Source organism: Amblyomma americanum, chromosome 5, assembly GCF_052857255.1.
Source record: "Amblyomma americanum isolate KBUSLIRL-KWMA chromosome 5, ASM5285725v1, whole genome shotgun sequence".
NCBI classification, from domain to species: Eukaryota; Metazoa; Arthropoda; class Arachnida; order Ixodida; family Ixodidae; genus Amblyomma; species Amblyomma americanum.
The window spans coordinates 71,483,249-71,627,427 of record NC_135501.1 but is presented as its reverse complement, the minus strand read 5'-3'; the positions used below and the strand labels follow the sequence as shown (position 1 = coordinate 71,627,427).

Here is a 144,179-nt window from a genome sequence, read left to right as displayed (position 1 = left end):
ACCTACAACCTCATCCCTCCTAATTCGCCAACAGCGGCCGAGAGCCATCCCTCGGTTGTAATGAAAGCTTCATTCATTCATTCATTCATTCATTTTGCCATAAGCATGCCATAAACATGTTAGTCTGGGCTTCTACAACGAAGACTGCGCGCTTTCCCAAGAGCAAGGCGATGGCCGGACTGTCGTGTGCTGCTGGAAATACCCAGACGCTGTAAGGGGCCGGACACGTCGCAATAAGAAGTCATGTGAGTTTCCTTGTGCATCGTTCTGGATATTCTTGGCACTCCCAGATAATGTGTGTTGTGGTATTCGATCGTAGACAGTGAAGGCGCATCGCTTGGTCAGGGTCATTGTTGCAAACCTTGCGTCTAAATACCGATGTCAGCGCAGTATTGGTTGCGAGGCGCCGGAATGTGGTCAAGGTGCCTCTCGGCTGCTCCTCCGCGGGAGTCGGATTAGGGCGCGCCTGCTCCGTAGAGCGCTCCTCTCTCTCGTCACGGAGGCGATGAAGGTCCTTGCTGCGGTCACGATTTCGGTGAAGGTTGAGGGGCACAGCGGGCGTGTATGTAAGCTCATTAAAATGGCGTGCGCAGCGCGGATGCCGTTTTTTATGCGCCTGCTCGCGCCTGGCCGCTGGTCCACTCATCGCTTCCTATGTCTGCGTGTGCATGCACCCAAAATATTGTCGCATAATGTCTAGTTTTTGGGGTCAATGCCGACTGTATAGCGACTAAGCCACCAACGATTCCCGGGTGGGAGGACTGGCTAGCGCTCACTCGTCTGCAGGTTTCATTCAGACGATACGAGTTAGGGATTTCATAGAGCCTGCGCCTGGTGGTCTGACAGGGAGATGTTTGCAGTGTACGCTGCCTGCATTGTGAACAGCAATGAGATCTACATCCGCAGTGTCCACTTCATCGACGTTAAGGAGCGGAGACGTATTTTTCAAGCGATGGGTGATGTCAACCCATCCAACAGTCTGGACATACTTACGAGCTTCGTGATCACTTACTGCGCACTTTACCAGGTTCTTATTCAAGGGTAGATGAATTTTATGTTTGTAAAGGCGCAGGGGAGTTGTGTGATTACAAATTCGTTTAATAGGGGGTACACATTCCCAAGATATATGTTATGGCACTCGCTGCTTACAGAGGGCTCTAATATATTTATTTTAATTCGCCAATATTAAAAGAAATAGGATCATGTCAGGGTAGATTGTAAATAAAACAAAGTAATACCTACTTTACTTGTTTTTTCTCTGAAGGAGAAACCCATCTAGACTACCAGTACAGTAAAATAGTTGTTCTGTTAAGAGTATCAGTAGCATTAGCAGTGGTGGAAATATATGTGTAAAAGCAATGTAGCAGTATGTTCCGATCGTTCGGAAATCTATATTTTATGATTTAAGGGTATGTTTTGCCTCTTCTAGTTTTAGAGGAGCTAGAACTGAGCACTTGAAACTCAGGGCGAACGTTGTTCAGTCCGCTAATGGGCGTTCAGCGTGTCTGACGCCCAGCTTTTGAAGCCGGTAAGAACGAATCACCGATGACGAAGACGGTGACTTATTGATACATTTTTCAAAATTCACGCTTGGTGCTATACTTTTGTCGTAATCTCCTATGAAAATATCTTTGTTTATGCCACTACCCCTTGGCCAATCCTCCCGCTTGGGTATTTTTCATGTTTACTGAGGTAAAGAAGAAGAAGAAGACTGAAAGCGGTAGCTTTATAGTAAGATGCTTAGTAGTAGTGGAAAACATTTATTCCAAAAAGGTAGGATAGAGAGGCGAAAATACAGATTTTGGGTGGAGTCCTTATTTCAGGACCCCAATGTCCACTGCAGTTGCTCTTGCTTGGGATATCAGCTTTCGCTGCGTCGCCAAAGATGCTTAGCGCGGGAGACTACAGAGTTGGCGAGGGCCCGAAGATATCGGGATAGGTTGCTGCTATCTTTGCGTCGTCATTGGTAGCAAGCACGTTCGGGGCTGTGATTTGCTATAATGTTCTGGTACCAGTCGGTAGGAAAGTTTCTGGTAAGTTTTGCCTGGGCTTGGGAGTCATGCCTTGTCTTCACATTCAGGCTAGCCGCTATTTTCAGAATAATTTGTCGGTATTTTTGACAAGAATCGGAACGCTAAACGTGGTAGCCTTAAAAACAAAACGCAATTCTTTTTTTTTCTTGCACAGATTGAACGCAGTTGTAGAATCCAAAAGCGGAAATCGTGTATTGCTGAATGTCTAGCGTTCCTTTTCGGAGAAAAACTGTTGTTCCTTCCAAGGGCTTAGGCATCCGATTATCCCTAGAAGAAGACAAAGTTACGGCCGTCTGGAGTATTGACGCTTACAAATCGGGGCAACTGCTCTCAACAGAGATTACTTTGACGCCGCAAGCGAAGTTTTAAAAACTTTTCGATATTAAGTCTTTATTTCTGAAGTGACGATGTGGAGGAATGAGACATCAGTTTCGGCGCGTGAGTCTCTGCAACAATGTCGCTGGTTGCAATAAGGGGTTTTCTTTGAAACAATGCATACAAATAAGTGCACAATTAGAAAAATTCTCAGACATGGTTCATCGTGATTTATTTCCAGTTTCATCGAAGAGAACTCGTCTACAAAGGTTCTTTCTCTGCTAGGTAGACAGGCGCAAAACGTAAATGAATTACGCTTCATATTTTCACTTAGAAGCGGCGCCGCATGTGTACGAGGAGACGAAGCGCTCCTCGCTCAATGGAACGGTGATGACAGCGGTGCAGGTGTCCTTGACCTGGAAAACGAAAGTAAGGCACCTTTTCATTAGCCCATGTTAACTTTTCCTACATCCACATGAAAAAGCACCACTCCCACTGAAAAAAAAATTCAAGAATTATAGTATGCAGGAACTTTGTAACGTACACCGGAAAAGCAGGAACTCAGAATACAAGAAAGTGTGTTGCTGCAAAAAAAAAAAATCTGTACCTGAATGTTCACTCTGAATTTGTCCGCGGCTTATCCATGCTAGCTTGTCCAGTGATTGTCAAAGTAATTCAATATCACTTTACACAGCTTAATCTTTTACGCTCATTGAGTAAAGCGAACGTAGTTTGTATTTTTATTGCAGCGATACCACTCAGCGACTTTAGTTGTGCTTGTACTGCTTCATACGTTCATAAAATTTAAAGACACTGCATGCAAGCATGGTTTTCTTCTTCAGCAAAAAATTTAGTGCGTGTCCTTCGTGAACATTATTTGTTAAAAGTATGTGATGTCTTCAAACTAGAATTATCAATATATAGAGGACGGCCTCAGCGCCAGACATTAACTGCGGTGAGGCTAAAAATTCGAAGTGAGCTTTGAAATGCGCTTCTCAGATTGTTCTACCAGACTCTTTGCAGGATGCTGTTTAAACCAGCGCGGCTGTTTGAAACCAGCAGATTTCTGTGAAGTACCTGAAAAGGTTAAAAAAATACGTTTACAGCGACTTGCACAGCAGGGAAGCACGAAATGACGACACGTGCGCCAGACCTGGAGGGCTGATATCGGACGGCTGCGTCGGCTTAGCATTCGCCACTGACTGCATCGCACAGCAGTTGCACCAAGGATGCAATACAATTTTAGAAGTTTCTTCATTTTTGTCGAAGTTATTTTGTAAGGCATAAGAAAAACACTAAAACAAATACCACTGCACTCAGTGCGGCTTAAATAGTGAATGACTTCCGTGTGAATGCAAAAACAACATGTTTCGGTGGGCTGGTGCATGTTTGGTGGAACCAAGTATAAGCTAACTTATTATGATTACCAGCTGTGGAAACTGCAGTGCACATTCAACATTATTTAACAGCCCGTCTAATATTGAAGTGCTCAGTGAACCTTATAATGTAGCGTTGAGAACAACGTGCGCTGGTTACGTGGCTGTTGACCGGTCGCGCTGGCTCAGTGGATTTGGCGTTCGATTGATGCATCGGCTGGTACACAATGAACCGCACAATTTACAATTCATGTACCTAGTGAGCCGCGCTTCAGTATGCTGAGGATTGCTGCAGCTAATACAGAAATGATTTAGAAGCAATGCTTACAGTTTGTGTTTTGGGGCGGCACAGTTCCTTCGTGTACGTCTGGGTCACTGGGCACGTAGATTCGGCAGTCTTGAAAGTGATGCGGTAGTTCGTGCCGGCGATAACCTGCGTGGAAACGAGAAGGAAAAATCTTGTAGACAGTTTTACATTCGACATATAATGGCCTTAATGCCACACTGGCAAGCGCTTAAAAAGCAGAGGTACTTAGCATGGCTGCACAATATGCGATTTGGTACTGAAACGTCTGGCCGCTCCACTTATGCAGGGTTTGCTGTGCTCAGTTTATAGCGTCACTGCATAGCATGAGCGTCCAGACGGCTGACGACTAACCGTAGGGCACATCAAATACAAAACAAAAGATTTTAAACATAAGCACACTTGTGGCTGTGAAAATTTTCATTTACACGAGGAATATTCCTGTAATTTCGGCGCAAGCAAGACAATTACGAGCATCGCCCACTGTGCGCAAGCAATTGGAAGCGTATATTACAACAGTGTAAAGGGAGCCGCTACGATTTTGTATACGTTATCGTTCGGAGCTACAGCTTACGTCGCTCATTTAGGTGTTACCCATTCGAACAGAACGTCTCATCACCGGCTATGCTCATGCTATGTTTGTGAAGCTGCGCTGCAGCGCATACATCTTCAACAATATATGAGGGAAGCTAGCACAAGGAAACAATTTTTTTATGGAAGGACAAAAACTCGCATAATATGTGAGTGTTTGGCAACAGAACTCGTAACACGTTCTTTAATGGGCTTATAATGAAATGGCGTTATGAATAGCGCTATTTATTATTGTAACAGAGAAAATATTAGCATTGTCAATGCGATGAGTACAATCGTCTTATACAGAACGAACATAGAGCACAAGTATGTCATAGCGAACCATTCTCGCGCATTTGCGGAATTTGAAATTGCTTTCAAATGTTTTTTTTTTTAATTTACCAACTTCTGGCTGGAATAAACAAACAAAATAAAACAGCTGGCTATCAAAAGTTCTCCTTACTGACGATTAATACTGTTCTTTCATCCCACATTGCAGCGGTTAACAAGGATTCAAATCGAAAATTAGTCTATGAGCTAATCAATTGATAACTGTACGCTGAGAGCAACGCACCTGGGTCTCTGCATCGGTGACCTCGAGCACGGTGTCGAAGAACTCTTTGCCTTGAACCTGCCTGCTGATGGCGAAATGCGCGAGCTCTTGAAATTCGTCGTTGCCAGCAACGGTCTTCTTCTGCCAGCCGCCCGGAACCCCCAGCTGCGCTTGGCAGCACAAGAAGGCACCCAAGAGGACTGACAGCAGCACCAGCGAAGAAGCCATGGCTTGGTTGTAACAGATATCTGCAAGTCACCACCACCGTTATTTACGCTCCAATCATTTTGTACTGCACATATGCCTTCTGTAGAGTTTCTACTGAATATCTTGCATTGCAAGCTGTTCTTGTATTGAAGCGCTCGCAGTAAGCGTCGAGGTTGGCTGCAGCGGAAATTCGCAGCGACGGCTGAGCAAGTTAGAATTTTAAAGTGAGACCTTGCGTATCAATATTTGTAGTGGTAGAAAACTATCTGTGATAAATGAAAACTCAAAAAGGTCACCTTCTCAGCGTCATTAAAGTTATTGTGCTGCGCGCGCACTTGATGACCACTGACATTACTCCTCTCATGCTCATCCGCCTGCGATCTATGACGAGAAGAACAGAGGAGGTACCTAGAGCTACAGCAATAATTTTGCTCCTCACACAAGGAAGGTCGTGTCGCATTTTCAAAAAAAATACAGCGCTCACATTAAATGTCGCCTATTTATTTGCAACTCCGTGAAGTTGCAAAGAATATTATGGTTTCACACCGGCAGGCAGGCGTCAGCATCCACTTGATAAATACACAACCAAATGATGAGAGAACACAATCGATGTGTTGAAAATTTTGTTTAAAAATAAAAACCCAATCTCAGCCTGACAAAAAAATGAGCATGGACGGCCTAGTCGACATTTAATGTAAACAACCTGGATGCAGAGACCTGTTAATAAACCAGTCATATCGCACAGAACCCGTGTGCAACTTTCGTTTCAGTTCTGCCTATCACAGAGAAGACGTTGTAGACTTCAAGGGGAAGAATCACGAATTTTTCCACCTTGTCCTCCTTGAATGTCATTGTGTTGATCACCCAAGAAGCTTCACATTTTCAACAAAGCTGCTTCACTTGTCCCCTCTCCTCATTTATATGCATGTACCATTTTATCGATAGAAAAAAATATTATGCTGAAAAAGGCAGCCACAGAGTAATGAGCTAATCATTTCCTTCGTCCTCTTACCACGCGGAATCACGAGAGATGCGGAACGAGGAACATATGTATGCCTTTACGACTGTACTTGTCTGTCTCGTTTGCTGGTACAATTTTCTTCCACCTCTGTTTTTTCGTACTACGAAGTTGTTTAAATGCTGTGAAAGCGCGCTATGTTCTTAAGAATCCTGAAGCGCTTACCTCATACTTTTAGAAAAACAACTAGCGAAACTGCCTGAGTGCTTGATTACTTGATTACAGAGAATTTGAAGGTGCCCAATCCAAGCCGCCATTCTGAATCATACAGACAGCTCCCCCTCTTCGTAAACCGCAATCGTCCATTATGACGCTCACCTAAAGCAACTATAAGTCGCTGCCAAATTAGAAATACATGCAGTTTAAACCGTAGAACAAAGAAATGTAAAGCGGAAATATAGCGTGGCGATTATACGTTTATAATGCGCTGAAACTCTATAGTCGAAACCTGCCAACAAAGATCAATTCGTTTCATATAACTGATTGCCTGAAATGTTCAGATAAAATCAATGTCAATGGAGACACTGAGCAAAGCAACTTTTTATAAAGTAACAGTACTATTTTTAAATCTGCCACATCTAGAGAAATCTATGGAAGTTCGTGTCCAGTCCTAGACAGGGCTGGAAGAGCGGCGCGAATTCTCCGCTAAACTCTCAAACTTATAACAAGCGAAGAAAAAGTGAATATTATTGTAGCCTCAGGGCAGCATATAATTTTAACAGATAAAACACAATACAAAGCGGCGCTCATGCTCTCAGCAACTTGCTGTGCTCCAGCAGTATTCAGAGAAGGTAGAAATGGGAGATGAAAACGTCTACCCTGGACAAGAGGCATAGGTTGTAAACTAGCCGTCTTGCACATTCTGTGCCGTTCGACAGCTCGCTGGAGCTCGACACACGTAGTACATTTCGTTACTTAACTTGGCGTTAAAATCTTATACTCTTCGGCAGATGATGCATTGAAATGGAACTAACCCGTGGTCAGTCGGAAGCAGGAGTCGTCGCTGAGAGCGCGGTTTCTCCGGCGATGACGGCGAGAAGAGGACAACAGCAACGTTCAGCACCCCGGAGATTACGGCTGTTGTTGAAGTGCAAACGAGACTCCTCACAGACTGGAGAAGCGTCCATCCAGCGCGGAAATAAATACCGCGCGACGCGGCCTTTGTTGTTTCTATATTATTGAGCTACGGGGAGGGTAAAGGGATGCCCATAACGGAGAGAGGAAAAGCAGTTCGGAAACCGGAAAGTCAAGGGCGCCGCATTGCGAAGTAGCTTGCCGACGCTCAATGAGTTCTTTCTTCATCGTTTGTGGAATCCACACGTGTGGCCCTGGAAGGACGTGGAAGTCATTAGTGCAGGGGCAATGGCTGCTAGATAAACAGGGCACCAAATTTGGTTGTGAATGTCCCAATTCTGACAGTTTCATGCCGTGAGGTTTCTATGAGAAGTTACCGTGCTGACGACAGCTTTCTAACAAAAGGTAAATCATTAAAGCTCAGACGAGTTGATAATGTTACCATACTCTATATTAGTGATAACAATGGACACAAAGGCTTTTGTAAATAAAACTTAACTTTCGTTTCCTCAGGTAGAAGAATTTTTTGAATTCTTGCAGATATCCTTCCGAAGGGCTCCGCTTGTGATGTATGTGTTGCGGGATTTTGCATTCAGGTTGTAGTTTTCAGGCTATGCAACAATTTTCAATTTTTAAGACTGCAACACCGTGTCCCACACCATTGCACAGTTTAGATTCATATCACCATCAACAGCCTGGCTACTGCCCCTGCAGTGCAAAGGCATCTCCCTATGTCCTTCAGTTTATTTATTTATTTATTTATTTATTTATTTATTTATTTATTTACAGATACCTTACAGGCCTTAGGAGAGGCATTGTGTTAGGGGGGTCAAATACAGAAGTTTGCGCAAAATAGATTAGAAATAAAAACAAACATTGTAAGGTACAGCAAAACACAAAAAAAACAGGTGAGTTCAGATACGATATCGCAATTCCCAAAAAAGTAGAAAACAACTCTGCGTCATGTAACAAAAATAGGGAAAATGCACAAAAAGTTATACAAAAGCAAAAGAGAGTATATCAGGCATACATGAGGAAAGCTGAACATCAACAGAACCAAAGAGGCAATAGACTCAAGCAGCTGAAAACGAAGTTATATGAATCGTGAGTACATAAATGACGTGCTAAGCGTTATAAATGATGTGCTTGAGTAGATGTTCGCGAAAGGTGTCATGATTACCTTGCAGGGCGATGCAGTCCGCAAGATTATTACAGAGACAGATGACACGCGGGAGTGATGAGAAGTTGAAAGCATGTGTGTTGCTATAAATGCGGGCATAGCTGTAGTTATTATGTAATCTATGTGATAAGTAGGAGGGACGTTGTAGACGTGCTGGCGGGGAAACAGTGGCGGTGAAACAGTGAAAATTAACCCTGCCTATTGCCAGCTGCGTCCACCCTATGCCTGCAAAGTTATCTCATCCGCCCACCTAACTTTCTGCCGCGTCCTACTACGCTTACTTTCTCTTCGAATCCACTCCGATACCCTTAAGGCCTGCCAAATTCCATTTCATCATCTTTACTTTGAATAGGATATCGGTAACCTGTCTTTGTTCCTTCACTCACTCTGCCCGCTTCCGGTCTCTTAAATCTGCACTAAAGAGGAATCTCAACTCGTGTTTTTACCGCAGCAACTCGACCTTCACGTTCCGCGCACTCTTAGAAACATCGAAGTATTCTTCTGTGCAGCCGAATTTTCTAATTTAAATAAAATTTAACGTCCCAGTTCCCGGCTTTTTTTTCATCTCAGCAATGAATGTAGAAGCAGTCAACCAACGCGTGGAGTGCCTTTCAACCAGTCCCGCGGCGGCTTCGCTTTCGATTTTATTTTTTGTTCGCTAGGTTTTTGAGAAGAAATAGTTTCAGTAGCGGACTACATAGCCGCAAATTAGGCCTACAGAAATAAAAATATTCGTGGACTCTTTGATTTACCTGTCACTCCGCTGATGGCAGAATGGCAATCCACCACGGTACTGGCTAAAAGGCACTCCACGCATTGGTGGACTCCTCCCACGTTACCTTCAGCATTGAGTAAAAAAAGGGGAGTGAGGACGTTTATTCGCTTTAAATAAGGGCAATCAGCCGCAGAGGATAATAATTTAAAGTATCTAAGAATGCTGGGAACGAGTATATCGAGTTCCCCTTGTAAACAGACGAGTTCACATTCCTCTTTAGTGCACCTTATGCACAGATAATTTTTCTTTCTGTACCTCGCTGCGTTGTTCTTAACTTAAGGTGAACCATTTTCGTTAGCCTCCAGGTTTCTGCCCCATGGGGGAGTACCGATAAGACGCAGCTGTTGTATACTTTTCATGGCCTGAGAGAACCTGCCATATGCGCTCCCCTCCATTCTTATCCTTCTAGTTATTTCCCTCTCATGATCCGGATCAGCTGTCACTACCTGCCCTAAGTGGACGTATTCGTTTACCACTTTCGGCTACTCGCTACCGATTGTGGACTGCTAGTACCTTGCCACACTGTTGAACATTACTTTGTCTTTGAGCAAATAAATTTAAGAAACATCGTTTTGCTCTGCCGGTCTAACTCATTGATCATGATTTGCAGTTCACCTCCTGAGTGAATAAGCAAGGCAATGTCATCAGCAAATCGCAGATTACATAGGTATTCTCTATTAACTCTTATCCCAAGCTGTTCTCAATCCCGGCTTCAGAATTCCTCCTCTAAACAGGCGGTGAATAGAATTGGCGAGATGGTGTCTCCTTGGCTGACACCTTTGCTTATTGGAATTTTATTGCTGACTTGTGAAGGAATATGGTAGCTATGTAGTCGTTATACACTGAAATGAAAAAGAATTAAACATCATACTCTGCGCTCACCCTGGTGCCGTGCACGATGTGGAGGTCCTCGGAAAGGCTTGCTGTAGCAACACCCAGAATGGCGGGGTCTCGAATTAGATTAGACTTTATTAGAGGACTGAAGGAGCTAGTGAAGCGGAAGCTCATTACAGGTTTGCGGTAAGAGGGAAAGTAGTGGGGTTCAGGGTATCGCTTCACAGCAAATATTCCGCTTTAAGTGACGAAGGCAGTCGTATTGTTGAAACAATGAACGATAATCTCGCAGCTATCATTACAGAGTTCGCAGTAGAAGAAGGCTACAAGATACAGGCATGCTATTTCAGGAGACGAAATATCTTATCAAGAAACACCAAAGCTTGAAAACGTCGAACACTACCGACAGAATAAAACTGGCCGAGCTATCAAAGTAAATATGAGCGAGGTAGCCGGCATAAGGAAGATTATTATGGTGAGAATTGAGCATGGTCTAAAGAGCGAAAGTAGCCTAAGGCACTGAAGAGGAAACCAGGCATAGGTAAAAGCCAGATGTATATGTTAAGAGGCAAAGAGGGCAATGCCATTAGTAATATGGATGAGATAGTCAAAGTAGGCGAAGAGTTCTACTCAAATCTATACAGTAGCCCATGCAATCCGAACGTTAATGACAAAGGCAGTAGAGCACTGCAGTCGGACATACCGCCAGTAACGAAAGAGGAAGTAAAGAAAGCCTTAGGGAGAAATGCAAAGGGAGAATGGAGCTGGTGAAGACCAGGTAACAAAAGATCTGTTGAAGGACGGAGCGGAGATTGTGCTAGGCAGCAGTCATGCAGGCATTGCGGAATCAGGGTGTAGGACAACCTTATAAGCACATATTGGAATGTAGGTTAAATTCACAGTAGACAAAAATTGCCATGGCCACATAATAAAAGATACTGCCATTAATACCGCTCGCGCACCTCTTAGCTTGTTTCATATGCTTGCTGGTGTTTAAGCTTGGAGCATTGATTTGGTCATACCAAGAGACCCAGTGTAACGAAACTTCTAAACAAATCACAAGCAAATTTTGCTGTCTGTGACGATTACGATGAACACCGGACACACACACACACACACACACACACACACACACACACACACACACACACACACACACACACACACACACACACACACACACACACACACACACACACACACACACACACACACACACACACACACACACACACACACACACACACACACACACACACACACACACACACACACACACACGCACGCACGCACGCACGCACACACACACACACACACACACACACACACACACACGCACGCACACACACACACACGCACGCACGCACGCACGCACGCGCACACACACACATGCAATTTTCATTGCACCAAACAGATACATAATGTTTACATTGATAGAAGCATCCAGATCCTTAGCCAATGGCTAGCAGTGGATGCGTTCTAAAATACAACTTATCTGGGCAGTTTATCGTTGCTGACATGTGTCGTTTAGAGGGTGTGCTATGTTGGTGAGGTGTTTGTTGCTGGACGGAATGACGTTCCATATTTTAACGCTGACAAATGATACACTTCGACCTCCGTATACACTGTGCGTTATTTGTAGATTGAGGTTATAGTTAGTAGCGGGTATAGTGCTTCCATCCCCAATATCACATCCCTCGCCGCGTAGCTCGCGCAAATGCCCTCCATAAATATTATGTGCAAGCCCACGATGCCGTTTGGGTAGACGCCGCATGTACAGCGCATGAAGCGGTTGCAGTTGCCTACAATCAAACGCTACCTCACCCCCTAACTCGCCGTCTTCCCTCGGGCTCTACACCTGAGGAGGCAGAGGAGACCGCCATCTCCCTAGCCCTTGCACATTCAGACGCCCAATACATATTCAGCGACTCCAAAACGGCTCTGTCCAACTTTGCCAGGGGCAGGATTCACGTCCCTGCTTGGCAATTGTTGAACACCCCTACCCAAACTTTACCGCGCAGGGTAGAGCTTCAGTGGGTGCCGGCTCACACTGGGAACCCTGGAAACGAGGCTGCCGATAAATTGGCCCGAGGTCTGATTTGCCTGGCTCAGGACAGTCTCGATCCAGAATTCTCGAGGGAGCGGGCGCACACCTTTGCGGAGCTCACGCAAATACCCCGTTTGGGCCGTCGGACTTACTCTCCTCCCCACCCCTTCCTTACGCACTCCCAACAGATCCTCTTCAGACGCCTCCAGACCCGCTCTCAGTCATCCCCTCAGCTTTTATCCCACTATTGCGGCACATCCCCTGCATGCTCCCTATGCGGTGACCCCCACGCCACACTCTCCCATATCGTTTTCGGCTGCCCTGCTGACCCTCCCCCGCGGGGACAGCACGCCACCTCGAGCTGGGAGGACTGGGAGGTCTTGCTTATGTCTCCAGACCCGACATCGCAGCTTGCTGCGGTGACTCGGGCTGCCGACGTCATGTCCCGGCATGACCTACTTGATGCAGTGCGGGACCGCGCAGTGGCCCAGGGACCCAGCTGGGTCTAAAACTCACTTGCTGAATAAAGTTTTTCTGTCTGTCTGTCTTGGGGGGGAAATCCGACTGTGCGGCCTGCCCGTGGCCCCCCCTGCCACCGGATACGGGCCGGTGTAGTTTCGGCTATTAGGCTTTGTTCCGGTGCAACGCACAGCGGTGGGGATGGGCTGGCCGGGGCCCGTCCTCTGGGGATGCAAAACCCCATGGGAGTGGCAGCGACTCCCAAGCGACTGAGTGGGCCAGTCGCGCACGTGAGGTCTGATGCCTGTGCGGAGGCAGGCCTGGTTTCACAATCAGGTTGGACTCACGGAATTGGGCTCAAAAAGCGCTCGGAAATCAAAAAGCCTCTGCACGCGGGGGCGTGCGTGGCTACCGGCTGGCGCGTCGGTTTCTGGCCACGGAGAGGCCAGGTCCGCGCGGGGGTTTCCAGCAGAAGGGCTCCTTGGGAGCGATGTCCTCGGGGAAGCAGCCAGGGATGGCTGACCGCGGGGCCGTGAGGCTAGAGCGCGGGACGCCGAGGTAAGGGGGACCTTAGTAGGACCGATGCAAAAACCGTCGATGTTGCGGAGTAGCGGTGGAGTAGGCCCGGGTTATCTCACCCTCGGCCAGGTTCTTGGTTTGTGGCCCGGTCAGCCCGGCCCTGAACACTCCCTCCTCAGTAGGTGTGGAGCAAGCCAGGGGAGGAAATAAGTGCAAGGTTGGTTGGTTGGAAGCACAGGTGGGTCCCTGGGATCCACCACACATACTTCCGGAGTCTGAAAAGCCGCGAAAAACACTCGACGGTTAGTAGCTGGGAGCGTAACGCAAGTCCGAACCGGACCCCTGAAAGTCGTGGAGGAGCCCGAGGCAGCTGCCCCGGGTTAGGATTCCCTGTCTCCGAGTCGGAGCTATTGCGTCGTTGGGTGGTCGGGCATCCCGTGAGTGGAGCCGCACCATTGGAGAACATCGACGCCCTCCCTGTCCTGGCCAGACAGGAGTCGAGCGATGATAAAATGAGGGTCAATATCTCGCTGTCCCCATTCCCATCACATTACCCATAACCCTTCCCTCAGTCCCATTCCCACAACCTATGTCCCACCCCCTCCGCTACGTCCCAGGGGAGATCAGGGGAGTCTCCCCAGGCTCGCTCCCCCGGCTGTGGGTTGCTTAGTAGCATTACCCCATTTTTTTTATTTTCCCACCTTCGGGTGGCAAAAGCACAACATTGCCTTCGGGCCTTTTCATTTATATTACGATTGGGTTAAGCCTGTGATACTTTAGTGGTACAGGCAGGAGCTCATTGGTTTACGTTTTTTTTATGGCAGCTCCACCATACTCTTTGTCTGTCTGTCTTGAAGGTAGTAAGAAGATAGAACTGTAAGGTTTATATGTGTTTAAAATGCTCTTCACTAGAAGTGCAGTCTTGCAATCGCGAATTTAATGAAAAAGCATGATGTTAAGGATTTTGTTTATGGGTCTAATGAGTGCCACAGTACCGACGCTATTATTTTTATGCTCTTTTTTGAAGATTAATAAGCGAAGGGAGGTAGTCCCCTTAAGTGAAGCTCCGAAGCTCCATGACTGGGTACAGTATGCTAGATGACAATGAAAATTACTGTAGTAAATCAAAGGCAATGTCGCAATAAAACGCAAAACGCGTTCTTTAATTATTGTGGCGGAGGCAGAGGCTAGTTTCTTGCGGAGTGTTTCTATGTCATGAGCCCATTTTAGGGATTCATCTGCTGTTATTCCTAAATATTTGCAAGTCTGTACTTGATCGAGCGGTATTCTTCCGGCCTGCAGTGCACATGTTTTAGGTCCCTATTTGCTGCTAGAGGTGAAAACTGTAAACTTAGATTTTTTGAGGTCAAGCAATAGCTTGTTGTTTCTAAAGCATTCTGTTGTGTTCTCGAGGCCGTTATTTGCAGTTACCTCGGTTTCTTTTATTGCCCTGTGTGTTGTAACAAGAGCTGTGTCATCGGCGTAGAAAACTGGCGGCGCGCACTGAAGGGAACTAAGGTTTTCATTAATAAATAACGTGAAAAATAAGGGTCCGAGAACTGATCTCTGCGGCTCATCTTTTTTTTTTGTTGCAGACTGATGGTCATTGATTTTTGTGTTATAACAAGAGCTGTGTCATCGGCGTATAAAACTTGCTGTGCGCACTGAAGGGAACTAGTGTAGTCCTTAATAAATATCAAGAGAAATATGGAGCTGAGAACCGATCTCGGCGGCACTTCTATTTGGACTTCTTTTATTGCAGACTGATGGTCATTGATTTTTAGATACTGAGTATGGTTATTCAAATAACTTTTGAAGAAATTATTGGCGAGGCCACGAAAACCACAGCGTTCTAATTTAATTGATATTATGTTGTGATCTACTGAGTCAAAAGCTTTTTCAATAAACCACAGCGTTCTAATTTCATTAAGAGTATTTTGTGATCTACTGAGTGAAAAGCTTTTTTCTACGTCTAGAAATACGCCCAAAGCAACATGGTTATTGTTTAATGCACTGGTAACGATTTCTGGCGCCGAAAGTTCCACTGTAGCAGTGGAAAGATATTTACAGAAGCCAATTTTTTGGGCTTAAGAACATCATATTTCTCTACAAATTCTACTATTCGCTTGGCTATTTGCTTTTCAAAAAATGCATTAATGCATGTTATTACAGAAAATGGTCTGTAATTGACTATAGCATTCTAGACACCTCGTTTGTACACAGGTGTCGCCCTCCAAATTTCAATTGTTCATGTTAAACCTTTGTTAATAATGAATGGCGGAAGACCTAAAAAAAACAAAATATCAATGTCGCGCTTGAGTAAATTTGCCGATGTTTCATCAAAACCATAGCCTTATTTGCGCTTATTTCGCCAGTGACATCAGTTATTTCCTTTAATACTCGCGTAATAATTTCAGCAGTTGGCAAAGTCATGTTTCATGAAACATTAGGAAGAGATGAAAACTGGTTACCTATGTTTCCCCCTGGTGTGCGTAATTAGTTCTAAGGCCTGGTAAAACCGCTTGTGGGCGCGATCATTTTAAAATCGAGTTAGTAATGAGCCATATCTTTTTGAGCCGCCTTTTGATCTTGAGATAAGTGTGTTGTAGGATTGTTTTTTCCGCTTACGCATGACTGAGACTGATAGGTTTGGAGCAATTCTGTATTGCTCTTTACAGGTAAAGTTATTTCTATTTTGTTTCACCTTACTAAGCCAGTGTTCTTTAATTGCTCGTAGTATTCAATCAATCATCCGGGGGGAGATCAGAATAGTAAAATACTCTGATCTCCGGCTATTGGATTCCATCCTAATGAAGCTTGATTTTGCCACCGATAGGAATCGTTTATAAGCTATATTGAAATCATCGGAGTAAGCTTCCGAAAAGTTTTCTTTTGAAGGAATGCTTTGTTTTTTTTTGTAATACCATTTCAGCGTATTGCTGGCGGTAGTGTTAGTCACGCACGGAGCAGTGAGGTGTACGAAACACAGGCGTACACCTGTGTTTACTAAATTGCCTTGAAAAGTGGAAAAAAACATGGTCGATTATGGTAGCGGACGTAGAGCTTATTCTTGTTGGACTATGTCATTTTTTAAGCCATGGGATGTCGGCAAGTTCTAATACTCAATATTTGCTTGACCGTTTATAAAAATATTAAAATCTCCCGCTATTATAACTCTTCGGTGTGGATCCAAAAAATATCTGATTTCTTTCATTTTGTGCAAAAATGTTGGTTCTCGTGAATCCAGTGATCTTTATATTACTCCGACCGTGACGCTGTCTTGTAGTTCAGCAAATATCTTTTCATATTCTTCTTCTTTTTTTTTTTTTATTCGAGAAGTGTGCCATGAGGCAAACTTCTCGAATAAAAAAAAAAGAAGAAGAATATGAAAAGATATTTGCTGAACTACAAGACAGCGTCACGGTCGCTTCTTCCTTTGTTACTGTGTGTCATTTTGCTTTTCTGTATGCCAATGTTGATGATATTGCCACACTGCTCACATTCTGCGAGCGCCGCCATGCGGCCGAGCGGCATGACTGGGCTCGTGTGGGAGCGAAGAAGAGGACGTTTCCGTTCGGACGCGCGCTGCTGGCTTTCTGACCTTCGGATTAACAAAAGCCCTTTTTTTCGTGCCGCCCTACGTTTGTCGGCGACATTTTGGTGGAGCCGCTGGGTATCGTTCCATGAACGCTCACCCCGAGGGCAACTCTGACGCTGATCAGCGACGCTTGGACACAACACCCGTCCACAAAGCGAGCCGCCGCCTGCGAGGCCTACAACCCGAGTTCGGCCAACTGACAGCGCCGGTAAGGGCCATGACATCCACCGCGGCTAGACAGACAAGTCAGCACTCCGGGAGTGCCGCGCCATTTGTCCTTAACGCACCTCGATCGCCGCCACCGTTCCACGGGGACAGGTTCGAGGACGTCGAAGGCTGGTTGGCCAGCTTTGACCGAGTGGCGAGTTTCAATGAGTGGGACGGCGAGCGCAAGCTGCGCAACGTCTACTTTGCGCTGCAGGACTCGGCCAAAATGTGGTTTGAGAACCACGAAGCTTCCTTTACCACCTGGGAGGCTTTTCGTCGAGAGCTGCTAGCGACATTTACCAGCAGCGAAAGAAAAGAGAAAGCGGAAATCGCCCTGCGCTCGAGATCACAGCAGCCGAACGAGGGCGTCGGGATGTTCATCGAGGACATGACGCAACTGTTCAACCGGGCCGACCCTGCTATGCCCGAAGCCCAGAAGGTACGACACTAAATGCGTGGCGTAAAAGAGCAGCTGTTTGCCGGACTGGTCCGTGACCCGCCACGAACAGTGTCCGACTTCACCAAGGAGGCAATGGGTATCGAGCGCTCTTTACAGGAACGGGGCGCCCACTACGGACGTCAGGCTACTGTAGCAGCCTCTTCCCAGTCCCAGTACACGCCTACGTCGCTGCCCGCCGAGGACCTTCGGGAACTTGTAAGAAGCCTGGTGCGCGAGGAACTGGCGAAACTTCGCTTTGAAGCTCCACAGGTCAGCGTCGCTGCCATTACGGACGTGGTCCGCGAAGAAATCCGACGAGTTGTGCAGCCACCCCCAGCTCCACACCCGGCGCCCTCCGTTATGACGTACAGCGAGGCGCTACGAAGTCCCGGGCCAGCGATGCGAGCCTTTTCCCCCATCGCTCCTGAGCAATACCTGCAGGAGCCAATCGCAACAGCACCCTCCGTGCGGCAGGAGTTCAGGCCCCCCGTGAGCAAAGCGCACGTTCGGCGTACGCCAAACAATCGGCCGCTCTGTTACCACTGCGGAGAGCCTGGCCACATCCTCCGCCACTGCCCCTACCGCAGGATGGGTTCAAGGGGGTTTTCACCTGACTCACCTCGACCACGCTACGGTGAAAGACCACGGGATATCGAACAGTATTTGGCTGAAAACGTGCAATCTTCGACCTCGCAGCGACGCCAGTCCCGATCGCCATCCCCAAGGCGGTTCTCTTCGCCCGGCCGCCCGTCATCCTCTGGCCAGTTCAGAGGTACGTCCCCACGTCGGGAAAACTGAAGACGGCGTCCTCTGGGGGTAGGACCGCCGCTGCCGCAGACAGTGAACAGCCTCCATCCAACGATTTTATGCGACGACCCCACCCGCCGACCTTAAAGACGATCCCACCGCCGACCTCACCGACGACCTCAGCGACGACCCCATCGACGACGGCACCAAAAACCTCGCCGACAAATTGTCAAACAATTGTTTCCGCCGCTGAAATTCTTGTTGCCGCCGATGGCTATGACGTATCTGCGCTCGTCGATACCGGAGCCGACTTTTCTGTCATGAGTAGTAACCTAGCCGCAACCCTCAGAAAGGTTCTAACACCTTGGCATGGGCCGCAGATACGCACAGCTGGTTGCCATGTGGTAACGCCGGTTGGCGTCTGCACTATCCGTATAAAGATCCGCGGTGCAACTTTCACTGGCTCCTTCGCCGTGCTACGAGAGTGCTCTAAAGAACTGATTCTCGGCATGGACTTCCTTAAAGAGTATGGGGCGGTCATCAACCTGCACGAGCAATTGGTATCGTTTTCGACACAGCGAGCCGTTGATACCGACCCCGAGCCGCACAGAGCACCATTACGCATCTATGATGACCACACAACGATACCGCCGAGAGCAAGCAAGTTTCTCACATTCCAGTGTGATACCAGCTCCGGTACTCGGGGCATTGCCGAAGCGAATATGTCGCTGCTACTGTCTCGGCAAGTTTGCGTTGCTCGCGCCCTTGTCGACCTTGTTCACGCGAGTACCACGCTCTTAGTGACCAACTTTAGCTGTGAACCCCAACATTTGACGAAAAACACGGTGATTGCCCATTTTGAAGAACTTGGCGAACATGCCGGCCAATGTGCCTTATCAACAACGGCTCCCGAAATAGCCGAACAGGACACTGCAACAGCCATTAGGACCGACGTGAACCCTGACCTTCTGACCAATCAGAAACGCCGCGTGGAAAGCCTTATTGACTCTTTCCGCGACTGTTTTGCATCAACATCCAAGGTTCGCCAGAATCCAATAACTAAGCACCGTATTATCGTCGACAGTGACCAGAGACCGCTATGTCAGCGTCCTTATCGTGTTTCGTCGAAGGAGCGCGATGCTATCCGCCGCCAAGTTGACGAAATGCTCCACGACGACGTCATACAACCATCGACGAGCCCCTGGGCGTCACCTGTTGTCCTCGTCGCAAAGAAGGACGGCAGCCTACGGTTCTGTGTAGATTAAAGACGCCTCAATAACGTTACCAAAAAAGATGTCTATCCACTGCCGCGCATTGATGACTCATTAGACCGCCTCCGCCATGCTACCTACTTTTCGTCACTCGACCTTCGTAGCGGTTATTGGCAAATCGAGGTCGACGAACGTGACCGAGAAAAGACCGCCTTCGTTACTCCTGACGGACTGTACGAATTTAAGGTGCTTCCTTTCGGCTTGTGTTCAGCCCCTGCGACGTTCCAACGTATGATGGACACCGTACTAACTGACCTGAAGTGGCAGTCCTGCGTTGTCTATCTCGACGACGTCGTGATTTTCTCCGACACGTTCGAGGAGCACCTGAAACGTTTGCGTGCCGTCTTCGAAGCAATTCGTTCTGCGGGTCTGTCTCTCAAGCCTGAAAAGTGCCACTTCGCATTTCGGGAGCTCAAGTTTCTTGGCCACATTGTGAGCGCTCAGGGCGTTAGCCCCGACCCAGAAAAGACCGCCGCCGTTGCTGCATTTCCCCAGCCAACAGATAAACTAAGCTTGCGGCGTTTCCTTGGGCTTTGCGCCTATTATCGGAGGTTCGTTCGCGATGCAGAAGCCGCTCGCCACCTTGCTCGACAACGCATTCGCCACCAGCATACAACTGACGCCCGGCGTTACAACCTCCGCCACAGGGAGGTGATTTACCAACCCGGCGAGCACGTCTGGGTATGGAGCCCTATACGTGTGCGCGGTCGCTCTGAAAAGCTTCTGCGGCGCTACTTCGGTCCCTACGAGGTGCTACGTCAACTCAGCGATGTGAACTATGAAGTGTACCCGCAAGGAGTTGTCCGGTCTTCTCGCCCGCCCAAGTCTGAAGTCGTCCACGTGTCCCGCATGAAACCGTATTACGCCCGTTAGCCCCTTCCGGAGTTCACATTCAGTGCTGCCACCACACGCCATCGCACTTTCGGTGTCTCCACACTCTTTATCCCCCTTGCCGGAGGCATCGAGGCGATGCCTCTTGAAAGGAGGGGGGCAATGCCACACTGCTCACATTCTGCGAGCGCCGCCATGCGGCCGAGCGGCATGACTGGGCTCGTGTGGGAGCGAAGAAGAGGACGTTTCCGTTCGAACGCGCGCTGCTGGCTTTCTGGCCTTCGGATTAACAAAAGACCTTTTTTTCGAGCCGCCCTACGTTTGTCGGCGACAATATGTACAGCGCTCCAGCGCCGATTCCCTTACCATTCATTCGTGCAAGCGACAGAAAATTATAAATACGTATGTTCAGGATTTCCTGGACACCTGGCGGCATTATTCCCCCTCCCCAACCAAAAAAAAGGAAGCAAATACGTGGGCGCACTTGGAGCGAACGAGGTGCCCGTTACTGCGTAAAGTACGACTTCATACGCAGTACGTGCACGACCTCAGGCTGCAGTCGACGGCGCGAACTGGGCAGAGTGCCATCGGGAAGGACTTCATACGTCACATCCGTGATGCGTCGCAGCACTGTGTAGGCTCCAAAGTAGCGGCTCAGAAGCTTCTCCGACAGGCCGGGGTGACGTACCGGGGTCCATACCCACACTTTGTCGCCGGGATGGTACTCGACGTGGTGATGCCGTTGGTTGTAGCGTTGTGCACCCGTTGCCTGCTGCCGGCGGATGTGCACACGGGCCAGTTGGCGGGCTTCCTCTGCGTGCCGGGCAAATTCCTCGGCGTCTGGCGTGAGCGCCTGGTCGTCAAGGGGGCACGGACGCATGGCGTCGAGCATCTATTGGTCATCACGGCCGCAGACGAGGCGAAACGGCGTAAATTGAGTCGTTTCCTGAATCGCCGTGTTGTAGACAAACGTCACATATGGGAGGATCTCGTCCCAAGTCTTGTGCTGTACGTCGACGTACATTGCGAGCATGTCTGCTAAGGTTTTGCTGAGGCGCTCCGTTAGTCCGTTTGACCGCGGGTGGTATGCGGTGGTTCGTGTCTTGCGGTGGTTCGTGTGACTCAGCTGGAACTCCTCGTGCATGAGCTGCGCTGTAAACGCGGTGCCCCTATCGGTGATGACGGACGACGAAGCGCCATGTCGTAAAACAATGTGGTGTATGAAGAAGCGCTCGATTTCAGAGGAATTACGGCGCGGCATTGCCTGGGTTTCCGCATAGCGCGTCTAATACAAAGTCGCAACTATAATGCACTTATTGACAGAAGACGACACAGGGAATGGGTCCAGAGATCAATGCCGACTTGGTCAAAAGGTGTGCGAGGTGGCGCAATTGGTTGGAGCAAACCTGCGGGCTTGAGCGGTGGTGACTTACGACGCTGGCACTCACGGCAACCTCTGACGTAGCGGTGGATGGTCTTTGCAAGTTTAGGCCAACAATAGCCTTGACGCACTCGAGTGAGCGTGCGTGCAAATCCCAAATGGGCAGAGGCGGGCTCATCATGACACGCCGAAAGGATGTCGTCGCGGAGGTCTGATGGCACGACTAAGAGGTAGGGCCTGTCACCGTTGCTGGAGTTTTTTCTTGAACAGTACGCCATTGCGAATGCAAAAAGAGGATAAGTGGCTGAAAAAGTGTCGAGGTACGTTGGAAGCATGGCCCTCCAGGGGATCCATGACAGACCGCAGGTCGGCGTCAGCACGCTGCTTTGCCACTAAGTTCGAACTGCTGATCACACCTAGGAAACGACTGTCATCCTCTGCGCTGTCATCAGCTTGCTCGACAGGTGCGCGTGAGAACGTGTCGGCGTCTTCGTGTTTACGCCCGGACTTATAGGCAATTATGTAATCAAATTCTTGAAGGCGAAGGCTCCAGCGTGCTAGGCGGCCGGATGGGTCCCGGAGATTGGTAAGCCAGCACAATGAATGGTTGTCGGTGACCACTTTAAAATGACGGCCATAGATATAAAGCCGAAATTTCATCGTGGCCCAGACGACAGCGAGGCATTCCTTTTCCGAGGTGGAGTAGTTGATTTCGGTGCGCGAGATTGTGCGACTCGCATACGCGATCACACGTTCCACGCCTTCTTGATGTTGAACGAGGACGGCACCAAGCCCGATGTTGCTAGCGTCGGTGTATATATCGGTAGCAGCCTTCTCATCGAAGTGCGCCAGCACAGGGGTAGTGTGCAGCCGTTGGCGCAGCTCTCTGAAAGTAGCCTGTTGCTCGACAGTCCAGACGAACGGTGTATCGTCACGTGTTAAATGGGTGAGGGGTTCAGCGATCTTGGAGAAGTCGGCCATAAAACGACGGTAGCAGGCGCACAAACCCAAGAAGCGCTTGAGCGTTTTCTTTGTAGTAGGACGGGAAAACTTGGCTACGGCGGCAGTTTTCTCGGGTTCGGGTCGTATGCCATCGGCGCTCACAACATGGCCGAGATACTTGAGCTCTATGTAGCCATAGTGGCATTTCTAGGGTTTAAGTGTAAAGTTGGCCAACCGCAGCTCATCTAACACGGTCCACAGGCGTTCAAGGTGATGGTCGAAGGTTTCTGAAAACACCACCACGTCATCTAGGTAAACTAAGCAGGTTTGCCATTTGAGGCCAGCCAGAACAGTATCCACCATGCGCTGAAACGTCGCTGGCGCAGAGCAAAAGCCGAAGGGCAACACCTTAAATTCATATAGGCCGTCGGGTGTGATGAAGGCCGTTTTTTCGCGGTCACGTTCATCAACCTCAATCTGCCAATATCCGGTCTTTAGGTCGATTAACGAAAAATACTTGGCGCGGTGAAGTCTGTCGAGCGAGTCGTTGATGCAGGGCACCGGGTAGACGTCCTTTTTCGTTATGGCATTCAGCTTACGGTAATACACGCAAAAGCGCAGTGTCCCATCCTTCTTCTTAACAAGCACGACGGGCGACGACCACGGGCTCTTAGAGGGCTGAATAAGGCTGTCTGTAAGCATCTCCTTCACCTGCGTTTGGATAGCGTCGCGTTCCTTCGGGGAAATGCGATACAGCTGCTGTCGTATGAGACGAATGTCATCGGACGTGATGATTAGATGCTTCGTGATCGTCGTTTGCTGCACTTTCGAGGAGGATGCGAAGCAGGTTTTGTACTGCAGCAGTAGGGTGCGGAGGTAACGCTGTTGAGTCGCAGAGAGTCCGGAGCTAATATCGATGCGATCCAGGGACGTGTCCAGACGGTCCATGGCCTCGTACGCAAAGTACTCAGTAACATCGGCCAATTGGTCGGCCCACGTGATGGAAGTAGCTCGGAAAAGGTGACGAGGCTCGCACGTAAAATTAGTAATCAGGAGTTCCGACCGACCGTCACGGAGGTGAACGACACTTCGGGCCGCGCAAATGCCATGTGTTAGCAGCAAGGAAAGGTTGCCCTCGGCGACTGCAGGTCCATCACGCAGCCAGTCATCGCATTCGACGCTTGCAAAAACACTGAAGCGCGGCGGGATCAAGACACTTTCAGTGAAAAATCCGAAGGGCGGAGCTGCGTTGCCGAACGTCGGAGGTGTCGCCGGCTTCCGCTTTCGAAAACGTAACGGTCCTGTGCCTCAGGTCAATAACAGCACCATTCTCACGGAGAAAATCTACGCCCAAAATCAGGTCACGAGAACAGTCGCGGAGCACCAGGCAGCTAACTACGAACGTCGAGTCGCTGATCTGGACCCTAGCCGTGCACTGTCCAACCGGAGTAATTATATGGCCCCCCGCCGTCCGGATCTGCACGCCAGAGCAAGGGGTTGTAACTTTCTCTAGAAGCACTGCCAATTTGCCACTGATAATTGAAGACTCCGCTCCTGTGCCCACCAACGCGCTAATGCTGTGACCATCGAGAAGCACGGGTATGTCGAGGGAGAAGCGGTCCTTTAGTTCAGCTGCTGTCGTCGACGTCGTCAAAGCTCTATCATTGGATGTCTGCGTCGTCTGCATCGTCAGGGGGTCTTTACAACGTCGATATCCACGCCCCCGGAGGTCGCTGTCCTCAGTTTTCCCGGCGAGGGCTGGGCGAGCGGTCCGCTGTCGCTCGCGAGGAGTTCTGCACATTCGGTGAAAATGATGGACGGCGAGGTGACGGTGATCGGGACTGACGGCGCGCCATGGACCGCTGATGTTGATGGGTCAGGTACCCTTCAACCTCACGGGGCCGTTGCCCAAACCGGGGCCTTGGCGCATCGGAGGGAAAACCCTGCAGGCCAAGCTCTCGATATGGCTTAAAGGAATCATATTCTTAGCGGTAAGAAACAGACACAACACCCAGCTACACACACACAGGACACCCGCTAGACTTCAACTGTCTTTACTGGACACTTGTACGACATAAATATGCATCACTGAGCACACGCAGGTGCCTCGTCATTCGCATCAGGTCTAACTACGCCCTCCCCTCTCCTGTAGGGCATACGGTTGCGCAGATAAACAATATCTTTTTCTGCCAACGCCAGGGAGGGAGTGCTTACACACATGTCGCCCGCTTCTTGAATACGAAAGGCTTCGATAATTTCCCTTTCTTTTTTGTCGGCTCCCACATGCATCACAGACGTAGCGTCATATACTGGGATACAGCCTTTACAACTTCTGCAATGCTTCACCAATTCAGCTCCACCGGCCTGTGACGAAACATCCCTTCTATGCTCTCTAATCCTGTCGTTGACACACCTTCCGGTCTGGCCTGTATATACCTTGCCACAGGCAAGTGGAATGGTGTACACCACTCCCGTTCGGCAGGTTACAAACTTCATTTGGTGCTTTTTGCTGCAACACGGCTTCTTCGTTTCTGTGACTGCTGAACATAATCTTACCAGCTTTTCAGGGGCTGTCAACAGAACACCAACACCACACTTCTGGGCAACTTTTTTGAGGCGGTGGGATAGACTGTGGACGTACGGGATTGCGACCCGCCGCTTAAGCCTATCATCACCTGCCTTCACTTTGGCACCACCAAGCTCCCGTAGTAAAGCTTCGACCACCGCATTAACCGATTCTAGAGGGTAGTCCGCCTTGTCCAAACGGTCAACCTGCTCTTGCAGACTGGCTTCCATGTTATGCGGGCACGACTTCTGCAGAGCCGCACGCAGGCTGTTCATCACAATGCCGCGCTTCACTACCTTCGAATGAGCCGAAGCATAATTTAAAACCAGTTTTTTGGGTCTCGGCTTATATGCCCAGCACGTACGCTCACCCGTGATGCATAGGGGCATTTCTAGAAACTGGATAGTGCCATTCACTGGAAGTTCATGAGTGTACCTAAGCCCATCTGCACATCTGTGAAAAATATCTAAAATACCAGATACAGAAGAGGCACTTTCCTGGAGGCTATTCAACTTTACAATCACCAGATAATCGTCTACATATCTGAAACATTTCACAACACTCTTATCTAAACCCTTAGCAATGCGCTTGTCACAATGGGCTAAAAATATATCACTAAGCATATGCGCTAAACAAGACCCCATACATATTCCATCCTTCTGAATAAAATAGTCATCTCTGAAACACACCACAGTTGCTTTCAAATAAAAGGATAGCAATTCCAAAAAACTGTTTACTGACAACCCACAAGCGTTCTGGAAGTCTACCGCGCCCCCGTTTTCTATGATGTCACGGACAGCATCGATTAGTTGTGGCTGCGGAATGCTGTAGAACAAATCTACTACGTCACTAGAGAATGCAAAGTTGCCACATGGTGTTTCGTGCTGCTCGTTTAGGTAATCAACCACTTCCATCGCATTCCTGACCCTAAAGGGATCAACTACTGTTAGAAGCTTAAGTTGTTTTTGCATGAACCTTGAAAGCAACCCTTGCCAGGATCCCTGCTCAGAAACAATGGCTCGAAAGGGCAGTCCTTGCTTATGTGTTTTAACTGAAAAAAAGATTCTTAAACTATTCTCCTCAGCCCTGTCCACCTGTTTTTTCAGCGCAACCAAGTTTAGCTCCTCACATAAAACCAAGCCTTCTTTCTTTACTTTCGCAACTCTCTTTTCGAATGGATCGAAGTTCTTACATATAGCCTCTTTCGCTTTTTTCAGAAACATATCATTTGGCAGTACTACAAATCCCCCTTCTTTATCAGCCTTTAGCAAAGCAAGCTCTTTGTTCTTTAGATATTCGGTTGTGCTTCGTAGTATTAGTGCAGTGCTCTTAGCAGGCTTCTTCCTAGCTAGTACACAGTCCATGCCCTCTGAAATACACCGCTGTTTCTCTTCAGGCGCAACATTATCTGCAATCTTCCTAACCATAGACACAAGACTTACAGATTTATCTTTGGGCTCCACACAGAACTTCGGACCGCAGCGCAACACCTTTTCAACATCCTCTGGCAACTCTTCATTTATAAGCAGGGTTACATTCTTATTCTTCTCTTCAGCACACCCATCTGTGTACTAGCTAGAAAGAAGCCTGCTAAGAGCACTGCACTAATACTACGAAGCACAACCGAATATCTAAAGAACAAAGAGCTTGCTTTGCTAAAGGCTGATAAAGAAGGGGGATTTGTAGTACTGCCAAATGATATGTTTCTGAAAAAAGCGAAAGAGGCTATATGTAAGAACTTCGATCCATTCGAAAAGAGAGTTGCGAAAGTAAAGAAAGAAGGCTTGGTTTTATGTGAGGAGCTAAACTTGGTTGCGCTGAAAAAACAGGTGGACAGGGCTGAGGAGAATAGTTTAAGAATCTTTTTTTCAGTTAAAGCACATAAGCAACGACTGCCCTTTCGAGCCATTGTTTCTGAGCAGGGATCCTGGCAAGGGTTGCTTTCAAGGTTCATGCAAAAACAACTTAAGCTTCTAACAGTAGTTGATCCCTTTAGGGTCAGGAATGCGATGGAAGTGGTTGATTACCTAAAAGAGCAGCACGAAACACCATGTGGTAACTTTGCATTCTCTATTGACGTAGTAGATTTGTTCTACAGCATTCCGCAGCCACAACTAATCGATGCTGTCCGTGACATCATAGAAAACGGGGGCGCGGTAGACTTCCAGATTGCTTGTGGGTTGTCAGTAAACAGTTTTTTGGAATTGCTATCCTTTTATTTGAAAGCAACTGTGGTGTGTTTCAGAGATGACTATTTTATTCAGAAGGATGGAATATGTATGTGGTCTTGTTTAGCACCTATGCTTAGTGATATATTTTTAGCCCATTGTGACAAGCGCATTGCTAAGGGTTTAGATAAGAGTGTTGTGAAATGTTTCAGATATGTAGACGATTATCTGGTGATTGTAAAGTTGAATAGCCTCCAGGAAAGTGCCTCTTTTGTATCTTGTATTTTAGATGTTTTTCACAGATGTGCAGATGGGCTTAAGTTCACTCATGAACTTCCAGTGAATGGCACTATCCAGTTTCTAGAAGTGTCCCTATGCATCACGGGTGAGCGTACGTGCTGGGCATTTAAGCCGAGATCCAAAAAACAGGTTTTAAATTATGCTTCGGCTCATTCGAAGGTAGTGAAGCGCGGCATTGTGATGAACAGCCTGCGTGCGGCTCTGCAGAAGTCGTGCCCGCATAACATGGAAGCCAGTCTGCAAGAGCAGGTTGACCGTTTGGACAAGGCGGACTACCCTCTAGAATCGGTTAATGCGGTGGTCGAAGCTTTACTACGGGAGCTTGGTGGTGCCAAAGTGAAGGCAGGTGAAGATAGGCTTAAGCGGCGGGTCGCAATCCCGTACGTCCACAGTCTATCCCACCACCTCAAAAAAGTTGCCCAGAATTGTGGTGTTGGTGTTCTGTTGACAGCCCCTGAAAAGCTGGTAAGATTATGTTCAGCAGTCACAGAAACGAAGAAGCCGTGTTGCAGCAAAAAGCACCAAATGTAGTTTGTAACCTGCCGAACGGGAGTGGTGTACACCATTCCACTTGCCTGTGGCAAGGTATATATAGGCCAGACCGGAAGGTGTGTCAACGACAGGATTAGAGAGCATAGAAGGGATGTTTCGTCACAGGCCGGTGGAGCTTAATTGGTGAAGCATTGCAGAAGTTGTAAAGGCTGTATCCCAGTATATGACGCTACGTCTGTGATGCATGTGGGAGCTGACAAAAAAGAAAGGGAAATTATCGAAGCCTTTCGTATTCAAGAAGCGGGCGACATGTGTGTAAGCACTCCCTCCCTGGCGTTGGCAGAAAAAGATATTGTTTATCTGCGCAACCGTATGCCCTACAGGAGAGGGGAGGGCGTAGTTAGACCTGATGCGGATGACGAGGCACCTGCGTGTGCTCAGTGATGCATATTTATGTCGTACAAGTGTCCAGTAAAGACAGTTGAAGTCTAGCGGGTGTCCTGTGTGTGTGTAGCTGGGTGTTGTGTCTGTTTCTTACCGCTAAGAATATGATTCCTTTAAGCCGTTACCAACTAGCCCAACTTAATGTTTTAACGAAGTTATCTCGATATGGGCACCGGCGGAACAGGTGACCGGGCTCCCCACAGTGGAAGCACAAACGCCGGCGGTCAGGGCCACGCCAGACGTCCGCTCTGCGCAGGGATTCTCGATCACTCGGGATGCGCTGCTGCCCTGGCTGCACGGAGTGTAGCAGGACGTCGTGATGGTTGGGAAAAACTGCCGCTTGATTCGGGGCAGGGTGTCGCAGCGCGTCAGCGTAGGTCGGGCGGCAGTAGTCTGTCTGGTTGGGCGGTAGAAATGCCTGTGGATTTGGGGTGGGGCGTCGCAGAGCTTGAGCATATGTCGGGCGGCAGTAGTCTGTCTGAGTAGGCTGTGCCTCGGCGTGTAGTAACGGAGGCCTGATAGCTTGCTGCACCTCTTCGCGGATAACGCTCATAAGGAAGCTGGCCGCTGGCTGCGACGTACCACAAATCTTCTCTAGCTCCTCACGGACAACAGCGCGGATCATGTCGAGGAGACAGTCGGTATTGCTGTTGAAAACCGGGAGGGACTGCGTAACAGAAGCAGCAAGGACTGGCCGGTTGTACGCGGTGGAACGCACCCGGAGGACCTGCTCCATCGTGACTGGCTCCGCTAGAAAATCGGCAACAGTGCTGGGGGGGGGGGGGGCTGCGCACGAGGCCGGCGAAAAGCTGTTCTTTAACACCACGCATTAGGTGGCGCAGCTTTTTGGCTTCTGACATAGCTGGGTCAATCCGTCGGAAAAGCCGCGTCATGTCTTTGACGTACATGGTAACAGTTTCGTTGGGCATTTGCACACGGGACTGCAAGGCTCGTTCAGCTCGCTCCCGACGAGCAGCGGACATACGCGGCGAGCAGTTGACGTCAGAACTCAGGCCATGATGAAAGAGTGTCCTAACGGTTTTCGTACCACGTACGAGCACCGTCCTCCAGGCTGAAGAAAACGTCCCTCAGCTTTGCGGCATCATCCCAATGGTTAAACGCGGCGACACGTTCAAACTGGAGGAGCCAATCTTCCACGTCCTCCAGTTTAGTCCCGTGAAAGGACTTTGGCGGCCGTGGGTTCTGGAGGGTGTAGTACGCGGTGCCTTGTATGACCGGTTGAGGAGTAGGCGCCGAGGGAGAGTCGAATGGCCTGAGCACAGGAGGCATTCGGCCAGGTGGCGAGGTTGTCTCCAATAGCCCATGCTCAGGGGGCAGTCCGAGATTTCTGCTGCTGACCCGGTGGACTGGTGTGTCGACAGGGAGAGGTCTGGTGTCCTCGGTGTTCGGAGGGGTGTGCGACATATTCCACAGCGATTCACCCATCACCTCCACCACAAAATGTCACAAATGGGCTGCAGAATGAAGAGGCTAGGCACAGGCCGCAAGAAATCAAGCAGTGTCCAGCTGCCAACATCACGCGCGACTCACTTCTTCTTTGTCCTCAAGGCGCCGCCCGGGGACACCTGGCGGCAATATGTACAGCCCTCCACCGCCGATTCCCTTACCATTCATTCTTGCAAGCGGCAGTAAATTATATTTACGCATGTTCAGGAATTCATTTTCTTTCAGCCCAGTTTCTGAGACTGCAGTAATGTCATATCGAACATTCCTTGCAAATATCACAGCTAATAGTGAGTCATGGTTTCTGTTGATACTTTTGGATATTGCAATGCAACAATCCTAAGTTACTAGGCTTGGCATATCAACATTTTGTTGAAATGGTCTCTGTTTAATAGCGCACTATGTTGCGCAAAACACAATTTTAGAGAGGCCAGCGGTTGGGGCGATGTGTACAATCTTCGAGTTTTCTACTCTTGTGGCCAGGATATTTGAATGAGCTGCCCACAAACTTCCTGTTCTTTTCCTTCTTCTTGGCCATAGCCGCGCCCAGCTGTATCTTATACTTAGTCCAGAGGTGTTCGTTGATAAACAATTATTCTTCGTCAAAAAACCGTTTTGATTGGCCGCAAACATTTTTTTTTTGCTGCCTTCAAGACCTTGGCTCTTTTTGCTCGCGACACAAAACTGACGACAATGTTTGTTTTTTTTCTTCTCTTTTGTGGGCACGAGATGCAGCGTGTCTATCGTGCAACTTTCTGCCCTATTTTTACGCCAATTTTCTTCACAATTTTCTCCAGCGATTCGCTTGGCTCTTCTGGGATGTCCTTGATTTCTGTGTTGTTGTCTCAGCTATATTGTTCGAGCTCGGTCAGCTCTTTTTTTTTCATATCAGACAGTGCATGTGCTACCTTTTCCTTCTATGCCTTCAAAGCAGCATGCTCAATATTTAGGGCGTCCAATTCTTGTCAGGTCACTCTAAGCTCTCCAAAACTAGCATTCATATATGTTAAACTATCGTATATTTTTTTCAGACATACATTTATATTTGTCACAAATTTGAAAATTTCTTTAATTGTGAACGGCGTTATATCACCCACATCGAACACCAAGATATTCAAGCTTTCAGAAAATAGTTTCTGAAAAAAGAAAAACCGCACAGGCTATTACACAACTGTAATCGAGGAAACAGACGATTAGAGCTCGTTCTGATATGCTTCTGCCTAGATGACCTGTATTAAGCTCTCCGAGGTCTCTTGTAGGTCTTCCGCGCTGGCCCATGAGAGGTGATGCGATGAGGCACCGGGTTCTGCCAGGGAGTGTTGCTGCTTTTGAGCACTTGGTCAGCACCACACTAATTCCAGATTCCGAGAATCATGACAGAATTTCGGAAGCTGTAATGCGGTTGAGGTTTCTCCTTTCTATGAATTATCCGGAAAAGTGACCTTCAGGACTCTGGCTAGAAAATTCGTGCTTTTTTTTTCTGCAGATATCGTGAAATGGCCAGCTAAATTTGCTGAGCACCTACACAATCTAATGCCGGATCTAATAGAGTGCGCAATATTACGGTGTCAGAGATGAGCAAACTGCACCCGATGTTGTAAAAAATTGGTGTAAAAACGACTTGCAATCTGACAGCTCCCGTCCTCACTTGCGTGCCTGTCATTTTATGTTTCTTTATGCTCTTCTCGGGTGTCAGCATTTTGTTCGATATCAGTAAGCTCGCCTCTGTATCCATATTAAGCAGCCGCAGATAGTTAATGACATAGATAGAGGTTTTTATAATTAACACATTGTTACTATCCATACAAAGCGCCTGCGAAAACATCCGTTTGAGTTGGGCTGTGAATGTAATGAAAAGAAACGTAAAACAACGCTCAAACACAAATCCGCGTTTTCATTCGTTAATCTTTGAGGGAAACGCCGGATGAAGCTGAGATGCTTAAAACACATGTCGTTTTTATTCCTTAAATTAATTCTGCTCAATGGCCAAAACAAAAAATGTTTCGCTCACCCTAATTCATGCGGTACTTGAAGTTCTAGTCAGTACGTTTAATGCTTTCTAACTTGCTATCTTTTTACTGCTTTGGAACCTCTATTTTCTGAAATGATTCATCTATAAACCCAAAGCTCTATAACTGATGCGGCATGCGCGACACAATAGTTAAAGCGTAAATGTGCAAGCAAGGCAAGGAAACCTTTCGTGATGTGGAAACCATGGTCTACAATAAATATGCATTACGTTTTGGATGTCTGTATAGGCTCTTAAAAATGCAGCTCAAACAAACAGTAAAGGCAGTCTTGAAGTGGGCAGCATTCCGCAAGCTAGACATCGTAGCATCAGAGTCTGAACACTGTCCCAGCAGTCACCCCGATAGAGCACCTGGCCGCTGGTCGCTGCGGTGGTTCGCCGCACTCTTCAAAGGAGACCACCGGGACCATACTCAAAAGGTCGCCTTCATTTCACAGGCCACGAGCGCACGAGACAGAATACAGATACACTGACGCGTACACCGGTGGTACAGTGGGTACGCGAGGTACAGCGGCGCTGGCCACGACTTTCCAGTACAGTGACATTGTGCACGCGGACACAGTTGTCGGGCGATGCTCACAGCACGTGATGGTTCTTGGATGACACGAAACCACTGCTCCGGGGCACAGATTGGCGTCCTCACAGTCGGAGCCGGTGGGATGGCGGCGGACCGAAGTCGTCTCAGTGTTGCGGTTCGCCAAGACGTTGTCTACTAACGTGGTGGTCCGAAGCTGTCACAGCGACGTCCGCTGCGTTCGAGTATCAGCACGCACCGCTGAGCCCCAACTGCAACGCGCGGACCACGTCGCCGTATTCTTACCACGCCAGACCACTTCATCAGCGCGATCACTAGTCGCATTTTGAATTCTACAATTTGCGCTGTGCCTTCTTTCTCATGAGAATAAAGAAAAAATGTGGCGGTAACTTTTCAACATATCAATCTGAAAGTGTTCGGTAACGGATAGCGGTCGTTGCTTTTAGAGTACGTTTCTGTAGACAATGCGACGGTCCGGCCTTTATAACCGGGTTCTATTGAGCACAAAGCCACTTTTCTTTAGTTGAGTATTGTGCCCAGATAGATATCTGCATGATGGATACTGAAGAGTCTCTGCTTTGCTTTTAAGCCGTTCACTCTTGGTGGCCTTTAGCGACAGCTTAATGCTCAAGATATCCTCTTGCATTTAGCTCTTGTCCTAAATTATAATAAAGAAAACGAAGCTAATTTTCAAGTGTCTAGAACCGGGAGAATAGTTTACGACAGGGCGTGAACCTTTTGTAATTGTAAGGCAATGTATATAGTTTTGCACATAGTGGCCAAAGATTGGGACCATACTGTAAACAGCTAAGAGAGCAAGAAAATGGTGTAGTGCATTTGGAAGGTCCTCTCAGGTTACCAATAGCAGCTTATCATTTGTTCTCAGGAACAAAAGTGCACTTCTAAACCACGCCAATACCAAAATATACGTCACCAAGTGACAAAATTGGAGTTTAACCGAAAGATTGAAATATAACAGTAATGTTAGGAGACACGAAGAGGGCAGAGTACGTCCGGCTTTCAAAGGACTATAGACACCTAATTTTATTGCGTGTTTGCTTCTGTCAAACGATGCGATCGGCGTTTGAATACATGAATTACCGAGTGGCTTTTGCCTACAGCCAATAAATAATTTATAATCAGATTTACTCTCTCATGCAGTTCCGGTTTTGGTTTCATCAGCCTAACGACGACTCTGACGCCAAGTTGACGTTTTTGTCACGTGATCCACTAGAAATATTGCAATATAATCATGGATATGTAGTTTTAATTCATTCTGACATTTAATCCAGCCTCTTCCAAGACCTGGAATAACAAAAAAGACCTGTCAGCATTTACATCGCCGATTTTTTGTGCCTCATGTGACAAACTCCACCTACACGTCACACTCATCGTTCGACTGATGAAACCGAAACTGATACAGTATCAAGAAGAAATTCAATTATAAATTATCTATTGGTCGTTTGTGAATACCTCAGGGCGTTTCATGTATTCGAATGCCGAACGCTCCGTTTGAAATAAGAAAACATGCAAGCAAAAATTTGATGCCTTGAGTACAATAATAAAGAAGTAAAATTGGAGGTTGGTTAGGGATCTATTGCGACGATAATCAATACCGATGAGCTCTTCCGGCAAGTGAGCGTAATCCAATGGAAGGCAAGAGAAGCATGAGGTGGTAGGGAGTCAGGTAAGCAGGTGCTGTTAGCAAGTTTTGGTCGCAGACTGCGCGAATCAGACTAATGAAGAGACTAGTTGGAGGTAAATGGGAGGAACATTTTTTAGCAGTGGACGCAGCTAGACTGATGATGGTTGCGATGATTATGCCCATCAAGTACTGCATTTACGTATGTGAGCTGCCTCTAGTGAGATCATTTCAAGTCAAAATGATGCTTGTTGTCACTGTTGTAGGGAGGTTCGGCACGCCTTCGTATATTTCACCAAATGCTGTCGAAGCTAATGAAAAAGTCCTCATGATAAGCTAACGCCAAAAAGTGTCTGATATCGTATAAGAGCTTTATGATTGGTCGAGGTTTGTGTGTACGGTACGATGGAAGCTGGGAACTGTTTTCTAGTTTTGTAGTACACGTGCATGGCGATTACAAAAAAAAAAGAGGAAAGATGGACGAGCCAGCTTTTTTGGAGTTCACGGGCATGGAACAGCCCGAAAACAACACGGTAAAAGGAAAGAATACGATGACAGGAGTGCTGCGTAGTCGTGTTATCGTGTTAGGCCGTGCCTTTTACAACTCCATAAAATGGAGTTAGAATTATAAGCTTGCGCCGTAAATTAAATGCGCAGAACCTTATGCAAGGAAAAATTTCGAAGGGAAAAAAAGAAAAAGGGCTTAATGAATCGACGGAGACAAGAATATGTTCAATGAGGGCCTTGTCTCCAGTGGAGCGAGTTTCTTTTTTTTTTCAGGGAGGGGCGGAGCGGATTGAGTCGCGTTTACATTATCCATCAATATGTGTTTGCGAACAGGTGATGCTTGCACGTAAATACGCTAAAACTAATTTTACTTCAGTCGAAAATAAAGATCAGGACGAGAACAACACAAGCTGATTGGGTTGCGTTCGGTGAAATTGGAACAGGTTGTTACAAGGATAAAAGTGGCTAAGAATAAATAGAATGCACAGCGTAGCTTGAAACTGAAAATGCAATAAAATACGTCTTGTAGCGAAATAACTCGGCGCCTTATGTTTCCGAAGAAAAATTTATACTCTCGATGTCCTCATTCCATCGTGTTAGTACATTCCGTAAGAGTTCAGAGAAGTCATTATAGGCTATTCAAATAAACGCGTAGAAAAGTATGGACAAATTGCGATTCAAATAAAGCTAACGTATGAAGAGAGTTGTTCTTGTCATTCTTCCCATTCTTTCAAAGTTTGTTTTTTTCCACAACGTGTTTCCAAAAAAGAGCCGAGAGATTCCTGTTTACGATAAGGCTACGTTTGCCGTTAGGAGTCTCGCTACCACGTAGCTGGTTCACGCAACCGCTTTTTGACAAGATTAGGCTCTTCTCTGAACGAACGAATAAAGTGAAGGCATGCTGTGTAAAGTACGACAAGCAAGGATAGTTCCTAGAAGTAGGTTAGATCTAAAGCAATAAATGCAATCTATGAAATTGTCTGCATTGCGTATAACTTGAGATAACGATAAAAGTGAACGCATTCCTAACTCTCTCGCCCAAGTCTAGCAGTTCTACTAACCAGAAACTGAAAAGAAAAGGTTACGGCACAGAAGTACAAGGGTGCGCGAAAAAAAAAACTATGCCTGAGAAAAAAAAAACAAGCACATGAAAGAAGCACTTCTAGAGAGGACGAAGCTTAGTCATGCTGTTTATTGACGTAAAGGAAGGTTTAAAAAAGCAATAAAGTTTACACGTCGCAGGCATAAAAAAGTTAGAGCTTGATGAAAAATAGGCGTGTCTCTAGTCCTGAAGCTAACGCGCAAGGTATCAAGGAAGTTCGCTTCCAATTCAGCGAGTGCAGTGGGAGGCCAACTCACATTTCTGCCTCCAGCCTTTGTGATATGCCTGGCTTGGAGTATTTTGCGCACTCGTTGCTGTTTATGCCTGGAAATGACTCTGGTTTCATCAAAAGAGAAAAACAGGAGCTTCGTAGAGAACGTTAGCAGTGGCCGCATGGCATCCAGTCTTCATGGGCCATACCACGTGCCATCCATTAACCCCCTTGCTTGCCTTGGGCCATTTCCATTGCAAAAATCTGCGTCGTGCGCCGTCTTCCAGTAGGAAACTATATATTTTCCTGGGTATTTTTTTTTTACCGGAGACACAAGCCGCAGTGAGAGTAACTGTAGTTACAGAAGGAAGAGATCAATTCTCGGCTGTCATGCTGGAGTACGTCGGGATTTGCATTTTCACTCCGGATAGGCCTTTGTTATTACTGGATAGCATTAGAAGAAGCGCTGTACGATTTGGAACAGCACGGGCCGGACTCACTGTAAGGCACACATGGTGGAACCAGCGAAACTGATGCAAGGCAAGAAAAAGAAGGCACACACTTTGAGGGGTCCGGCAGTCTAAAAAACCTTGAAGTCCCGCACTCCGAACGAGATATTGCGCGAAATAAAACTATTTTCAGTAAATGTTTGTAACTTAGCGGGATATAGTTTTGCAGCTCCAACTGCTCAAAAGCTTGGCTACAAAGTTAGTTGCGTATCATGAAGGCATGAAGTCCACTGTACTAGTGCACAGGAGGCTGACAGGGGGACGAACGACAGACAGAACAGGTGATGTTGTGTGTTATCACTCCTCTGATCACGCTGACTGCAGATGAAGTGCCAGATCTATGGCTAGTATATTTGGATGTAGTTGTTTCTGTTATTTATTTCTTATTTGTGTATGATATGTACATAATTAAAAGGCAGTCCAACAAATAACGAAAGATGAAATTCGCAGACAATGTCACTTGCTTCCTCTCTGCCTCTTTGCCGTTGAGTGCTGACAGGGCACTTTTATTTTTCTGTATGTTTCTCTTATTCCATAAATTGCGTATGTCCCTCTTATTTCAAAAACAGTGTGCTTTTTATACCTTCATAATTTCTGAAAATGTTATGCATACTAAACAGGGATTTTTCAGGACAATCATTGGACACGGAGCCTTGAGAACTTGGCGCTGATCTTTTTCGTAATAATTCTTCGGTACTCTGTTTTACAGTGAGAGAAAATTAGAACTTGTGGACGTATGATTTGTTTTTTGTTTTAAACCTTCCTGAGTGGCAAAATTCCATAAACCGACTTGACTTCCACGCACATTAAAGAAACTGTTATTGCCGATTTTTTAAAATATTTTTCTAGAAGGCCTTCATTGGCTGATAATTTTAGCGAAGCAAGAAACTGCTGCATTAATTTTTCAGAACTCGAAAATAAATTGACAGTTCTAAATGCATAATTTTTTTTAGCATTATGGGGTAAAGTTTCTGAAACGATTAAAGGTCATTATTTCGACTTCGCACTTTTTCTTTATTACAGCATGTGGTTGCAATTTCGTTAATATGGGTGCGATGGAAAGCAGGGGTCACAGCGATTTCAATAAAACAACAACAAAAGTAGTAAGCGCCAAAGAATCGAAGGACACCCTAAGGCAGCATTCTGATTGCATTGTCGTAATTAAAATCCAATGCAATGGCAGAAAATGAAATAACAAGACATCGTCGAGGTATACAGAAAGGAATCTAATGGAGGTCGAGTTCGAATGTGAGGTGAAGTTGTCAGATAAATCAAAAACTACTAAAGCATTCAACATAATTTTTTTGAGCGAGAATTCCAGGAGAAAAAGAAAAAAAACCGACGGAATACATAATAGATTTGAAGAAGGAATTAATGTTAGTACTTTCTCGAATTCTTTCTATAACGAGTATAAGGAGCTTAGCGAAGGTGCGCATCAGAGCAGTGGTTAATACATGCGTTTATAAGCGTATGTGCAGTAGGATGGCTGCTGAAACATGCGCATAAGTAAAGCGGTCGGTGTACTTCAGTCGGTCTGGCGTAGAGCATAAAGTGATCAGGGGAAGATGCCAGTTTCATTTAATGTGCATGGAAAGACAGCGAGAGAAAGCTAGGCGACCTTACGCAATAAAAAAAATGGACTTTAGAGGAGCATAGTGCTAGCAGCGGGTTATGCCTTAAACTGCCCTTAATAACACAAAAATAAGTGATATGCGTATGAAGAGATCTACAGGAGCTGAGCGCCTACTCAAATTTTACCAGGCCCTGCACGATTCGGCCCTCCAGCGACGGCCACTTCCCGCGATGTTGGTATCATGATGAAAGCTTGGAGACAAAACTTAATGTGAAGGGCCTAACTTTGCGAGGCAAAATGTAACTTTGGCCGCGTAATAATACCAGCCTTGGTGGACGCCACAAAACAGAGGAATCTGGTTAGCTAGAAAACCGGCTAACCAATTTTCAATGGTTTGTTTTTAACTATTTTCATTCGGAGCGCGGTTTCAAATATAGATATCTGGGTGGCAGTAAGCAATTGTGGTAATATTTTTTGGAATCCCCAAGGCGCGATCGCCTTCAGCACTGTTTTAATAATTTTTTCGAATAGCGAGCGCATTTCGAAAACCGACCGTCTGGGTGCGTGCTTAGCAGCTCTCACCAGTTCTCATGAGTCTCTCGCACATGCCAAAAACTCGTAATTTTCTCTGTGCATAGCGCACGGCGATGTTCACCACTGCTCGCTACTGCAGGCCGCATCAAAGAGTGACGTTCATGGGACACTGACACCGCGACATTAAGAGACTGATTAAAAACTGGTGACAATGACCCTGTCCTGTTATTAATTCAACAATTAAAATCGCCGGTGGTTTCCGCGTCCTGCCTCGTCCTCATTAGACGTTATCCTGGAATGTACTTGTTTTTTAGCGGAGCGTAATGAACACTATCATTGCTATGACGTGCTGTGGCTTTCCACTATTGTCTGCAGCGTAGGCCGCAACCCACATCACTCTGGTTAACAATCCACGCTGTGTGCTGAGCAGTAGCCCTGCAACCATTTCTAAATAATTATTCTTGGTTTTGTAGGAACTCAGCTAGCTTTAGAGTGCGGCAGCTTTTCGCTCGGAACGTCGGAAAACCTTGCTATTGCTACTTGGAATAGTTCATGAATAAAATGGAAAAACGGCTAAATTGATAAAAACAACGGTGAATACGACAAATGTATAATAAAAGAGCGTGCGCAAACGCGGCAGAGGTGGAAGCGAGGGCGAAAATGCTTCTGTCCGTTCTCTGGGCCCAAGATATTAAACATATCTTCGGAATATGGCGGAGTGCTAGACGCACACTATCACGGGCCGGCCCTGTATTGCACTGCCTCCGGGATCGGGCCGGGGCCTCTGGGCCTATTAGCGCGCGGCGCTTTTCTTTCTATCTTTCCTCTCCTATTCTTTAACCCTCCTACTTTCAGCACGCGGCAGCGAGCGTGGCTCGGCTTGGGCCAGTAGGCAGGCCCGTGCACTTTCCTTTTCCTTCTTCCTGTCAGCAAAAAACAGAAGCAGCAGTATGCTTAAATACCACACGTCTCTGATGACGCGACGCCGGATTTGTACCGGTCTTGCGGCCTCATGGTGCTTCTGCGGCACCTTGACTGGGCCTCAACGGTGGCTTCTACCTACGCCTTTTTAGAGCATGCGTCCTCCGGCACCCCCGCCACGCTCCGACAGTCGGTGACGCCAGCCGACCAGGCCAACAATGGGGCGTGTACGAAATGACAAGGCTCGGTTTGTTTCATTGGTATACAGTAAATTAAGAGGTTTAAAACTCCTGCAATTGTATTCGCTAAAATTGAGGCATAATTGCTCCTGGATGCCTTCGAATGCGTATTTTATGCTTTCTGATGCAATCGACTGCGTGCCAGCAGCCTGGACCACTCGTCATTTTAAGTGATCAAGCTTTTCCTTTCTTTTTGCGTTTTGAGCTTCGTCGTCATGCGCATTAAATTTGTGGGCTTGTGACATCGCTTCCGTCCGTGTCCATTCAATCTGCTTGGCTAGCACTAGTACCAAACAGTGACACTACTGCAAGAGGCATGTCGTTCGACTACCGGCTTAACTGGCTTTGTTTTCAACACAGTTGCTTTTATTTCTTCAGAGGCACTGTGTAATGTCGGTGGAATAACGTCACGCCCGTGTTAACCAATGAGGAATTGTGTAGAGACGTCACCTCTGTCCTACCGTGATCGCTATAGACGCTTTACAGCGCGGAAGCATGGGCGCCGCCATATTTGGTCACGTGACCACTCTTTCATTGCTGGCCTTCTGACTCCGCTGCCTGCCTGTGCGGAAGCCTCGTATGCAAGCGCGTTTTACTGCGATAGTACTTATTTTTGCTCGCAAAATGGATGCAGGATGGGTGGATGACACCAAGCTTTGGCCGAAGCTTCAGCGGCCGTGTAAGTGCGCTGTTTTTTTTTTGTATTTTAGGACTCTGCTCTTGTTTTTGTGTGAGCCTTCACGCCACATCGCTTTGCTTGGTGACGATGGTATGCTCGCTGTCTGTCTTTTCCCGCTTTTCTAAAGCCAAAAACACTGCTTGGATTTCTGTCCTGGTGTGCTTATGACTGTTTTCGTGCGTGAGTTTAAAGCGAAAACTTCCCAGATTTGATTGCAGCACAAGTTAGTTGCGCAAAGTTGTACTTTTTGTGCAGCTGGCTCGTAACGGCCTCATTCTGCAAAAAATGCCCAACACCTGCGTACCAGTTGCTGACAAATAATGAAAACTAATTATTTGTGCCTGATCGGCTGCGTCAGTCATGCTGCGACCCGCCGCATATGTTTACGATGGCTGAACGGCTGGTATTAGCTCCTGATGTTCGACTTTGCATGAAATCGAACTTTTACTCGCTTGCGGAAAGGGTTTACGAATTTATGCTTTTTGTAGCCTGCCGCAAGGAGCGCGAGATTCAACGTGCACTCGTTTGCAAACAAGTTAGCACTTGAGAAAAGCTCTTTTGCGTTTAACCTACAGCTGCTGCATGGCATCGCGCGATCTACTGCGGTAGCCGTGCGTACGATAAGCGAAGTTTCCAGCGTGGACACTAAGCCAAAACTGGCAGCCGCTAGTAAAATGCGACGTAAAACTATCAGCACAAGTGACAATATTCCTCACTGCATGCTTCTGCGCCAGTCATGTTAGATCAAAAAAGGCTGGAACTGTGGAGACATTTAATAAGCAGTCCTTTTATTTTGGTTTTGCAAAGTCGAACATCAGGAGCTAATACCAGCCGTACAACCATCGTAAACATATGCGGCGGGTCGCAGCATGACTGACGCGGCCGATCAGGCACAAATAATTAGTTTTCATTATTTGTCAGCAACTGAAAGCATAAGTGTATTATGCAGAACCTTACTAGATTTCTTGGCATCCAACATTCAGCATGGGGACAAAGTTTTATTACCACAAAACTAGCTACATAAATAGCACACATGATGACATACTGTACTGATATCATTCTTTATTTCAGTTGTCTACAACTACATGGTTGAAATGCCTGACACAGATGGCAAACCATCCCTCAACTACAGAGGATTTGCTGAAGGCAGCAACCTGCTTGACAGTGGCCATGTTGGCGTGGCACTGTACCAGCAGAAAAATGGCGTGAAGTGCATCAAGGCAAACATCAGGTCGTCGCAAACAGTGAGCAGGACGTACCAAACACAAATAAATTTTGGACAACCTTTCTCAGCAAGTTGCACATGCAAAGCGGGGCTAAGTGAGCGGTGCAGCCATATTTGTGCACTGCTCATGAAGGTTGTCGAGGCAACATCCAAGGGGCTCACCGGACAGTCATCAACTGACAAAGCGTGTGCATGGAATGCGGCAACAGCGAAGAATGTCACCCCAGCAACAATGGAGGTAGTTTATTGCCATAAGAAAACACAATCGAAGACGCAGCAGTTTTTATCTGAAAAGGAGATGCTCCTTCACTTCGAAAAATGCCCTCTCGACGTCAGCAAGCTTCAGAACACCATGCTACACACTGTTCTGAAGCCACGCCGGAAACTACCCGCAGGTGGTGATGAAGATGGCCGTGCATGTAAGAACATTATTTCCTGATGTTGCGCATGGCTGACTCAACTAAGTGAGTCGAGCAGGCATAGAGGCTATCATTACGTGCAAGTAAGATTGCCATCTGGGTTTTGTTGTTGCATAAGTGTACATTTTGTTCATTTAAATGTAGTCAGTTTATATAAAGGCATTATGCATAAAGATTTGCTCTTGCAATGTTCAAAACTGCCGAAATGCAAGTGACATATGCTTGTGGTTGAACCATCCCAATATACTGGCAATAATGCTTAACTAGTAATTAGCATTACAGCAGAGCGTGCATCTCGACATTGGAACGTGGTATAGCATCAACAAGACCTCTTTCATACTCATTTATGCAATCTCAGCTGTTCACCATGCACTGCTGAATATGATAGTTCACGAACTACAGGACCTCCTATCAAGTTGTGACAGTTTTTTGTGCGATGATCTCACAAGGTTACTCTTAGCACCTGTGCATAGTTCCTAAGTTCTAGGTGCACCGAGAAACAGCTATTGCTGATGCTGCAGCAGACTTGATTTTTTGCAACGGCTTTTGATTGTAAATTGCACCTACACATGGCCCTACATTGCATACTGACTGAGTGATTTTCAGGTTTTAGCCACCATAAGCCTGTTTAGAGTATGCACAAGAAGTCGTTAAATTAAGCAGACCCTTCTTGTACTCCACAGTTCTCCAGCAAGAGCATGGCCAGCATGACTGCAAGCGGCTGTGCCAGTTATGCCAAGATTTCTTCGTCACCAATGTGCTGCTGTCTCCTGAGCAGGCTGCAACACTGGCAAACCACCCTCAGGGAAGTGCAGCATGGCACAAAGAACGTTTCTTGAGGATAACTGCCAGTGAGGCCCGTAGCATTCCCATCAAAGCTGCCCCTGAGAAGTGGGTATCAAAGCACATACACCCAAGCTTCTATGGTAATGCCAGCACACGGTAAGGAGCCAAATATCTCACTGACTACAGCCTTTGGTGTTGTGCCTCAGTTGCTCTGCATGGCATGCTGAAGTTTACACCTTGGATTCGAAAATGCTATGGCAAGTTTTATAGTACAAGAACTATTGCTAAATACTGTTTTGCATGTTTGGTTTGGTTTATTGGGGTTTAACGTCCCAAAGCGACTCAGGCTATGAGGGACGCCGCATTGAAGGGCTCCGGAAATTTCGACCACCTGGGGTTCTTTAACGTGCACTGACATCGCACAGTACACGGGCCTCTAGAATTTCGCCTCCATCGAAATTTTGCATGTGATGCTGACAATAGAGCGGTTGCAACACTATGCTTTGATTTTGTACAGCAGCACTTTTGCGTATTTGCAGTATGAACTCTCTATTACTGCATTATGCAAAGTGGCAATTTGCAGGCCGAATTTGCCTGCAAAGAATGGAAGTACCACTGTGTGGTTGTAATTTGTGATGTAAATTTCTATTCATTGCTTCCAACAGCAAAGCACAGCCTGACTGCTTGTTCACCGCAAATCGCATGCAAGTTACAAGCCTGAAAGCATGAAATTGGAGGTTGATATTTGTTACGTTGTGAATGCTTGGTTTGTGTATTGCAATATACTAGTCACTGTTGAAGTTACTTTAAGATGAGGGACACTAATTCATTACAACATGAATGTGATTTTTACATGAAGGTATGGAAGAGAGTCAGAAGCAAAAGCCCGTGCCTGGTACAAGAAAACAAAGACCACGGACGTTGTGGAATGTGGCCTTATCATCCGGCCTGCCACTTCATGGCTTGGAGCCAGCCCTGATGGCATAATTCCAGACTCGGACACAGTGCTGGAAATAAAGTGCCCGACACCACTGACTGTGCAAAAGCATGGTAGCCTTGATGCCCTGTTCAAGAGCGGAAAATATGACGTGATTAAGAAGGAGAACAAACTCACACTCAGCAAGGCCGGGAAGAACAGATATTACCTGCAAGTACAGTTGCAGCTGTTCTGCTGCGAGAGAAGTCGGTGCGACTTCGTGATTTGGGCACCGAACGAGGCATATATTATCGAGGTGCCCTATGACAAGGAGTTCATAAGTAAGCAAGTGGCACATCTTGAGGACTTCTATTTTTCACACCTGCTGCCAGCAGTTGTTGACAGCAAGCAATGAACACATTTCTATTGGAATAAATTTACAAGATTTGACTAATTGTCTTGTCATTAAGACAATTTGACCCGGTTTATTTGTGCATGCAACATCAGAATTATCAAATACATCTCTGAACATACAACAAAACAAAAGCAGGCATAGAACAAAAACCAACAGGCTCGTACCCTCACCTGGTACTGAACATTTCTCGTCATCCCAAAGTGAACACAGGGAGTACAAGCAGTAAATCTTCAAAGAATGACATCTCCAATATGGTATCAACAAAGGTTTCCATCGGGCAAGCCAATGCAGAAACTCCCCAACATAACTTTCCATTGCATTTTAAAAATCCACGATCCACATAAACGTCGCACCTACACTGTACACACAGCCGCAAAACAAGTGCCCCTAAGTGCACCAGCAAGACAATGAAATAGGCTCAAAACATCAACCTTGGCAGCTCGAACGTGCTTTGCAAGTGATTCCAACTTCACTTCCTCAAGGAGGAAGAGTGCTTTAGAGTTTGCTCTTCCGGGACAAAAGGTAGCGGACCTGAAATTGCTGACAAACACTTTGGTAATCAGACGGCATGAAAAAAAGGCTCCAACGCGAGTTGTTTGTAGCAGCTAAGATAGCTCAGAGCCATCAGTGAAATAGCTAGCAAAATACCTGAATAGCATATCTCTGGCAGATATTCTTAGGGTCATCAACAGCAGCCTGCCAGTACACCAGCATGCTTGAGTTAATTACATAAGAGTTGTATCTTGGAAGTATTCACCTATGGGGCAGAAACTCTGAAGCTAATGAAAATGCTTAAAATTAAATTGAGAGCAATGTGAGCTATGGATAGAGACAGCAAACAAGTAGGTTGGGTCAGGGAATAAATGCAAGTTAATGATATCCTAGCTGAAACAGAAATTGCCATGAGCAAAGCATGTAATATGGAGAGCTGATAACCAATGGCATCAAGGGTGGCAGAGTCAGATGGGCAGTTAAAATTGGCAAGTTTGCTGGGGTAAGGTGGCTACAGCTAGCCCAGGAGATTTAACGATTTAACTGAATGCAATTTTGAGGAGCCTTTCTCTTGCAGTGAACATGGTTACGTTAATCAGTGAACAGAGAACATGGCAGGTGCATAAAAACAAGAGACGACTAGATGATGTGGCTACTCCACATAAATCTCCATGCCTCATTCAGGTGTGTTGTCTACCACTTCCAGCTGCTTGCCTGGATGCGATGGTGACTGAGCACCAGGTTCTGACGCATCACCATGATCTCTAATCAAATTCGGTTGCAGGTTGCAGAGCCCAGCGATGGCAACAATTACATCATTTGCGAAGGGTTTCTTTGTGAATATACTAGCAGGGAATTGCTTCAAAATCCTGAAGCATTTGAGACGCCTTATTGATCGCTCAACATGAATCCGAAGCCTTGCCAGGCGACGCGAACTTACTACATCTGAACGACAAATCTGCGGCCGGCCTTTGGAAAAGCTTGGGAGTGAAACTTTAACAGATGGTGGGAGCAGGTCATCTATGTTAAAGCCACGGTCAGCGAGGACTTCGTCGCCTTGCGTCAGGTGGTTTAAAAAACCACTGTCCAAAGTGATGAAACGATCGCTTGCACGGCCACCATACGGTTTTGACAAAAACATAATAAACCCACTTGGTGCAATGACGTGAAGAATTTTGGCCGTATTGTGCGATTTGTAGGAACTGTAAGTTGTATTTCTTCGGTGCAGTTGCCCAGGTCTGTCAATGAAAATTTCGAAACAGTCCACAATGCAAGTTACGGAGTAATTCTCCTCAAAAACATAAGGCAATGTCCTCCTGATTGCTGTTCTTGGCAGCCAGAACACTAAGAACTCTCTGGCAAACTTGGCAAGTTTTGTTACAATGAAGCAGAAAATCCTGCTAATGGCTGCAGTGGATGCACCAAAACGTAAGCTAAGGTCATTAAGCAACAGGCCAAGACGCAGCCGCATCAGTGTAAGTAGGATTTGGTCCTCAAAGGGCATTGTGAAAGGGCTCTTCACAATAGTGGAAAGAGTCCGAACTAGTTCGTCAAATACTACTTTTGACAGACCTGTAAAGAAGCGGAAGTGACTTGGTGCAAGAGTTGAGTATGCACTGAATATAGTCTGGCAAGCACTGTCTGCAGTGACCGGGGCCTGCCTGCGAGTGGTTGCATACAAATGGTCATGAGCAGCCGCTGGCTCCACTTGAGTTCCTTTTTCTGATGTTTCGGTAATCTTGCATCTGCAGCCACAGGCCAAGCAGCCATCAACGAGACTCTCAGCTCCTTCTCTCCTGTACAACGAAGGATGTGGAGGAAAGTGAGACACAATATTTAGCATAGTAGTATGAGCTAACAAGCACACAGAATAAAATTACCATGCCGTGCAACGGTTATACTACCGGGAAATAAAGAGTGTTCTGGCTGTATAATTGTGGTCTGCATCGTACTCCTGTAACAACTAACTTGCAGAGGTATTGAAAGCTTTAAAGGGACACTGAAAGAAAATTGAAACTGGCCTCTATAGATAAGGTACTGTGTTCTAATCACAAATGCTAAGCGAACACTGAGCTTTTATGAATGGGAAAAAAACTAAATACAGGGATTCCCATCATTGGCTGACAATATTCAGAGTTTTCCTCAGTAGCCCGTGAAACAGTGCTAATGCAGCAAACTGTCAAGCTTACAGCAGACGACGAACCTGTGCAGTGGAATGGCTGAGCAATGTATGTACATGCACTGACTGAAATCAAGTCTGCTCTCATGTGCATTGATTGCTTTTTGTTCAGAATTGCACAGCAGTAAACACAGAGCAACGAGAAAAAGTCTAGTTCCAAACATAGCAGCGTGTGGCAACCACCATCTCATGGGAAAAAGAATGAAAAAATAGTAATTGCTTCATTGAAATGCAGACTGTGTATGCCTGCAGAGATAGGCATAACTCCTGCGCACATGGCAGCAAGAGATGCACAATCCGGGTCCAGGCAATAAGCTGTAACTGGGCTAGCCTATATGAGTGGTTGCAAGAAATTTTACTGTTAACTGAACATGACAATGCTAAAGATGGCAAAACTAGTAAGCAAGCTTACAATCACCATTTCATGATATCAGCAACTTTATTTGTGAACAGATTCTGCTGTTCTTAACCCTTTCACACGCCATTTCTTTTTTTCTACTCAAAAGGAGCACTCCCACCAAAAAGGCATCTTCAAGCATTGACAAAGACAGTTAGTTCTCAAGGGCAAAATACTAGTAGAGGTGCCATTATAGAAATAGCAACAATAAAAATTATGCGACTTATGAACGATTGTGGGACTAATTTCTATTTCGGAGGTGCACATTACGCTTGAAATCCAAAAAAAAATTATGTCACTAATGGTGGCAAACTATATTTGCACAAAAATGGTAGATGGCATGCTACCCCGCTGACGAAATTGCTGAATATTGTTTACTTCAGTCACTGTATGACATAAAAACATCTTATTTGCGACGTGAAGGATGCAAAATTCACTTGGAACGAAGAAAGCACTGCTAAGTGCAGCACACTCTCAGCTAAAGGTAATATCCATAGTGTACCACAGGTTTAAACTCTTCATATAACTAGTGAAAGCAAACGTGCATATTGTGCACCCAAGACAGACTTGCATAAAAGCATGTAAATGAGAACCCATGAAGGATAATTCACACCACTTTACCGTACCTATGTGATACATCCTCTGTTGCAATGTTGATAGGCAGGAGATCATCAGCTGCAGCACTCTCTTCATCTTGCTCGTCTGATAAATGGTGTGACAAAGGTTCAGCTGTTGAACAGGTCTCAGGCTCCAAAGGTTTGACATCGTGCCGCACCAGCTTCCTTCTTCCCTTGTGGTGAGCAGTCTAAAATATTGCAGAGTATGAAAATACAAAAGAATAAATAAACTGCAGTTCAGAACAAACCTCCGAAAGCCATACCGGTGTTCCAAGGTGCAGTGTTGGGTACGGGTTGTCTTTAGAGGGACGCCCATCAATGAAATGAACTGAGCATACCTGCAAGAAATGTGTATGAAGGCCACTTAAGTTCTGACAACCAGTGCAAGCGGACTACGTCAAACACCACAAATACAAGGAAATATGTGATATGGTCATTCTAAATAAACATGTAATATGGTCATTTCATGCAACTGTCCAGGCATTGCACTTCTCCTTTGTGCTCTTCAAAAATATTGCACCATAATATTTTCACAATGCATATTTGAGAAGTTTTGTTTTCCATAAACCGGGGCACACAACCAAGAAAAATTCTTTCAACCGGCGTTTGCACTCACTCAAAGATAGCCCAACAGCATTCCTCGGATGTGCGATGCCAATATTCATAAACGAAAAAAAGTCCAGCACAATGCCTGGAAAGCTTCTGGCCGTATTATGAAAACGCCTATCTCACGTGCGCAAACACACGTACGTAGTACCTCCCCGTTGTGGCGAAAATGAAATGCAGCCAGCACCGCACGTTCGCGTAAGTATTTCGAAACGAGATGGTAGAGATAAGGTACTTACAATGCAAAGGATCTACGCTTCAAGCGCGAATGCACAGCCGACTCGAAAGGCACCGACAAAACGCGGACATGTATGTACTGTACGTACGTAGGTATGTACGTACTTACATACATCATGTACATACATCAGCCCGTTTAGCTCGGTCCTAGGTTAGATCATTTTTTAAATTAAAACAGCAGGCTCTAAGCCGTACTACCCTACTCTCAGATGAACACTGAATGCAAGGTGACTGAAACGATACTGGCAAACCAAAACATCCCGTCAGACCATGCACAGAAATTCATTTGAACAGCGGCTCGAGCGCGCAGGTGACTGCCGGCGTTACAGGTATACCGTCAGCAAACAACCTGAGCAACCGGTGTTTTCACTTTTATCATGTGTACTCACCCTAGCCGATGAGCCGGGGTTGAAGTCTTTCCTCTGTAGATTCGCAATCCAGTGCTGTCGTACCAACTTGTTCTTCTCTCCTTGCGGAAATCTATGCATTGCAAAAGGCCTAGTGCACGGACAATCTTCGTGAAGTTGAGGCCCGTGCGTTTCGCAAACAGATATATTCCAAACCTTCAAATCTGCGTCGCAGTTCTTACAACCGAACACGGAACACGTTTTGCCTCTGCTTTTCCACATTTTGGCCGCAAAGCATACCGGATACAGCAGCGAAGTCAGCAGCCCGTAGGCACCACCTGCAGGCGCCTGCTATTCAGAAGGCCACTGATGTCGCGACGGCGGTGGCGCCGCGAGTGTCGACTAGGCGAACTGCTCTCTGTAAACGGTCTATAGGGTGTTCTAATTACCCGCTCAAGGTGACATCGTTCTTCCGTCACGATCCTTCTCACCACTCCCAGTTTTCTCGACAAGCCAACGTCAGCTACGCAGCTTTATCGGCCGAACGATACCCTTAACTGTATCGCTTTAAAGGATACGCCGTAATGCAGATGACGCGGCACGCTGAAGACTTCGCTCCGCTACGCGTGCAGAGGCGTCTGGCTGCTGGCGGATGCGCTCGAGGCTGGTCGCGATAGCCACCGGCTGTTAGGACTCGTGCATGACGACATTGAGCCCACAAAGCGAAGACCAGCGGCAGACAACTAGCTATTAACAACTGCTTTTTTGTTTCGTATTTATGCCCCCGTAATGAACAGAAATCATCGCCCTGAACCGTATGGTCGAAATATTTTCCCCGGTATTTTTACGGTAGAGATATTCATGCGCAAGAATCTGTTGAATAGAAATATTCTGTTGTGCTCATATATTATCGAGTTAAAACGTTATTAAAATTAGCGTAATTAACTTTACTGAATGCGTAATCTACGGCGCTTCTCATACCCCATGTGCAGCTTAAAGCGTTAAACCTCAAATAACGGGCGCAACTGTACGTGTTAGCGATATCTTGGTTTCAGCAGTTTAACGTTTCAGTAGCGGAATAAATTTGCGTGAACACTAAATATAAATAGCAAGGCGTTTAGGAGGAGAGCGCGCAACGAATTTATAGAGGGCTAGTTGCAAAAATTCAAGGAATGAACCCTATTTGTTCATGTATCATCTTCTTCGACATGCTTGCTTATTTGAAGCATGTTTTTGCGATCATGAGAGAGACAATCAAAGCATAGTTTTCCGCCAATCATAATTCTCATTCCGAACCTTGAAATAAATGCGTAAAATGGCCAACATTTTTCAGTACTCCTCCGCGGTGGCTCAGTAGTTAGGGCGTTGGGCTACTGAGCCGGAGTACTCCGGTTCAAACCCGAGCGCGGTGCCCGCGTTTCTACGAAGACGAAACGCAAAAAAGCGCCCATGTGCTGTGCGATGTTATTGCGTACACGGTCAATATCCCCACGTGATAGAAATTATTCCGGAGCCGTCCACTACGCCACATCTTTCTTCCTTTCTTCTTTCAGTCCCTCCTTCATCCCTTCCTTAAGGCGCGTTTGGGCTGTCCATCGAGATACGTGAGACAGTCACTGCGCCATTTCTTTTCCTGAAAACCAATTTTAAACGAATTTCCACATTTCTCAGAGAAGGTTTTTGATCCGCGGATGTATCTGAGAAACTCATTTTAGCACGTCTGGCTAGAAAATATAATTAATGCATCTTTGTCATCTCCAGGCGTTACATGCCCACATTATTTTCACTCGAAAATTGAAGTACATCGTTCGTGGTGTTAAAAGTATTCATAACATTTGTAACTACAATGAAATGACATTTGTAAGTGCATTTGAAACTAGCCCTAACCAAATTGGAACGCCAGTTTAAGAAGCAACTTGCGATAACTCGGTTGTGTATAAGCATTTCTCTCTGGATGTTCTTATTTGCGTGTCGGCATTTTCTTCGACGTAAATGTACAAGGCACTGCAGGCAGCATTTGTAAGTACTGCGGGTAGTTCGCCACTATACAGGGTGAAACATATATTCCAACCAAGTTTTTACATTACTGCAGGACGGGTATTTTCAGTACCAAACACCGGCTAAGGCAAACGCTTCTGTCGCAGAATTTCAAAATACAGAGGAAATCACTGAACCAAGCAGGATTTGAGGATGCGCTGTGTAGCGTTTTGTCTACATCTGTATGCGCGAGTCATTTGGGATGTATGTTTAAACTATAGAAGATATAATAGCCTGTCCACGTCTTTACCTAAATTCATTTGCTTGTCTTCTACGAAAGTGACTCGAGAAAAATTTGAACTCCGCAATAACAAAGCTCCCAGCACACTTAACAACTTTTTTGGTAACCACAAACAGAAAATGCAAATACATAGCAGGGCATGTAGGTTTCTTTGCTCACACTATTTCCGGATAATGGTTTAAAGATTCGCCATTATAAATCCTAATATTTATATCATAATGCTGAGGTTGACAAAAATTTTATTCAGTATTCAATGTTTTTTCTAAATATTTCCCTTCCAAGTTTTTGAAAGGTTAATGCACCACGCAGATTCACGATCGAACCGCATTGGGTTCTTCGCGGCGCCTAACTGAATATACTCGAGGCAACTAAGGTAGAGCTTGACTGCATATTAACACGGGAAAAAGAGTACGCTGGGCAAGAAATATGAAAACCAAAAACATGTAGTTATAGTTCCTCTGCGAAAATCAGTGTTCAGAATGAAATACGTTCATCGACAGCATCGACAGGTTTTAGAACACGCTTCAAGAGCTGAAGCAGGGTGCTTGTACATACAAAGGGCAGATTGCCATCAATGCGATTTAGGGTCAATTTGGGTACAGAGTGCTCAGCTTTGGAAGAAATTTGAAATTGTTTCTTTGGGGAAAGGAAATGGTGCAGTATCTGTCCCTCACATCGGCGGACACCTGAACTGCGTCGTAGGGGAGGGATAAACGAGGGAGTGAAAGAAGGAAGGAAGAAAGAGGTGTCGTAGTGGAGGGCTCCTGAATAATTTCTACAACCTGGGGATCTTCAACCTGCACTGATATCGCACAGCACACGGGTGACTTATAGCGTTTTGCCTCCATCGAAACGCAGCCGCGAGGTCGGGTTCGATCCCGTGAACTCTGGATCAGTAGTCGAGTGCCCTAACCACTGAGGCAACGCAGTGGGTTTAGCTTCGGAGGCCGTTTTGTTTTTTGACATCGTTACGATGACCGTTTAGGCGCGGCCGAATGTTCCCAAATTCTTCGATATAACCTTAGTCGAAACTGGAACATAGCATGCTTCAAAACAACCCCAGTTTATTTTATTCTAAAGCTGTCTTTCGCTCTTAGGAGCAACTGTTGGTTCCTCATATTAGCATGGCCTACGGGCACAGTTAGTGCACGTAGAATACGAACTATTATTGTGCTCGATAAGACCAGTTTTTTTCCATCTTTCAATTTTATATCTTTTTCGAAGCCAAGGATACAATCTACATGAAGCAGCACACTGTTATTGGGTATTTAATTCTGCGGGTCAAAAAGTGTATAATTGCCGTTAAGGAAGCCATTTCACAAAGCTCGACCTTGTCGCAACCGGGCCAGCATTCGGTCTAGAAGCCAGCCATGCGAAACAATTGACCGCTCGGTGCATTTTGATTTCTACATATTTTGCTGCAGCCTCCTTTTTTAGTGCGATCCGAGGGCACCTCGATGAAAGGGCATATTCTGGGAAGGCCTGTGGTGATAAAGTTTGCGAAAGGCTCTACTTGGAGCCGTTGGCTAACGGTTATGGTGGTTATGGCAGCCTAGCTTGCATTAGCCAGAAGGTCATTCATGTTACAAAGCCCACCGTCGTCCACCTTCTCCATCAGGAGAGCAGAATGCTTATGGCACTGGTTCTTACTATAGGTCATTAAACAGGCGTTGCGCAGCTCAACATGAAACAAGTTATCAGACACAAAAATCTTGAGTACAGGGACACTGGTGCTTTCCGAGATTCACTGGAGTTACATGAGAACGCACTTGCTGCACAGAGAAGATGTTGAAAAACAGTAGACCTTTATTGATCATGTATGGTGAGCTACTAGTGTGCCTGGAAACCGCTGAAAATTGTGCTTTGAGTGCTGGGACCTAATTCATCCCACTAACCTGCCAAGTCCAAGAAATGAAACATAGGAAGAGATCGCCCAAATAAAATATTATTATAATAAAGTGCCAGTTTGTTTGATTACATGGCCATTAGCAATGCAATTCAAAACATTTTCTTCTTCTTTTCATATCTAGATCGAAGACACTGTATACTTATTAGGCAGCATGACATATGTAGAGGGGCCTGTCACATTATGACGAGGAAGTCTTAGCTGGCAGAGGAGCGGGACGGAGCGCTCGCGCTAGGCCAGCAGCCACTGATTTGTCTCTTGCCATCGTTCAACACGCCTCATCTTCTGCTTACCACCACGTAGAAATATCAGTGATTCAAGAGCGATTTGCAATGAAAAATGCGAAAGCAACGACACAGCTTTCTGACAGCAACGACAACGGTGTGTTTGACAATACCGAAGAATGGAGGCGACCACAGAACCCACCAGTGCTCGCTTCAACGCAAGCTATGTACTGTACTGAGTTAAGAGCATAGACGCGGTAAGTTTTCACACGAGCTGAGTCTAAAGAATAGTGACAAAGGATAAAACTCGGAAAGAACATTGCTGTCTTAAAATCAATTCCAGCAATGTTGTAGTTCTGGATCCTTTTTAACCCAGCCCAGCTTTTTTCTTCTAGCAAATTGTTCCTCCCAATTCCACGTGTTCTGCTTCAACGCGCCTTTCTGTCGGCCTCCAGAGTGTGCTCGAAATCAGACATCACACTGGGACAAACGGCCTCAGTTGCTATGGGTTTTGCAATGGGGCGTTGTCTCGAGCCAATTGTTTGAACTAGATACAAAAACGCGCCCTCTGTCTTCACGGAGAGAAAATGGAAGCCTGAAATTCTTCCTAGTACCGGCACAACACTGTCCAGGATGGGTTGTAAGTGGGGCTAGGCCTATTGCTAAAATCGGTCCGGTTCGGACAGCCTCATGTCCCATCACACCGCAAAGGTGCTTTCGGCGACCTCGTTTATGAGGCGAACAGACAATACACGAGCGCGCTCACAGTCATGTGCTCAGAAGCCAGTGGCCCTGGCTGGTCAACCATATGTGCCCTGCGTCAAACTGAATTACCGTAAAACTCTCGTCTGGCAAATACAGCATTAACACGTGCGGCGCCGATTTGGCGTAAAAGTTCGTACCCCGTTTTCGTTTGTGCCCCCTTTCCGCCACTCAGACTATGTTTAAGGTGAAAGCGTTATATACCTCATCGGCTACGAAACCCGGTGTCGGTGTTGACCAGCACCAGCGGTCCCAAAAAAACTTACGCGGCATCACCGCGGAATCGAAGAAAAAATAAAATACCTTCTCAAGGTGCGAGGAATAGAAGACAGATCTTGGAGGCTGCGAGCTGGCACGCAACCCGTAAACCACGAAACGTCGCTGCTTCTTGGGGAACAAAAGGTGAATCTAGTATATGCGTTGCCTTACGACTGTATGCTAGTGAGTAGGTGTGTCATCCTAAATGGAAAAGAAAAATTAAGAGACAAATCAATGAAGTAAAAATAAGAAGTAAATAAAAATAAATGTAATGCTTTCACATTCAAAGCCGAAAAGTAGTCCTAGGTGCCCCCCGTAATTTTTATATAGACATCCCGCATCTCATAGTTGCTTAGGCCCATGATGCGACGTGCAGAAACCAAACTTATTTCATTCACTTAGAAGCGGGGGGCTTGGGAGCGATCTGCTGCAATCGCTGTAACGCAGACGCAACCGCCGGTAACATGATGCCCTTCGGGATGGCATTACAAAGCCTGCTAGACGCACTTCCACTGGCGAAGCGCCGCTTCCGTTTGTGAACAGGCAGAAAGTTTCGCGCACTTCATTGTAGGTTCATGTCGTGTTCACCCTCCGGCTCGCCGCGCTTCTCACGAGGTTGGCTTGAGTGTGCCGAGAACGAGACTGAATAGTCTTTCTCGATCTGTTAAGCTTGGTGCGTAGGCGGCCTCAAAGCACTACCTAATACTAACAATACCCGCGTAAATTCTACTTCTACAATCGAGAATTGCCGTAGACGCAGCTAATTTGTCTCTGTTGTGATGAATAAAACCCGCTGCTGCTGTTCAGTGAGGCCACATACGCTTCCGAGCATTCTGCCTAATGCTGTAGAGGCCTGCCCAAAAACAGTCAGCGGCCACGTAAAACTAACAGCACCTGTGATATGATATCGTCACTGCATTATTGCAGTTATCATTGCAGCGCCACTAACGAACTAGGAGTTTTTAAAAATATTCTGGCGCTCAATTTATTGATCACCCTGAGGAATGCGTACATCAGTAACATTGCTGTAACGGTAACCTTTCGGCGCAGTTTTCGTTTGCACCAGCCTCATTTTCCGGTGTCTTCTTTTTCCTCTAATGCGTTTGCAGGCGCTCGTGCAGTGAGTTCTCTTCATAGAAAGCCCCGTTTCCAGTTAGGAGCATCCCGACCACGTTGCTAATCCCAGCGAGTGTTTTTAAAGTAAGCCAGCCGTTCCACTCAAAACATGAATTCATAACATAAGGAGGAAGGAAGAGAAGTGTGTGCGAGGAACGCTCCAATAATCTGGCAACGACTAAGCCGTTACATCAAATGTATTAAATGTTTTCCGAGAGTGTCCTTTCTAAAAATGTTGAAAATAAAATGAGCCCCATGTGATTTCTCGTGGTCATTTAAATGCTTCTCCGACAATGAAGGAAAACCTGTATGTGAAACGTCATTTTCAAGGAAAGTTCAGCAGTTCAAGAAACGTACGCTGCCTTTTTTTTGGCGCTATGCTACGCAGTGTAGAGCGCCAAAACGCCCCGTAGTCAACCTCTAAGGACAAGAAAGAAAACTTAACAGAAAAATGAAGAAACACAGTTCTTGTGAGAAATATTGTAGGTTCAAAACCAGCTGACGACAATCGAATGCTACAAAAAACGACATTCTGCCAGCAGTGGGAGGAACATGGCTCTCATTAAAACTACAGTGACAGTAACAGTTTAATTAAGTCACAAACGACGAAGCTGAGAACATGCTGCTTAGACAAGCGGTAGGTTGTTATCGCCGCTAATCAGGGTGCGAGTGCTAATCAGATGCAAGCGAAGAAAAAACTTCTTTTTGGTACACAGCACGTACGCCTACCCTTAGTCAAGACCCTTTCATATGCATTGTGTGGCAGTAGAATTCTAGACCACACTTGGATTCTTATCATTGGTACACTCTTTCCGGTGTCCCTCAAATTTACAGTTCTGGCTATGTAAGCGCAGTCCTAATTAAAATGTTTTATGCTATAAACGTAGTATTAGTAGTTTACTTCTGTTAGGACGCTTTTATGTTCACCAGTGGGCGTCTTTTTCTTGCGGGACCATGCGTGGCGTGCACTTTGAATGAGCGTAAAAGGCGAAATACAATTTCCTCAGATCAGAAGAGTTTTCTTGAAGTCTTCTTTCATGTTAAATGTGAAAGATACGGGTCCGTTAAAGAATAGTCGACGTAAAAAAACCCCATAAACCAAACCTAACCATTAAAGGACAAACTTTGTTAGATATATTAGTGGCTGCTCAAAATTGTGGTGGGCGCCTTTTCAAAATTGGGAAAATTTCGCTACATTTCAGCTTGTTACAACTAACATGGCCTCGATACCACGTACCATTCGGAACACAAGACTACTTTACGAGCTTTAATTTCTACTTCTTCTGGGGTTCTCCTCTCAACAGGGCAAACCAAGAACAGCAGTAGATTAACACAATTCCCGGGAAAACCTGCGGTGCTAAGGTTTGCTAAATGCATGAACTGAAAGCGTTGCCTAATGGATATCGGAGTCGCTATTGTGGTTTGTCTTCATACACTATGCCTGCCACGTGCCCTCCATCTGCCCACCTGCTTGCCTTGGACATAAGGCCATCATGCATGGGGAGATGTTGATGGCTGGATAAGAACGTGCATCATGTAACCGGAAAGATAGAATAGTCTCTTGACGGCTTTTAAGGGGTGTGCTGTGCGCGCTCAAAAAAACAGCGCAACATTCAGCATCCAAGAGGTCAAGTTTTGCTATTTCAATTGAGGTATTACTACTTACGTATGTAATTCCCCTCTGGTCAGGTCGTAAGGGAGTTCTTCAGCTTACTAGGATGTTTCGTGCCACTGCTGGGATAACGTTGCTTCGCGCGTTCGCACATTATGCTAAGTTAGTCTCCAAGGGCACCCAAAAGTTGCAAACGTTTAGCCAAATACAACGCTACTTTAATACACTATAGCACCCTTATAAATACATGGCGGTGCTGTTCAAGGCAGCATGTCTTACTGTCTTTCTTAGTTCTGCAGTATTTACGATTGATCACAGGGTGAGGCGGCGATAATAAAAACAGTGCCATTTCACAGGTGCGCAGCAAAGCTTGCAGCAAGCTGACCCTTATCCCAGGATGGCTTTGAACGACCAACGAAATTGGATCAAGAGAAGCGAAGTTGACACCGACGGGGTTTGTGAGACCTTTCACTCGAGGGAACATATTTTTCTTAGCAGGGGACGTGTTCACATTGCGTACCAATAATTTAGCCACCGCGAATCATTCAGATGTATAAAATTCACAGGTCATTTTCTGTAAGAGCAAAGTTAGAATGTGCTAGCAAGCAGCTGACAACAATAAAGACTGCATTACTATTTTTCAAAGACTGAAACCGCCTTTTGTTGCCAATTGCAAGCACTTTCTTTTATTCAGTCTTAACTTCTGCTGAATCACTACCACCACTGCCACCATCGCCTTTTTGACACCGCGTCATTCTTTTTTCCTTTATTCGCAACATTGCCGAATGTAAGTCACTGTTTAAGACACGCCAAGTCATTCCTCATCATATTTCCCGGTCCATGTTCAACGCGAGGCAGATACCGCTGTTGTTGTTGTTGCGACTGCAGGACGAATTAAAAGGAAAGCGCGCGAGCCTGGCCACTGGCTCATGCTTAGCCACAATCTCTGACACGTGCTGAGAATAGGAGAGTTTAAAAAGATACTACAGGAAAGATTGAAATACAAGACGTGCGTCGTAACAATAGCGGCATCCGAAGCGGCGACAATGGTTTAGCAACAAATACTCCCGGTGTCATCCAGCCCTCGCCACATTTGAGAGCCCATAGATCTCCGTCCTGCAAAGCCACGAAGCCACCCTCATCGGCGACGCACGGAGGTTTCATAGGCGAGACCGCCATAGCTTTCCATGACATCAACGGAGGCAGAGTTTGTGTATGTCATCCAACTTGTGTTCGCTCATGCCACCTAAGATGTTGTCATGAAAAGTTCCGCCGCCACTGCTGCTGACTTGCCGCACAAACTATGTTCACCTCTCTCCATCAACTAACTCTGCACTCGTCGTGGCAGTGAGGTTCCTTACTCGCTTCCTAAAGAAATTTATGGATTGGAATCCGACCAGCGGAACTCTTTCATTCTGGTTTCTCTTTTGTTTGTGTGACATAGAAGGACCGCGCAGAGATCGCTGAAGTTACTCATCACGGTCAGTACTGCTAGAGTACTAGAGCTAGAGAGACGAATGGAGAGCAGAAAGGTCAGGAGAGCTTCCGCAGGAATGCTGGCGCTGTCGGGCACAGATGGCATTTTTCTCTCTTGAAGGCGTCTATGGTAACAGGAAAATAAAAAATACTGAACTTAACCGGGTGTATAAAAGAATTTTAGAGGCATGCATAACAGGAAAGCTCTAGATTTGTATGCAGATATTCGACTTCAATAAACTGACACCGCACAGGCTATAGGTATATGGTGCGTAAGCCGCGGAACTCGGCAAAGAAGCGCAAGTGCACAAGACACCAACACAGGAGGAGTGCGAGGCTGGGAAACACCTCATACATATGGACAAAGCTAGCAAGACAGCAATAGCCATTAGGGCCCTGGACTGAGGGCCCCAGCTTCGCCAGAATTCCTCAGCGAAAATGAAGATTTTCACACACTCACTCGGCGAGTGCAAGCTAAAACTGTTTTCCTATATCTGTGTGACGCCCTTATTCCTTAATCCTTTCCTTCACGGTGCCGCTCAGGTGTCACCTCATTATTAGAGTGGTCGAACGGCTCCCCTTTAAATACTCATAAATCCTACACAGGCGAGCGCCGAGCGTCCGGGAGCGGTTTTGAAACGAATACCCAGGCTCGATCCCGGCAGCGGCGGCTGCGTCTCGATGGAGGCGAAACGCGAAAGGCGTCCGTGAACTGTGTGATATCATAAAACGTTAACGATCGGCAGGAGGTCTCAATTATTCTGGAGACCTCCAATACGGTACCTATTACTCTCTATTTTCTTTCACTGTGCCCTTCCACCCTTCTCTTAAGGCGCCGTATGGGTGTCCAGTAAGAAGCGGGACAGTTACTGCGCTTTACTTTTCCACCGAACCCAATTGCTCCAAGCATTTGCCGATGTCTTACGGCTATTGGCCCCGTCCGGTGACAGCGAACGTTGCAGTGTCCGCTATGCATGGCCTTCGGAAACACCGTGATGACCTGATCGCAAAAGAAGAGCAATGCTTGGTCACCGAAGGAAGTTGAGCGCGCCCCTTGCCTGTCGACAGCAAATCCATACGAGGCCGTGTCGGTGGGTAGCAACGTGATGACGAACGTGCTGGTTAGGGCGTGAACCTAAGACGGTGCGAATATCTTACGCAATTTGCATGTGTCCACGGCGGATTTCCTCTCAGAAGTCGCTCCCGCTGTAGAAATTTACAATTTCATCCACTACCATTCTTGTAATAGCTGGAGGGGTCATTTCTTCTCAGTAATAAACAGCCACTTAGGGAAGAATACCAATAGAACTTTATAGCCCTCAGCAAAATTGTTTGCGTGGCACGCATTTGTAGCTGCATGATTTCTTTTTTTTTCACAACACAAATACAAGTGCCCTCATTTCAACATCACGTGTGATATGCACCCAAAATGCTAATCGTCTTCACAAATGCGCTTATACCCTGCCTACTGCAAAAATGTGGCAACAGCAGAGTACAAAAACAAGAAAAAGTAACGATGTTTACTTAGCTCCGTGTTCACACATAATTGCAAAGATCATTAACTAACTCGCGCATCTTTCGTTATTGGTTCTAATGGTGTCTGCCCACCATCTAGTTGCTCTAACTATGCATGCGACATCCTCGAGGGGCTGACCTAAGAATGCCAAATGAACGTCACAACCGACCTCTAAGTGGGTCACGTTTTCATTCATAAACAGGTGAACGCGGGCGCGATCCAATGCGAGTAAGGCACTCTGTTACATGGATGGAAATTACGTTTTACCCAAGCGATCTCCCACGCACGTGTAAAACTATACGAAACCATGCTCTCAAACTCTGTTTCGAATCCAGTGGTAGGACGAAAGAAAAGCCCACAAATGATTTTGTTGCTTCTTTCCAAAGATGGCTGAAAAAAAAACGCCTCAAGAACGTAAAAGGGCGTCAGGCAAACCAAAGTAAAATGTGTTTTTAAACTCACCATGCGACCCGCTTTCCAACGAGAGTGGCTGGGTGGGTTGGTGAGTGGCCGAATTTGAGGCGCTGCTTGGTAAATCTTCTCGTTCTGAAGGGGCACCTCCGCCTCTACATTGTATATAATTCACACCGACTCCCTCGCCGCATCTAAACAAGTTAAGGTTGTTCGTCGCGATATCAAATTAGACACTACATTCATCAACTCTGAACAAAGTACACATATCTGTTGCGCATGCACTTGATTCGCGGTCATGCTCACGATGCGCACAGTATTTATGTGTATACTATGACACAAATTCACACATATAAGGCTCAACACCTTAACTTCTTCCCTCAGATTCGTTCTCGTCAAATGTATGTGCTGCTTGTAAAACAGAAGAGGACGCTATTAAATAGAAAACAAGCGTTAACCTAAAACTGTTTATTACTTATCAAAAGGATGTATTTATATATGGCTGCTATCAGAAAAACAAAAATTGCGGTCATATATGCACATGATCATTTCTATATTGTACACCACCCCGCATCGGCACTTCTGTCTTATCTCTCAATTGTGAAAGCACACCATCAGCAGCACTCACAAAAAGCAAGGTAGAAAATATAGTGCCGATAGTGCCGATGCGCGGTAGTAGTCTTAATGGGTATGATCACTATGATTATGATAGCGTCTATGTATGAATACACCACTTTGGCAAGTTGCAAACAGTTGTAAATAGTTGTGAAGAGTTGTGTCCTATTGTGTTTACTAAATAGCTCGTATGTCTGGGCCCGTGTGTCCGAATGACAAGCGTTCAGCAGCGAACACGCGCTCCAAATTTCCCTTGCTAGCACCCTATCTCCCCTGGCGTCAGTCGGGAAGAGGAGGTACCAGTGCACTGGATTAGTGACTCCTACGTCATTGCTGGCTTTGCGAACGTCTGCCTGGTAGTGACAAATGTTATCACTGTGACGCTTCACTGAATCTGTGTGACGTGCAACACTTGTTGTGGCCGTGCCAAGCCAGAACTTATGTGCGAGACCACTTTTGCAGGGAAGTGGTCCTTCGCTGGAAACGCGTGTACTACTACGAAGAGTAGACCGTGGACAATAGCTGCAGCGGCAAATTTTGCGACTGTCTAAAAAAAAACTTCGCATTCACGCTCCCTGAATTTCTCCTACATTCCCTTCTCCCTTTCTTACTGTGCCTTATAACGCACTTATCGCAAAAAGACTATTCCTGTTTTCATCGCATAAGCAGAGTAAGGACGATATTATTCTCACTCTTCTATCTTCAAAGGCCACACCAAGTGGCGAGCATTGTGAGCGAGGTTATTGTTGATGGAAGTTACTATCCTAATTTGAATTACTGCTAAGTATTTAACTGCTCAATATTTTTTTTAACGTTTGTTCGAATTCCGGAGCATGGCTATGATTTGTATATATATGCAGAGGCAGAAAGCGGCAGGAGAGGATCAAGTAACTGGCCATATTGGGAAGAATTGCAGACATATCGCCCCGAAAAACATGCCATTCTCTACACAAAATGCCCCGAAACATGGTAGAATGCCAGTAGAGGGGCGATGGAAGAACATCGTGTAGCGTATAGTGACTTTTTCGCAATCCATTCTTAGAAAGTCATTTACAAAGGCTATCATCGCTAATAGAATTCGTGCAACATTGAACTTCATCAAACCAAGCGATTAGGCTTTAGAACCGGGAAATCTTTCACAGTGGACAATATTAATACTTTCATTCAGGTAATACACAAATGTGCAGAATTGTTGAGCCTTTATATATGGCCACAACTGGTTAAGAGAAGATATTTTACTCAATACAAGCATCAGCAATGAGCCATGCATTGCGTAACAATGGTGTGGGAAACGTTTTACATGTGAATGGGCTAAAGATAGCTCCCACAGTAAAAAAATAATATAAAGACCCAGAAAGAAGGTGCCAGGTAAGGAGGCGCTATCACTATCGTGCTGTTCAACTCGTGTTTACAGCGAGTGTTCACAGGCCATAGATGCTTTGAGCGCAAAATGACAAGGATTGTGAATCTTGAGTTTCGACTTGGAAGGACTTAGGATAAATATTTATGGGATAAAGGGTAATTTGGCAAAAAGTGCCAGTGATACATACGGAAATAAAGTGCACTCTGGAATGGCCACACGAAAGCGAGGAGTTATAGCACACATGGTGTAAGAACTTTAAAATTATTTAGATGGCAATAACTTTAAAAGCCACCTTCATCACACTGTGTTGGTTGCACTTCGCAATACGTGCGCAGGGCACTTCTCGACTGCGCTGTGTGAATTTTCCTAAATTTCCTCGCCCTAAGCCTTTTATATGGGTGCCTGTAATATGTAAATATATCTACAAGTGTCAGTTTCTGCCAACAAAGGCGAACAACAGAAGCAGAAGCACTAACACATCAAGTATCTCCGGAATGAGTGGTGTGTGCGAAGATTCGAGGCTATCGTTCCACGCAACTTAATATTGCTCCTCTCATACATACATATCCCCTCTGTCTGTGAAACAATCTCGCTGATTTCTCATCGCGCAAAGATATAAGGGAAAACTTTTGGTTGCTTTTTCTAGCTGCTCTTGAAGTTCATTTTAGATTATTTTTTCATAATATCTGCAGAATGTAAATGAGTTTTCTTCGTTCAATTTTCTGCAATGGCGCTAGTTAATTTGAAGTGAAAATATTTCGGCGAGAATTGTTTTCGTATTAAAAATGTTATGCGCCAGAAAGAAAAGTTGGCAACATTGGACTGGGTGGAATATTCGAAATCCCAGTAGGTGCATTAGAGAGAAGAGAGCAGCTCTGTAACTGAGAGCTGTCGATGTCGGCCGCAGCAGTGTACACGTGCTGTGTGGAAAACATCTCTGCGCTCCAGCACAGAAGGGTTTGGAGTGCTGCGCTTGCAATCTTCTCGCTTCGGCAGCCGCCTTTACTTGACCTCAAACAATGTTTCGCGGAGCGGTGGGACGCTCTTGTCGGCATCTGAAAATAGAACTATCCGACTGCAAATAACCTCAATTGCACTTGCACCACTGAGGTCATGCATTGGTTTATCAGAGATAAGAGCTTTGTAGGCGGCTGTTGACACTGGTTTTTTGTTTTCAAAATTGTTTATTGCCTCAGAAAACCAGTTCTTTTTTGTTGTTAACCTCTTGCATCGGCTTGTTATGTAATTCTTTTCACGGCATAACGCAGCAAAATACTGGAAAGCGGTTTCTAACTGAAAGCATGGAAAAGGTCGCTGATGACGCTTGACGGACAGAGAAGATTATCTGTCCTCTCTGTAGCTCTTTGTTACGTAACATGTGTGCTTCTCAGAAGCTCATGGGTCTTAAGCAGTAAAAGGGGCTTGCGTTCCTTAGAGGTTCTGTATCTTTTCAACGACAATTTTGTTCACTTATACCCGCATCTTGGAGAGCAGGTAAAGTTCAATGGTTCTAGACAGTAATTGATATTCAGAATAACTTTAAACACGTAAACTGATACCCAAGAAAAGGTACCGAATTTTTTATCTCGCCATCGGCAACAAAAGCTTGCGGGTCAGACGACACTTAGGGTTGTGCTCTGCTTCTGCAACAAAAAGAACTGACATAATGTGCAGCGTGCTCAAGCTTGGCAGCCGGTTGAGTGCCTTTAAAATTCCAGTTTGCCTGTGTCACGAAAATTTTGCGTTCAAAAGGTTATTTCATGAGGTAACAATGCAGATCATGATGTAATTGTGTACATAAACATCGTACCAGGAGAGCATCTGGGTATACTATTTAGATTCTTCAAAATTTACCTAATTCAAGATGTAATAAACAGTATCGAATGCTCTTTAAGGGTTGGAATGCTGAATATTTTCTTCCAACATTGAGGAGAAAAAGTTTTGTTATGTTTAAAAATAAAACAAAATATGCAGGACAGTGCACCTCCGACACGCATTAGCCAAACTTCGGCGATAGCCAATAGTAATTATAACCCCTGTCCGCTATTTTATGAGTACATGAAGTGGCACTCTGCAGCGACCATAGACGGGATACTACCGTCTTCGCGCGTGCGGCAATACAGACATTTAGGCAGCCCGTACCGCCGCCCCCCTCCCCCCCCAGGCGCCGCCAGTGCGCTTGCGCAGATCGGGAGCCAGACGGCGCTACTGGCGAGCCATCTGCGCGCACGGCTGTCGTCTCGGAACTAATCAGCGTGCGCGCACTGGGTACGCGTGTTTCACAGGAAGCGGTACAGGTGGTAATACACGGTATTTACAAATTCTCTAATTTCACGTGGAGTTGGCGCTAGAGGGGATGAGGAGGAGCTCAATCCTATTTGGTCGAAATCTAGGGAGCCGGATCATATGACGCGGCTACTCAGCAGCGTATTCGCGATAGAGTGAGGAAAGGTCGATCTCGTGAGAACTTGCAGTTTGGTGAGAGAGAAGCGGCGAGAAAGGAGGGTATGCTTGAAAGGCCAAGTACAGTCGTCCACGGCAAGCAGGCCCCGAGTTCTTTGCAAGGACAACGGCGGAAGCTCGCCAAAAACGCAGACTCAAGCGCAAACATTCAGTTCCACCTACTACGACCACTTCCTCTGCATAAGAATGTAGCGAAAACCACGCTATTCAAAATACTCAATAATAAATTACTCAAAAATTCGCATCGTTTTTGCTGGTTTCGCAATTTAATTGCCGAGACTCGCGCATAACGAAGAAAGCGTGAACGCTTTAAATTTTTCTTCATTGCTATCCTTTCGCTGTGAAGGAGAAATAATACGCAAATACGCCCTAAACTTTGCCGTCACCAATAATGTTAGACACGTCTCTTGGTCGGACTACTTAATGTCGAAATCCTTCAGAGTCGTTAACAATGAAAATACAAAAGAAATTTTCTAACTTAACTTCTGAGATCCACGTATCGATCGCTTTTCGAAACATACGCCTGATGCACTAGATTTAAAAGCCAAATACAATGAAATTTTACTTTGGTTAGAATGCCTCTTAATATAATGGCAACGTCATAAAGCTCGCCACGCCATATTCTAAGCTTCTTAGAGAAGCAGGTTTTTTTGTCACAAGCGTTTCAAGAGTTCTGTAGAAAACGATACGTTCACATGGCGGCGTATCACGCCGCTAAATAATCTACAGGTCATGAGATAGGAAAACTCTGACGGACGCCAAAGCCAACGTCAAAAGCGGTACTTTCCCAGTCGCCGAGGAACAGAGTGCTTGATATGTCTCTGTACACCTCTTTAATGAGAAGCACGAAAGCAGGTGGGAAACCGAAAGCAACTAGTGTACCGTAAATATACTAGTGCTCTAAGATGTCGATTGCCTTCTCTTGATCGAGGGAAACAAGAAGACCCTGTGCGCGCCGCCATATAGTATACTCTAAGATATCTCGCGTAGCGGAAGGTCATCATTATCAGTATGACTACGCCCACTGCAGATGAAAGGCCTGCAGTGGCGGAAACGGAAACGATGACTCCTGATTGCTGGCGGCGAGCGCTGTGCGCCGAGGAGCCGACAGCGTCGCTGACACCGCCGTGCCACTGTAACGAACAGCGGGCATATTCAAATTCTGTGATAATAGTCCTCGTAGAGATGATTATGCGGCCCGCGTCTTGGTACGTTGACAAAGCGAACACGGCGAGCAGTGCGTTTGTTAATGTTGGGGCCCGTTGAACATTGGCTATACACAGCACTTTTTCCTTGTAGAAGTTGCGTGCCTTTGTACGAACTTCGGCCGAGGAGCCCGTAGAGAGTCACTTGGGTCCTGTGTTGCTCTGCCCTCGTAAATCGATGCGCATAACGACACCATGCCGGCACACAGAACGCATAGCCGCGAATCACCCCAATTCATAGCGAAACTGAGCTGACGCCTGCTACGCCGCTATTTGCAGGTTTTCTTTGATTTCCAACATTCAGGTTGTCTTTTTCCGTCTTCGTCATGTGATAAAACTGCACTGGTAGTTTCCAAAGGAAACTTATATAATTCCATATTGATCAAACAAGTAACCTCGAGGCACGTTTGTCAGCCTGAGAGATCTGTGGTTTCTTATCTCCTCTTTCATCATCACGCTTGTACTTGCACGAGCGGCCTATGATGGCGACACCTGTATTTTAGTTATTTCTCTTTTCTACCTTACAAGAGCTTTGCTTTAAGAAATAATGGTGTTTTTGCGGTTAGAAGCTGGTATTCCATCGATATAAGCCAACTTCAGTTGCTCCTCAGTGCACCTTTAAAATCATTTCGGGGTTGTGAAAGAGGCACGTATATGACTTCATAATCAGAGTAGGACAAAGTTGATATTTTTCTCAAAATACTGCTGTTTATAGCAAACGGCGGTAATTTTACCAGGAAGCACATTTGCAAGGAAGTGCGATAAGATAGAAAGCATATAAACACGACTGTTGTAGTGGCATGTGTTGTCATGGAAGAAAGCCGAACTCTGTGCACCTGACACCCGGTTTTGAGGAACAACGTAAACGATTGTTCGTTGCTTGTTGCGCATAACAAGCCAAGCCTCTCTGCAGTGACGTGTAACTGTACCTTAAGATCTCTTGACTTAATCTGTGTTGCTGTTCTCCTCAATGTACAGTCGGAGCATGGCTAGTGTGAGGATTTGGGCGAGGCACAGGCGGTGACAGTGGTAATGCCAGCCCGTGTTTAACTTGGCTTTCCTCACTCAGAAATAGTGACGACGAGAGGTGTGCTGTTCGCCAGCACCAGCTTTTGTTCAGTGTCGCCGATGCTTACACAGAACTCATATGGTGTTAAAATTACGTAAAAGATTGAGAATCATGGGTATATTCAACACATAGCACTTCAACACGCAGTTTAGACGTATAAGGCGTAGCGACTTGTACTTGTTGGTTAATATTTCAGTGTTATAGCACATGGAAGGACAAGGGACGGTAAACAAGAATTGACGCACTCAGCGCTATGTGTAGCGGCTTGTCATGCCTATTTATTTCTGTTTTTTTGCTGTCTCTTCCTGTTTACCCACAAAGCCATTTTTTAATGCAGAAAAGCCTATCTCAGCTCGGTCAGCTACGGTGCTCTCACTACTGTAGACAACTGTCTGCAGATCAGAAAAAAACGTGAACTATTGTTGTAGAGGTGTTTTCGGATGATTTCTGCAAACTGATTTCTTGGGGATCACCCATGGTCTCTTTTTCTGAACAGTTAGTTCTTAACTCAAGCAGTGCAAGCATTTGTGGCATGATGCGTTGCGTGCGCAACTCGACCGGTCTAACGGTGGTTCTTCAGGACTTCACTTCACTTTAAGTGACTGCAATAACGGAGATGGGTCGCTGTTTTTCCTGCGATTGGGGATATTAGTTTGTGAAGGTATTCTGACAACAAGCGAAGAGGGGAACACCGGAAGTCGACAATCGGGCGCAAAGGGATCCCCGGTTTGTGGATATTGGGCAGGCCGTAGAATGCTGGAGCCGATCCGTTGGTGCTCAATAACTGAAGGCAGAGGTTTCGGAAGGTGGGGTGTTTTTCGAATACTTCTTTCAATGTTTTGTTTAGCCTTGCTTGGGTAGTGGTTGTGGGGTCCTTCTTCAATTTTGCATATTCTCGACTGCTGAGTAAGGCGGATATTTTCTCTGCGTAGTCCCGTCTGTCCAGAACGACTGTTGTGTTGCCCTTGTCCGCTGGGAGGATCACTATGTTGGTGACTGTCCTGAGGTCTTGCAGGGCTTGCCTTCGGTCCGGATTTAGGTTTGATTCTTTTCGGTGTGCTTGCGTTGAATTGAGTACACCTATTGTTTTGAGCTTGACCTCTTTTCGTACACCAGGTTCCAGTTGCCGGATACTGACTTCAAGCGCAGATACGATTGCTGGAAGGGGGGTGGGGGGGTCTGTTAACCTGGAGGTTGAATTTGTGTCCCTTAGCTAGGACTGACGTTTCGGCGGTTGTGAGCTTCCTGGAGGGGAAGTTGGCGACCAGGTCAGAATGGTCCGGTGGGGGTTGTTCGGGCCGGCGTTGAAGTTTCGACAATTTCTCTGTCTGCTTGGTGCCGTGTTTGTAGGCTTCTGATGATGCGGTTTCTTTGGAAAATGCCTCGATAGACGTCACTAGATTGGGCATCTTGTGCTCGATTTGTCGGCGGGCGAAGAAGGCGTCGATTTCTTTCTTCCTAATCACGCTACGGCACTCATGTATTCGTGCCGTCACTAGGTGCTGTTCTGCCTTGTTGATGATGTTTCGTCCTTCCGGTGTAGGGACCAGGCGTCGTAGTCGTAGGCTCAGGGGTACAACCTTGTTTTCCTTGCATATTTTGGCGGATTCCAGGTGTGTCTTGAACACCGAGATGCCTTGCATGGTGTTGGTGTACTTCTTCGCAAGCTGCATAGCTTCTAGCCCGAAGTCTGCACGGATAGATTGAAAACTATCAAGATTGAAATTTATCAATTTTTGTGCACATTACGCGCATTGGTTAAGCGTATTTAGTTAATGTGGCGCGCGCAATTGTGGGCACAGTGTTAGGAGGAGCAATTAGGAATGCAAGAGTAATGTTCTTTAACGCTTTTTCTGGCGTGTTTGTGCCCATTTCCTGGCTAAGCAGCACATTATTTCTTTTGGCGAGCAGATGAAGGCAGGAGTGGGCAGTTGCGGTGAGTAAGTGCGACAGCAGCGACCCCAGTTAAGAAAAGTTTAACAGAAGGTGAAGCAAGGCTGGCAGACATGTACGTATATATACTGACTGCTCTAGCTTGAATGTGAACTGTAAACACCTTTCCGAGTGGGTTGCCAGCCGTATTGATTTTGAAGGCACTGCAAACATAACTGTTCACCACTTATCCTCCAATTTCGCATTAAAACAGGTGGTTGCCTCGCAGTTTTATGTCTCCCTGCTTCGCACCATGACCTGTTTATTGAAGCTCAGGCTCGTGATTGAGGAAAAATCCCTGCCATCATGCATAGTTGTTAAATTTACGACTTAATGAAAGTTGTCAGGAATTCGTGCTTCATGACTGCGCGAGTTGCTTGAGAGGTCGCGGCAATAAGCCTCGTTTGATGTTGTGCATTCTGTACACGCCGCCTTTTAAGGGCAATGTTTTCTACGCCGCACCCATTTCCAGGGGCTACAAAGTAGGTTCTCTGTACAGGGGCAGCTGTTATTCTCCCTTTCCTGGTTTTCATATCATCCTCGGCGTCCGCAGTAGACCACCTGCTGTTCAAGCTGCTTGCGCCCGTACCAAACAAAGAAGGAAGAAGAAATTCACGGGATACAAGCTCCCCTTAAAGGGTATGATACGACCGCATTAAAGGTCCCCTTTGGCGGCATGTAGTACTCTTTGTGTAACACTGCACAGAGACGAACGCAGTCCTTTTATTCCATTAACATATAGTGTTTTTTCACTCATTCTGTCTAATTACACTCACTGCAAGCTTATTTATTTTTGGGTTATTTAATTTTATAACTAGCATAATTTACTCACTGTTTTTATTTCTATTCACAGAAAGACAAACAAGGCCCCATTTTTAACCAAGCAGAACGAAGAAGCCTGAATGACCTAAGCGCACGCTGTCTGCCTCTTGAACACAAGGGGACAGGTTCGATTAACATCTAGTTACACTAATTTAGTTTCAGCGCAATTAATTTTATTTGCTTTCTTGCATGTCATAAAGACGTTTAGGACAAGGTGCATTCTTATATTTTACGCTCTCGACCATTCTGGGTTTTCCAGACTGGTGAACTACGACGCCACTTTCTTCGCTGAACAGAACCTTTTACGCTATTTGATGAAATGTAGGGGCGGAACACATTAAAACGCACTTGGGAGTAAAAAGAAGAATATATACTCCTGCCACCTACCCAGCCTTACCAGGGTAAAAGCAGTCGTATGTAGGAAACCACAGAACAATAAACCTACGAATGGGGCTAGTTGGTATAGCAGTTTTGCAATGAACTTTGAGAGAACGACCCAGGGACGACGAACAGAACGACGACACGGAAAGGGCGCTTTCAACTGTTTCATTTTCCAGGCGGGAAAGTAAACAGGGGCTGTCGTTCAACTCACCTGAACCAGGATGTACAGAACGAAAGCTCTGTTAAGCATGGTTAGGCACGGCTTAGTTTTGCTTCATATTTATTTTTGTAAGACTTCAGCGAGAGCAAAGTGTTTCAGTGAGATCAAATCACGTGATGCATCTTGAGCCATAATTGGAAGAGCGAGCGTCCAGAGCGGCGGTCGGAGCAGCGGCGGACGTGACTGCCAAGCGCAAGAGCGAATCACGTGACACATCACATGGCACAACTGGCGAGGAGTAGCAGCCGAGCATCATCTAGCGCAGCAGTAGACGTGACTACCAAGCGCGCACCAATGCCGTCGATGACGAAGAAGACCTAGGCACCTACCACGAGCGATTTTGCACGTGTGGCGCGCCTATCGTAAAAGGTTAAATCCAAGAGCCAGACGACCTTCAGACTCAGCACAGAAGGAGTAGAATTTTTCACTCTAAAACCTTCTGTCGCAATTGGGGAGGGTTTGTGCGCTCAGGTATGGCTGTTTTGATATCAGATAGGCGTGTTCTTTCTTTGTGAGTTCGACCGATATATTGCTCGCATATTCTTCTTTCATAGCCATCATCGCCAAGGATTCGATTATTTCTCTGACTTTCTTGTCTTTTAATTTTTCAATAATGGTTGTTCAGCTTAACGCCGATTTGTATGTTTCCGTTTTGTCTCTTTCGGGGGGTACTTTATAATGTGCGTTTCCAAACTGCCGGGGCGCGTCATGTCGCTGCATGCATGCTTGCCCTCATTCAGCCTCTCAGTTGGGCATTAAGGCATCTAAAGCAAGAAGAAGACTAGGTATGGGGTCAAGCGTAAACATGCAAATGTAGACTGCGCTTAAGGCGGTGTTCACTAGGTCCCATGGACATGCAAGAAGGTGCGCATGGGGCATACAGGCAGATGCCTAAAAGAGAGGCTGAATCAGCAGAAGCGTGCGTACGGCGAAATTACGCATCCCGGCAACCTGGCAACGCACATCGCAAAGTGCCCCACAGGAAAACAAAGACAAAAATAAAGCACGCAAACCGATGTTCACCAAAAAAATCATGACTGATGAATGTAAAGAAAAGAAAGTGAGGGCATAATCAAAGCCTTTACTTCCATGATAGTGAAACAAGATTATGTGAGCAGCCCATTCGTGAAACGCACCCAGAGAGGACACGCCTATCTGATATGGACCATTAGACGGATTAATTGCAAAGTGAGAATAATATAAAGATAAATATTGCAAGTCTAAAGAATACAACGCATAACATCTATAAAAGCAAGTAAAGTTCGTTTGAAATGAAAAGTCAGATGCACGCAAGAAAATAAACTTCCTCTCTCGGTCACAGGGAAATAACATATTGGATCAAGTTTTCAGCTGCATAATGAAGATGGACGTGTCCTTATTGCGATCTGCATTTGTGGCATTTGCTCCAGTGTAGCTCACATCTTGCAGAAGACATATTGAATAACATATTGGATCAGGTTTTCAGCTGCATAATGAAGCTGGACGCCTTCTTATCGCGATCTGCATTTGCGGCATTTGCTCCAGTGTAGTTCATATCTTGCAGACGATTTCAGTAAAGCTGACGGTTCTCTTCTCAAGTCTGTTTCTCTTATCACGAAAAGTCTTGTATAAATACCTCATGACAGCCATCGAAAACAAGTGCCACCCAAACGAGAATGTTTTTGCAACACGGAGTGTCCTTGGAGAATATCGGTTCTGGAAAGCAGCAGGCGGAGGAATTGTAAAACGACACCGCCCTCTGAGTGCCTAAATTGCAGATTCGCTATCAGGCCCCAAAAGGGTCACGTCCGCTGTACTAAATTCGCTCACCAGAGGGCCCCATGCATCTGTTGCAGATAGGCGGAGAGATTTCGAGCACTTCAGGACTTAGGACAGCTGGCGTCGCGGATAACCTTAATCTCCGTCGTCATTTAACTGGATCCTGCTGGGACTTTTTGTGGATAGCAGCGAAGATCTACGAGTGTTTACTGTGAGGAATCATGTGAGTTTAACCTTCTTCTTGCAGCGTAGAAGACCTCACCATATGTGTAAGGCGTAGAATGTTTACCAGGGAAGCGGCGGCTTATTAAAAGCTCCTTTTGCTTGCTGGCACCACATATTTTTTGCGTTCCATTAAGCCAGTGAATAAGCCATTATGCCAAACAGTAAGCATGCGAAAGGATGGAATTCATGATTCTTATCAATACATCAATCTTCGGAATAATGGATATCTGAAGCTAAATTGAGCGGCAGTTTTTTAGTAAGCGCGTCTAGTTATTGCAGTGTGCTGCTCGCGCCATTATATTTCTTGTTAGGTGATGGGAATGTTCATTTTGCCGTGGCTGGTCTTAAGGAATCCTTCAGTAGTATGCCTTCGAGTCAGAACAAGATGGCTTTTCCTAGTAATCTATTTTTACTGCAATGAAAGATGCTTTCAAGTCCTGACAAAACGCCAATCCTTCATGAAAAAGGTGGAAAGGTGGAGCCTTCCAAAGGTGATTTCTAGTTTCAATCGGAGTAGCTCGCCCGTTTTCGGCTTATGCATCAGGGCATACTGTTCAAACATTGCCTTTTTTGTGCATATTCATAATACTTGCTTGTTGTTAAGAGGAATATTATGCTAAGCCAACAGGTACACATTTTCTCTGTACTGTTCCTGAAAATTATAAGTATGCCTCTCACGGCATTATCCAGAAAAAGATTTGTTGTATATACAGCGTCACATCTACTCTTTAGGTCCGTTTTCAAAACAATATGAAGCTGATATTGATGCCATTTTTAATGCTTTTCAAAATGTCATTGGTAAACAGCCGAATATCTCATTCGCTTTTTAACTCCAAACTGTTGTTTCGTTTCGAAGAGCGTAAATAAGTTTCCAGGAGCTGTTGGAGCGTAAATGTGTTTCCAAGAATACCTCTCTGTTGCAAGCGCCGAATTAAATGTAAGACAAATGCGAAACGTCTACTATAACTATCAGTAAGGAACTGTAGTGTAAGTAAGGACATGTTTTGGCTTTGTTAGTGTGCCAGCTGGATGCGTTCTGTAAGAGATTCCGAGTGCAGAGTAAACAGGCTTTTTTCCTCGTTTTGAATGATTATAACATTCTAACTCGCAGGAATGGGTTAGGAAACACTTAGAAACGACACAACTTCGATTTAGTAATCTCTTGCAAGTTATTAGATAAGCAAGAACATTTGTACGCTATTTAGATTACTCGAGTAACACATTTATTGCTTTCACAGCAGAAAAGAAAACGGGCAGTGGAGTTGGGTGGAGTGTTTGAGCTAGACGACCGCCGGCTACTAAATCATGGTGTGGCTATCAGTCACATTTATATCATTCTCGGCTTACTGCTGCGTAACAGTATTTTAATTCTAATGCCGAATGACAAGGCTTCAGTATGGTTTTAGAAACATCTGCAAAGCTTTTTCACCAGCCTGAGTTTCCAGTTGGATCGCACTGAGGGATAACGAGGCGAGTTTGCCTCAGTTGCAACTTTTTAAAGAGAGAAAATGTTGCTTACTGAGACGAATAACTTTCAAGCAATCACACGCAAAGTAAATAAAAATGAAAACTTGCATTCTACCGTCGATATAAATCTGAGAACACAGCTAACGCACCTGTGAACCGTTCACATCCACATCTCTTAAAGACTGTGTGGAAATTCAAAGGCACATTTCTAAATTATTTTATACTTTCAGGACAAAACATCCTATGCCCCTGAAGCCTACAAACCTACCGCTTCTTGCGATGTTAGCAATCGCTCTATCTCTGCCATCATAGGGAGCCTCCTTTTCAACACCTTATGCAATCCTTAAATAACTCTATACCGATTGAAATCGGCTTCTCAATCCAAGAAACATGAACTGGTGAAGTCTGGGAACGCAACATTAACGATAAACATTTTTATTACATACTGCCGGTTTAATATTCCGAGCAAGGGTATATTAAAAGGTCCCGTTTGTGCCCTACCTTGCATTCACAAAATGCTTGAAATTATTAAAACAATCTGTTGGTAATGATGATGATAAATGTTTATGGTGCAAGGGCACCTTCGGCCAATCACCCGCATGGCGCAAGGTATTTTGGTGTACAAAAGGTCGGCTTAATGAATGAGTTCTAAAGCATCTGACCCTAACTATGCTGATTACGAAGTCAAGGGAAAGCTTGCAGCGCCATTGTATCACCTGTGGGTACTGGACGGCACTAGGAAACGAACACCGCATCTCCCGCATTGCAAGGTGAATGTACAAAACCACTAGGCCCCGACGTGGTTACGGATTTCTTATATGCATAGCCTATTGTTTTCTCTCGTTTTATTACTGTTGTTTTCAAAGATACGTAGAGTTCAAGTTTCAGCGTCACCAAAAGGAAGAATATGTTACATTTCTAAAAGATATTCATGGTTAGCTTGGAATGGCCCTTGAATCAATACAACATTAAACTTGTTGTAGATTTCATGAAATTATTCTATTAATTACACTTTGTAATATACTGAGTGGACGCCACGCATCTGCCATTGCTACTCTTCTGCTAATAATGTAGATGCAGCGTTAAGCGTACCGCCCCTGCAGGGACTGACGAGAGGCGGGAATACCAAAATCAGCGAGAATTGATAATTCTTATCTTGTTCCGCGCTTGGCTTCCTGACTCCTTGGGCCTCAAGCATGTATGCTGGCTTGCACAGAGTTAAATTTGAGGACAGAGATGTCGGTCTAAGTCGGATACACGTCTATAGGAGTGGGACAAAACGGCAAGGTTTTGTAGAGACGCTATAGTTTCAGAAACGGGAGGAGTCAAGTATAAGCTGCATGCGGTATGTGGCGTTTGCCGTCCATTAGCGACGCATGTGCTATGAGGGACGCCGTAGTGTAGGGCTCCGGATTAATTGGACCTACTGGAGTTATTTAACGCAAGCGGACAGCATAGAGCACACGGGAGTTTTAGCATTTCACTTCGATCAAAATGCGGCCGCCACGACTGGGTTCGATCCTGCATACTTGATACCGGTTTCGGAACACCAGAGCCACTGAGGCACCGAGGCTGGTCAGGAGTTGAATATCGTGTGATACCACCAAGGCAATTAAAGATGCTCGTAAACCTGTCTGAGTAAACAGTATACACTTGTAACCTTTAAGTCATATTTCCTTGCGTAATACTCAAATCGGTTATCTTATTTACTTATCCATTTCAATATTACAATACCCTCAGGGATCGTACCTATTTTCGAGGAAAGGAGGAGGGGGTATTTGTATAAAACAAGAAAAAATGAAGCTCTAACAATATGAGACACGACAAAGACAAAAATATAAAAACTTTAACAAATACTTAAAGAATAGTTTTCCGTCATATTGACAAAGGTTTATAGCGCCATTTCTAGATGGACCTAAGAGACATAAAAGACATTTTTACTCTGTGCTGCCTCAGGAGAGAAGCAGCTAAAAAGTACATCGGCCCAACGGCATGGACAAAAGATTTCCTGGCACGTACTGTTTTATATAGCACAATAAATATATTTGAGTTACATTCTGTTGCAGCGAAAAAAGAACTTAAATTTCTAAATATACGCTGTTCGAGGTATAGGATAGTTTCTACGGTATTTTAATACCAGTGAATTTTCGAATCTGAAAACAGGCGCAATATGTTCAGAAAACTGGATGATTACATAGAAAATTTATCTGCTTGATTATAACGCTCATGCACCTGGTGTAGTTAGACATTTGTAGAGAGTCAATAGCAGTAGCCATAAGGGGCTTAAGATTTCAAAAAGTAATTTGCTTCGAGGGTCTGGGTGAACAAATTTTAGCTTCCTTTCATAAATTTTATAACCGCAAACATGCTGTGCACGATAAAAAGCGCCTCCCAGCGAACGCCACTTCGTGGGACGCGTGCCTCGGATGGAAGAGCTGCGAGCACTGCAGCAGGCGCACGATACAGAATATCGCCTAATGCCCCTGCCACACGGCAAATTTAAAGTCATTCGAACCGAATGTCATTCATAAAATATCATTCGGTCTCCTTCGGTGCTAGACAGTCAAAAATAATGTCATTCGAAAATGATGGCAGTGACGATCAGTTAAAAAAAAATAGTACAATCGAAAGACATCAGCGCGCATAAAAGATGTTTGAAATTGTTATGTAGTGTTTCAAAAGCGAGTGAGAACATATCTGTACAATAAATTCTACAGCACTTTAGCCATAAAAAGCAAAGCCAAGTACATTATCAACTACAAATCCGTTAAACGTGAACAAACAAAATGACTGACGCGGAGGCGCGCGGAGCGTAGAAATCACTTTCAAAAGGTGAAGTATTTAGCTGAATCTTTAAGTACTTGCGAGCTAAACCAACATGGAACGCCAACAAGCAAGAAATACGCAACCCAAATTGATAGGCGCTCCAGGGAAAGGCCCTGCTTGACGGTGGGCCGCTGCCGTTGGCTGCTGCTGGGACCGAGAGTAACAGCTATCCACGACAGCTTCTAGTGTGAAGACGTTCGCACCAAAATAATATTTCTTTAGATGAACTAAATAAATACAATTTTTAACTTTGGCAGTGCCCATGCTACTTTTTCGCGTCGCTTGTTTCTTTTGCGTATCTGGAGTCCAGAGTACACATTCGGTTCGAGATCGAATGCCAATGAGTTCCCTAAACTCATTCGATGGCGAATGTCATTCCAACCTAATGACATTAAATGTTCACGCGTAGCAGCTGATTAATGGCTTTAGGTGCTAATATCATTCGATGGGAATGTGAGTAAATGGGCCGTGTGGCAGGGGTACAACACGTTCGTCACGAGTAACGGTCACTTGGGGCATCGCAGTGCCCGCACAGCAAGCACACTATGTTCAAATTTCGCGACGAATGGCAAAAATGTGTATAACAATGGCGTCGAGGCTAATAGCATTTATATGACTAATTATATTTAATACATTTAGTTTTTCGTAACTGTCCGTTTTAAATCTCTATTTTCAACCAGCTGCTAGAAGTAATAGTTACAAAGCTGACTGTCCGATACTGCAGTTTTGTGGCCAGAGAACAATGACTTAAGGCTCTGTGGTTTGGTATGACATTAGGCGAAAAAGTTGCGGTCACCCTTCGCCGCGCAAGCGGTATTAAATCCTTCCCAGATAGCGAGGATACCCTACAAACGAGACATATAACATCGGTAACGACAATAATAATAATAATAATAATAATTGGTTTTGGGGGAAAGTAAATGGCGCAGTATCTCTCTCATATATCGTTGGACACCTGAACCGCACCGTAAGGGAAGGGACAAGGGAGGGAGTTAGAGAAGAAGGGAAGAAGGTGGTGCCGTAGTGCAGGGCTCCGGAATAATTTGGACCACCTAGGGATCTTTACCGTGCACTGACATCGCACAGCACACGGGCGCCTTAGCGTTTTTCCTCCATTAAAACACAGCCGCCGCAGTCGGGTTCGAACCCGGGAACTCCGGATCAGTAGTCGAGCGCCCTAACCACTGAGCCACTGCGGCGGGTAACGACAACGCACTTTTCAAAACGTGTTCTAAGTGGAGCAAAAATAGAAAAAAAACTGAGACGCTGGCACTGATGTTCTGGAATGTTTTTGGGGGGCTCTCCTTCGCCCTCTGAACTTAAGTCGGGTAATAAGGCGGCGTCTTCAGAGTCACTGCGGCCTATGTCTTCGACAAAATCAACCGTGCGGCCAGCTCAATCACGTTATTTATTTGCTTCTTTATTTTCAGTACCGTAGGCCCCTATAGGAGGCCCTAGCAGGTGAGCATACACATTTTGTATACTCATACATCAAGCGCAAAACAACAATCAAAGCGCAAATCGAGACCTGAAGCATAAAAACATTTCAAAGGGGTCAAGAAAACATGCTTGATTAGAACAGAGTTATAAGTACGAAACAGTCACAACATTACAAAGATGGGGGAATATGTACTCAACGCAAAGACACGAAAAGACGCAAAAAGGATTAGGCTTGTGACGATACTAACATTGCAAAGAAATCAAATTTCGTGCAGACCTAATTAGTTAAAAGGAAGAAACAAAGTAAGGGGGTGGGGGAGGACAGAGCAGAGAGAAGAGAAAGAATGGAAGGGGGGTTAATCAAATCAAATGAAATCAAATAAAACTGTTTCTTTCTAATCAAGAGAAGAGGAAGCCGAGGAAAAAGTCCTGTAGCGCCTGACGAGGCCTGAGATTCTTTATGCAGTTTCGAGTACAGTGCAGCAGTAAGAAATGAACATCTTACAAGACGAACAAAAATTCAATGTAATATAGCGAAAAACAAAGGAAAGAATGCCCGCACATAGCGTGAAACGGGAGCACAGCAGAGGAAGGAAATATGACATAAAACCAGAATTCGCTTGCGCACTGAATATAAAAAGGTGAAAAATACAAGACTGTTAAACGGTATTGATACAAATCAGACAAAAAAGGGGATCTAATTGTTGGATATGCTAAGATTGTGTCAGAACATCAGTGCACGAAATTTTAAGGATTAAACATGTAGCGTTTGGTTATTGCTATAAAATGTTGAGAGAAATTCTAAAATCAAGATCACCAAAAATTTATTTTGGGGCGGTAGGTGCTTGATAATTCATTTTCTGTTTGTCATAGTTGGGATGTGTCCAAGTGACTAGTTTGCAATGTGTTCGGAGGCGTTACTGTGATGAGGAATTGTAGGGATGGTATTTTACGGCCGGTTTTTGTAGGTGTGTTGGAACAAATGATAAAAATATAATTGATCTGTTTTATGCAAACTGCGTTCGAGAAACACAGGTGCTGTAGCCAAGTGTTGAGGATGACCATAATACGCTTCGATTGCTAGTAGCGCCTTCTTTTGTACAAGTATCAATTTGTTGTGATTGCTTTTAGTCGTAGTGACCCAGACGAGACAACAATAAGACAGTTTGGAATAAAAAAAGGGCATAGTAAATAGATAACTTCAAACATTTAGGTAGGAGATGGGCAATTCTATAAAGGCAACCAACTGTTTTGCATAGATCAGATATATTATTAGTGAGGTGAATATTCCAAGAAGGAGTTTTGGAAAACCAGGCACCGAGGAATATATCACTTATTGTGTGCCCATAATGAATACTGACTGCAAAGCATTCAACAATGTTGATGTGCCGAAAAATAATGTAGGTAGTTTTCTTCAGGTTTAGGGTCAGACCATTTCACTGTAACCACATATATAATCTTGTTAGGTAAAAATTTGTCATACTTTCTAGTGCAGGCAGTGAAAGGGCCGTGTAAAAAAGGTTGGTGCCGTCTGCGTACATTACAAGATCAGGTGAATAAAAAATCATTTAGAATATATCACTACATTATATCATTAGTGAAAAATAAGAAGAATAAAGATCCTAATATGAAACCTTGCGGGACATCTTGTGTTTTGGTTGGCCAGTCAGAAGCATTTTTATTTATTTATGCCAACATACTGTAAGCGGTTTTCTAAATAGCTTGTGAGGAGATCCAGGGTTATTCCGCGCACACTGTTGGCATGTAACTTATTGAGGAGAATGGTATGCTGTACGCAGTCAAATGCCTTGCGAAAATAAAGAAACAAACCAAAGATGTACTTTCCTCCTCAAAGTTATCAATAATTTTTGTCTTTAATTTGGAGCAGTGCTTCTTCGGTGGACCTGTTCTTTAAGAAACCGTATGGTGTAGAATCTATACTGTCATGTTTGTGGAAAAATTTCCGAAATCTGCTGTTAAGCACACCCTCAAAAACTTTTGGCAACTGGGGTAATAATGAAATAAGCCTATAATTGTAGATTTCATTCCTGTCACCGCCTTTGTATATTGGACACAGGCGAGCACCCTTTATTCGCCTGGGAATCGGAAGAAGAAACCGGTTTGCTGCCCTGCACTGAGAGAAATTGATGAGGGGATATAAAGGGGAAGGAGGAGAGAGAGTAAATCAGTAAGCATGCGGTGAATTCACAGCCCATCGTTCAGGCCCGGTGCTGTCATAAAGTGGAGCAGTGCCTGGGAGGCCTTCAGAAGCAACGTAAGGATGATGCAAGCGGACATGTTCTGTTTGTTCCGAAAAGTGATGCAGAAAAAAGATACAGTAATATTCACAACGAAATGAACATTATTGAGAATATCATTCGGCTTCTGTGACGGCCTCTACCTTTGGAGTAAGGGTTTGCAAAGTATATTCATGGGTAATTGAGGCGTCCTGCTGACGCCATTCTCGGTAGGCACGAGTACTTCAAGGCGTCGATATTGCAAAAGAAATCTGTTAGTTCGTATCCATATTTATGCGGTGTCAGTCGAGTGTGAGAAATAGATATATTTGGAGCCATTGATATTATGACTGTTTTGTAAAAGGTGACAAAAAATTTTCATCGTGCGTTCATAGCTCTAGTGGAGATAGTCGCGAGGCCTGAGATAACTTCCAGGATACTTGTGTAGTCTCTGTACTTATACTTGTTATGAATGAATTGGAGTGCCTTTATTTGTATCTTTTCCAGGTTCGTAAGTTAGTACTGACTGACGAATCAGAAAGTGTAAGCATATTATTGTTGGATTTATTGAATGTTTTGCATGACAAGAGCGTAGTTGACGGTGGTACAAGCAGGATTCGTTTTTCTCAGGGAAATTAGTTTTCGTAATGCTGTTGCTGATGTCACCAATGTTGGCATCCTCTTCGAGGTATGCTGTTAGCGTGGCGCAGAGGTATTTATGTTGATTGATTGTATTCAGAGGAGTTCCATGAATACTGTAAGGGAAACATGATGAGTGTTTTTATGACGTTTTAAACTTTCAAACCGATTTTCTTGAAAAAACTTCCGCCTGCCATCTACCGCAGCATTTGCTAAGCGCGCAGTGGTCGTTATGGTTTTTAATTTCCCTGCACGTGATGCATTCTCCAGCAAATAGCTTGATATTAAGTTTATTTGCGTGGTTATATCAGCGATGAAACTTAAAAAAAATAACGAAACAAGTACGGAGCCTTGCGGAACTCCCGAAATAACAAACGGCAATTCGTACCACGGTTCAGGCTGAGTGCCATATTCACCTAAGAGGTCCATCTCAATTTCCATTTTGATTGTAAAACATTTTATTCGCCGGGAAGAGCTTGGCAAGAAGTCGCGTTAAGTGGTCGAGAGTACATAGCCCTCGACGACTTTGTCAGCCCACTCCACCGCCAAAACTTGCGTTCTGGGGTCAGAGCTAGCCAGCACGGTCTCCCACCGCTCGAGAGAAGGAGCTGTAACTAGATCACCCGGAGGTGGCTCTATTTTGCAGTCCCACAGGATGTGATCGTAGGTAGCACGTTGGCCACAGTGTTTGCAGTTTGGGTTGTAAAGATCTGGATAAATGTGCGCGAGGAGTGATGGGGTGCGTATCGATCTCGTCTGTAGACGACGCCACGTAACCTCTTGTTCTTTAGTAAGTCTTTTGTCTGGAGGGGGGAAAATTCTCCTCTCTAGTTTAAAATGATTGGTGAGATCATGATATGTGATCATTGAGTCCTTCGTGAAATTCAGGGAGCCAGACTCATCCACTGCCCGGTCGACGAAACCTCGGGCTTTATTGTGGGCTGCCTCGTTCCCCGGATTCCCCGAATGGGCTGGGACCCATATCAATTCGGAATAATTTGGTGAGAATTTGGTTGCGTTAAGGATTCTAAGGGAGGTGTTTGTAATTCGCCCTTTAGCGAAATTATTGATACCCATTTTGGAATCGCTGAGAATGATGCTCCCTTGGGTATGTGCTAGGGCGAGGGCTATAGCCGCCTCTTCTGCCGTTTCAGAGGATTTCGTTTTGATTGTCGCCGAGACGATGTGGTCACCATTCTCGTTCACAACCACAACTGCAAAGGCATTGGTATTTTTGTATTGTGCCGCATCTACATAAAGTGTTGCAGCACACTGTCTGTAGTTCTTATATAAGGCTTTGGCTCGTGCTTGTCTTCTACCCTCATGGTGTGAGGGGTGCATGTTTTTGGGGAGTGGTTTGATTAGTAGGGCCGTCCTATAGGCGCGGGGTAAGTCTACTTTAGCATCGTTATTCGTAGGTTGAAAGTTAATTCCGAGCCTGGTAAGAATACTCCTGCCAGTTCTGGAATTGGCTAATTGCGCTGTTTGAGCCATTAAATGGGCTTCTTTCAGTTCATTGTAGGTGTTATGTATTCCTAACCTCATAAGCCTTTCGGTTGAGGCATTTAGTGGGAGTCCTAACGCAGCCTTATAGGCCTGCCGTATCATGCTATCCAATTTGTCCTTTTCTGCTTTCGAAAATTTCAGATAAGGGGTGGCATAGAGTATCCTGCTCAGCGCAAAGGCCTGCACTAGGCGGCATAAATCTCTTTCCCTCACCCCTTGTCTGCGGTTAGCTATGCGGCGGAGTAATCGCGCCGTCGCTTCTACCGTGCGTTTTAGCTTAGTGAGTGTGTCAGTATTATTTCCATTTGTTTGTAAATACAATCCCAGTATTCTCATGGTCTGTACCTCTTTGACAGATCGTCCATTAACATAGACGTTTATTTGCGGGGGGGATGTCGTGGTACGCCTACCTCTTTGTTTACGACGGATCACGAAGAGTTCAGATTTTTGCTCAGAACAAATGAGGCCGGAATCCCATGCGCATGCCTCGATGATGTCCACTGCTGCTTGGAGTGTGTCTTCTATGTAGCCTTCGCATCCTTTGGTTACCCAAAGTGTGATGTCATCTGCATAGAACGTGTGATGTAGGTCTGGTATTTGTGCCAGTTTGGGGGGAATTTTGATGAGGGAGAGGTTAAAAAGGAAAGGAGACAGGACGGAGCCCTGTGGCGTTCCTTTACTTCCTAGTTTGATTGGGGCAGACTCTATTGTTCCGACCGTTATCACTGCTGTTCTGTTAGTGAGGAAGGATCGGATGTAGTTGTACGTCCTTTTTCCGGGGTTGATTTCTGACAAGTTTGTCAAGATGGCTTTGTGGGTGACGTTGTCGAAAGCTTTAACAAGGTCTAAACCCAATATTGCTTTCGTTCCTGTTCCCTCGTCAGCTTCAATTATGTCCTTGTTAAGCTGCAAGAGAATGTCCTGGGTAGATAGTTGGGCCCTGAATCCTAACATTGTTTCAGGTAGGAGGTTCATGTCCTCCGCATAGTTTTGGAGCCTATTGAGGATGACATGCTCCATGAGTTTGCCTAGGCATGATGTTAATGAAATTGGCCGTAGATTCTCAGTGCTGAGTTTCTTACCCGCTTTAGGAATAAAAGTGATTTTCGCGTGTTTCCACTCTGGTGGTATGTTGCCTGCATGCCAGTATTTGTTCATAAGGTCTGTAACCGCCGCGATCGACGTTGCGTCTAAGTTCCTGAGAGTCTTATTTGTAACTTTGTCTGGTCCTGCCGCAGATGTTGTCCGCAGTTTTCCAATTGCGTACCAGACCTCTGCGTCTGTGATGTCTGCGTCTAAATTTGGATTAGGAGTCCCCCGGTAGTCTGGTTGTGTGGTACTATCATCCGTGTTTAGATAACGTTCTGCTAGCTCTTTGATTAGGTCTTCAGTTGTACCCTCCTATTTATGTATGAGTCTGTACAGTTGACTTTGTGGCACGGGACGTGTTTGTTCTGGATCGAGCAGGTGTCTTAGAAGATGCCATGTCTTCTTATTTCCGAGCTGTCCATTGACGCTTTCACATATTTGGTTCCATTGTTGTGTTTGGAGAGTAAGTGTATGTTCCTCGATTCGCCTCTCGATTTCAGCGATCTTTTTGCGTAGTCGCTTGTTATGTTTTTGCTGCTTCCAGCGTTTTTGGAGGCCTTTTTGTGCCTGCCACAGGTGTAACAGTTTTGAGTCTGCAATCTGCTCCTCCTTCTCAACTGGCACCACAACGCTAGTGGAGCTGACATCCTCATTCAGGGAGATAACCCAGTCGCTAAGGTTAGAGATCTCCTTTGGAGCTGTTTTGTCGCGAAGTTGCCTGAACTTGTCCCAATCCGTGGTTCGTATTTCTTTTGCTTTGTTTTTAAGTTTTGTCGTGGGGAACGTGATGCTAAGGACGAAGTGATCACTGCCAAGGTTTTGCCCGGTGTTGACCCACTTTGCGTCCTTGACGTTTTTAGAGAGGGATAAGTCTGGAGATGTGTCTACACATACACTGTTACCCATGCGTGTGTGGTCGCTCGGGTTGTTTAGCGTTGTGAGCCCCAGTGACTGTATGATTTGCCAGAGCAGGTTCCCTTTCGGAGTTGCTTTGGTATATCCCCATGCTGGGTGTTGAGCGTTGAAGTCTCCCACAATTAATAGTTGAGCCCTAGCAGCCAGCTTTACTGTGTTTATCAACAAGTGTGGGAGTCCATTGCCTTTGTTTCTGGGAGGGTTGTATACATTAAGGATGAAGAGATTTGAGCCTCCTTTTTGCCTTGGTACTATTTCAAGTAGGGTGCAATCTTCTTCCGAATCATTTATAAAATGTTGAATTGCGGTGATATTTCTATGCACCAGAGTGGCTGTGAAGGAGCCGGCTGCGTTACTAGTATCATAATGAGGTGGCAGATATGCTTTATAGCCTGGCAGTGTAGCCCTGCCGCTAGCTTCTTGCAATGCAATCACGTCTGGGGTTGGAACAGACGGTGCTTGTTGGATGTGGAGCTGCAAGTGGGCCCGCTTGCGGCGGATGCCTCTGCAGTTCCATTGCCAAATTTCAAATTTTTGGCGTGGTGCCATGTTGGGTTATAGATGGTTGTGGCGTCGTGGACAGATCCACGGTGGGGGGTAGGCGGGCCTCGATAGTTGTAAGCCTATCCATTATTTGCTGCATGCAGGTGGCTATTTGGGATACCTGTCCCTCTAGTGTTGCAAAGCGAATATCTATCTCTGCAAATTTGGTAGTAACGAGGCCTTGGAAGGTTGCTTGTTCTGTTGATATAGAGCTAGTTCTCTCTGACAGAGTATTGATGTCTGCCCTGAGTTTGGTAGGCGCTTTCGACGGCTGCGGGGTGTCGGCTTCCGAAGCCTCGGCCTTTCTTTTGGATTCCTCGCCTTCTTTTGTAGGATGCGGTCTTTTAGTTGCTATTCTGGCGTCTGTGTCCGTCGCGTTATGGGCTGAAGACTGGGACGCGTTGGAGGGAGTGTGGCAAATAGCGTCTGTTTCCATCGCATTATTGGTCGAATCCTGGGACGCGGTGGGTGGCATTCTAGCCGCAGTGGCATTCTGTACCTGATGCGCTTGTAACAGGCGTTTAATGTCAGCCAACTCTTTTTTAAGGCTGGCAATTTCTCTGTCTCGGGATTGTAGTTGGATCTGAAACTCCTTCTCTCGAGCGTCAATAGATTGGGAGGCCTCTGCTGGCCAGCTCACCTTTTTATTGGAGCGGCTATCGCTGCGTCCGCGGCTTGAGCTTCTCTTGTCGTTCCCTGCAGGGTTCCCCAGGGGCGGGAAGGAGCTGGAGTTGTTCCGGCTGTGGCTTCCTCCTTTTCCGGTAGCACCGTGTTCCTTCTTCCTGGGCCTAGACTGGTGTTCGTGTAGTGATGAGTCGTTGTCCCCTTGCTTGGGTGTCTGGTTGCCATGAGGCGTTCCTTGTTTGTTCTTGTTGATCAGCCGGAATTTGCAGTTCCGGCTGCCTGTGTTGTGGCCCCCGTTGCAGACGATGCATACGGGTTGGCAGGTTGGCTGTTCTCCCTCAGGTGGAGGCGAGTGATTTTCTCCGCAGCTGCGGCAAAGGTTCGTTGTAGGTTTGTAGCAGACATCGGCCCGGTGTCCTACTCTCCTGCAGTTGTAGCATACCTCATGTTGCTCCCTGAAGGGGTGGACCCGAAAGACGCCGCAGTGATAGATTACTTGGCTGGGTAGCTTCTTTCCAAAAAAGGTGATTTGTATTGTTCTGGATTTCCCTATCCTTCGGGCATCCACAACTTCTATTCCTTCGTTTCGGTTTCCGAAGCCTTGGCGAACCGCTTCGGGCGAGTCTCCCGCGTAGGCGTTGTAAATGACCCCTTTTACCGAGTCTTCGGGCGCCGCCACGTACGACGTTACGTTGTAGGTTTGATCTTGGAGGTTCAGTTTTTCAATATTGGCGTATGCAGTCGCCCGTTGACGATCGGGCGTGCATAGCGTAAAGGTGTTGTTGGCCGTATTGACTCTGATAATGTCTTCATTCTTCACCGTATCATACGGCAGCCTGGCCACCTCGCAGGCGCAGAAGAGTAGTAGTCCGGGCGCAAAGTCCCTCAGATTCCAACCTTGTGGTCGGCAGACGATTTTGTAGTCGTCGGTCGGTAAGCGCGGGAGAAGGGCTTTCTTGCTGAGTGCAAGTAGCTTCTTCCCGTTCTTTCGCGATGGAAAATTGGAATTAGACTTGCCCTGGCCGTGCCCCTGCGCAGGCTCGTCGTCGGTTGATGCGGGCCCTTTATTCTTCAGGCCTCGTTGTCGGTCGCGGTAACGAAGAATGGTTTCCCATTTTCCGGCGTCGAGCTCCGACGGTGATATTTTCTCGCCTTCCACGGCGTACTCCATCTGTGCGGGTCCCTGGGCGCTCAGTTCCCGGCGGAGAGGTGACGAGCTAGGTCGAGCTCGATGGCTAGGCCGGCAGTCAGCCGGCAATATGCCTAGGTGTCCGTAGATTGGCAAAATCCGGCTGCAGCAGGCACTGGACAATGGCCCGGATGTCGTCCAAAATATTCGAGCCCGAAGGCTGACTCTTTCTGCCGAAAAGTGGCTTCGAGGCGGGAGCCCATGCGAGACACGTCAGCACAGCTCCGTGGATTGGATTGGATTCCATCTCAATTTCCAAGTTTTAACTTGACACGCGTTTCAAAAATCGCCGCCACGCGGATAATGAGAGATTAGTTTTCTACCTTTTGGGCAGATGGCGTTGCATGATCAAGAATGCCAATGAATGGTTCGAAATTTGCGTTTGTATCCATCGTTAGCCCCTGCGTACTAATAATGGCCGATTTGCGCGGAAGGGTGATAGTTAAAGTTTTATGGAAGTAACCATGTCTATTGTTGACTTTTATGACGGAACTGGTCATGAAAAAATTCAGAGAGCATTTCCAGTCTTAAATATTATTGCAAAGTATGACGTCGCATGGGGCACACATCACCTTTGTATATCATTCGTCGGAGCCTAACTGCCAACTTGCGGTGAGGTTTTTTTGTCTTTGTGCTCAAGAAGCAATGAACAGCACTTACAAAGCATTTAATTGCATATACGTGTATCATGAAGCTTCCATGCTTAACTGCTTGCTTGTTCTGGATAGCGGAGCTGCTGCCCTTGCGAAAACACGGCCGGGAAATCAGCTGTCGCCCCAAATAAAAGATTTTAGGAGCGGAATATCATTTTAAGGACCTGAGCTAAATCAAAATACTAGCTATTAAGAATTCTATAATGAAATACAAGATTTTCCTGTATGTCCCGACAGGGCAGAAAGTTACTATGTGATGGCGGCGGTCGTAGTAGTCCTGCTGTGAGGCCTGCGATGCTTGTAGTCGGGATCTAGCCAGCTGGCGGGCGTGGTCGGCCCGGGAAATTGCGTCGTTTGCGTATTCTAAAGACTGTGAAGTAGATGCCTGATGCAGAGTGTCCAATGGTAATTGGTGCTCACGGCCATACAAAAGATAGAACTTATTTAAGAACAGCTTCTTCCCTAAGACAATACGTGATGGAATGGTTTGCTTGAAGAAATTGTTTCCGGGACCCCTTCATCTTTTATTCAGGATCTGAAAAATATTCTTTCTTAATGGGTTTTACTATTGCTTTTAACTTCTCATGCCTGTTTTTCGACTTACCATGATACAGTGGGATTAAATGACGCAAATATCAAGAAAACTATGTGTATACGTATCGTTTTATTTTTCACTGCTTGTTTCCTGCCTTTCAATTTGCAGCTGAATTTGTATTATATATATATATATCTGTGCACTCATATTGTTTGTTCCTTTTCCCCCTACACTAATGCCCGCAAGGGCGCTGTAGTTATGTAAATAAATAAATAAAAACCGGCTTTGTCATGACGGGAATGATGGTAGGCGAAATTCACGTATGAAAGGGCAATGTCCCAGTCACGATGGTCCGGGGAAACGTACATTGCGAGCATATTCTTGAGAGTACGGTTGAGGCGCTCTGTGAGGCCGTTGGTTTGGAGATGATAGGCGGTGGTCAGCTTATCTTTAGTCGAGCACGAACAGAGAAAGTCGGCAACGACAGTAGCTGCTGTACTGGTGGGGAGGGCCTGCGTGATTGCGTCGCAAGCGGCATAGTCAGTGGCAACGGCAATCTATTTGTTTCCATAGGTGGACTTAGGAAACGGACCCAAAAGATACAAGCCAACAAGATAGAACGGTTCAGGGGGAACATCAACAGGTTGGAGCATACCCGCTGAGAGAGTGGTAGGGCATTTCCGGCGCTGGCATTGGTCGCAGGCATGAACATACGGCGCACGGACTGGTAGAGGCGGGGCCAAAAGAAGCGACTACGCACGCGGGAGTAAGTACGCGAGACACCCAGATGTTCAGCAGTGGGGAGGTCATGAAGCTCGTGGAGGACATCGGTGCGCAGGTTCTTCGGCACAACGAGCAGGAGGTCGAGGCCGGCGGGGTTGAGGCTTCTGCTGTATAGAGTGTCATGATGCAGCACAAACCGGCGCAGAGCAATGTCAGATGGGGAGGAGTTGAGGCGGTCAATAATAGAGCGGATCTCGATATCCCGCCGCTGCTCATCGCCAAAGTAAATAATAGCACAGAGCGAAAACAGGTCAGCGGTGCTGTCATTGCCTGAATGGTCAGAAAAGTCAACGGGATATCGGGAAAAGCAATCAGAATCGGTGTGTAGCCGACAGGACATAAAGACCACGGTGTAGTCATAGTCTTGTAGGCGTAAATCCCAGCGACCTAGCCGGCCAGTAGAATCTTTCAGTGAGGTTCGAGAGCCAACAGAGCGCGTGGTTGTCCATGACAACCGTAAAAGGGCGGCCGTACAAATACGGCAGAAATTTTACAATGGCCCACACAAGGGACAAGCACTCGCATTCCGTGATTGAGTAATTGCACTCTGGTGTAGAGAGGAGGCGGCTGGCGTAGGCAATTGCAAGGTCGGACCCAGATTGCCGCTGAGAAAGGACAGCGCCGATTTTGGGACCACTGGCGTAAGTGCGGACTTGAGTGGGAGTGGCCGCATCGAAGTGTGCCAAGACGGGCGAGGTGGTGAGCTTCGAGTTTAGAGCGGCAAAGGCGTTTGCTTGTAGGGGTCCCCAGGTGAAAGTAATATCCTTTTTTAGCAGATCACTGAGGGGGCGGGCGATGTCAGCAGAGCCGGGCACGAAGCGGCGAAAGTAGGAGCACAGCCCCAAGAAGCTCTGTATGTCGTGGCAGGAACGCGGCACCGGGAAGCCTTTCACGGCTCGGATCTTAGCTGGGTCAGGGTGAACACCCGTGGCATCGACGACATGGCGTCTGGCGACGCGCAAAACGGCATTTGGAGGATTTCAGCTGCAGGCCGGCATGACGGAACAGGGAAAGAATCTTAGAAAGGTTATCGAGGTGAGAGGAAAAGCTGGGGAAGAAGACAATGACGTCGTCGAAATAGCAGAGGCACGTGGACCATTTGAATCCGTGCAGAAGGGCGTCCATCATATGCTCGAAGGGGGCAGGTGCGTTGCATAAGCAAAAAGGCTTAACTTTGAACTGATCTTGAGAAACAATTTTTATTGCTTTTTTCTCAGAGGTTACGCTCATTAGAATTTCTTGATTTTTTTAATTTGTATCGTGGTACATAGACCAAGGGTAGACATTCTTAGTCCGGAATGCCTCAGAGGCCCGCCAGAACATTTTGGCGCGGTAGACATGCTCTCCCTTGGAAAAATGTGTGGAATGCTAACTGCATATGTCAAGCTTTTTCATGGTATTCTTAATGTCCCGCTGCTATGTCCGTGTCTCGCAGACGCTCCAAGAGATAAGCGGCTGCGGATAAGTTTTTAAAAGTGATCAGGCCTCAAGGGGCAACCAATGCTGCGCACAAATCCACGACATCATGCTGTCTGAGCAATACATCATTCAGGCGATCGAATATCGTTTCCTCATAAATCTGAAATTTACATTGATGCGCTGTCTGGGAATCAGTAGTTTAGAGTTTCTTCTGATCACAAACAAGATTCATCCCCGCTGGTTTTTCGATGTCATTGAAGCTGAAACACGGCTTAAGAGCTTCCTCAGAAGGAGCTTCATTTTTCTGGAAAACAGCTGAAGAGGAAGTATTCCTTAATTTTTTTTTAAGTTATGCCGTTATTGAGCAAGTGCTAAGCCTAAATGTTTTGAAAGTATGAACGTAGCACATTCGGCATTGAAAAGTGGTTTGAACACTTAGACAAGAAATTGATTGCAGAGTGTTATAACTCAAACATTCACGGCGTGAAACAAGGTAATGTTTCACTTACCAGGCGTGTCCCTTGCAACTATGTCCGCGTGTAACGCATGCAGTTACAGGGTATCGTGAATATGTATGGCTAACGAAAATAATGCGAGGTAATACCCTTTACTCACCCCTCAATCGTTCCTGAAACATCAACTAAGTATTAGTGAACTGAGTAAAGCTGAGATTTGGGCGAGTTGGCAAACATTCATGGTGAGTGAACAGCGCAACACAGGCTAAACAAATGCAAGACAAGCGCTAAAAACTCAGTTTATTGAAGGACGAAAACTGGTAATATACAGTGATCGCCAGAAAGCCGACAAAAGGGTAAGCAACCTATGCCACGTGCAAGTCGTTCTTCATTAAACTCAGTTGCTGGTCAGTGCTTGCCTTGCCTTTGTCCCGCATTTGTTGTGCTATTCACGGGCCATGTTGGTAGACTGTATTGTAAAGGGAGCAGGATAAAAAATGCTCGATTAATTACGTACCAGCAGCAGCTTAGGGAGCGTTCAGCGATGTGCAAAAAGTGGGACGCATATGCACTACTGGTCCATAAAGGGTTAATGTTAATTTATGTATCGCACAAAATGCCGGTTTTCAGAGCATGTTTTCTCCTTAGCGGTCACGTCTTCAAGACTCAATCTTTCTCCGCGCCTATATTCATTAAATCACGAGTGGAAATTAATTCTACAAATTTTACCACGAAACTATTTTCTCGATTTGACCCGCCGCGGTGGCTCAGTGGTTAGGGCGCTCGACTACTGATCCGGAGTTCCCGGGTTCGAACCCGACCGCGGCGGCTGCGTTTTTATGGAGGAAAAACGCTAAGGCGTCCGTGTGCTGTGCGATGTCAGTGCACGTTAAAGATCCCCAGGTGGTCGAAATTATTCCGGAGCCCTCCACTACGGCGCCTATTACTTCATTTCTTCTTTCACTCCCTCCTTTATCCCTTTCCTTACGGCGCGGTTCAGGTGTCCAACGATATATGAGACAGATACTGCGCCATTTCCTTTCCCCCCCAAAAAAACAATTATTATTATTATTATTATTATTATGCACGAGGAGCAAGCTTATTGGGGGGAAAGCGAATGATCAGTTGGTATTGGTGAAATGCTTTCGAGTGCGTAACGCTCAGGTGTTAGCTCGAAGCTTTCTTATTCGTTTCAAGCCACCCCTATCACGAAATTCTAAGGACCACTGAATTCAAGCTTTGACAGACTACTATACAAAACAATCATTCAGGTTGGAAACGGGGTAAATGCTCTAGAAAACAGGGACAATCAAAAAAGAAGTGGACAGGACGCGCAGACTCACAATTGAATTTTACTGGATGAATGATGGCATATATACAGTGAACAAAAACCATGAGCTCAAGTCTATCAATTCGCTGCTGTCAATACCACGTGACCACACACCGCGCCTTACCATCAGCAAGCACAAGGGAAGGATGGCTAACACATACACGTCATTTTTCTTTATAATATACGCCTTGAAATGCTGTCGTGTCGAGCGGTCCCTATGCTTGTATAAAATCTTGGACTTATCTTGATGCGGAATACTAATGTATAAGTGAAAGAAGCCGACAGGCGACTGCCACACCGCAAAGCCGATGGCCGTGAAATAAAGAACTATACTGTGATTCCTTACTAGAATAAGGTAGCACATAATTTGAAGAATGTTGCACAAAGCTATGGGGTGGACGTAGTGTTTTCTGCTCCCTTAAAGAAGACTCATTTGTGTGCACATGGCCAGAGAAAGGTTGAAAGTACAACTAGCCATAGCCCGTTTTTATGCCATTTAGGACACATGTCATAGTATGTTCCCTGCGTATGCGCTGTTGTCTCCGGATTTCCTTTTTCTCGCGGATGTTTCACTCGGACAGACGAGACGGTGTGTCAATATTCATTTGAAACAAAATTGTGAGAGTCTGTTCTCTGATTACTATTCTTACGTTGGAAGACATTGCCGGGCGTGTGAAAAAAGCCAAAGAAGGAGTGCCTTCCGTTTCTAGAAAAAAAATGTTTTATACAGAAGTAGGGACAGCTGCACACGAGAGCTCTTCAAGGCGTACATTACAATGAAAAGAAAACACGTGTTGATATTAGCGATACTTCCGTTGTACTTGCTGTTTAGGAGGTGCGGTTTCTGGACGCGAGATTGTGACGGCAGCGAATCGGTAGCCTTCAACACGTGGTTTTTGTCACTGTATATAGCTCATATTTCATCCAGTAAAATTCAATTGTGAGTCTGGGTGCGCCCTGTTGACGTCTGCTTCTGTTGTCCGTGTTTTGCAGCGCAGTTATAGTTTTCAAAGAAGAATAGTCACCAATCAGTTCAGCTTGCCGCTCTAATCCAGTCATAATTCTTGGAACCCCGCCGCCCATATTTTTTTCCCCAAAGAACGTGCGTAGCACGTTGTTTTGTTTGCTTGCATTAGGTGTATCTAAAACGATGCGCGACGAATAGTGGTTCAGTTATAATTACATGGTGGAGTGTTCGACATGCGCTAAAAGAAAGGGAGATCTAGCAGTCGCTTTTATTTTGTGGCAGAAATAAATTGTCGCGTATATGTTTCCTTGGCGGCATAGTAGATTGAAATTCAAGTTACTGCCGGCTAGGCCGGGAATCCGACATCGGTGAAGTCATGGTCTTTGCGTGACACCTGGTGAATGCAGTCCAATGGCGAGAAACAATTATGACATCAGCCATAGTCACATGGCTGTTGTATCCGGAACGGAGATGCAACATTAAATGTTATTTGCAAAGTTTTCAGATTTTAAAGTGCAGACAAAAAAAGGAAGACTTCCGCTTAAATTCATGGACTACTTTCGTTTGGTACTTTACAGGTGCCCGAAAATGCCATTTTGCTTGACGGCGCTTGGCAACATGCTGGCTGTCTTAGCATGCACAGCCGCCGCGTCCGGCTCATGGAGGGCCTGGACGCGTGTGGACGCCAACTCGACCAAGATTCACGAGGACCTGGCGATGTACGCACTCATGAACCGCACTACTGGTCGCTACTATGACACCTTGCTGCACATTGTAGACGTGTACAAAAAGGTGCAGATCTTTTATTCCCATCAGGTTATGTACCTAGTATAAAGTTCCACTGCATTTATTTTATGTCTTGCTCCATGTTGGTTTTTTAGAGATTTTTTTCTCAAGAGTGATTTATCGGCGCCGCACAAAGGTACATCTAGTGGTGGGATGGGGGTAATGGCTTATAGGTCAAAGTTCTTATGAAATCGGCACGCGCTACCCGATTTACGAACTTGCGGTATGTGCGGGAGAGTAATTTTTTCGGGACTTGCAGGGGTGGCGTGATATTTAAGAGTGTTGTTCTCAGGTAGCGGACGGATAAAGACACCACAATTTTTTTTATTGTGAGTGTATCATGAGATGGCAAAAATAAACATGTTCTTCGTTTTATCATTCGTAAACTTCTGTGTCACTTCATCCTCTCTGCACAAGGTCTCTCTAAGGCTGGCGGCGATCAGTGCAATTTGCATAGATTTAAATATTTCTAAGCCATCGCAAACAAGCGGCTGTCATGAACGAAGTATGCTGGCTTTAAATCCCTGCAGTGACCTTGACCTCCTCAAATAAAGTATTTTATGCCGTGCCACTAAGGCGGGGAAGCCTGTTTTCTGGAGTTATTCGGGCTTTCCTGTTAAATAAATTCTTTAAATGTTACTTCTTGCTCGATTTTTTGTACTAGCCGCGGGCTTTATTTTACTATAATTGCCTATATTATGCTGCTGATTGTGACTGATGTGCGTGTTTTGTACCGTGCTGCTATAGCATTTCGGTGCGGTTGCGGAAGTGACCATAAATTAATAGGCCAAAAAATAAGTTACTAAACAAAAATTTGCCTTTCGCGGTCCCCGTGTAGATCTTAAAAAAGCAGACGAACTTGCAGGAGCCCTTTCAGAGCTCTGATTTTTAGACAGGGTTCGACTATCGGCGTACTTTACAGAATTCCTCCTACACTTGATGAAAGCGCGCACAAAGGTTGACGTGGATGATGCGATGTATCGGGTATTATTTGGAGAGTCTTGTAACAAACACCAACTAGAAATTATTATCATTAATCTGTTGCTGAAGACAAAGATATTCAATTTCCACAATCTTTAACGGCGGTAGCCCCATTTAGCCCAAGAAACTGAACTGTACATCTGTTCGAAATGCGGAAAACTGCGGGTATTCAGGAAATAGAAAAAATAAGGTGTTCATGCAAAAGTACCAGTAGTTTCTCTTGCGAAAATCGGACGTGAAAGTCACTGCTCGCGTTATAATTGTATATTATACGGTGAAAAAGGCACCTTTTACCGCACTTCCTCGCATATTGGTGGATGCATCCAATAGAACCACCGCAAACATTAGGAGACAAAACAGAAGGGCTGGGATCTCCCATAGCCACCATTAGTCAATCAAGCCGTCTGGAAAGGCGTCTCACTATCGGAGCAATGGTGGCGCAGTGAGATATTTGTTAGGGGAGGAGGTGCACTGACACACTGAAAACGAATTCTACGCTTTGCTCCAAGGAAAGCGCGATAGAACACGCGTGACAAAAAAAAGGCATTAATTTAGTTATGTTGAAGTCCGGGAGGCACCCTCAGCCAGGCGAGCTGTGACCGTGTTGCACGTTAACCACCATAATCAAGTTTGGATTTATAGAAAGCGTCGCGTTGCAGTGAAACGAAAAGGCAGTGTTAGTGCTTTGTCTGCTACCAGTATCTGGGCAGTTTTCGGCTGCATCTAACATGAGGGCTTTCCGCCAACTTTTCGACCGCTACGCGTGTAAGAGAACGGCTGATTTCTACGCTACTGAGAACAGCCTACGGGAATCCGAAAAAATACTTGCCCCGCGATTGATCGGCTCGGACTTTCGTTTTTACGACTAAGCCAATAAAGTCTAAAATAGACACGGTGCTAGAGAGGCCGAGATGTTTGATTACATTTTGTTGTCGGTATCATCTGAGAATATTTTGTGAGGCTCTTTTGAAAAAGAGGTGTGCGTGCAACCTTAGCGCTTCAATGGTAATATCAACTGCAGTACCTTGTTATAGGGTACGAAGGTGGCCTCACGCAGAAAAGCAAATGAAGAAGAGAAAACCCAATTTGAAGTATTTTTTTCGCGCAGTTGTCTTTAACTTGTGCTATGCTAAGGTCTCATTTTTTGCGTTAGGTTCGCAGGCTTTGTTTTTCGTCTTTAGCATTCGCAAAGTAGGTCCTCAAGCTGCTTTCGTGGTCTCGTTACAGTCGGACAAATGCATTATCACAATAGGAATAAAAAGCGCCTGTGACCCCATTAAATCTGCCAGATCTACACTATGAGGACAAATTTCGAATTTAGTTTTATGTATCGAAAGTTAAACAATGTGACCACAATAATATAAAAGAAATAAAAAATACCTGATCAATAAAACAAACAAAAACAAACAGAGCTGCGACACCGCAGCTCTAGCGAAGAGTGCTGATGCTCACAGTACGGAACATGACCAGCGAAAAGCTAAAATGGCCACATTCAAAGCACTGCACATCTAACACTACGGTGAACACCCCGAACTACAGTGAAGCCAATAATAAGTAAAAAAGCTTCAGTGCAGCGACACTGTTCCACTACAGTAGTGATTTATCCGTTAGGCGAGAAATGTTTCAAGATCTGTTGCATGCTAAGTTTAAATGCAAACCTTCTGCTGTCGACATAAGAAGCTTCCCGCAGGTCGGTCCAGGCACCAAGTACAGAATCCAGTTCACGACGACCAAAACAAAGTGCCCTGTTTCTCAGACCAAGTTCAGCAAAAAACGGTGTCAACCAAAAGGAAAATATGTAAGTACTCGTTACATGCGTCGTAAATCATGAATTTGTGAAAAGAAATTGTGTATTTTTAACAAATCATGCAGGACTTCTTGTGAACAGCAGCTTTAAGAATGTTGAACTTTGGTGTTTTATTTATGGATACAGCGGACAAAAAGCTAAGAGTTTGTGAAAGCAGCGAGTATTCTGACAGTAGCCAGAAATCTTACAGTATTACAGTACCATGGCTGCAACCTTCTATCATAACATTTGAGGCCTGATGAAGTCTTATGCCTTCATTATTATGCCGCATTTACAAGCGTAACAAAAGCGCGAGCGTCATGAACTCTGGCCGTCAATTGGTGCTTCATAAAAGTCTACACTTTCTTGCCGCGTAACAAACGCTCCCCGTTCTTGTCCGGAGCAATCTTCTGGTGATAATATTCAGCGCAAGTAGTGGAAATTTTTGAAATGTCGAAAATACTACGTATACTGCAAAGCTGTAACTGTCGAATGGCAAGGCTACTATAGCCTTCTAGCTAACCGTACGGTACGAACAGCCAATAAGAGTGCTCCATATACAATGTGAGGACCAGTAAAGCCAGCCCTCTTTCACTATGGGCTCTCTGTCGTTCTCTCTTATACTGGAAGGCGAGTCGTGTTGCAAGAAGTATATATTCAACCAAGATAATTACGTCCCGCTTTTGTTGCGTAAAATTTTTTTATAATATTAGCGAAGAATGCTGAGCAATTTATTGCATCGTGGCGGGCAACAGCGCGGTGGAAGAGGGACAGAAGGGTGTTTCACGGCGCTGCTGCCCGCCATGATTATTCTGTTCTGTTTAATCAACGCGCCTCCGAAATACTCTGGTATTTTTCCGGAACAAAGGGCGGTGGCTACTAAGTAAACACGATATGACACAACATTCAGGAGCCGATTTCGTGATAATTTATTTGTTATTCGGTTGTTTATCATCTAATATATTAACCAATTAGTCTTAGCACAGATCTTGGAACTTTCAGGCTGTTTAGCTGTTGCTTTAATTTTGCTACAATAGTTTTGATCCGGTGCAGCCGAAAAAATATGGCTATATTATGGTAGCTGCCCTGTACCAGAGATGTATTCTTTTTATTAATGGCCTGTCTTGAATGGTACAAAGCGTTATGCAAGGCTTTTAACCTAACCAGGTAATACTGAAACTTATCTCTTGCTCTTCTTTCAGGCTGACAACTTGTGCATCATCATTGTCTACCAGAGCCCGGGAGGAGCAGTTCGCCGTGTCGAATCGTTTTTGTGCAAGCACTAGAGACGTCTTTTTAACTGAAAAGTTACTTTTTTAAATCGCACAAAAAATCTACACAATTCTCTGCTAACTGCGCGAAGCTTCTATTATGACCAGTTAATTGATTCGAGTGTACGATATGAAAATGCAAGTTTAAGAATATAAATATTCACAAGTCAATTCCTCTTGATTGTTTCTGGATTAAATCTAATTTAGACCGTTTGCACTAAGAGAGCATTGGTAACATTTAAAATATACCGGTTGTAAAGTAGTAGTAATTGAATTCTACAAAGCAAGGATAAAAAAAGGCCAAGAAGATAAAATATGGGTCTGAAAAGCCATTTATGGACGCATGTCTTGTCGCAGGGAATGTGCTCAACTGCCACTTGCACCTTAGGATTTTGTTGCGTTCTGTTTCGTTATCGCCGACATGTCCACTTATTGGACAGTACAGCCTCTTTCTTTAGTGTTACAGTTATTTGAACTTCTACAGAAATCACTGTGCAGTTCTGACCTTATTTTATAATAATCAAATGGCTAATGACATTGCCTTTCTGCTCTGTTAGTGTCAGTACATAATTTTTGCTCATGAATAATTATCGCTTTGATTCTGTTAGGCTACCTATGTATTTACATCTTGTTCAGTCCTCTCATATTTTAGTAGCTTTTTACTAGCTTTCAGTGCTCTGTATCTTCAGCGTTGTATATGGTATTCGAAAGAACTTAATTATTATCCCTTTCTCTCACTCCTCAAACACGATGCAAGTATGCTGACTACATGCCGTTCTCCTACTGTCCTTTGTCTCGAAAACCACTCTCACCTTCTAGAGGTCATTTCATTCTCTACAAAAAGTATGCGCGGACGGTGTTAGTCACCCTCAATATGTTTTTGTTTCTTTTCTTGTATTTTGTAGCACGCAATATAAAGAAATAAATTACTTTTTATCTGCTGTTCTTTTAGTCCTAACAGTCATGCTGCTAAACTGACTGATCCACTCCACTGAAAATTGTGTTGTTCATCACATAAAATGTAATCAACTCAGTGTACTTTCTATCCTTGATGCTTGTTTCTCTTCGGACAATTCCACAGGAGCTAACACACCTCAGGGCTCTTTTATAAAGTAATGGTTGCGCAGTTTTGATTTCCTGTAACGTCTGGGTGCTATTTAAGACACATTGTTGCTCGTTAACCTTACTCTATGTCTAGGTTTCCTGGACATCACTTTTAATAGTGAAGCTGCGGTTACGTCCATATTGATGGGAATGGTTTAGCTTTCCGAGGCGCAGCAAAACCTTGCTTTAAAGTACGTCCTCCGCTCGCACCGAGAAGTTAAGAATACCTTGGAAAGGCAAAGCGGTGCATATATGAGAATAACTCGGAGGTAAGTGAGGAATATCATAGGATATTCTTGACAATATATTAGGAATGGTGTAATCGTTCGAAGCGTAGAAAAATCTTGCTTTCATAAGTGAGGCCTGCGCTCGCACCGACATTATATGACTGCATAGAAAACCAATCACTGGCATTCTTGACACTGAAAAGAAGAAAACTACCAGCGTCTCGAGGAGGAATGAGCAGTGGTATCGACTGTTGTGGTGAAGTCTTACTGTATGCAAGCGCAACAGCTTCTTACGTTTACTGATTGTCGCAGAAAGCCTATTTATAGCCATATTGGGTAATTACCCTCCTACGTTGGAGGAAAGGCATTTATTTATCGCAATCACACAGCAACAATCACATATGGCAAAAATATGCTGTAGTATTGAAATAAGTATTTTAGGCAAGGCGCTGTCAGGACACTGCGGGAGAATCTAATGACAGTGAGTGATCCATATTACAATAGATCAGACTTAATTCTCCGGAATTTCGTTAACGGTGGCTACAGAACAGACGTGGGTGCGTTAACAGTATCGCAGTCGTGTTCTGTGTTCCGAGACCGTTCAGCCGCACCTTCAATGTTGCCGTCGCCATCAGGTGGACTACATTGTCGGAGGCCCTCTAGCCCGTTCAGGGTTGCGGATGCGGTTACATTTGTGTTTTGAAGCCGAGACATTCTTTTTGTGCAGTGTTTATTGCGCGCCCGGATGATTAATGCACTTGCCTTAGATGCCCCGGCCCGATAAAGTTGTTCTGACATCAAGAGGAGTCACAGAAAAGCCTCGTTCCGCCTGCCTATGACAAAAAATCTATGGGATTGTTCGGGCCTTGTTGCTTTCAATTTATTAAAGCGAAAACCTTCTCGGGTGTCCACCGAGATATGTGAAACAGGGATCATTTCCTTTCCTTAACACTACAGTTCATTTCATTTCCCTTCTCTTACAGCATGGTTCGGGTGACCACCTAGATATATTATATAGGAGTCAATTCGTTTCCTTAAAACCAAATTTCATTTCATTTTCGTTCCCTTACGGCGCGGTTTGGGTGTCCACCGGCTTTCGCCTCGCAGCACTTTACGTCTAGAAAGTGCCCCCCGCCCCCTGAATTTTTATTCTATCTCTTTTGCTGTTTCCCGCAATGAATTTATTAGAAAAAAGTATTTCTCTACATTCCTCTATGACAGACCGGTGACATAACTTGACTCTGATGGTTATTTTCCTTTTCCTTTTACGGTGAAGGTATTTCATAGTAGCACTATACTAAGAGAGCAGTTTTTGCGTTAAGTACTTTTACAAGCCAAAAAGAAAAGAGTATACAGAAATTTTGGGCACTAAGGTATTACCTATATATGATTGAAAAAACCACTAATTTCTCCATTCGAAATTACATTCGCTGAAATAACAGCATCCAAATCTGAAAAATCGAAACGAGAAATATCTGCCGAATTTTTAGAAAACAATATCCGCGAAATCCAACCACTAACTATATTTTCCTCCATACGTTTTCAACCTGTCAGTGATGTTGGACACAAATTTTCATCAGAGGAGACATTACCTTTTTAATCGTAGGCAAAATATCCGCAACTCTTTGATCTGAACAGAAACTGCCTGTTTAAAAATTAAGGCTTAGAAGGTAAATATTGCGAAGAAATTCGTGCACAATTTAGATATAACAAGGAAGTAAAATTATTTGAAACATTTTGAGGACGATGGGGAAATATTGTGTTCTGAAATATCAACAATGAAAACACATCTGCTTATGACACAACCGTAGGATTGAAAGGACTTCATCTGGCAGTTTGCCGTGTGGAGGTGTTTGCGTAAAAAAAAAGTTGTAAAATATGTACTACTGTGGTCAACACTCCTGGTTTCATCGGCGATAAGAATGCAGTCATGTGGAATTCAGTTAGCAGGTTTGTGTTTCTTGCAAAGGCCTTTTTATAACCTCTGCAGGAACATTAACTACGCTTTGAATAACCGACAGCCTGGCGCAGTGAAATTTGGGTTGCTTGTATAACGCTCTGACAGGCACGTGTAAATTTTTTCATTTTAAATGCCAGATATTAAGTGTAACAAAAGTATTTACTGTGCCCGGATTTTTAAAAGGAGGATAGAAAAAATTTTCGAGGTAGAAGGCACAACTTTCTTTGAATTTAGTTTGTAGGACAGACAAATGTTATTGAAATTTATTAGGGTATAAGTAAAGATAACCGTATAGGCATCCATCCCTAGCACACAAAGAGCCTCTTTTGCAGACAGCCCTGCATACGGTGAGTCGAAGGGTTTCTGAAGCTGCATGAAAAAAATCGCCATATTAAAACCGGAGAGGTGCTTTTCAGTCGAGATGGAAAAATTTTCGATTGCTTGCCTAAGTAGCAGTTAATATCATCTCAAGAGTATACACGGGACAAACAAATAGTTGAAAACTACAGACCAATACCAATCACCTGCGCACGTTGTAAAATTTGTAACCTTAACCTATCATAAAGTCTGTTTCGTCGTTTTTAAATCTCTAATAGTATGAAGTATAAGCATAGTTTTAGATGCCGTTTATCCATGGTTGCACAGTTCATTGAAAGAATACACAACTTTGCAAAGGTGATAGCCGTAGAAAGCCATTTAAATGCTATATCTTTGGACATTTCAAAAGCCTTTGATCGTGTTTCGCTCGCGGAACCGCTGACAAAATCACATAATTGTTAAGTGCTTATCTGGGTTCCCGAAGTCTCCAGAGTAACGCACGGCTTCACGTCTTCATTAATTACTGGGTCAGGGTATGAAAAAAATTCAGGGGATGCTTTAGTCACTGTAAGAGTGGAATGCTATAGCATTAGATTTAAAATGTCTCGCAGCTTCTTTCGCTACTGCGGTGAATGTTTGAGAGTTTCTTTGCGATTTTATGTTCATCAACTTCTTATTCGAACTGCTAGCTGCAGTAGGAGACATCCGCTATGCCGTGAAAGTGCCAGCATTTGTATATATAAAAATAGTTTCTCGTTTTCGATTCTGATTCTTCAACTAGGCTGCTTTCTAGAAACTATGTTGCTCACAGCCCGATGGACAGGTTGTAATGGAGTCAAATGTTCGCGTGGCCTCTGTCGACCCATAATTAATTTTTTTTGCCTCCTGCCGCGGTGGTCAGGTCTCTCGCTTTAACCTGCCAAGATGGCCAGGTTGTGACGGCATCATAAGGTCACATGATTTCTCCCTGTGAATGTCGTGACTCGGGACAATGGTGTGCTTTGGTGCGGGAAGTCTAATAGTATCGCATGAAAACGTAGTTCTTCAAATGTCAAATTGACAGCTCACCCAACTACATTACTTCCCTTGTTAGGTTACGTCAGCGCTTGCGCGGGATTCATTTAACATAAAGCCGAATAAATTCAATGGAAAAAACTCAGAGGTCAGCAAGAAGCTTTATTCTTTTGGCGTACAGAAGTACGGTTTCGCTCACAACTTTGCCCGACAGACTCAACTTGATGAAACTATCCGAATGGCGGATGATCGCTTCCAAAAGGTTAAGTAGCGTCATTTAATTTAAATGAAGTCATTTTTAAACTTCAACTGCTGTATTTAAAGGAGGTCACTACTTCCAGTAAGTCACCGCGACCTGGTCATGATGCTAACATCGATAACTTAATATTTAAATAATCTTTTTTCCGCGCATGTTTGAAATATAGAACTAATTGCAGTGAGATAATACAAATAGATTCCATTTGTCAATTTTAAAAGGCTGTATTGAGTTGCATTGTGGAGGATGCTGGCTTTTATCCTTCAAATTGTTTGTAATATCATTCACTTTCCTTTGGCGTGTATTATGAGCGGTATTCATGCGCTATTACCTTTTTCACATACAGTTTTATTTGGATACTCTCTGCATAAATGATGTGCATTGATGCCTCATGTATTGGTAGATGTTAGCCATTGTGCAGAGCGCACTTTCTCCGCTATTCTCCTTTGCATTCATGCTTTGAGGCGCGCGGCCTTACCGCATTCGAACGTAGCCGGAAGAAACGGCCGCCGCGGTTATGTGCGTGTACGCGCGGGCGATTCGGCGCGCCCAAGAAACAGCCGGCGCTTTGTGTTGCTTTGTGTGTGCTTGCCGCTCAGCGGCGACGGACGAGAGACCCCCACGAACAGCAGTTACGGGGGCATCATCTGATAAGTCCAAGGTCTGCGCGCTGCCTCCGTAACGACGGGAACCAGCTCAAGATGCCTTCCCAGGGAGCCAACCGAAGGGAGCAGCGGGGAAGCAAGGACGATAGAGGGCAAGCTGGAGAGGAGGAACCGGGAAGAGAGGAGAGACGACCAAGAAGGACTGGACAGCCGGGTGTTGGATGCGGAGACGACAGGCGGAATCCCGATGGCAGTGTGGTGTCACCGTACTGTGGTAATTGTGAACAGATGTAAATAAATTAGGTACTGTGTAATCGGAACGTTCGGTGTTGTCTGGCTGCATCGGGAGGAGAGGAAAAAAAACAGAAATAGGAGGAAGGAACTTGCCTGTCTGAAGTAATAGCCTGCGACGGCGCAGCGGGCGAAAGTGTAAATAAATCTGTTGTTTTGCATTATAATATCACAGAAGTATTCGGTGCCAAGGCCAAAGCCAGAAACGGGCCGTTCATAACTCTTCCTAACCGATTGTTCGGCTAGTGAGATTGTGTTATTGTGTCCTTGAAGCATGGAGTATCAACCATGCTCGGCTGTCGCCGATATTCCTCTGCAGAAGGTAGAAAGGAACCTGTAATATTTTTAGTCACCTTGTTGCGAAGTGACCAATTTTTTTCTTTTCCCACTGACTGAACATAAGCGTGATATAATTCCTCTGGGTTTTATAAAGAATCCGCGTACAATTCTTAGTTCCTGACAGTGCTCTTTCTTTAAAACTTATATGTGTATCCTGGAGATAGATTGCTGTTGATCACCTAATTCAGGTTCCCTTCACTGTTATACTGGCCCCTTGCATGCAGACTCTTGCTTCGAGTGCAGTGACAAGAGATAAGTGATTGTGCATTTTATCGAATTAACACTTAGAGATAAGAGCGAATATAAAGAATTTCACGATGACGCTGCAGAACAGTGTGCTAAGTTGAAGTAGATGGTAGGATGGTTCGACAGGATAATGGCAAGTTATCTCAGGAGACGTAACGTCTGAGTAAGAAGCACCAAAGCATGAAAGTGCCTAGCCCTAAAGACAGAACAGAGTTGGCGCTGCTATCGTAGTTAATAGATAAGCGGAAGGTAGCCGATAAAAGAAAGTTTACTATGGAGGTAATCGAGCATGCTCTAAAGAACGGAGCTAGCCTGTAAGCGGTGAAGAGGAAACTAAGCACACGTAAAAACCAGATTATGCGGTAAGAGGTGAAGAGTGCGATGTCACTTGGAACGTGGATAAGATAGTTAAAACAGCCGAAGAGTTCTACACAAGTCTGAACAGAAGCCACAGTAATCAGATCTTTAATGAGAAAGGCAGTAGCGCACAGAAATTGCACATTCTGCTAATAGCGACAGAAGAAATAAAGAGGGGGAAAGGGGCTGGTGAGGATCAGGTACCAGCCGATCTGTTGGAGGACGGCAGGGATATTCTGATACAACAATAGATCCACCTTCTGTACGCAATGCCTGATGAGTTCGAGTGTACCTGAAGCTTGGAAAAAGACTATCGTTTTCATAACTCATAAAAAAGAAGCTAAGGACTTGAACAACTACAAACTGACCAACTTACTGTCGTTTGCCTACAAGATTTACTAAGATAATTGCTAATACAGTAAGGACAACCTTAGGCTGCAATCAAAAAAAAGATGAGGCAGGCTTTCGTAAAGGATACTCGACAACAGGCCTTTTTTACACCATCAACCCAGTGATAGATAAATGCGCAGAATATACTCAACCACTATATACAGCCTTCACTGATTACGAGAAAGCATTTTACTGTGTCAAAAACCTAAACAGTCATGCAGGCAATGCGAAAACCGGGTGCAGAAGAGACTTACGTGAAAATACTGGAGCATATCTGTAACGACTGCACAACTAGTCTAGTCCTCCATAAAGATAGCAAAAAAATTCCAATCAGGAAGGGTGTTAGGCAAGTGCTAGTCACCGCCTGTTTACAGGAGGTCCTTCGATGCCTGGATCGGGAACAGTTCGGGATAGGAGTTAATTTAGAATACCTAAGTCATCTGCTGTTCACTGATGGTGTTGCCTTGCTTAGTGACTGAGGAGATGAACCTCAGAGCATGAACAGTCATTTAGAGGGGCAGGGCTGAACGGTAAGTCTAAAAATTAACTTGTAGGAAACAGAAGCAGCGTTCAGCATTCCAGTAAGGGGACGGCAGTTTACAACTGGTAGCGAGTTGTTGGAAGTCGTAAAAGAATACGTGTAAAGGAATACGTATGGAAATCGAAAAAGAATACGTATGGACCATACAGCGCTCGTGTGGTCCATGCGTCTTCCTTGCGTCCTCCTCTTTATTGGCGCTGTACATTTCCATCATGAATCGCCAACATGCCCAGACTGGCACCTTAGGTAATACGTGTACTGAGGGCAGGTAGTGAGAGCTTATCCGGATCAGGGAAATAACTGGAAGTAAAACAACGGAATGGAGCACATATGACAGGTTCTCTCAGAAAGCGAATGACAGTTTGCAAATAACCTACAAGAGAAGATTATAGCACAGCTATATCCTACCGGTACTCACTGATGGCGCAGAAACGGGGAGGAAAACGAAGAGAGTTGAGCTTAACTTAAGGACAACGCAGCGAGCTGTGGAGCGAAAAATGACACGTGTAACGTTACAGACCGGAAGCGGTTACAGTGGGTGTGAGAAAACAAACGCGCTTTAATGATATCCCGGTCAAAATCAAGAGGGAGAAATGGACTTTGGCTGGACATGTAATGCGAAGTCAAGGTAACCGCTGGTTTTTACGGGCAGCAGGGAATTCTAAAATAAGGCAAGAATATAAGGGGCGGCAGAAACGTCGGTGGGTGCATGAAATTAGGAAGTTTCAGGGTTAGGGCGGGCGCAGCTACCTCGTGATACTGCCTATCATGTCATAAGTTTCTATTTAACTCACAGCTGGCTACAACGCAGCGAAGCTCAGACGCAGGCTGCAGCTTCTGCCGGTACAACTCTATTGATTACCGTGTAATCACTGCTTGTCTGTAGCGTGCTTCATATATAAGCCCGAAAAATGGCGTAAACCGGGAGGTAAGCAAGTGCTTAACCATAAAGCGTTAATCTGAGAGCTGTTTAGGATGTGATGAACTTGTTTCAACGACCCAACGCGCAACCGCCAACCACGATGCAGTCGAATTTAAACTGCTTCGACACTGCCACGCGCCGCAACACTGTGCTGTGTTTTCTTTTTGAATTTTATCTCCTGTCAGTGTCATGATACATTTGGCTTGTCATCAAATTTAATTGCAGTGACCATTAGCTGCATACCTGACAGCTCTTGCCCTATGCGAGCGTTTTGGAAAACTAAGTAGAACTGCAACACACTAGGCAAATGCAATACAGGACGTTCAACCTGATATACCATAGCAGACCAACCTAGGCAGTACTGCCTAACGGCATGTTATATCTGTCAGGGCTGTAGAGACGGACAACGCCTTTCGTTGCCAGAAGAAAATGCGACGAATTCTCAGCGAGTTACGTGCTCAACTAGTGTCACCCTTCACAGCGCTTTTCGAATACAGGTCAAGGAGAGAAAGAAGTTGGAAATTGGTTTTGAACCACGGAAATGGCGCAGCAAATGTCGGACATATCTCAGAGGACACCTGAACCACGTCGTAAGGGAAGGGATAAACGAAGGAGTGAAGAAAGTAAGGAAGGAACAGGTGTCGTAGTGGAGGGATCCGGAGTAATTTCGACCAGCTGGGAATCTTTAACGTGCACTGACATCGCTGCTTACCAGGAAAGCGAAGCATAGTCGCGATGAAGACCTGTCGCCAACACAATCGCTGAATTCAAGGCCTCGGGGTCTGTGCCCACACCGCACACTCCCCGGCTTAACGCATCGCTTTACTAGTCTACCCCCAACTCACTCTATTGCTGGTTACTGTCTCTATCTAAATCAATGCTTTCTGGAAAATACATTCTGTAGCTTACACCTCAAGTACAGCGAATGCAGCGGCATAGTTGCAACGCAGACCCTCATTCGTGCACCGACCGCTAGGCACTCACACTGACATAGCGTTGTTACTCCGCTGCGCCGGAGGTAGTCCTTTGGTTCGGACCAGTTGACGTCAAACAGGAGACTAGCCATACTAATTATGATGAATCAGTTGAGCACAGCTTTCTGCAAATGTTCCCGTTCAGAGCGAAGCAAAGGCAGCAACTCGATTCCCAAGCAGTTGTTGGTTGCCTCTGTGCTGATACTCGTGGCCCCTAAGCAGCGACACCGGTAGGGGTAAACAGTACCGAAAGTGGCCTATGTGTGCTTACCCAAGCAATAAAACGAGTCTGGTTGCTTCATATTTTCTTAGCATTTGTATCAATAGGCTGTGCTGATCACGGTCAATGCCAGTGAAAAATGTTTAAAAAATAGCATTTTCTGAAGTAGTTTAAAGATTGCGGAAGCTATGCCAAAGTCAAAGAAAACGCCTGTGCCAAATTGGGAAATTGTTACGAAAGAGTGTCCGGTAAACGAGAAAAAGTGATTTATTTCGAGGTATTTTTTATACGGCCGTGAATTGTTTCTGCTCGTCAACTTTGCAACATTGGCTGATCAGAGAAAGTGGCTAATAATTTCTAGCTAAAAATTTATTTCCCGTCTTGTTTACAGCAATTTGCCCTCGCAATTCAGCAATAACTGGTTACTGAGCATGCTGAAGAGAGCTTGAAATCTTAACGCAAAAGTAAAAGGAAACAGCCAGTACATTTCTGAAGAAGCACAGCAGCAGTGTAATGCAGAGAGCGAGATTTCTGGGTGTGAATGCTGAAGATTAAATTTTGAAAATATGCCCCCACGCGAAATTGCGACGTCTGACATTCCCTGTTCATCGAATGGCATGTTCTGAATAACATTATGTGCAGATTGAGCATCAGGCAGTTTGATGGCGATTTTAAATGTGCTGTTGAGTTCATCGCTGACCTTTGAAATCGTGTCGTTTGAAGAAACCGAGTGTTTGACTGAACTCCATCTGGTCGGGAATAATATTAGCGGGAAGCATAAAGCGTCGAGCAAACGGTAAAACGAAAGGCACGTCTCGACACTTTGATCGAAAGAGACTGAACGGCGCGAACAGACAGGACGAGAGAGAACACACACACAAGCGGCGTGTCTTTGTTCTTTTTGTAATGCCTTTTGGCACCGTTTAGTCGGTTTCCATCAACATGCGCCAAGCAGCTCGACTAAGCCCTGTTCTTAAATACAACACTTTACGCTGGCCTAATTCACAATGAAGGAAAGGAATTGAAACTGTATTATATAATTTTCCTCCTTGTTTACAATGAAAGAACGGAAGTGAAGGTTGATTATATGTTCACCACGATATGACGTCAGGAGCTGGTGTATATATATTTCGGGCCTACCGATTCAAACGAATGATTATTTCAAAGGCAATCTCCCTCCGATACACACCCCTTGCTTATTTCATATCTTGAACCGGACAAAATAACCTTCATTCGTGCTCTTTCTGTGAACATGACCCCCGTAGTGGAGCCTTACGTCTCCTATTGTTCAAATAATCGTCGTCACTTGATACTTTTTCGCCGCAAAGCACGTAGCCATGTTACCATTTAATATAGGTTACCCCAATGAAATGCTTTCTGTCAATTGAAAACTGTCAGGGATTCTAAAAGGTTCTGCTGGAACATCTGGCGCTGGAACATCATTCCATACGTTACATCAATACTCGCCACTGCATCCTTAGTACCCATTTCATGACTGCATTTTATCTTCGTTTTTTTTCCACCTCTTCAACGCTGCTCTCCTTCAGTCTTTACCTCCCAAATTACCCTCCCTACGCAGAGTAGCATGCCAGCGATATTGAAACGCCGGCTAAATTCTCTGTTTCTTCATTAAAGAGTCTCTCTCTGGCGCTAGAGTAATAATAATAATAATAATAATAATAATAATAATAATAATAATAATAATAATAATAATAATAATAATAATAATAATAATAATAATAATAATAATAATAATTGGTTTTGGGGGAAAGGAAATGACGCAGTATCTGTCTCTTATATCGTTGGACACCTGAACCGCGCCGTAAGGGAAGGGATAAAGGAGGGAGTGAAAGAAGAAAGGAAGAAAGAGGTGCCGTAGTGGAGGGCTCCGGAATAATTTTGGAGACGCAAAATCGGTTTTGGGAGAGGCAAGGTGGACTGTCCGTTTTGTGTATTCCTTTCCTTTTCGCACAGGTCACAGAAATATTATGTGTGGTTTAATATAATAATAATAATTGTTTTTTTTGGGGGAAAGGAAATGGCGCAGTATCTGTCTCATATATCGTTGGACACCTGAACCGCGCCGTAAGGGAAGGGATAAGAGAGGGAGTGAAAGAAGAAAGGAAGAATTAGGTACCGTAGTGGAGGGCTCCGGAATAATTTCGACCACCTGGGGATCTTTAACGTGCACTGACATTGCACAGCACACGGGCGCCTTAGCGTTTTTCCTCCATAAAAACGCAGCCGCCGCGGTCGGGTTCGAACCCGGGAACTCCGGATCAGTAGTCGAGCGCCCTAACAACTGAGCCACCGCGGCGGGTGTGTGGTTTGGCAGAGGTGACGTTTAGCATGAAAGCATTGCATAACACGGTCCCTAACAAGGATCTTGCGTGAAGCCTCGGAGTAACTCGGGTAAGCTCGAGCTAGTTCGGAAGAAACAAGGATCTTGCGTGAAGCCTCGGAGTAACTCAGGTAAGCACGAGCTAGCTCGGAAGAGCGCAACGCCAGCTGCTTGCCAATGGGAGGATGACCTTGAAGGTGAGCTTGGCCAATCCTAGCATTGCAACAGCCCATGCAGAAAAAAAGCTGCCGCGACAGGCTTTCGAATCCGAGGAGGCGCGAACAGGTCAGCTTCGTTGGCAAATGCACGAGAGCACTATACACAGCCGCAGTCATTTTATTGATTGCATGGAAGTACCCGCCCCCTACGCCAAACGTATAAATTCCAAGGGGTTTGTTTCTGAGGCCTCCTGTAGGCATCGTTTTGCATGCTCAGCGACCGTAACCTTTCGAAAAAAGAATGTCTGTGTCCTCAATCCTACCAAGGTTCGGACTGCTAGGTGGGCTAGGGAGCCCCGCTGAACAGCTTAAAAGCCAACCCGTTGGGCTGTGTAGTTTCGACGAGGGCTGTACGTCCACCCTGAGAAGTTTCAAGCCGGACTAAACCAGGTCGCACTCCCGCAACCCGTCATACACAGTCACAACAGCATACTGCTCTCGTTTTGCTCGCACATCAAAATTCCGGCAGACACACACATACATCCCGTAAAGGCAGCCAGGCAGGAGGTCGATCCTGCGCAACATATACACCCCGCACATTATCACGCTGCTCTCTGAACAGAAACTTCGATGAAGGAGGCGCCTCTGCGTGGCCATCTGTCATGCGGACCTTCCACAGGCTAAACAGTCCCACGAGCACTAAAATATCACATGGATTCTTAGAACCTTCCATTACAGGCAAAAATCTTATAGCATAGAGCTTAACCTCTATATTCTTCGTGAGGGTCCGTTGAAGATGGACCCAAAACACAAAGCAAAGCAATGATGAATAGTTTTTGGCTTCTGGCGCAAGCGACAGATTACAGACCATTGCGCAAAAGTTCCCTTTTCAAGAAGCCACGTTGTGACAGTTGAGGTTGACGCGTGATGTTTAAAAAAGAAAGTCTACGCGGCCGATTGAGCACACATCCGCTGCACCCGGTTTAATACTGTGTTGTCTAGAAGGATAGACATGGCTGCCAATATATCGATACAGAAAATAACGTCCCAACCAGAACTTTTGTTATCTAGCTCCTAGATAGACTGTACTAGCATTCTAAGGAAAATCGGACAGTGAGGAAATTGAACGTGTCGGCAACTTCTTTAAGAAAACCCCACAAAGGTCCGTCACTCCTATGACGAGTGGGCGCTAACGGTAAAGACAAATGGTCACTTAATTGTCTGTTAAACACAGCCAGAACAAAGGATTTGCTTGCATTTTTAAGATTCTAACAAGGTGATAAACCAAAGAGTGCGCTGGACCCGCTACAGCAGCCTCCATGGAGGGAGAAACAATTGTATTGACGCATATTCTTCCATTGGAAGCGCTACACAAAAGTCGCAAAAGATCTATGCATTGCCTGTACTTTTTATTGCCCAATGCAACACTTGCATGCCACCGATAAGCTACGAAACCAAGAAGATATTGCAAACTTGTGGTCATGCCAATAGAGACCGGTCCCTACCAATCTAAACCTGTGTTTGTTGCCTAACTGAGAAGATTTGAAAATCCCAGTGAAGCCCACTATTACGATACTGATGCAAGGGAGTCGCCAAATTCTGTGTCTTCGGCGTCCCCCTGAAGTTGCCAAAAAAACCTTGATTTTGTACATCAGTGACCTCGGCAGAGCCTCTTTAGTTTTCAAAGTTAACAGACCCACCCGAACTATCACAAAACTGCTCAGTGACACCGCCGTATCCTATCACGGCTTGTGTTGAACTGCAATACACTCTCGCGCTGTGCATCGCACATCGTCCTCTTCATCAAAATCCATTGGCGGAGCGAACAGATCATATCAGTTTAACCACAATATTTTCGCCGGACCCGCCGACGACTCCTCAGAGCAAAACCACGAGCCAACCAGGCTAAACACGTTTTAGCGTGTCTGCTCGGTTAAGCTGCATTAAGCACTGCTTTTCAATGGACCAGCACGAAATTTCTAATACATGTGGTTGCCTAGGACTCAAGCACTTTCTAATGAAGTTCCACATTGACACCCTTCTTTAGTTCAATATAATTCCAGGTTATCTAGAATTCATTCGTCGTCTACAGAGGAAAATGCAAGAAAATTTAGACTCAGGGGTGTTTAGCTGACAGTCTTTATACTTCAACCAATAACAGTCAAACAGCGGTCTGAAATTCGTCGTGGGGTTTCAACCGTATATTCCTTGGAGAATTTTTATAAAAGCAAGATAAAAGTTATACTGACATGCGCCTGTGAAAGATTTTTCTAGAATATTAACATTGCAATTGAAATATTTACTGCCGAAATTTTATTTACTTCTCTCTATACAGCTGCTGGTTACCTGCAAGGCTTTTATCAAAGGCGAGCGACTAAAGAACAAGCTCTTCGTCTTACTGGACTGCAGTTACGCCAGTGGCGCAAAGATGGGTAAACAGGAACAGGCAAAAGGTTCGGTAATATAAAGGGCGCGGGTTGCCGCTGGCTTTATTGATGGGGAAGGAGAAAGTGAAAGATTCTGGTGCGGAGTGTTCTCAGTATAAAAAAAATAAAGCTCAAAGAAATATCCAAATGTACTAATCTCACGTCAATTCCTTCTAACACTCTTTCCATAAACACCGTCTCCTTCCCGCACTTTTGCTCATCGGAAGCCTCAGAATGTGCGGGGATAGTACGCTACGAAGTCATTTTGTGTTTCCAGGGCGCGAACAGGCTCTGTCAAAGTAGTCGCGTAATGATGCTCTTTTTGCGGCGCTTATCACACCAACATTCGACGCCAGCCAAGTTTCGGTTAATCTTCTTTAGGATCTTGGTAACAACAAAGTACACCTTAGCAAGGAGCGCAGAAATGCCGGTGCCGAAAACCATTTCCACAACTTCGAAAGCGCATGCTCACAATTAAGTACAGCAGTTGTCAAATCTAAAGAGCTAGAGAGACTTTGCAAAAATGCACCGATGGTGTTGTAACAGAGCAAGAGTGACTGTCGCAATGAACCGATTTGAATGCTCGCTACTAAAGCAATCCGGGGGCAAGGCCTATGCTTTCAAGCTCTATACAGTTGCAAAAGGCTCTCACCGCCCCCTATACAGCGAGAAAGCGGAAACATTTATATGCTATAAAATACATTTTGTGCCTGCGAAGCACAAAATGCGTGGCGCTTGCAGCGTCTCCTGACTAATATCAGCTGCAAAAAGGCGCCGCTTCTTATAAAAGCCATAATATGAATAAACGTGCGTTTTCTCATTCGGCACCTTTCTATACTGCTTTCCGCATGCCGCTGGTTTGGTGGCACACGCCACTACATTTGCCGGTGACGACAGTTGAATGTGTACTCTTAACCACTAGCTTCTGAGGGTGCAGATAAAAAAAAAGACTACAACTCTGTTTTAGAACTGCAGTGCCGACGGTGGCTATAAATATTAGAATTTTTGATTAAAAGCGCAAAAGCGTCGAGGAATACCCAGAAACATTTAGCTTAACTCTGTGTAAAATAAAGTGATAAATTACGATTGAGATATAACGAAGCCGCAGTCAAGTTTAATGTATTTTATGGGCGTTCAGCGTCCCAAAGCGACTCAGGCTTTGAGGCACGCAGTAGTGAAAGGCTGCGGAAATTTCGAACACCTTGGTTCTTCAGCGTGAACATACATCGTAAAGTACCGAGGCCTGTAGAATTTCACCGCCGTAGAAATTAGACCGCCGCGGCAGAGATCGAACCCACACATGTATTTAGTGTCAGAAGCCAAGCGCTAGAACGACTGAGCCACTGCGGCGGTTTAAGGTGCAGTCTGGGAATCCGAGTTAATGTAGACCAAATGGGGCTCTTTAACGTGCGTTGACATCGCAGAACCGAAGGGCGTTTTCATTTAATCTTCAAGTCTACTGTAAGGAAATCGCCCCGCCCAGGACTTGATCCCGCGTCTTAGGCATCGGCAGCAAACACCCGTAAGCATTTAGCCACCAGGGCAGGTAGCAGAGGAAAGAGGTAAAAACAATAAGGTTGCCACTGTATGACTCTCGTAGAGTGTCGATAATGTGTATTTGATACTCTGTAATATGCTGATACCGCACCCACCCACGAGAAAACACTATCAGAATTTCACTCTTCTGACAAATAACCCGTGCAAGCCTAGGAAGACCGTCGTTACGGAAAAATAGATTCAATCTAAGAATACAACCGAAACTGACTGTAGGTAAAGTATTGGGCAACATACGACTGAGGTGCATGGCTAAAATTTACGAGATTATTGAATTTCACCACAAAGCGTTTGCAGACCGACTAGTAGTCATGCTGCACGGCGTCAACAGTCAGCGTGAGTTCTTTGCAGCTAAAAATTACATGTTCGATTGTTTAAAGATTTATTGGTGTTGATTTCAAATTTGTAAGCTGCACTCAATTCCGAAGCTGTCTAAGAGTGGAGTTTGCTTTGCCATTATTGCTGTCTTAATCTGAGGTGGAAAAAACTTGATTGTATCTTTAATTTACAATTTTAGATGCCTAGAGAGCAGGCATTACCAGCCATTTTTAGAACATTAAAAAGAAAATGTTGGGAGTGTTGAATTGCGCAAGGCCGGCTGCAGTCAGATTTGGCTCAGAGCAATGCCCTTTCACACTATTTTATTTTGCTATGTTTAAGCAATGCCGGCGTATTTCGTATATTTCAAGGTCGGGGAGGGTTGCTGTTGAGAGTCGCAGTCGGGGAGCCCACAAAAACCAGGTCCCACAACACTGGCTGCAGCGTCGTAGTCGGAGCAGCACTGAAGGGTTTTCTTGAAGTCCACATGAAGAACAGGTGCATTCATCTACCTTGCTCAGTCTCAAAATATGCTCTACGCATAGGTATAATGCTAGTTATTTCGACCGCAGTTTTCGGAAACTGAATTCAAGCCCAGCTTCCTCAGGTAAATTTATAGGAAATAGAAAACTTGTAAGATACTCTTATAAATATATTGAAGGAAATGATTCATTATTGTAATATGTAGCGAAATATTTCTTTTAAGCTGTTTACAGCGATCGCATCTAACAGTTTAGGCAGCCGATGAAAACCAATGGGGAATGCTTCTGATCATAGCAAAAACGTGAATTGAACAAAAAATACAAGAGTTCCTTTGGGTGATCTGCGGATGCATTGATCATACTTTAGATTTAAAAAAATGCGTTATTAAACGATTTACAGCTCAGAAATGCTCTTGTCCAGATTTGCTGGGTATGAGATGGAAAGGCGATCAATATCAATTTTTAAAGAAGTACTACATGATACATATAACACAGAAAGGGCAATTGTTCTTCAAACACTTTGCATCACCTTTCTTGATCTGCGCTCCAATATTTCCAAATTCTTATTCTATGACCCCGTGAAGTAAAAAGTTAATAGGTTTAAGCGATGCATCTGCATTAAAACATATAAAAAGTTTGATAGATGTTAAATGTTGGCAGCTGGGATCAAGGAAACAATGCGACATCAAGGATATGCTCTTCATAGTGACAGCTTGCAATTTAGTAGCAACCATTGTCGGTCCCTGTGCTTTAGCTCTATGTCGCATAGTTTGATTGCGGCTGGTGATTAACGTGGCATTTCATTCGTTTTAAACATCTGAGTCTCTCACAATGAACGATTTTGAAAGCTTCCCTTGAAGAAAAAACGCCGCAGTGTGGTCGTTAAACGGTCAGATCTTTCGAAAACAAATTGACTGCTAAATAACACCACAAAAATCTTTAATGTTTCCTATTTATGCACCCTGTCTTTTTTCTCCATCCACTAACGCAAAAGGCAGTGACCTTCCTGCAGAATATCAGCCCTTGTTCGGCAAAGAATCGATCCGTCCAAGGACTGAATGCAAAGGGAGGCAATTTAATATTCCTTATCACAAGAAAGTGATAACGCCAAATAATATGAATGTCAACAACGCGAATCTGTGATCGTTGTTGTACATTGAGCTACAAAATTATAAAGCATAAAATGAAGCTCAAAAAGGTTTTCTTCTCTGCCTAGCGGACATTCAAGTCCTGAATTTTTTTATGTAGTTCCTCTCATGTTCTCATATTGTGCGTGGGTGTTCAAATTCTGCCCCCCAGTCGAAATGACTTTTTGAAATTTCTTCGCCTGAAGTATATTTCATAATTGCATAAATGAACGAAGTACAATATATGAGTTAAAATATAAATTTGATTTTTAATAGGTCAAGTTGCTGTGCAAATAACAATTTGCAGTCTCACTCTGTCTGCAGTAGGTGCAAGCCTTAAATAGTGTTCAAAGGGGTCCAGCATTATAGCGCCCCTATAGATGACTGCAGCAGCACTCGACATTGGCCAGACCTTTCGGCTGCTGGAGGGGTCACCGCCTTCATTTGCTTCCGGTCATCACCGGGGGAGGGTGCATGGCCTCCCTGGATGCTTTCGCATCTTGTAGAGCAGCCGCCATGAGCCACTTCTCTTCGAAGTGACCTGACTGAGAAGCGTCACTCGCTGCTTTTGTGGTTTTAGGTGCCGTCGCATTGGCCCGCACAATTTTTCCACGCTGAAGGGCGTGCTAAAGGTCACTTCCTTTGAGGTTGGTCGCTGCTTCGAGGCACCGTACGCTCTCTCCTTTCGTTGCTTGACGCTTCATGCGCTTCGGATCCTCTTTTTCGCCCTTAACGAGGCGTGAAGCCGTATCCTGTGCAGTTGTTGCTGGATAAAGCTGCAGTAAGCGACAGCGGCCAGCCGTGCTATGGCGTCACTTAAAAAGGTGCATTACACGGCCACTGAGGCAACAATTTGGCACAAAACATTTAGAAGCGCAGATCTAGCGGTTTCTATGGAAGAGAGAGGATAGGCAGATGATTTCTTACCAGTGAAAAAGTGATCAAGGGAGGGGATAGCCTTGAGGTGCTTGCCAACGTTTCGATAAGAGCAGGCAGTTACGTAAGATCACGACTACTATCACCAGCTTCAGAGACTACCATATCTAAATCAGACCGCTGCGTGCAGCGGCGACGATCAAGAAATCAAGGAAGAGGGAAAACGGCGCTGACATGCTTTCGCAGGAGCTGGTTTAGGTGCCAGTCGAGGCTCAGGTTATTTGTTCTTTTGGCGGGGCACGATAACGTTCTGACTGAATATGCTGCATACCCAGAAATTCTGGGCGAAAATGTTTCAACGACACGTTTATCAAAGCAAGTTTTCGCGTTTCGTGACACTTTACCACAAAAGAAATATATCCGGAAATATAATGTCGAGACACTTGTATTTTTCCGCTAATAATTAATAAAAACGCGCTACATTTGTAATCGCAATGCAAGCACAGTACATATTTTCTAAGGAAAATATTGCTATGCATCGGAAGATTTTCCCCATTCCGATCATTACGTTACAAACAGTATCTCGCAATACTGTACATAAAATACTGCATGACTCAAAATTAAAAGCGATGCCCAGGATAGCTGGACTTGCAATGGTTCGAGCATACTCGGAGGTCAGGATCGGACTTTCTCTACGGAGTCTTTGGGCACACTGGCATCACTTGCCACGCTGTATTTACCGTACACTTCCGCTGCGCTTGTGTCTGAGTGCGCTGTATAAAACTGTCATAACCTACGCCCCTGAACTGTGTGTCAGTGTGGTAAGAACCCAGACTTGCGGTTTTCGCCAATAATGACCAGCGCCCCTAAGGCAGAGGTAATTTTTCTAAATACACAGATATATAATTTTCTTGTGGCTGGCGCTATAAGTTCTGCATATACGAGTCAAACGCTTCGAGTGCCTCTCGACTGCGGCGTTTGCATTATGGCGTATCCTTCCTGATATGCCCTTAATTTCTGTTCTTCAAAGTAATGCAAATATATTCTAGAAGTCTTGTGTTCAAGCAAACTTCCAAAAAAAGTAATGTAGCTATTCTCCAGCAGCTCTTTCTCAATTACCTTTTGTCACAATCTGCGCTCCGAGTGTCAATGACTTGTGAATCTAGTAATAACATCTAGAGAATACTTATGTTCTATCAAAATTATCGATCAATGGGACACGTTAAACTGGCGCAGTACATGGCAGCTTCAGGCAACAATCTAATGTACGCAATGCGACGAATTCGCAAACTTAGTAGGCGTCTCAAAGTGCTCATAATAGTATATATCCTTAGCAGCTACATACATTGGAGCTTAATGACCACGCTCTGGTATCGAATGGGAGTTAGGTTGCAGTAGACCAGGATGTTTTGTTTATAAACTTCACAAAACACATATGCTCAGCAGTATTATACACGCTGCTTTTGTCGAGAATGAGTACTTTGCAAACAAGCAACAACAGAAAATTGGTGATCCGCTATATTAAAACTGTAGGCTTCGCCACGAAAACTGAGAGGACTCCTCAAAAACAGCTCCTTCACATAGGCATCACCGGACGGTTGATCGGTTGGTCATTTCTTTCCGCACAGTCACCGGGTTTTCTACAAGGAAGTCGCCCTGTTGCATTTGTGAACAGGAGTTGCAGTATGTGCAAAACGCTTTGGCGAGGCAGCTTTCTTCCTATATCACCTCCTCTCATGTTCCGCAAAGATGCGCACTTCAGAAGGTTTTTTTGCATACGTGTTCTGACCATGAAAGCATTTTCGGTAACTTCGCCATTTCAGTGTCCTTGTCGCAAGGTCCTGCTGGTGCACTGTATTCATTATTTGCGTTGAACGTCCTGGAGCGACTGTCGAGGGGGCCTTCAGGTTTTTGTTGACACATTTGATGTGAGTGCCGAAGCAAAAGAGCAAACCGGCTTGTTCTGAGGCAAAAGGGCACCGACGGCTAAGCGGCACACGACTCTGCGCCAGCTCCTCGTTTTATGCCGCTCTAGACTAGGATGGAATTCAGCTCATGGCGCTGCGAAACGTTTTCGTGGCGTATATATAATATTTATCATAAATATTTGGGCATCATTTCTTTGTGTATTGATGATGCTGGTCTCATATTTTTGATAATGAGATAACAAGTGTTTTATGCTGAACAATTGTGTCGGTTTTCCGTAGCCTGGCTGGCAACCCTGCATGATTTAGTTTCCTTGGCAGTGCTACACTTGGGCATGAGCTCTGCCTTGTGTGTAACTTTATCATAGGTGAAAAACCTGCTGTTACTGCTGATTTAATTCAAGTATCATGTGATGTTATGGGATGTACGGCTTCACCTAAAGGTTGCACAGTGTGCATACATCAAGAGAAGCAATTGGTCCTGCTTAAGTCTAGCTCTATGACGGCAGCATCAGCCACGGCTTGGACAAGTTTGCTTTTGTTTGATTCATCAATCAAGCGTACTAAGTAAACAAGCGTAGAGGTTCCGGGGCCTGGTCGTTCACATTCAGGTTGGTAACAGCGCGAAAAAGACAGCACGAACACTAGAACCGGAGTCAGGTTGTCGTGCTTGTGTTGGCCTTTCCGCATTGTGACTAACCTTGTGAAATAGTGCAGTTTAACAGGGTCGTCCACTGTGGGGGCACTGACATCCATGCCCCGCTTTAGGCGGATGTGGTGTCGTAAATTTTGCTATTGCACGTGATTTACAGCTGCTGCCAAGCTCTCTGTTGGAGTACGGTCATGAATATTGTTTTTCTTGCGTTTGGGTACTTGGCTGGGACTTCCATTTTCTCGCAGCCTAAAGTGTGACCACCAGGAAAGGTTCCCGTCATTTCATCTAGCTCCGTGCGCTGCAGTGTGAAGAAAAATAAACGGTGATGCCTTTTTAAATAGCGTTTCTTATGCCTCTTGGAAAAAGATGTACTACCACCGTGAATACAGAACAGCACATGCTAACCTAGTAAAAGGAGAACATCAAAGCGGGGGAGCAGAGCTAAGATGCTTTGCTTTCTGCGATGAAACTTCGCTATTGGTTGAGAGTGCGCTAAAACAAGAGGAGGAGAACAGATGAGTACAATATAGAAAACACGACGACGTTGCCAGCACTGGCGAAACCGATGAAAAGCTTGGAGTGCCTGGCAGAACACGTATTTTTGTCCAAAAGGCTAACGATAGCGTGCTTACCCAGTAGTCTTTAGCTGGCTTGAGTCGTTAGCTGGCTTGGTGATATCGTGCGGGCATTTGCTTTTCAAAGCGTGGTTGGTCGATATGGTTAATAATTCATCACAGCTAAAAAAACGCAGCGGAACTTCAAGACTGGGATGAAGGAAAGACGGACACCACAGCGCTGACTTGAACTAGTTTTTTGTTGTCAAGGAAGCGGCACAGCAGAAAACCTTGGGGCTATTCCTTCAATGCAAACTCAATGTTTTGACACTAGGTGACCCTTCATTTTTGAAAGATCGAGTCACGTTTTTGACTTTATACAGTCTAAAAGTGCGGTCCTCATGAAATTTTTGGTTTACAATAAAGAAATTTGTTAACCTCTGCCGAATGACAAGCTTCTTGTGCGTTGAAAACTGCACTAACGCGTTCGGCTCAGTAACATACCAAAGTCCCTGAGGTATCTCAATGGGAGGATTCTTATGACTGGTGACTGTTTATCTTAATTTCACTTATGTTTCGAGAGGAGAGTACCTTTATTCATAAATGCGGCGTGTTCATCGGCTCTGCAGTGCTCCAAACAGAAGTGGCATCTACCATGCCCAAGCTTGTTGAAGAAATTTCTTCGCCGGTTGTGACAAATGTTTGGACATTTTTCGATGATTACTTAGTCCTCTTGGCTGGTAATGAATATTCCCTTCATTTCAGTTTTGTAGACGGGCCTATCATCTTGTGTTGACACTTGAGACTCGTGAGGCTACTCTTTTTTGTGTTCTTCTTCAGCCACTTGCGTTGACGGTGTGAGCGAAAATGCGCTAAATCCTTTTATTTTACAACTCTGCTCCTTCTAGAATTGTTAAGCGCTGCATTGTGAACCTTTGTTTCATTTATGCTTCGGTGAAGTGTTGTGTGCACTCTATGGTCCATGGCCTTAAAGAACAGGTTCTCGGCTGGCACAAGCTGTGCACATTTCAATAGCAGATTGCCTCTTGCGGCGAATGGGGAATGTTGCTGCTCCAGAGAAACAAAACAAAGTTGCTTTGGTACTTTACATGCACATTTTTTTTACAGCGGCTGCAGAGGATAGGGCAACGGGCAGGTAATGTTTGTATCCGCATAGTACGGAAGTGTTTCATGTGCATGCAGTTAACACCGCAATCATGGGTTAAGCAGCCGTCATTCTGGCCCACTTACCATTGTGAGCAGGTGGCAACATGGTGGTTTGGGCAGCGGTTTGTCATTCCGGTCCTTCTGGCAAATGACCCATCCGGTTCTGGACAATCTGCTCAGGTAGTGTCAGATAAATATCCCCGAAAGTAGAGATTTGACTGCCACCGCCGTTGCATAGTTGGTACAGCACCGGATGTGAAGTTCAGATGTGTTGGGCTCAGATTCCACCGGCGGAAACTGGTCGTTTTTCTTCTACTTTCTAATGAACTATTTTTGAGCGATAAAATGAATCACCAATAATTTCGTAGTGGTCAACACCACAAATTAGAAAAAGGAGAAATATTTCCTTATGCTCCTTGGTTTCGGTGACCGTTGGATTCGTTGCAATACGCCCAGTACTTTAATATTGCAGCCACAAATTCAGTAATGTGAAAATAACAATCCCAGAACCAAACTTTCGCACGCAGAAATACACAGAAGCCCGAGAGACGTATCTTATTTTAAAATTCTAAGCACCTTCCTCGGGGCTTATTGAGAGCCCTGGAAAACTCCCTACAAAACTAACGATTAAATTCATCATTTAATTTGTAACCTAGAACGGATATAATGTTAATTGCGCCCCTAGTCGGGAGCACAAATAAATGAGCCCCTCCAAAATATTTACTAAATACCATCTCTTTTCATTATTTGTATTTTAATTTTCAACCAGAGTTCGATTTACAGCCTAAATTTCTACTTTTCTTTTAAATTTGTTTTTGGTCCTGTCCAGCAAAGTCAGGGGGCAAAACGGATGAGTAACTTACTGCAAGCTGAACAAAAAACCGCAGGGATCAGTTGTCTACAGACTGTTTTTTTCTTTGCTACATCCCTCATCATTCCGGCCAAACATTCAGATGGCCAGTGGTTAAAAACACCATACGCACGCGTACAAACACAACAACGCATCTTAAAAACTGAGGCCAGAACAAGAACACGCAAGCCGCTTTCGTGTACACCGGCACTACTCAAGGAGCCGAAACGGCCAGGACAACACAGAAAATAGAGGACGGATGCCTGGCCTTATCTCTTGCTATAGAACTCATCTGGACCTACCATGCTACATACAGACTTTTCGGCAAAGCCACCGCCACGCACTATCGAAACTCTCAGCACCGGTCACTGCAACAATTCACCATTATACTTTTATGGGGTTCTGGGCATGAGATAATCCTACAAAACTAACAAAATTCACGCGTTTCCCGCGAACGTGTCATCCGGGTGATCGTGTATGCTTGCCTAGTCCCACCTTCATATGGCAACGCCACGAATAAGCCCCTCAGCTACCACACCTTATACATCACAACAGCCATTGTCGCATCATGTACCTTATACCCCAGACCCCACAACGTATTAGAGCACTTGGAAAGCGCCCATTAGAAGCACTTTGAAACAAATTTACCTGCATTCGCAGTTTGTCATCGTGGCAACGTGACGCGCGGAGCGGGTCGGTGACAAAAGCTGACCCAACGGTGAGAGAGGGCAGGAATTGTCTTTGTATTCAGCCTTGGTGAAATCTAACAGTACTGCTGCCATCAGCGCCTTGGACAGTGCTTGGCAGTTACTATTAATGGAAAGAGTGAGCTTTATAAATACCTTGATACAATGCTATATATTTACAATAAAACATCCCCGATTTTATCTACGACTGAAGTACAATGCCTGTACTTAACAAAGAGGTCACCAGTCATTAATACCCAAATATGTATTGGGGATTTTTTAAAACTTTTACATTTCTGGTTTCGTAAAATTTAAATTAGTAGCGTAACCATTTTACGGCTGAAAGATAGTTCATTAGGAGGTAGAAGAAAAACAACCATATGGCGCCAGAGCGATGCGCACCTATGCCTGTTTAGGCACTGAGTAGTTGTGACCCAATGTAAAAGTAAGATAAGTTCTATGTAAACGTACGTTTTATAACTGGCCCTGTGGCACTCAACAATTCATTATCTGAAATGTTTAGCACTTTTAAGGCTGTTTTAAATCTTGATTGAGTACCTATTCTAGGCATTTAATTTAATTGGAACAATAGAAAAAGCAGAAAGTTCCTTCGCCATTCGCCCGGAAGCATTTATGTTTTTTAAATAATGGATTGAAATTTAGTGAGAGAATCTAGGTTTGACATGTAGTGCAAACGGGAGATGTGGTCACATTCCTAGAAATACGAAATAAAGGCACAAAGAAGAAATTAACCCCCCCGTTGTTCAACAACACCCTGAATTCAGGAACATACGCTCAAAAACGCCAGCGCAAGCTCGCAAGCTGTCATGAGGCACCAAAATCAAAACAGAAATGCAGGGTGCAAACTTGTCTGTCACATGCGGCTTTTTATTAGGGATTCAATGAAAGCATCGAAGAGGAAGCGGCTGACGTTTTTACAGTGAGAGGGAGAACAGAGAGGCGGAAGAGCTGGTGCGAAGGGCGGGGACATCGACCACCTTATTCAGACTGGAGTAACTTTGGAGGTGCTTCAATGCTGTAGTGCAGAGTGTGGGAGCCAGGTCAGCGCTTCCGTGCCAGAGTTCCCAGCAGGCAAGTGAACCAACTCCATGTTCCCTTATTAGTGGTTTGCTTTGTTCTCATTTTCTTATGTTAGCTTTGTGACTTCACATGTGTGTGACAGAAAACTGGAATGTAAAGCTGAAGGCAAATAGCCTGCTGATAATATACAAGAAACGATAAAAGCTACATTCCCATTGAAGAGGATCGGTCAGAACACATTGTTACGTTACAGATGCGCGCGTCGTTGTAAGTGCGAATAACGCCAAAGTTTAGTGCTTTTGGTGCTGTTTTTTTAACGTCGGAGAAGTCCATACAAAAGTGTCGCCGCAAGTACCCTTTTTCGCATTTGACCCTTATTCGTTTCCAACCCTGCTAAAAATTTACACTAAGCATGAAAAACAAACTACAGATTTTTTTATTAAACAGGTGCGTTTAAAAAACACCCAATACACCTCTTGAAAACTCGTTTGAAGGAATGCGGAAGCATTCAGATATTGCCTAGATATTGCTTGCCTAAAACATGTGTAATATAGAGCTAAGGAAAATTGTATTTTTTACTAAAACGGCGTTTTGAATACGGTAACCGTTAGCCACACTGAACAAAAGTTCGCTCAAAAATAGTTTAACATTATATTTTCTACTACAAAAATCAAGTAATATATAAGCTTGCTTTTGTACATAAAAAAAATGATTCCCTCGAAGAAAATTGTTGCTCTCAGAAAAAGAAGGAAAACCTGCGACGGTGCGCATTCGTGTCTTTGTTTTGCCCTGAACTGTTTTTATCATCTGCCCTTAGCGCATTAACGTTTCTAGAAAATATATAAACCAATTTCTGGCTGCATTTGGCTGCATCCTGAACCTTGTATTAGGATCTTCTTTTGACTGTCGTAACGGAGATTTATGGGAAGGCTGTTCACTGAGCCTAGGCGCAACTTACCCTGTTTTCTTCATTGCCTCATGTCGGCATACATTGTCGGCATCTCATTGTAAAATCAACAAACAGTGACAGTCGAAGGACGTCATCATATTCAAAGCCCTGGTAAGCAGATTTTGGTGCGTAACCTTTTAATATTCTTTCATGTATTCCCCGAACGATATGAGTGTAAAACAAAAGCATGATCTAAGTCTTAGAGAGTTGCAACAAAGACTAGGACACAGTTCGGGAAGTAGTCAGAATGGTTTATATAGTTCGCTTGTTTACAAAAAAAAGATAATTTTGTGGAACTTTCTATTAAAAGTAGATGTAAATAAAAGATACATCGCGCGTAAGCGCTCTTGTGTAACGCTGATGTCTTTTAGTTGTGCTGTGAAATGCTGCTTGAAAAGCACTTCCCTGTCAACCTTGTGAACAAGGGCATTTTTCAGCATGGTCCTACTCCAAGTTTTGTGTCTTGGAATATTGGCAGCCTGTGATGGGAAAAGCCCTCCACACATCGTCATTGTTACTGCTGACGACTTGGTAAGTACCATACCGTAGCAAGTTGCTCCAATTATCTTGAAGTTTTAATGAAACTAAGTTATTGGTTTTTCAATTGGAAGCAAGTAACTATCTTTCGTTTGAAGGTTACCATGGTGTGACGCGGAAAAACACCGAATATATAAAGAATTCCCCGCGGCTGCAGAGGCACTTATAGTAGGTTGTGGATATATGCCAACTGGTTCGGTCCTGTGCACGTCCGAACTCAAATACGAACAGCTTTATGCTGATGTGGAGGCCGCCGTGGCAGTCTTGAACACTATCCCACGTGTCTGCCTTGGCCCTTACCGTCTGCGTGCACCCTCTTGTTTTTCAGTTTTGAATTTTTGTGCCATGGTCACAAACTTTTGACTTCATTAGCCCCTCGACCAATTAGAGACTTTTTTGACTAACGCAATGCCCGAAATCGCATGTTGTTAAGTCTAATGTTGTTGCAATAATAATCAGGCCTCCACGTCAACAGCTCCGCGTCGCACCGAAGATCCAAGAACATGTTAGAGGGACTAGAACTTGTAGTTAGCATTAAGTGCAACTGGTACAATCATGTCTCCTTTGTCAGGAAAACGTTGTGGCTGTCATGGTGTCACCTGTCATCCTTTTCCGCTCCTCTTGAGTTGGTTTTATGGAAAGGGTTACGTTTAGCTGTCGTTAGTCTACAGTGCAATGGCCGCGTTCATCATGTGAGATATAGGTGTATACTGGCGGATGTATTTTGAGTGCCCTGATAACGCTGTCAGATGAGAAACATTTCGGTCGACGAGCCCCAAAATCTCTTGCGCTATGGCACCCTGTGCCCTGCTTGCGCTTGACTGCTGGGTAATGTGGCTTCTCTGTCCGGAACTACGTACTGTGGCAATAAAAGGTTGATTCATGCGCGGGAGGAAGACATCACCGGCGCAGTCTCGCGCACAAGCGGGAAATAAAAAAAGACGAAATGTAACCACAGAGCGTTTATGAACACGTTAAGGGAAGTACTGCCCGCAGAAAATGGCGAGGCCGAGAAGGTACCCCAAACAGAACTGCCGTTTTCTTCCTCTGCCGCGCCTTTTTTCGTTTGCAATGTGTCACCACCTCGTCGAAACACTTTTCTGCTACTTACGAGGTTTGCTCACGTCGATGCAGAAAAGCCTGACACTTCGCGAGAATGCCGCACCGCGACGAAGCAGAGAGAAAATGCTGAAATCAAATATGGACGTATATATATATATATATATATATATATAGGTGATATTAAAACTGAAAAAAAATCAGTTTTACGTTAACGACCGTAGAGCACATTTAGCTGAAGACAAAATGTACTGCTTTGTACATTGTGCGGTGTGATGTTTGCTGGCATATACTGTGATCAATATGTCTTAAAAACAGTGTCGCAGCACGCCAGAGTGCACATACACACAACAACCCATTCCATTTCTTAGCACGAGCAGATCTTTCAGGTATGCCAGTATTTATCGCCCGTTAGAAAGATAACTGCCACTGTTGGCGATCACAATGCACTACTTTAAGAATTGTGACTTCTGTTAGTTACTTACGAACTCCGTGCTCTACTATTCAATTTTAAAATGCGGATAACACAAACGAAGTATCAATTTTTGTTTACAGCAGTTTGTTGCAATGACATCAGTTGGAATGGAAGCACCGGTGACACACGTCTGAAGCATTCACGAACAAAACAACGGGGAGCGGTAAACAGGCTTGCGCACCGCAAAAATAAAAAACGGCAACAAAATAAAAGGTAGAGGTCAAAAATAAACAAACATCCCCGTATGCTCCGAAGGAAATGAGGGTGACTTAAGATAATAGTGTTTGGTCGCTGGAACAGTGAGGACTCACCTGTCAAAGCACGGAAATAAAAGGACTTGTAACGTCCGCAATACCGCCAGTAGTCATTACAGGTGTCTATAAATTTTGATTTACACTCAGGACGGCACAACAGATTTTATACTTTCAGTAACGATAGTTTCTCAGGCTCCTGTGTGGATTAACTTTGCTCCAAAGAAAAATCATTTCTCGCATAAAGCTCGGTGACAAGATTTGTTGGAGGGAAAATAAAAAACAATAGTCAAAAGTATACGGATATGATAGTATTTCATTGCGCTCATCCTTGGGGATATCGTGCCTAGAAGCTTCAGTGTGCGCAAAAAAAATGTTTAAGATGTTCAGTGTTGAAACGTTTTGCTAGACATGAATTAATAAATTGTTTCTAAGAAAGGGCGCTTGTCAGATATAAACTTTAGTGTCGTATTTGTGTAAGCTGTAAAAGCAGTTGCTTCGTGAAGGAAGACTGGAAAAGAGTCAGTTTCTGCTTTGAAAACAGCTCTTTGATTTGTAGCCTTCGCATTTCCACCGTTGCGAGATGGGCGTGCTTACATGCTGGGGTCATCAATTGCACCAACCATAGCGCATTTTTTTGTCCGAAGCGGCTTTACATTGTCACCATGAGTCGGCATTTATTGCTCCGACGGTGCTCTTCTTACGTAGTTTCTTACCCGGCGATGAAGGTGCTGCCAATTTAACACTCAAAGCCGATATATACAATGAGCTTTTTTTCGGGAATTTATCTTTGCTTGAACCTCTCACGTAGTCAAACAGACTGGTGCAAGCAAGAAATAAAATGAAATGAGACATTACTAGCTTCAGCTTTTTCCTTAAGCTTCTGGGCTGTGGTTGACGGGCGATAAAACACCTAGCTATTTGCTCCTCACGATAGCTATTCCATGCCTCCCCCCCCCCCCATTAATTGCTGTATTCAAAGGGCATCAATATTGATATGTGATTTCGCAGCTTCAATCTTGGTTTTAAGCATATCAGCTGTAGCATTGTCTATGAAGGTTGAAATCATGCCTTACCAACATACGGAACATCAGCTTTTTGCAAAATCCTTTGCTCAGAGCTTCCATCTACTTTATTCTTCAGCTCTTTCGGTGTTGGGATTGAATAAAGGTGGAAGTTGTTCGACCTGATAGTTCCGCTTACTATAATACCCATCCATCTTCAGCACCTAAAAATTCTCCAGGCGTCTCCATTGCGTATCTTCAGAAACAATCCCTCAGCGATAAAATAATCCAACGTTCTCCTGCCAAATGCGTCGTTACGAATGCTTGCAGTTAATACTAGTACTTCGTGTAGAACTTTGTAATAAAAATGGCATATGGATGCAAGGAAACGTCGATTTCAGTCGCCAGAGCATGATGAAGTAGCAAGCGTGTTTGGAAGGCGGATGAGGCGCGGAGCGACTCGGCGGTGTTAAATTTACTGAAACTTGGGTACACCTAAAGAATAGAGTAGACATTTGCACAATCTGTGCATTAGTGAAGCTTGTTTGCGTCATCAGCAATCCACTTCTACGTATGGCCCACTTCACCGGCCCCCGTCATGGCGGCCTCCTCTTTCTCGACAGAGGTAGGACGTCCCGGATGTAAGAGCTTTATGATTCTATGGACGACTGTTCAGTTTTATTTTTAATACTCTCGGCGCCCTCATATAACATGGCCTGAAGTTTGATGAACTGAAAACCTTTTGTCTATTTAAATAAAGTGAAACGCCACTGGAACGAATTTGAAAAACACTAGTGAAATGTTCGTCAGAACGAAAGTCAGCAGGAAATATGTTCTCACAGTGCCAATTTGTATGTAGTGAATTAAAATTATACAAGAAATATTTTTGCAGAACACTGCAACCTGCAGTCAAAGTATTAAGCACGTTTGATGCGAAAATTGCTGCGTGAATTTACCTGAAATCACCACGAAATATTTGGACATAACCACCGACTTCGGCAATTTCAGGCGGAATGCGTTGTTTCTTGCTTGCTTTATTTTGCGCGCAGAGTTTGGGCCCAGAACAGCGATATCAGATAGTATTTTTCACTGTCGATGTTCTTCTTGCTTCTTTATTCTTTGCGTGCAAGGTACCTTGCTTGGCAGGTTGCCTACACTGTTTTGAAGAGAAATAAAGCAGCATTTAACTGCAACAGTAAAGGCTAGTACGTCTCTGCTGAGAGGAGGTACCAGCATCAGGGCAGTAAGCACTGCTACAGATAAATTATAGGAACCGCAAGAACGTGCGTAGAGCTACTGCTCTCACTGTAAATGGATGCGTAGGCACACGCACCTAAAGCATTCTTAAGTTCTGTCACCGAAAGCTGCAACTTATCAGGGACTGAACAGCTTTATTATTTGTCACATCTACGCGCGGGTATATTGGACAAAATCTGTTGCATCTTTCCGAAAACGAGAACCTCGCACTTGGGAGCTGAACTCTGGCCTTTTCAAAATTTCAAAATATTCGCCGGGCTCGAAGCTACAGTGTGGATAAATTCGTTCAACAAGAACTCATTTTTTTTGGATAAAATTGAGTTTTGGCTCACAATTCCCCGAAAGGCCGTTTATCGGAATAGTTCGCCCGATGACTGAGAGCTGAAGTGGTAATTCACGGAATAAAAAACAGCCATTAAGCGCTCTGTTTTATGCCTTCGCTCTTTGGGTCATTCATGAGTTGTTCTTCGGTCTTCCTCATTCTGCCTACTGAACTCTCCGAATGGCAAAATCTATTACTTCAGTACTGTACTGCTCATCTGCCGCCGGATACAACTAACCACAAATGAAATACACAGCTCTCAAAGCAGGCGTCATCATGAATGAATACGCGAACACTTCAGAGCCTGCCACAGACAACTTTTTTTAAGTTCATCGAATTTTCAGGTGCTAAAAAAAAGAAATAAGTAGTGCATCTTTTTGGCCCTCGGATACTACAATCCTCGCGATATCAGCTGTAATCAGGCCTTTCTGCCCACAGGGTTGGGCGGACACGAGTCTCGTGGGCTCCGAACAGGTCCCGACGCCGAATCTGGAAGCACTGGCAGCAAATGGCATCCTGCTGAACCACCACTACACACTGCAGACATGCACCCCTTCCCGGGCGGCCCTTCTCACCGGCCTCTACCCTATACGGATGGGTGAGCAGGAATCCTAGAGCTATGGAGCGGCAGTATGCTTATGCTCCGTGCCTGTGTCTGTCAGTAATATACTTGAGAGAGAGTTGTGGTATGAACTGCTACATAGTACAGCACAAACAATATTTACTACGGAGCAGCAAAGTAAAACACCGTAATCTTACATTGGAAGCAGTAGTAATGAAATTCCTAAATATTTATCGAATAGAGTTTATTCTGAACAGTGAGCAGTCATGGAGAAAAGCGCAATTCCAGGGAAATCTTAGAGGCAGGTGCGGCGAGGAAGCTCTGTTTTACATTCTTAAAGACAAAAACAAATCTTGCTCGAAACAAGTTCCGGAAGCAATTGCAAATGCTTTGCGAGTTTGATTGCATATTGGGAAACGGGGTGACGTCTCAGATGCAAAGCCTGCACCCTCTTCAGGGCTTTGCAACATTACAAAAATTCAGTAAATGCAACATTACGAAAACTCATTAGAAAGCAAAAGTTTTCATGTTCAGCGAAGAAAATGTGTGCACGTTTTGAAGGTCTCCAGCAGGGTGTTATGCTGCCCGCTCAGCCAGGAGGCCTGGACCCTACCATTCCCACAATAGCCGAACGACTCCAAAGTCTTGACTACGTGACGCACGCCCTCGGAAAGGTAAGCACATGATTTATGTGCGCTCTCAATCATGCTTATGTAAGAAGCTAGCCGCTATGGTGAATATCAGTGGCCACAAAGAACGAGTGAGACATTGTGTAGGCAGAACTCAAAACCTTTACTGATGGGCTCGTGAGTTATTATAGAAGACACAATAAGAGCAAAATTAGGAAAACAAAACCATGAGTGACAAAAAAAGCAGTGCAGTGTTCGTTTCAATGTGTTATGATTTGAAGTGGCAAACTTGGTAATCTGATTCAATAAGAATAATAGTTGGTTTTTTGGGAAAGGAAATGGCGCAGTATCTGTCTCATATGTCGTTGGACACCTGAACCGCGCCGTAAGGGAAGCGATAAAGGAGGGAGTGAAAGAAGAAAGGAAGAAAGGGGTGCCGTTGTGGAGGGCTACGCAATAAGTTCCACCACCTGGTGGTCTTTAGCGTGCACTGACATCGCCCAGCACACGGGCGCCTTGGCGTTTTTTCTCCATAAAAAAGCAGCCGCCGCGTTCGGGTTCGAACGCGGCCGCGGCGGCTGCGTTCATCACCAAAAAACTGTGCTGAAGATCATGCTGAAACGCCATCCAAAATTAATGCATAAGCTGGTGCATCCAGCAAGGCTGCAGTTTCTTCAAGAGACATTTTATGATGCGCAAAACATTGCGAGACCTCATGGCTGTTGTCCGTCAAAGGAAACAAAACGGCGAACAGCACGCTGATAACGAAAGGAAGGGCTTATATCCTGGTGACTGTGAACCACTATTCCTTTCTTATGCGTTTTATAGCCGCGTTCTTGTGATGAGTGCCATACGGTGGATGCGACAAGATGATGTGGGGGTAGTTTAAGTATTTATGGCTAACGTGGTGATCTAGGTGTGAAACGTTTGATCACCGCCACACATGTGGTGTATGGGACTGAAAAGCCGTATTTTGCGGACAGCTGGTGAGTGGTGCCAGCAGGAAGCGAGTCAATTCATGAACTCTACAAAATGTAGAAATGAGCACAACAGGAATGCGATTGCAGATCGCTTGAAGTTTAAATGGGACAGAGTTTGCGCCAATTCACGTATGTCATGAAACAGCTGAGCCCGGTGTGGGAAGAGCTCTAGACAGCGTTAACTCCCCTGTGTGCTGCTTATTGTGCATAGATACAAATTGTGCCACCTTGAGGCAAAATTAAGAAGTTTATATCCGAGGGGCCGCCATGGAGGAATTATCAGTGAGCCGCCAGACTGATCACGCGGAAAGTTTTTTCTTGGCGATGGAGGTGAATGCACTTTTTACCAGCCCTGTTTCCCCTATCAGTCATTTCACTGAGTGTAGCCGGAGCAGCGTATCTCTGAAGCACAGCAATGGGAGTTACACGGGAACGGCGAGTAATAGCGGGAGGAAGTTACCGTTAGAGGGCGAAGTGATGGAATAGTGTCCAACATACTGTTCATGGTTGGAGGGTCGGGAGCACTACTTGCCAATCCTATTTTAACTGACGCTGCCAGAGCGCGTAACTACGCAGCAGATCCTAGTATATGTGACATAACATGTCATGAACGAGTTTAAAGGGGGCTGCAGGCCACGGGGCTTATCAAATAATAACGGGGATTATAAAATAAAACAAAAATTAAAGGACTCCTTTAGGTATGTGGGATTTGTTGCTTAAGCGACGAAAACATGGCTTAGAAGAAACCAGGGACCCACAAAGAGGAAGAAAGCGAAACGTCGCCAAGCCTCAAGTATTTTTGCCATCGAACTCTGATGCTCCGCAATTTCAAAACTCCCGTATTTTCAGCAGTTTGAATTTGATTGACAAAAATCTGCGCATTTCCGTGTTTTGCAGTGGCACCTGGGGTACTCTAGCGTGGACTACTTACCTACGCGGCGTGGTTTCGACACTTTCTTTGGTTACTATAACATGGCCAAGTACTACTTCAAGCAAAAGCTGAATTTTGTAAGTTGCTTTTGTCTTAACAGAGTACGCCACTTTATTTCTTCTACACGATTTTTTAACAATTCTCCTATATTTTGTTATAACATTCAATAATTCGAGCAGGTGGCGGTTGTCTCTTTAGCCTTACAAATATTACGCCGTTGCCAGGGAGCGCTTTACGTGTTTCGTCCAGTTGTTTTCGTCCCGGTCTGGACATATTTTGCTACACTCACGTTGAATCAAATCGCCCAACAGCTCGTTCCGTTCAGTGCTTGGAGTAAGGCTCTCGATAAATTATTATGCATCAAAATACATGTTTTTCTACGTGTAACATGGGTGCACGCGGGAATAACACTGCACCGATTCTCGCTGAAACTGGGCAGATAAGCCTAAGCTGCAGACAGATTCAGCGAATCAAGGGCTCTTATTACTAAGCAACCGACACACAGTGGCTGCCCGTAGGGTTTATTATCGCTTCCTGGATGCAGTCTTATTGGTTAGTTCAGTTTACTAGCTTATAGTAGGTGGTCTAACAATAGTAGTTCTTGCTAGAACATTTGTTGGGTGAGTTATTTTTGGACTTCCCTAAGAACAGAGCACTTAACGAAAAGAGAAGAAGACGCACCGCTCAGCTGTAGGGAGTTTTCTTTCAGCCAAGTAACTGTCTTGAACAAAGAGAGCTTCCTCCCTGCCTGTCTGTACTTTGCTAAAACGTCCTCACATTCAGAGACGCAATGGTCTGCTTCGGCTTCGTCCGCGTGCCGAGATACTCGTCTCAGCACAGCCAAAAGCTCCGGTATTTACTTTTTCTGCTCTACTGTGAAATTGGGCCTCGGGCTCAGTTCTGAGGCAAGTGAAATGCTGTGTAGGTGCAAAATTCTCTCCAGAAAATAAATTTTTTCTAGCACTTAAGAGTCTCACCGAGGCACGGCAAAAACAAAGCCGCACTTATTTAACAGATAGTATGTACTACTATTTCGTGGCTCCCGAAAGTACTTTTGACGGATTCAGGAAATAAACACGAAGCTGATGCGACGGCCGCCGCACATGCACTTGAGAGCTTAATGGCCAGAAGCCTACCTGCGCTTTTGCGATTTGAAATTTGGTAGCGTGCACTTAGCAAAGAGAAGCATGCTAGCTTTTTATTGCGGCTGCGAAACATCTATACAGGAAAAAAACAGGCAAATCCGGTTCTAAAAGAAAGCATTAATTGATTCAGTTCTGGAAGTACTGATAATTTGCGAAATAAGCAAAGAAACAAAGTGTCAGAAAGAGGAAGGAAGGAAGGAAGGAAGGAAGGAAGGAAGGAAGGAAGGAAGGAAGGAAGGAAGGAAGGAAGGAAGGAAGGAAGGAAGGAAGGAAGGAAGGAAGGAAGGAAGGAAGGAAGGAAGGAAGGAAGGAAGGAAGGAAGGAAGAGAGAAAGAAAGGGATACGAAAAACAAGTATGAAACAAAAAAAAACAAACAAAATACTACACACATCGCCAACAATATCAAATTATTCTCGTGAAGAACTCGAAGTGTCGCTATCAGCTCCATTCCTTCCTGAATTAAAATTACTGTACGCAGCCACTTGAGGGTAAGTGCGTATTGGTGACAACTTCAATTCTGTGGTCTGTCTTATCGTTTCTCTTGGAATTCAGTACAGCATTTGTGGCCACGATTACTGGGACAACGAAACGTTGGTGAGCAGCGACGATGGAGCGTATGACACACACTACCTCACCGACAGGGCTGTCGAAATCATTTCCCGCCACAACACGAACAAGGTTTGTATCTTACAAAGCGTGATACTCTGCCGACTTGGCGGTTTTTGTTCCTTGGAGGGCTTCCGCATCTTTTGCGAATTTGAGGTGTGCTGAAAACTAAATTAGCAAGAATGTTGTAGCGCGGCCCACGAAAGCCTCCCCATGAACGATTTTGTTACCGGTCTGACATCGCTGCCCTCCTATTTTTCCCAACGCGCAAGGCATAAATTACCCATGTGGATGTAACAAATGACTCAGCAAGCCTGAAGATCGCTTTAAGTTTCTGAACACTTGTGCACACCTAACGCAGAGACCTTTCACAAAGTAAGCCATATTTAATCTATGGTTAACTAGATATTTGCGTTATTGCTGTAGTCGATTCCTTATGTACTGATTTCATACGGTTTCTATTTGCTCCTCGTTTGTCTATTACACCACAACGCCATTAAAATCAACCGCAACAAGAAAACAAGAGGAGGAAGCTGCGCAACGGCAGACGGGCAAGGAAGCCGAGAAACAGCGAAACAGAGCTCTAACAACTCAAATTTTATGCAGATCACCACTCGTATCCGTGCATGAGAGCGCTATGCACTTAGAAACAAAGTAAAACCAAGGAAGAAAGACTCACAACGAAGCACACGAATGCATAGACCATCGCATATATGAATGAGAGAATCTATAGAGGAAATGAAACGCAGGTTTTTTTAAATTTCAATTTCAAACAGACCAAGCGCAAATGTTATTATCATCAAGCTGCTTGATTTCGGCACTCAGGATCATGTTTGTTATGCGGTTGCTTTTGTACTTAGCTATAACTTGGTGTCTTTGAAACCTCCCGAATCAAAGCCAGTTTCGCCATTGAGTGCCTAGATGGCGAGAATGTAGTTTGCAAAAATTCCTAAAAGCTCTTGGGATTATCATGTATGCGCCGTACTGAATTGGCTAATGTGAAAGTGGCCACAAGACACAGGAATCCAATACACCATCCCCTTTGGCAAAAGTAACCGGGCGACTGGTTTTTGCTTCTCAACTGCATCATGGAGCCATTACGGCACCCGTAAAGAACGAAAGCTGTCAGAACGTGAGGTCAAGGGTTCATGTTACTGTCAGAAAATTCACACCTGAAAGAGGCTCTGAAAGACCTTCCGAGGAGAGCACATGAACTCGCTGAAACACTGCACTGTGTTGTCATGAAAACCTGAGCCAAATAATACACTTCTACACGAAGCAGAGGACCCATAATCCAGCGCGAAAGTTGGCGAGCCCTTCCCTACGGCTTTTCTATGCTCGCACCCTCCTCCGTCGCTCGCATCTGCGTATAAAAGTTTAGAGGTGGCTATTGGTTAGATTCGTTCATACGTCGAGCAGCTACCGTGGCCGCGGCCAATGATGCGCGTAGCACCGGCGGGTGAGGAAGCTCCGCTCCCGGAGGTGGGGCCGACGGAGGACCGCCGACCTTCCAGCGTGGAAAAACTGACGAGAAGAGAGGAAAAGGCGTGAAGCCGCCGAAAATCAAATTTTGACTGCAGATAACTCAGCTTCTAGTAAGCTCATTAAAAACTTTTTGCTGGACAATATCCGTGAATAGGCGTGCTTTAACATCCCCGGCATACCGCAACCTTATTAGTGCCCCCTTCAAAGCCCCTTTAAGTGCTGCCATAAGTGTTTCACTAAGCGGCTCAGAAACAAACCACCTCTGCACAGTTAGTTTTGGCAAAGACGGTACATATTTGTCAGTCTCTTTTTGAGCCCTCCGAGAGAATTTTACAGAAGTGATAAACAGCGCCGCAGTTTTTTGCAACTAAAATGGGTCAGAAAACATCTTATTCCGGCGATAAAACACAAACTTCGCGTCAGTTACCTACGGGCCACGCGTTTTACTTTTCTTACCTTCTTTGCCACAATCGTGCCGCCATTTGGATACTAACAAAAAGATTGTGTTTCTTCAGTGGGATTAAATAACAAGAGAAAGAGGGGAAGCCCATTTCATCCGAAAGAAATAGCTACTCTATTTAAGTCAGGCTTCTTTATTCCTCGTTAATAAGGAGGTTTCTTTCCTTGATAATTCATGATCATGGCTTGGGGTAGAAAGAGGAGGGGTGGGCATAACGGCACGGGTTTTGACAGGGGTTCACCATGTGGCAGATAAGTTGATAATATTGCTTGAAAGCGCTGTGTGTAAATGCACTAGGCTTCTTAATGTCACGTGACTTAGATGTTTAAATACGGTTTGTCTCTATAAAACAAAAACTAGCGAGAGAGGTGCTCGTTTGTACCATCTACGGCTTTCGCCCGTTTCGCTCTGTACTACACCCATTGTTATCAACTCGCCCAGTTTCCATCACTCTTCAGTGTTACAGGCAGAGGCTAGTTTCTCTACAGTAGCGCTTCCTATATTTATGCTCTTGAAATCTGCATAGCGTAGACCGGTGCAGAAAAGCGGGTTTTCAAAGAGTTAATGAACTTCCTTCAATGAAGCTTATCACAACATATCGCAAAAAGTTACGCTGGTTGTTTTTCTTTTGTATTCATTTCTCAAAAACCCCTATGACAGCTCATATGAAAAAACGTAAATGTGGAAAATTCGTGCATTACTGCGCGCCATCACAGGGCATCGAAACAGGCACTACTGCAGTGCTACAAACTTGTTTAAACCAGTGCTGTTTGGTACGAGGTAAGTAAAAACATCCCTTTCTATACTCTTCCATGACAGCCCCTCTTCATGTACCTGGCAACCCTAGCAGCGCACGGTCAGGCAGACAATTTGACAGCAGACGCACCCGAATCAAACTTGGAAAAATTTTCTTATATTGGTGACCGCAACAGGACGCTTCTTGCTGGTGAGTATGCAATTTGAGATGACATCTAGCGGCGTCGAGTTTCGCTGCCTTGATTCTTGATAGGGCGCCCCAGTGTATTTAGTTGAACATCTAGCTTTACAAGTTGATCATGACGAAAGAAGTCAATACTCCACGCATTCTCCTCGTCTGCACAAGGCGTGTCTCTGATAAATCTTGAGGCCCCTACATTCAAGAGCGAAAAACGTGCGTTCGTACCTACGATATTACCGTTACACAGGCCCTAGAGCTGAGGTGTAAGCAAGCCTTAAGCTCACATAGAAGCTGATACTTTTTTCTGCTGGAGATTTCTTTGGGAATTCAGATTCGCACAAGAGTTCGAAGTGATAGGGGCACTGACTTCAGCGCAAATGAAGGTACGTTCCGCTCTTCCCTGGAGAAGGAAACTGGCAGTGTATGTTTTCGGTGCAAAGTGAAACCCAGAACTCACCTTGTCCAATACTCTTGGACGAAAATTTTGAATATTATAAACTGTAAGGTGCTTGTATAGAAACATTTAAGGTAATGGTCTATTTTTGAGACATGTTGGAGATATTCCTTTTATAGCGTTTCCATCGCTTGCATAGACTAGTTAGGACTTCAATAGTAAAGCTATAGGGAACGCTTTTGACGATAGCAAAAAATTTAATAGCAAATAAAATTCTAGTACGCCGACGGGAGATCTGCGGTCATATTGACTGTTCTAGAGAAATCGTACAACATATGAAAAAATTGCGCTCACAAACCTTTTTCCGTTCAAAAATGATTTTGGCCAGAATTTTTGGGTATGCGCAACGCGTTTCAATAGATCTTATTACTATTCTTCAGAAAATCACAACTTTCTTGTTTTTAAAAAAAACTTCAGCATGCTTAATGGCTCGAAAGGCCTGAGACTCAAATACTTTGTGAAATGTGATGCTGTGCTGCCCGGAAACATGCTGAAAAGAACAGGGTAAAGCACTCATACAAAAGGCCGGAGGTATATCTAACAGCATCGAGTAACAATTTCAGCGTTTTTTTTTTTTCATCTGAGCAAAGCATCATTCCGGCGCACTGTTTCCATCACAGAGCGCTGGCCCTACGTTTTAACGTACCTTGTTGCTCTTTCTATGCCATCAGGTGCCGTGGACGTCCTAGACGAGTCTGTCGGCCGGGTCATCGAGGCCCTTCACAAGCGCCGGATGCTCGCCAACAGCGTGGTGGTGTTCACCAGCGACAACGGTGGCATGCCGTGGGGCACCTACTCCAACACAGGCTCCAACTGGCCCCTTCGGGGTACCAAGGGCACCCTGTGGGAAGGCGGGATCCGCGTGCCAGCCGTGGTCTGGAGTCCGCTGCTAAAACCCGGATCTCGTGTTGTCGTTCCTGGAATGATGCATGTGGTCGACTGGTTGCCTACGCTATATTCGGCAGCCGGTGAGAAGCTGGAATCTGCTTGAACCTCTCAAGTCATTGAACTCTTTTTACAGTTGTAATATAAATTTAGTTTTTACCTTAAATGAAAGGTCTTCGCAGATCTTGTCAGAAAGTTGATTTCGTTCCGCAAAGAGTCACACTATTGAATTTAGGGAGTGTTTCAAGAAAGAAAGTGGGCATCAGCTATCTTTCGTGTCATTCTTCCTCCGGACGTTGCAATTAAATATTTGCAATTGCAGCGCAGCCGTTAAGTGCGCATTGTTGGCTTTAGCAGCGTGCTGCTTCGTTTCTGATGAGACAGTGAAGAGGAAATGGCAGGGATGACATTCATGACAGGCGCGTAGGCGATACAGAGCGAACGAACGCGTCGTCTGCTGGTAAACCGACTCAATCTCCTTGCGGACGCTTCGAAATTCGTCATTACTTTACAGAATGTTCACATTTGATTTTCCGGGTTTATTAAAAATATTTTGCGAGCAATACACGAATGCAGTGTTCTCATGCAGGTCACACGACTAGGCGGACATAAAGCGCTGGGATAATTACGGTTGTAACCATAGTGACTCCCTAAAAATATTCAAACCGTTTCACCTTTTTCCCCTAGCTTGCGCATTCTTGCTGGAAGCTTGGAGGCGGTGGCAATCCTAGGCTACTTCTTTGGTATCATTCGCATAACACGGGGAGCGTACTCCCCCTATTGAAAAATGTGTACAGGTTTGAATAGGAGACAAATAGGATTATGGCACATTTCGTTTAACATTATAGGATGAAGCTTTCAAAGCGATTCAGCCTTTGAGTGACTTATTAGTGAAGGGCTCCGTATAACTACCATTACCCCTGGTTAATTATCGTGCACTTACATCACACAGTGCATGCAAGTCGTGGGTTCGAACCCGCCCACTACGGTAGCACTTCGATGCTAGTGATTCAAGGCGAGTCCGATACAGATGCTGCATATTCCAATTTAGTCCAAACGAGAGTTTTACCCTGAATTATTTTAACGAAATCAGACGTAAGGCAGAAGTTTCCACGCAGATAACCCAGCATATGGTTTCCTTACTTAGCAATGAATCCAACATGCAGTTTCCAAGGTAGATTACAAGTTATATGCACATCTAGGTTCGAAGACACAGTTTCCAGAGGGGTGTTATTAAGTTCATAAATGAATCCTACGGCGTTACATCGTAAAACACGCATATGCTTATATATATTAACGTTGAGTCCTATAAGCCATAATTTACAGCACTCTGAAACTTTTTTCATATCAGATTGAAGAAGAATAGCGTCAGATTCATGGTTAATCTCAGGGTAAATAACGCAATCTGCCACAAAAAGGCACCCGGAAGAAGCAATGTTATTAGGTAAGACATTTGCAGAAATGAGAAAAAGTAGGGGTCCTAGAACAGCATCGTGGGGAACACTTGAACCAACTGGAGAGGAAAGAAAGTTAGTTTTATTTCCAGTCACAAATTGACAACAGTTAGTCAGAAAAGAATTCAACCGTGAAATATCGCTAGAGTCGAGAATAATATTACTAAGTTTGGAAGGAGGTAATTGGTGAGAAACTTTATTCAAGGCTTTAGAGAAATTCAGGGAAATGCAGTCTGCCCTAGAACCCCGGCCAAGAGTGAAATGGAGATCATGTGTAAAACAGAATCTGAGTCTCGCTAGAAAATGTTTTACGGAACCCGTGCTGGCATTGAATGAAAACGAAATTTTACTAAAGAAAATTGGCCAGAAGAGATTAGATGACCTCTTCCATGATCTAACACGGGATAATTAACAAGCAAAATAGGTTGATAGTTTTTAGGTTTTTTAGGTGAACGTTTGTCCCTAAACTTGTGCAAGTAACCACATTGCCCACCTTCCAGTCATTGGGGATAGCACAAGACTGAAGGGATTGTTATAATAAATTAGAGAAGATAATGGTTCCTGCCAGTTCTCAGTTTGCCACCAAGCTAAACACTGCATGCAAAATTCCCCCTTTCATTGCTCTAGCTAGAGCACACCATTGTTATCAATGGCATACTTGTAATGCCCGTTGTTGGCTTAGAGCGGGGAGAACAGCGTAGGAGAGATGGGATGTAGTGAGTTGAGGGGCCAGGCGAGGAGGAGATGAATATAGAGGAATGTTAGAGAGCGTAGAAATGCTCGGATTGGAGGCAGGGGACCACTCGACGCCTTACAAATGCGCTCTAAATTCTTGTTAAAGCAAGCGTAACAGCCCTTTTTTCAGCTAATGTTTTCTAGTGGAACCTTTTCTACTTTTTCCTCCTCACGGCTCTGTCCTTGGTGATTCAATGTTACTCAAATGTCCTCAACGTTTATTTTTAAATGCATCGCTTCACTTTTGAATAGTGTATTATCTAGACTTATTTGCCGCAGTAACACGCATATATATTTTTCAATTTTTCACGAGCAGGAGGCTGCACCGATGACCTGGGCGAAATCGATGGGCTCGACCTTTGGCCTGCGCTCTCTACAGCGAAACACAGCAGCCACCAGACATGGCTTCGCAATGAGTTTCTCGTCAACGTCGACGCCAGTACAGGGATGGCGGCGTATCGGGAAGGGGGTTATAAACTCTTATCTGTAACAAAGCCCAGCTCGACGGTATCTGCAAATACCTTTGGAGATCCCGCACTCCAGAAACAGGTTCCTATACCCGGTGGTATGCCTCCTCATGAGCGCGGGGAGACTGCGACCCAACGTCTGAATGAACTCATGACATCATCGTTGGCGTGGAGGACTCTGGAACAGTTCTACGCCGAAGGCGGAGGCCACCTCAATGATTTGCATTCCGGGTGGCGTAAGCGTGCTTCCGTGCGGTGCGGCCTAAACAAGAAATCGACTCCTGGTCTTGAAGAACTGCGTGAAGGCTACTATCTGTTCGACATTGACAAGGACCCATGTGAGCTTAGAGACCTGGTGACCCGTCTGCCATCGGTAAGAATGGGGAATGCTGTATGAGAAGAGGCTGAATCGGACTTGTCTTTTCAAAGGGCCATACAGAAATTATTTGGCGCACCCTCGCTAGAAACACTCGAGTTATGTTTTGATTATGTTTTTATCTTGTATTTATTTCGTTTTAATTTAAATTTTTTATCGTCTAGAAGACGACATCTGATACTCGTGGATCTCATAATGTTGGCATTTAAAAGATATTGTGGTGTAAATTATTTTCTTTTTATAATTTTTGTCACATTAAGAATTACACGAGCAGCATGGTAGGTGCACCAACTAGAATCCGTTACTAATTTTTGATTTTGGCACTTGCATCGCTGCAATCTTTTGCACAACTGATGCTAAATGATTTTTCGAGGCTCCAAGCTTTCAATGCTAACTGCACCGTTCAGCCTGAAAAAATGTTCAGTTCTTTAAATTTTTTCGTCCCAGCTATAGAAGCACTTACATATTGATGGAGACGTTCTTTGCGAGTCCCAATGTAGCGGCAAAAAGTGGCCTGCAAAAATGAAGTTCATCTAATGCAGGTCGTGTCTGAGATGTCCCAAAAACTGGACGCATACGTCGCAGTCGCAAGGCAACCGTTGGACCTTTTCATGGAAGAAGAGGGGCTGCCTGATGTGAATGATTGTGTGTGGGCTCCTTGGAAAGACAGGGCACAGACGGCTGCTTGCAACTGCTCCTGCCGATGATGTCACTGGCTATAGGCACCCTTCGGAATTCTGCACCTTTATTTAGTTAGCGCTCACTGTAATCTGGCTTCATCCGCTACCTGTTAAACTTTTTCATCTTGGCTTGATAGAATAAACCTTATGAGGGAAAAAAACCTGTTTGCCTTCTGACCTTACTTCATCTACAAAGCGCAAACATTGCTTCTTAAATGCAAAGGTGGATTCACTGCTAATATTTCAAGTTCATGTCCGCGAAGCGGGTGTCTTTCTAGACTCCGCGCAGTTTGTTAAACTCGTTTGTCGAAAAAAGATTACTCATTATTGTGGTCCGCCGAAGGCGAATGGCTCGCAGAGGTTGGGGCAAAATGGCAAGTTTCGACATCCGCTTTATATCTGTCCGTGTAAATCCATCTCCAACCTTGGGCCCACTTTTTCTTTACACGGTAACTAGAACAATTGTTGAGTGTCACTTCTCTCACATCACCGACACATTTTGCGCCCGAAGTCATTTTTACAACCGCGGCCGTTTATCCCAGCATTACAGTTTGTTTGGCTTCTGTTCATACTTTAAAGAGAGCGAGAAAGACTGAGAGAACAGCGGTTTGCAAGAGGACACATCTCGCAATTAGCCCAACAATGCATGCCCAGCTTTCCTAGGCGTTAACAACTGGAGACCTCTATCGGCCACCAACAAGGAACACCGCACAAAAGAAACGGAATATCCCAATTCTGAATAAAAAATAACTAAAAGTTTTAAGCGGACCGTATCAACTGGAGAGATAAAGAAAACCTTTTCTCCCGCAGTGGGAATTATCTTGCTGACAATGGTGATGAAAGATTTCGTTAAGAATCGAACACTACAAATAACGATATTAGCACGAAATAAAAATAATCCATATAATAACTAGAAACCATTTGTTCCTTTTTTCGTCGCTGAGAATGCTACCTGCCATAGGTATATTTACAAAAACTATTGTTATTAAATTTGAAATATTTATCGTGAACTTCCACAGCCACGTGATGTGCGAAATGCATGTAAGCAGTTCCCCATATGGCGCAAGAAAAAAAAAATTCCCGCGAAATCTTTATAATAGCTTCTTCAAAAATTGATGTTGTCCGTTCCTTGATACATGAGATGTATTTTTATAATAGATATCATAAGCCGTGTATGCAGACTATCTTGTTGTAATCCTTGTTGAAATCACTGGAATGCTATTCGGTTCCAAACGACTTCTGTGTAGGTTACAAGTGTTATATTTATTGTGCAGTTAGTGAGGGATACACACAATGGTTTCTGTCTGTGGACCAGGAGGTTTACAGCGAA

At 45.0% G+C, this 144,179-nt stretch overlaps 5 protein-coding genes across 5 annotated transcripts; 3 read left to right on the top strand and 2 right to left on the bottom strand.

Annotated features, from left to right (window-relative positions):
* Positions 1-2,563: 2,563 nt before the first annotated feature.
* LOC144132532 (salivary cystatin-L2-like) lies at positions 2,564-7,509 on the bottom strand. The gene is made up of 4 exons (XM_077665013.1): positions 7,351-7,509; positions 5,173-5,399; positions 4,053-4,157; positions 2,564-2,764 (listed from the first exon to the last, which is right to left on the bottom strand). The coding sequence occupies exons 2-4, from the start codon at positions 5,377-5,379 to the stop codon at positions 2,675-2,677; spliced, it is 402 nt and encodes a 133-aa protein (XP_077521139.1). The 5' UTR covers positions 5,380-5,399; positions 7,351-7,509; the 3' UTR covers positions 2,564-2,674.
* A 34,137-nt stretch (positions 7,510-41,646) lies between these two features.
* On the top strand, positions 41,647-44,356 carry LOC144133956 (uncharacterized). Its single transcript, XM_077667000.1, has 3 exons — positions 41,647-42,239; positions 42,923-43,181; positions 43,885-44,356. The coding sequence occupies exons 1-3, from the start codon at positions 41,681-41,683 to the stop codon at positions 44,354-44,356; spliced, it is 1,290 nt and encodes a 429-aa protein (XP_077523126.1). The 5' UTR covers positions 41,647-41,680.
* On the bottom strand, positions 44,117-49,449 carry LOC144134778 (uncharacterized). The gene is made up of 4 exons (XM_077667608.1): positions 49,274-49,449; positions 48,305-48,379; positions 48,051-48,229; positions 44,117-46,644 (listed from the first exon to the last, which is right to left on the bottom strand). Exons 1-4 carry the CDS (start codon positions 49,370-49,372, stop codon positions 45,525-45,527), a joined length of 1,473 nt encoding a protein of 490 aa, XP_077523734.1. The 5' UTR covers positions 49,373-49,449; the 3' UTR covers positions 44,117-45,524.
* Positions 49,450-72,707: 23,258 nt separating this feature from the next.
* Positions 72,708-99,137, top strand: LOC144134777 (mialostatin-like). Its single transcript, XM_077667607.1, has 4 exons — positions 72,708-72,841; positions 94,039-94,252; positions 96,918-97,025; positions 98,216-99,137. Coding segments are annotated over exons 1-4 (408 nt in total). The 5' UTR covers positions 72,708-72,839; the 3' UTR covers positions 98,300-99,137.
* Positions 99,138-125,595: 26,458 nt separating this feature from the next.
* Positions 125,596-142,876, top strand: LOC144133955 (arylsulfatase B-like). Its single transcript, XM_077666999.1, has 9 exons — positions 125,596-125,688; positions 130,501-130,660; positions 131,186-131,298; positions 133,131-133,241; positions 134,863-134,988; positions 137,681-137,807; positions 138,924-139,220; positions 141,643-142,166; positions 142,712-142,876. The coding sequence occupies exons 1-9, from the start codon at positions 125,596-125,598 to the stop codon at positions 142,874-142,876; spliced, it is 1,716 nt and encodes a 571-aa protein (XP_077523125.1).
* The last annotated feature ends 1,303 nt before the right edge of the window (positions 142,877-144,179 follow it).

Bases quoted from the DNA above. Each gene is read 5' to 3' on its own strand.
- LOC144132532 (XM_077665013.1), bottom strand. From the start codon at position 5,379: ATGGCTTCTTCGCTGGTGCTGCTGTCAGTCCTCTTGGGTGCCTTCTTG. The intron at 4,158-5,172 runs GTGCGTTGCTCT...GTTTCCACGCAG, and splicing joins TCACCGATGCAGAGACCCAG to GTTATCGCCGGCACGAACTA. The intron at 2,765-4,052 runs GTAAGCATTGCT...TTCGTTTTCCAG, and splicing joins GCCGCCCCAAAACACAAACT to GTCAAGGACACCTGCACCGC.
- LOC144133956 (XM_077667000.1), top strand. From the start codon at position 41,681: ATGGTTGAAATGCCTGACACAGATGGCAAACCATCCCTCAACTACAGA. The intron at 42,240-42,922 runs GTAAGAACATTA...TGTACTCCACAG, and splicing joins TGATGAAGATGGCCGTGCAT to TTCTCCAGCAAGAGCATGGC. The intron at 43,182-43,884 runs GTAAGGAGCCAA...TTTTACATGAAG, and splicing joins TATGGTAATGCCAGCACACG to GTATGGAAGAGAGTCAGAAG.
- LOC144134778 (XM_077667608.1), bottom strand. From the start codon at position 49,372: ATGCATAGATTTCCGCAAGGAGAGAAGAACAAGTTGGTACGACAGCAC. The intron at 48,380-49,273 runs GTGAGTACACAT...CATTTCTTGCAG, and splicing joins ACCCCGGCTCATCGGCTAGG to GTATGCTCAGTTCATTTCAT. The intron at 48,230-48,304 runs GTATGGCTTTCG...GCAATATTTTAG, and splicing joins CACTGCACCTTGGAACACCG to ACTGCTCACCACAAGGGAAG.
- LOC144134777 (XM_077667607.1), top strand. The intron at 94,253-96,917 runs GTGCAGATCTTT...AGCTTCCCGCAG, and splicing joins TTGTAGACGTGTACAAAAAG to GTCGGTCCAGGCACCAAGTA. The intron at 97,026-98,215 runs GTAAGTACTCGT...CTCTTCTTTCAG, and splicing joins GTCAACCAAAAGGAAAATAT to GCTGACAACTTGTGCATCAT.
- LOC144133955 (XM_077666999.1), top strand. From the start codon at position 125,596: ATGGTCCTACTCCAAGTTTTGTGTCTTGGAATATTGGCAGCCTGTGAT. The intron at 133,242-134,862 runs GTAAGTTGCTTT...CTTGGAATTCAG, and splicing joins TCAAGCAAAAGCTGAATTTT to TACAGCATTTGTGGCCACGA. The intron at 142,167-142,711 runs GTAAGAATGGGG...CATCTAATGCAG, and splicing joins TGGTGACCCGTCTGCCATCG to GTCGTGTCTGAGATGTCCCA.